Source organism: Pagrus major, chromosome 1, assembly GCF_040436345.1.
Source record: "Pagrus major chromosome 1, Pma_NU_1.0".
NCBI classification, from domain to species: domain Eukaryota; kingdom Metazoa; phylum Chordata; class Actinopteri; order Spariformes; family Sparidae; genus Pagrus; species Pagrus major.
The window spans coordinates 28,923,361-29,041,221 of record NC_133215.1 but is presented as its reverse complement, the minus strand read 5'-3'; the positions used below and the strand labels follow the sequence as shown (position 1 = coordinate 29,041,221).

The window sequence follows — 117,861 nt, the reverse complement described above, 5'->3', positions numbered from 1 at the left end:
GCTGAGCCAGATGAGTCGATCAAGCTAATAAAACATAATCATGTCAAACTTAATTACAGTTATTTCAGTTTATAACCAGATTTTCAGCTCATGGAGACATGCTGGAAAGTTTTCGTGTTGTGGAGGACTGAATGATTTGATCCTGGTGTTGAGTTTTTCCCCGAGAGCTGTCCATGGTGCTGAAAGAGCTGCGCACTTATGGTCGAGGGATATTGCAATTATTATTACCATTTTACAGCATGTTCTGTTGCACGAGACAACTGTGTGTTCAAATCTGTAGCATATGTCAGTGTATCCTGATGTATCCTCGCCATGCTGCGTCTTTCCCCGGCCACTACACAGCAGCACTGCGCTGTGCAGAGCTGATCTGATCTGATCTGATCTGAGGAGGAAACTTCAGCTGCTCCTGAACATCGTTTCTGCCTCACTGAGAGGCTCCGCTCGTATCTTACGCTCCCCAGGTGTCTGTTTACCAGCCTCCGGATCGAGATGATTACGTTTAATTTTAGCTCGCGATTCTCCACGCTTGGCTTGACGTCATCAAACAAAGTAATTAAGGGGAGTGTAATGCTGAGCCGGGCTGAGCTGAACCGAGCCGACACAAAACCTTCACACTGAGCGTCAGAGAGTGAGCGAGACGCGACTGACTGACTGAGGGGGATGTGTCCTGGTGTCACACACACACACACACACACACACACACACACACAGAGAGAGAGAGAGAGAGAGAGAGAGAGAGAGAGAGAGAGAGAGAGAGAGAGAGAGAGAGAGAGAGAGAGACTTTTGTGTGTGTGTGTGTGTGTGTGTGTGTGTGTGTCCCTCCACACTTGCTTATTCATGGACACACACACACATAGATGTGTATTCATGTCACATTTGGGGACTTTACATTGACTTACATTCATTTCCTGGAGACACAACCCTAACCTTAACCACTGACCCACAAATCAGCTTTTTCCTACATACACACACACACACACACACACACACACACACACACACACACACACACACACGTATGCATATTCTACTTTCTATTAAAACTGATGAATTGCAGCCAGTAGCTTGGCCTCTGGGGGTAAATTTGAATCTCTTGTCGTCACAACTATTTAACAACTTTAATTATTTCATGATGAATTATTTCATGATTCAATTCTCTTAGTAGGGACAGGTAATGAGGTAGAGACACTTAAGACACTAGTCTGTGACAAGTAATTAACAGAATTTGTTGGTGTAGTTATTTAAATAATCATCCCTACTTCTGAGTCCTGTGACTTTCCACAGACAGATTGCTGTTGACAGTCACTTCAATCAGAGGTACCCCTGGGGTCCCTGTGCCACTTCCCAGTGGGCTCAGTAAGTAATCATTTATTAAGCAAAGATCATTTCTTAATGGGTCAGTTAAATATTTGAAAAGCAGTTGAACATCTACAGTACATTTTCAAGATCTGACAGACAATAAACTAGTAAGCAGTGTAAAAAGCACCCAAAAGACATACCAGAGTAAAACTAAAAATATTGTGTTAAAGTCTTACTTTGGTAAAGCTGAAAGTCACCCATACAAAGTAAAAGGCTTAAAGTATCAGATATTAAATGTACTTAAGCATCCAAACAAAACTGATTACCTGCCTGGCAGAATCAGTGTTTTCTTTTTAATCTAACTGTCGGTGCAATAAAATAAAATCATTTAAAAATGTGCTGCTATGGTTGTGATGCAGCATGCAATCTGCAACTAGTAACTAAAGTAATCAAACAGATGTATTGAGTCAAAAGTATAATATTTGTCTCCAAATTGAATTGAGGTGGCAGCAGAAAATGGAAATACTCAAGTAAAGTACGAGTACCTCAAAGCTGAACTCAAGCACAGAACTTCAGTTAATGCACTTTACATTACATCACTGCTAACTATTTTTTTTTTTTTTGGCTGTCAGATCTTGAAAATGCACTACAGATGTTCAACTCACTTTTTTTTTAATAATAAAGTGACCTATTTCCGTTTTAAAAGTACCAAAATGTGTTTGGGTTGTCTTAATGTGTTTTTATACCCTACATATCCTGGTATCACTGAGCCACCCATCCAAAACACCCATTATAATCACATCAACTTACGTTAATTTAATATGATCTTTTAATTACCAAGATCATGAAACCACTTCAACATGAGACTGGATGAAACAATTACTGTATTTCAATGAAGTGAAACAGCTAACCAGGTGGTGTTTTGCCTCAGGTGAAGCTCCACCAGATGTGACATGATGGATATAAATATCCTCTCAACATATGCAGCATATGTGTGTGTACACTGGGGCTTATATACACACACTTTATGTCAGGACCCCTGCTTCACCCTCAGGCCTTCTCACTCAGGATAAACACAATCAACCTTTCACACATGTCTGAGTGTAGTCACAACAGTCACTATCCTGTCATTCCAACACGAGTGCAGCCATCAAAACTGTGCGCACATCTCCTTCTCTTCCTTATTTAGCTATTGGAAGGAGTTGACTGTTACAGAGTCTAATCCCGGCAGACAGGCGCTGCATAAAAAGGACAGATGAAGAGAAACAGAATAAGCACAACGGGGATAATGTGTTTTTGCTGTTGCTGGTGTCGCCATCTGACAAGTGCTGAGCTCACAGCGTGGCGTCATGACACGCTTGTCTTCGCCAGCCTTATTAGTGAAGCGGTTTAGAGGAGGAACTAGGTGGGAATCAGTGTTTCTGCCAGGATTGTTTAGTGTGACGCACCATAGCCTGTCCTGCCGCTCTGCCCCGGGCAATGTTTAATTCATGTTGTTCGTAAAAGCTGGATGCACCAAGTCCAGAAAGCCATTAGCGTCATCCTGTCTTCCCTCCATTTTCACTTCTTCTCCTCTCAGTCGTCATTCCAACAATTCAACATATCTCGTCATCAATCACTCTCTGTCCTCCTTTTCATGCTTTTGTTTCCTCTCAGTCCTCTTGTTTCACTCGATTTTCCTTGCTTTTTCCTTTTTCTGTCACCCTTCTCCTTTCACCTCACATACCTCGAGCATGCCGTCCCCCCCCCCCGCACCTGCTCTCATTCATACGGCGTACACTGGTGCCATCTTTCTGCCTCAAGTGAAACACAACACATAAAAATATCTATCTCTCTCGCTAGAACTTTTAGACCATCCTGAATTATTCACATCCACATATCTGCACCACATCTCCTGACCCCGAGAGAAGTGCTTTTATTTTCAACCCCACGTAATGAAATCTGGATGGCCTCTTTTTTACATTTTTTTTTTATTCTCCCTTGCATGATCGTCTCACTGAGGTGGGTTTAATGGAGCGGATCTGATCAGAGGCTTCTGGAAGCTTCCAGGAGGCAGGGTGGTGGATATCATGTCTTCCTGCTATGGTGAGAGAAGATATAACCGTGGTGGAAGAGTAAAGAAGTCAGGGCTGTATGGACAGAGCAGGAGGCATGACTTTCAGAGGGGTTCAGTGCTGCTGCATCCAGGAAATCACATCAGTCACACCCACAAAGACAAAAACGTGGTCAGGATTATTGCATGCATCACAAATCTTTTTAAAAACCAAAAAATCAATACATCATTTTGTCTAATTCCTTTGTTGGTTTAGTGGAGTTTATTACTGTAGGTACACCTTGCTACAGTTCATCCAATGTAATCCAATGCAAAAGACTTTACATTGATTGCACTGCAACAGCCTCTAAAATGATGAGAGAGTTGAATCAAACTTCCATGAAGGTAGGGCTTTATTGTAAGGCTTTCGTCTGGTTGTACTGGATGAAGATGCATGCACCAGATGAAGTGGCAATTCAATCTATCTCACAAATATGTTTGTTTCAGACCTGGAGGCAGCTGCATCAAATGTTCCTGAGTTCAAACTTGGCTCAGTAAGAAGATCATTGATTCCTGAGATTTTGTGTTGCAAAAACGAGGTTTTAATAGAGAGAGTAGCTGTTATTGTTTTTTATTGGATCCTCAGTAGTTTCCACTAAGCAGTTTCTACTCCTCTTTGGGGCCTACTTACTGTAACACAACAGCCTGGAATAGTACAAATTGAAATTGCACAGTAGTAATCAATGGAATAACAACCAACAACACTGTTTAACTATGCACAAAACAGCAATAACACATTATGAAAGCAAAACTTGTCAAAAACACGTGGCTCAAAAAAAGGAATCTGTAATGGTTTATTCAATATTTGAATCTCTTTGATGTTGTTAGGTAGCTTGGTTCAGAACCTCTTAACAGAACAGCTCTCAAGAGTTGTTATAGTTGTAACTAAATATTGACATCTACCATCTGACATAACTATATGTTGCCATTATTTGACCAGCTTAGCGTTCAGAGGTGATACATGGTGGACATATTCTATGCATAAGAACATATTGGAGATTTTGTAGACATATTGGGGGCAAAGGGCCAGAGGTTGAAATACAAACCTGGGCTGCTAGAGTAACAAGTCTGCCTTTTGTACACAGGGTGCAGGCTGTACCTTGAGCTAGGGACGCCCAAGTGTTTCAACATTAGTAAATGTCAAACCACTGCACATTCTCCACAAGACCTTAGGGCCGGTTGTTTTTGGTGAGACGTTCAAACATCTTCCAGCTGTGTTTGTGGCGACAGAACAAGGTAAGCCAAAACATGATCTTTTCCTAACCCTAACCAAGTGTTTTTTGTGCCTAAACCTAACCAGACCATAAGCACAGTGCAGTCACAACATTAAATTCAAAACTGAACCTAAAGAAACAAAAAGTTGCAACATAAAGAGATGTTGGGGTTTCAACATATCCATGGTTTGCAGAAATGTACATTGTGCACATTTATTCTGGCAATTGGGTTGCATTTTTCCAGCGTATTTAAACTCAGTAATTATGTCTCTTTAGAGTAGTATTAGTGGTAATGGCAGATTCTGCACATGAGGCTGTCACAACAGCAGCTTGATTCATGCCATTATCTTCTCCCTAGTCTTCTTATTTCAGACAATGCCACTCGTTCCAGACATTACGTAACCCCTGTGCCCGCTATTCTCCATCACCTGACTGCTGTTCCCACTTCCCTCAGCCATACTGTATGCACCAGCCCATTTCAACCTGTTCTCTGTCTGATCATCTCATGTGTTCCTCACAGTTACCTGCCTGAATCTGACTCCTGACCTAACCTGACTTCCGGAAACTTCCAGATGATGTCTTAATAGTTTGAAACAAGTCCTCATCTACGTGAGTTGTTTAGGAGAATGCTGCAACTCTGTTTTGCTGTGAGGCTCCAGAAATGTTTGGTGGACTACGAAACATGACCCAACGTTTCCTTTGGCATGAGTAGATTATGACTTCATTTTTCAAATTTGGGAGTGAACTGTTCCTTTAAATGTATATTCAGACTAAGAGAAGTGACCTCAGTAAAAGCTATATATAATTTCTCTAAACACATGTGGTTGTGTCTAAATCAAGAGGTCTGCCAACAGCAGCAATGTTGTTCTTGAACGAAGGATTACCAGCTTAATCCACACACGTACTGACAAATGCAGGTGGAAGAGCACATACACACACCTACACAAACACGTCTGTACATTTGTCTGATTAAGAAAAGCAATAATTTGATTGACTCGGCCCACGTAGATCTATAGCTCTATAGTGTGAGTGCAGTGTTGTGTGGCTTTACACACACCTGGGTGCACAGAACACCTACATAGGGATGATTTACGTCAGCAGCAGGAACCATATTTTACACTGGAGCGAAAACATACACATAGGGACACACACATGCTGCTTTTGCAAAACTAATTTCCCATGGGACAGTAAATTACATGTAGTGCAAAAATGGGTTAGCTCATGCTGTAACTGTAATGAATCAAACTGAGGACTCCAGTTTTTGCCCCAAATGATAAAAGTCCCAGATTTCAAGTTTAAAGTCCTGAGATCCGTCCTCATCTGTGGCTTATGCTGGTCCCCACATGCACACACTCACTTATGCTCCGCAGGTCTCCGTGAGAGGAGATTGCAAGTCTAGGAATTGTAAACTGATGGGTATGAATCTGAAATAAATGTGGCAGCTCACCAGTCTGGCACTCCTTTGACTGTTACAGCTTGTGATAGTGAGGGAAGGAGTATCTGACACTCGTACGTACTCGAGCCAAAGGCAAGAGGAATACTTAAACAAGCTCAAACCTCTGTTAGTACATCATAAGTGCTGTCTAAGAGCATTGCACTCATTACTGTCTGCAGAGCTGGGTATCTTTTATTCATCGCTGTGGTGGCAGAAGGGGAAGGGGAGTATAATTAGAGACCAAATGTACTGTCAACATTGGGGATGTTTTTACATGGTCTGGATATCCGAAACGAAGTAAAAAGCCAAACTTAAAACCAAGCTGCCAAGAATCGTGAATCAGTGATGCGCAGACTGTGAAATATCTGAAAGGATAAGTCTTTAAAAACAAAGCTCTGACATTTGTTCACCGGACGGAAACGTTGGGCATTCGTTTTTCATCTTGAATTTATTAGTCAGCGCAGTGTTTCTGTGCTGGTGTCCTTTTTGGTCATCTTCAGCCAGCAGGCCCAACACACACACAAACACACACACACACACACACACGCAAGCTGACGCACAGGGCGATCAAATATTGTGTTCTGCTGAAAGTGGGTTATCCTGTGGGACAAGCTGACTTAAGCCATCATGCTTAGCAGGCGATATCTAGAGGAGCCACACAGTGAAAACTCAGAAAGTATAATACTGCAGGGTCATCTGTGACCTATTGCTGCACTGGCACAACTTTATCTTGCCTGTTTCTCTCTCCACTAGCTTTCACTTTACTTCTCTGGTCCAAAAGAACAATTGTTCCCAAAGTCTATTTCAGTTTCTCACACTCGGATGCTGTGGTCACTTGATTTGTAGATTCAAACCGCTAACAGTCAGCTGAAGCTGCTAAATTACTTCAACACTCAGGTGGAGGAACACAAAATAGCAGGAATCCACAGTGAGGGCTGGTATCTGGCACACAGCCCGTCCCATGTTCTAAGCTATTTGGGCGTGTAGCGTGAAAAAGGACAGATAATTGGGTTTATCACTGGCGTATTTTTAGTTCCCATTTCTCCACACGCAATTTACAAAAGACTGGAAAAGGGGCGGAGGGAGTGAAGGAGAGCAGAGGAGAGAGGAGAAGGATAAGGAGGAGAAGGATAAAGAGGAGAGGGAAGAGAGGAATGGAGGTTAATAAAGGGAAGAAAAAGAAGGAGGAATGGGCCGCAGAGATGGAGCCTGGCACGTGTCCAGGTCTGGTGGAGTGTGTGTGAAGGAGCAGTAGTGTTTCCGCCCTCAGGCACGAGCGCGGGCAGACGGAGCAGAACGAGCCCGTCGGATGACTGCAGGGGTGCCTGAGAATCCTTCGGAGAGCAAGCTTAGGAAACTCAAGCAACGCAGAGAGCCAGATTTTCCAGCATGATGCAGACCTCTGTTAACCCAGACAAATATCGCAGGGCACAAGAGTATGAGTGTGATGGTTGTTGTGTGGTTTGAGACATCAAGTCATGCTGATGAGTGAGAAGACAGGTCAAAGTGAGTGCTGGGGATTGTTTCCACAGTGGAATTTACATTTAGTCTGAATGAGAAAAATAATAGAGAAATGAAGCCAGTTACAAACAGAAATAAATGGAGGATGCCATAGGCAGTGTTCAGAAGGCCAACCTCTTTTAAATTGTTTTATATGATAGTTTTACATTTTTTCTAAAGCCGCAACATTTTTGTGTGAAGTGTGAAGGGCTTCACTAACTTTTTTTATCGGCTTTGCGGTATAAAGGAAAGATCAAGGCCACATTAGGATAGGGCTTATATGTTGGCATATGTCAGGTTTAATGATATATTCTTAGCTGGCTATTAGGTGACAATGAATCACAGGTGATGCTGCAGAATAATGCAAAACTAATTGAGCATGTTGCTTTCTCCAGCAAGTAAATAAGTAAAGTAATGCATTGCTTTCTGAAAAAGTAACGAGTAATGTGCGCTACATTACCTTTTAGTGACTGCGCCAACAACGGCTGTAGCCATGTAGTAAAGGTTGTAGCCATGTTCCAGAAGCCACAACACAGTAGCTGTGCCTAATTACTAATTAGTATACAAAAGCTTGCAATGTGATTGGTTCAACACATGGTAGCTTCGTACTTGCATTTTGTCTTAAAAGGCAGGAAAGGAATCATGTTTCAACCTTCACCAGTCCGTAGCAAGCTAATGTTAAGTGGTAAAGAAGAAAGGCAGCAAAACATCCTTTCATCATTCACTCTTCTGACTGTTTCTTGTGATGCGTTTGGAAAGAAACATTGCAAAGCCAAGTCTGTTAAACTTGGCCAGGAAATGAAAGCTCGCTTAGCTATGTTGTTCACAGCCTAGCCTATTAGATGAGCTTGACCTCGGCCTGCACTGCAACTTTTCATCCCAGTGGATGTTTCCAAAGTGGCTTAATTTGCTTGGCACAAGTAAGTAAATCCAATCATTCCAAATACAACTTGTGTTCATTCACCTATGGTGCTTAATGCAGTGCTAATTAATTACAGCCTACTACATCTATCGCCTAATAGGCTATTAGCTAGATATCTGGCTGACTGCCGTATAATATTCTCAACATGATGACACTATTCATAAAATCAGTCTACATGACCTACGAAATGAGCCACAGCTTAACCATGTGCGTACATACATGCACGCCTGTCATGGGTGGGTTCTGGTACTCAACACAAACAGCACCACACCTCTGGGGGAAACAGCGAGCATGGTTCTTTCCAAAGTTAGCAAAAAGCTCACTAATTACTCTAACATGTTTGTCTTTGTTTAATCTGTACACAAACTGTAACAAACAACTCGTTTTACGGGAGACTGTGGACCTTCAGACAGAGCCAGGCTCTCCATTTACCCCTACTATCTACTTTTGCGCAAAGTTAAGCTAACTACGTCCTAGCTGCAGCTTCGTATTTACACACAACAATATGAGAGTGGTGACATTCTTCTCATCCCACTCTTGGAAGAAAGGCAAAATAAAAGCAGATCCCTTTGACTATTCTTTTAAGACAACTAAAACGTCCATGACAGCATGCGCCATATTCACTGGGAGCTGCAGCAGTTAAAAAAAGACACATGCACTTCAGTCACTACATATAGTCCTTAACAAATGGACAAAGTGCTCAGTGTGTACTCGTGTGTGTGTTGGACAATAAAAGCTGGGTTCACTTAAAGTAATGCTGGAGCGGGTAGGCTGAGGCCAGCTCCGCCTGCAGAGATCGGATGGGTGAGGGCGAGGTGTGGCATGAAAAGGAGAGTTGGATAGAGATCAGTTAAAAAAGTGCTGTCCTGGAAAACTGCTGCTCTGTGAAAAACAGTGACACCATTCAGAAATCAGAGCCACAACTGAAGAGACATGAAAGCACTCAGTCAAGTTAGTTCATTGTTAAAGCTACTTAAGGCAACACTTTAACACAGTAAAAGTTAACTCATTCACATTAATACTTTAACACAATAATGCATGATTCATAATAATTAAAATGAATCATTAATAATTACTTGGGCTGATGTGCACCATTATATCTTTTCTAAATGTTCATACATGTATAAAGAGATGAACCCACACACTGCTCATCAGGATGGTTAATATTGTTTTTACCAGCTTATTTCCTTGATAACCACTAACAACTTATGCATGTTTCATTATTAAGTATTAGGTATTAAGTATTCATGACAGTGGGTCCCAAACCTTTTTCAGACATTGGTTTTAAACTATTAACTATATAAAAGGGGATATTATTAAATATTTTTGTACAATTGAATAGTCATGATTATGCTGCTTGTCTTGATGTTTCAACATTTATCCATGTATTTATCTTATCTATCCATCTATTCATTACTTTTAATAACCAATTCATTTGTTTATCACTTTACTTTCAGCTAAAACTATTTTAAAGGTGTAATTTGGAATAAATGGTTAGAATTCAAAGGTAGCTCCAAAACTACAGGGGGCAGCATACCCGCTTACTGCTGCTCAGTATACTGCACTTGCAACTCTTCGTTTGCCAAGATGGGAAATTTCACTCAGTTAAGAGCAGCACTTTGTAAAATTAAGCTAAAAGTAAAGTTTAAGTGTGATATTTAAGTGCTGACCGCAGTGTTGAAATGTAAATCTACAATCAAGTCGACCCACAGTGCCCCTCCTCAAGCACTGAATGAGCCAATAGCAGACCTCCAGATCAAACATGTCACAGCTGTGTCCCATCAATCATCACAGTTTATTTTTTCTGATCAAGATGACCCAACATGCATTATGTCTAACATTATATGTGCCTCAAGCATGCAGGAGAAAAGTTTAATTATTAGTTTCATTGTTCATAATTGATTAGTTACTGATATAATCAATTTTTAATTCATTATTTTAAAAGCTGAGATATTTTAATTATATTCATGTAGGCTGTATCTTGGGATATTAATCATGCATTAAAACCTTCAAAGAAGGCTATAGTAAACATTTGAAAGTGATACCTGTGGAGGTCACATACAATGTTTTCTATGTTCTTATATCTTTTGGTTAATTGTTTCTGTTTTTTCACAACTGAAACCTTGAACCAAAAAACTCCAAACCAGTCAAACAATAGGCAGAAACGTATGTACACAAATAAAATTCCACAGTTCAAAGTCACTCTCGTCACAGTAATGTCTTTGTCAAAAAGTCAAAAAGTCAAAAACACACTAAATCATAATTTGCACATTTTTTATTTATCTTAAGATGTCAAACATCATCACATTGATGAATTATACATTAAAAATTAGAATACGGTGGATAATATTAAGAAATATTTAGAAACAGACTAAATATATATATACTGTTTATTTAATATTTTCTTGACCATCTCGGTGCAAAGAGGTGGTGACAGCTTCCTGTGTGTACGTGTGAGGAGCGTCCCAAACCCACCAGCACAGAAGAAGAAGAAGCAGATGGTAATAACATCGTCCTCTGTGCTGGTCGGGCCGGGGCGCTCCTCATCGTCTTGGCTGGCTGATGAAGAGGGTGGTGTCGGGGGGTCGGGGTGGAGCGGCAGGGGCCGGGCAGGGTCGTGACTGTATTCACTGGGTCTCCAGACGGCGATTTGGTGCTTGGGAGCACAGACAGTACGGTGCTGAGAGTGGGTCAGTGGTCTGCTGGGTCCTCATGGGATGTTTGGCTGGTCACGTCACTCTCAGCTGCTCCAGGAACACCACAAACACAGAGTGGTCCTGCCCTGTGACACAGAGAAACAAGTCAGGAATACATGTTGGACACAAATACACAGCCTTTGAGTTTGTATACATTTTATAAACAATGGAGTCATATTCAAGAAGGCTCCTATAATGAATATTTGGTTTCCTCTCATCACAGGTCATACATAAACCAACAGAATAAAATGTCCATCGACTGATGGACAGGTGGGGGTATTGCACCAAGCAGGATTACTCAGTTATCCAGGTAACTCCTAAAACAACATGCAACAACTGCTCATTTAAGAGGAGCTGTCACACAGCTGAGATCAGCATATTTGTGAGAAATAAACGAGGACCAGGTCTAACAAGGTGTCCATTTATAAAAATTACTAATATGGCTGCCAAAAGATCTGAGAAGATTACAGAGGAATACAGCTTATTTCATCCCAACAGATTCTAATATCCTTCTGTCTAATGTGTGAACATGTCTCCTTTGTTTGAAAGGTAATGATGAGACTGATGCATGAAGGCTGAAACATGTTCCAAAAATGTTTTTTTTGTTCACACCAGATAAAAATAAATGACTGACTCAACAACAACAGGTGTTGATTCAACCTCATGACAATTATTGAAAATGTAGTTTGTGGTGCAGCTGCTCATACTGAACGCATTAGTTGATATTTAATCTCCTCTAATTTAGATAATTGAGTTGAACAAAACATTAGAAACATCTCTAACTGTGTTATCACATGAATGAAAATCCACATTTAAGCATGATTGTGTGCAAAGAGAGTCGAAAGTGAGGTAGAATTTAATTTGGGCCACTGAAGTGAGATCCATCTGGGACTCTCTCTCTCTTTTGAGCCTGTAGTTGGTGGTGCTGTAATTCAATCGACGGTGGCTAAGGTGCTTAGTAAACACCTTACTATGCAATGCAATCCAAACCACAGCCAAGAAATGTCCACAGCATACCAGAAAATGCATTTCCTGCTGAAAATGCTGTGTAAATCCTAAAATGCCCATAGCTAGAAATGCAGAAATCGCCTCCAAAAGTCAGGATTCAAACCAGTGACCTTGTGGTCACTGGTACATGGGCATGAGATCTAAGGTCAAACATCTTGGCCACTGCTCCAGACAGCAACCTTTCTGTGTATGTCAGTATGTGTGTGTATAAAAGTTAAATAAAAGACATAATATATGACGGATGTGGAATATGTTTTTAATTTTTTTTTTTTTTTTTGTTCACAGAGTTGAGTAAACACCTTTCTGACAAACTGTACAAAAGTGTAGATTCACAAAGGTGGCATTAATTCATTGAGGACTTACTGTGATTGTGTTAAGTGTAAGGAGCAAATTTGCCACTTTTACTTCTCCCAGCTGATCTCCCACTTTTTGTTTATAAATAACGTCAAAAATAGTTAAAAACAACCACTAGCTTCACTTCCAAGAGTTAGTCAATTGCATTTCCATAATTAAGGCATAGATCTTTTTTGTGCACTGTTGGACTGATTGTATTGCACCTCTGCACACTTTTCTCAGAGTCCTGACTGGACATGAATGTATCCTCATGATGCTCTGGTAGCTGATGCTTCCCCCTGACAGAAAAGAGGCTGTACGGGTCTTTATTTTCGTCGTCTTTTATTTCCATGCATATGCTTCTTCTGCTTTCCATAGCATGATTAAGTTGTTGTAACATAGAATCAACTCAGCAAATGTAGTTGTGATATGGCCAACCATGTCAGTCACTATCTGTTAATTTAAATTTTACCATTATACTAAAGATGTATTCATATACAGTAATCAGTGTAATGTACACTGCTACACTGAACGTTACACTGTTCCCTCCTGCCTCAAGACAGCCATCATCGTTCCTGTACCTAAATGGTCGGCTGTGTCTCGTCTTCACCACGACTGCCCTGTGGTTCTCAACCCAATCCTGATGAAGTGTTTTGAGAAACTGGCTCTCCAGCACATCGAAGATAGAATCCTTGCCGGCCTGGACCCTCACCAGTATGCTGAAAGACCAACAGATCCACAAAGGATGCCATATCCACTGCCCTTCACTCAGTCTTCATACACCTGGAGAATAAGAGCAGCTACATCAGGATGCTGTTTGTTGGACTTGAGTATAAACGCTCTGCAACTGGATATTGGACTTCCTCACAAGCAAACCCCAGAGAGTACAGATTAGCAGTTTCGTTTTTCTTCTTGTGTTTTAAAAAAATGACATAAATTTACCTTGTATATGTATTTTGTTGACTTTTTGTCATATTCATAGGTAAAATGCTCTATTTAAATTCATGAGCACCTCATTTACTGGCCTTTGGTAATGTGTTTGTGATGTATTATCTAAACTGCACTGAACAAAATTACATTACACAATCTAACACTACTCTCTGACAGCTGGCCTTCCCTGTCCTCTTCTGCCTTTCTCCCAGACACACCAACATCACATCTGTCACCTTTATGCTTTAGTCAACCTCATATTGACAGGGTGGGACACCAGGTAAATATTAAACACACACACACACACACAAACCAGAGGGGGCACAGTAAATATGTGTTTCGTCGATAGCTGTCCACACAGCAGAGGCTCAGTAGTAGTAGTATTTTTGCTGATGTGCTGACTTCAGGAATCAGAGCCTCACTTTTGCTGAGATAAAGGATTTGGGCCAGTTAAATCTTATCATAGTCTATTATATGTGTGCGTGTTCATTCATGCAGTGGTACATAAAAAGTAACAGTGTGCTCTGTCTTCAGAGGCTGCTGACAGTTTGAAGGTGATGGTATTTTCACCTGATATTACCTTTTCCTTGGCAGATGGAGCACAGATTTGGGCACATGCACTGGCAAACACAAACACAAACACACATGCCTCCAGTGGAACAAAAGCGCATTAGTGCTAGCGAGCACATTTCCTCTTGAGTCAGGCTGAGGAAGGCTTTCTCATACACACACATACACACAACCACCAGAAGGTCCATTAACAGGATGTGAACCTCTGTGTGGTTTCATCCTTTTTCCACTTCAGATAGATCCACTGACCAGAGAGAGGGCTTTAAAAGGGTTCTAATTGTGTGTGTGTGTGCGCGCGCGCGCGTGTGTGTGTGTGTGTGTGTGTGTGGTTAATCTCGCAGAAACAAAAAGCAAGTCTCTAAAATTGTCACTGTTCATCTTATCTCACCAATAACACTGAAAACTCACATTTTAAACAGCATAAATGGATCTGAATATGGATTTCTCAGGCAGAGCAACACTTAAACATACATTCACAAAACCTCTCTCTCACACACACACACAAGTGCTGTCGTGCTGTTTGATCAAGAAAACAAGTTTGAGAAAAGTTCAAGATGTATTTGAGGTCATCCAGATAAAACGCATGTCATAAATGACACGAGTGTCATTATACCAACTTTGAAAAAGTATAAAAATACTTACACCACTGTCTAACCCCCGTCAGCCTCCTCCCGAGTCTTGAACACCTCCTTTTATCGTGTGCTGTCAGGACTCTGCTGAGTCTTTTCATAATGTCACTTATCCCTTCCATAAAAGTAATAAAAAATGATTTCTCCTGCTCTAATAGTTTCTCCCCCTCCTCTGTCTTACTGAGAGAGTGCTTCAACTATATTTACCATCAAGTTCAGAACTCCTGCTGTCAGTGTTCAGTTCAGAGAGAGTCCAGCTAAATTATATCCTATACAACACTTAGACTGTCCCCTAAAGTATAACATGAAGCTGTAAAATGATGATGATGATGATGATGATGATGATGATGATGATGATGTTCACAGTTATATATCACCATTTGTGAGCCTCTGGAAAAACTTATGAGGTATTGTGCCAACATACAAAATTTGCCAAGACTTGTCAGTGTAGAGGCATTCGACACCAAATCCATACATTTTATATATTCTTTTCTATTTTTTCTGTGGTGACACAAATAATCTGAGGCCTCTATAAATTGTTGAACATTTTTTATCATAAAGTTGCTTGTAATGTTGGTGATTTTCGTGAAATTACTCAGGATTTACTGGGCTGTCATGGTTTGGGTTTCTGGTTTAGTTGTTTCCTGTTTTATTTTGTAGGTTATGTCGTGTGCCCCTTGTTGATCATTTATAACACTGGCTGACTATGCAAAACCAGTGGTATGGTCCTTTAACCTCATCTTAATCCTGGAAATTCATGTAAAATGATCCTAAACGCCATCACAGTCAAGTCAAGTGAAATTCAAAGCTGTTGTCTAACCATTTGGAGTAAAGGCATGGTTTTAGGCTCTTTTGAAAGCTTATACAGTAAGCTGATTTCTTTCTCAAGCTGTCAGAAGCTCTGTAAGTGTTCTGGCATTAATCTATAGGAGTTTGAATACACTGAATTACTGACTTATTTTTCTCATATAGTTCTGATATAAACTATATATTCCTGGATTGAAATCTCATGGGCCTCATGATGCATCAATCATCTGGAGGCTGATGTGTAAGTGGCTCAGGAGAGAGGAGAGAGAAGAGAGAGTGGGTCACTGGTCTTCAAGATCACTCATTGGCTGTTGTAGGCTCTAGGCCGGGCTTAGAGGCTCCTATCTACTCAAATCAGCTGACAATCAGATGGCTGTCATCTCAGGATCTCCAATATAGAGATATCATAGCATCTGTTGTCTTTTTACAGATAAAAGCATGAAAAAGCATCTGTGATGGTAGTTTCTTTGCCAATTTGGCACTATTTAATAATGGGATACTGTGTTTTAGACTAACTATGTTACTGAAATGGATTTAGTGGACATTTGGCAATAAGAGAAGACATTTTTAGAGTTTGATGCACTTATGAAACGCCCAGACACTTTGTTGGTGAGTTTGCAAAACTTTGTGCATGCTAGTTAGTTAGCTTGTTTGTTTGTTTGCTGATCTTGAAACATGAATAGAATCACAAGAATCTTAGCTTTCTAATAATGTATTGCATGAATATACACCTAAATTGAGGCGTTTGCCTATGTGCTTTGCTGTGGTTGTATTGTTTGGCTAACTACCCGAGTTAAAGTTAACAGGTTACAGAAATTCCAGACAAAATGTGAGGATAAAAATAGGGAGCATGTGACATTCACATTCATTCACAGCTTTTTATTAAACATGTAATAGAATACAGTTGGTGTCATATTTATTGTTAATACTTGATGCCACCTGGTGCCGCTACAATTGTGACGTGACAAGGCAAACAAAGGAGAGATAATCAGAGAATAACTAAACAAGTGAGAGAAACATAGGCTGCGTCCGAAATTCCAGACCAACATGCAATTTAGCACGCTGAAAAAGGATGTGAGATTTTTTTTTAGTGTGTCAAAGACCTTAGCATGAAGCCAGTGGTATATGCTGTGCATACTATTTGCAGGTAATCACTGTACACTACATCGGGATGAATGCATTGCAATGTACTGATGACTACAACAACAACATAACAGACAATGGCGGACAGCAATCAAGGCAGCTCTGGCGTAACGTCAATAACACTTCAATACGTGTAAGGTTTCACTTTGCTCGGTGTCATTTATATTTAAAATTTGTTCTTCGTTGGCACAGGTTACCACGGTTACGCATCTGCAACCGACATGACGTGATGAGCAGTGCATCCAAAAAGATACTGCTGTTTGTTCACAAAAAAGTAAGTTGAACGATAGTACACAGATTGGGTATGTAGGCCTAGTGCACAGTATGCAATTTCGGACGCAGCGACAGAAAGAGGAAGCAAGAGGAGAGCACACATTCTTCAAAATAAGACACTGCATTAACAATGCATAACGATTACAACACTGCTCAGGAGGTGGACGGAGGAGATGAGGCACAAAGCTCTGAAGCAGAACAAGAACAAGACGGAGTGAGAGGGACGATGCATTAATATTTTTATGAAGAGAAAAGGTAGATAGGACAAAGTGTCCCCAGAGCTTTGTTCGAGAAGTGTAGGGAAAAAAGAAATTATGATCCATTGTGCCGTGCCATCAACAATTGGTATAATGTTTTATAATGTCTTATTTTTCACATCAGCAATGCTGCGGAGGAGAGCAGACCTCGTGGGTTTATAGGAGCTGCACTGTGTAATGAACCTTTGTGCCTCAATTGCACAGAGCTCCAACTGTTCCATTAGCAGCACAGCCAGTCCAAACTGAACAACAAATATCCAGTGTTTTTCATCAGCCTTGTGATTTGTGGTTGTTGAGAAAATTAAACGCTGGGGAAAATAGTCTGCAGCTTTCCTGTTTGTCATGTCAAAACCTGTGAACAGGCACTATCTGGGCTCCATGAAAATGTCATCTTGCTACAGGTTATAAAAAGTATACTGAGAATTCCATGCCTGTGGTGATGGCCGAGCTTGGATGGAGTCCATCAAAAATTGAAGCCATGCATAAAAATAAAAAAGAAAGACAGAAAATTATGATTCTGTCTTTGATTAAGGTCCACTGTGGCAAACAGAACCAATGTAGCTGGATGCATCGATTCGGCTGGTAATGAATCAGATCCAATCAATAAAGACAGATCAGAGCCAGACCTGGTGCAGCTTCCCCGTCATACTTTCTATGAGAGACGATTATTCATCTCTATCACAGAAATCCTAGAAATCTCCATACCTATGAAAAGAAAAACACAAAAATAGTGTATAGAAATATAATTACAGAAATACTGTCATTGCAAAAATCACCTGGTTCACGAATGCTTGTTTGAAATGTAGATATTTTTTAAGTTGTTAGCATGAGCAGAGAGAACTGCTATAAGGTTTGCTGTAGTGTAGACATTATCAACTTCTGATTCTGCAAATCATTTCTGGTTGCTGCGATCGTTAGCAATTAGTTTGAACGAGAAAATAAACTATAACGTGAAGGAATAATCACCTCTTTTTTCAGCACATTTAGGCTTTAACAAACAGCCTTTTATCAAAATGACAAACCAGTTTGTGATTATACCATGCTATCTAAGAGCCCACTAGTCTTTATCAACAACCAGACAACAACAGTATAGGTTAAAAGCCATTTTCTAACCCATTCTGTACTTTTATTTTGAAACAGCTATAGCTGCATGCAGCCTTAGTCACTCTTCTTAGTGACTGCTTATTCTATGGTGCATAAAAATAGGTCTACATGTTTTTGAGACGTTTTGCAGTGGGTTTTTTTTTTTTTTTGTTGGCAGATTACTTGAACTTCGTCTTCATCCTGCTAAAAGGTGTGTTGTTACATATCTTAAAGTGTCAGTGTGTGTATGTGACTCACTCTGTGTCATCAGCGGTGGGTGTGTTATAGCTTTGGAACAGCGGCTGCATGAAGAGCCCCAGAGTTCCCACCACGCACACCAGGATGAAGATCCACAGGAACAGACGGTCTATCACCATGGCTACGTACTTCCAGTCCTCTATGATCTGAAACCAAACCAACAAGATGAGACTTTTACGGCTTGTTAAGACACATCAAATCATGAGCATAAAGTACATGTGTAGGAGCAGACCTTCAGGGAAACACCGTGATTGAACTTGAGCATGAGCTTGGTGAGTTGGTCTCACAATGACCTCACAATCCAGCTGTTTTATAACTGATTGTTTGCTAAAACCCTGAACAGTAATCACCCAGGGATAGCTTATCTACTGTGAATAGGTCTGTCAAGCTTTGGCTTTTGCATCAAGTACAGAAGCCTGGTCAGTAGCCCTACACTTAGAAGCTTGACGCTGAAGTTACCCCTGTAGCATGACTTCTGGAAGCACCCCTCTAGTGTAGTAGTATAAAAAGTGTCAACACTGATAAGTTGATATGTTTATAAGTATTGTTGTGTAAGTAAGTAAACTAAACATAAATTATGTAACAAAAGTGACGTGAGGACGTTTTTTCCTAAACCTAACCAAGTAGTTTTGTTGCCTAAACCTAACCAAATGCCAACCATTTGACAGCATTAACAACAGTCCAACGGTTATAACATGTCATAATATTTGAAATGTTAGTCAGCAAGCTTTATTTTGAAAGTTTTTTTGTGCCTAACTTGAAAGTGGAGCCCTTCATGTGAAAAACTGTTGCTAGAGGGGTGAGTACAGCGATAAGTGTAAAGTATGCGTTAAACTGTTCGTCTGCTCCAAAGTGACGTTGTTAGCATGTCTGGCTAACTAACTTAATACCCACAATAGTAACCTGACGTTGACTTCCAAGGCCATGGAGCACATCATTAACTAACGTGAACTATCTACGTTAGTTTGTGGGGTAAGAAAAAAAAAAGATGACGCTCTGCCGGCGTTACTTCAGAGAGCCTTATGTTTCCTAACCCCATCATTTAGACCTCATGATGATTTAAGAGTAAAAATATACCACTTTAAAATACAAGCAAGCACGTAAGCTTTTTCCCTCATCACACATCTAGGTCTAGGAATCTAGGACTAACTCACTACACTTCAATGCAAGAACAATACTGATACTTTCTTTCAATTCCTTCTGCATGGATCAATGCTGACATGATACCTGGGACATGTAGCTTCAGACTTAGTTGTGCATGGTTTCTTCTTTTTTAATTCAAGTAAGCTGGAGACAATAAAGTGCTAACTTTATACTAATACTACTACTTTTATTTTTATTTTAAATCATGGAGCTTAATAAGCTATTAGAGTCTTTGTGATCAGAAGCAGTGTTGTATTAACTGCTGCTGTGGCAAAGAAGATTTTAGGATACCAAATGCATATCAGTGTATAATTTTAACTGCACTGCAGCCGGCAGTGCTGAGAGCAAGAGAGGCAGCCTGATGAAAAAAAATTGCCATGAGCAATTACAGCTGCAAAACTTGTTTGTAATATTTATTAAGTGTGGGACTTCTGTGGAAGTTTGGAGGCCCAGAGCCACAAACATGGGGTTAGGGTTAGTGCTGAGATAAGTCAGTTTGTATTTGTATCAGAGGTTTACTAAGGATGTCTGTTATTTTATGTATAAAATAGAAGATTGACAGGGTGTAATAATGTCACAGCCATACTTAAGCAAACACTGAACAATTTAAGACGTGGCCTGTTTCATTTCTCAACTGGCTCTAAAAACCTCTTCATTCCTTGTGCAAATCTTCTCATTCTCCCATGTTGTATCTTTGTCATTACACATCTCCATAATCTGTTTTTACATGTCTTTACCTCTTTCATCTGTCTCCACTATAATATATTCTATCTCTCCATTCTTTCATCCTTTGATCCTCCCAGCTCATCATCACTTATCTATTTTTTAAACCACGGCTTTGTCTCCTCACCCCTTCATCATCATCCTCTGTCTTCATGTGTTCAGCGATGTATTTCACTCCGTCCACTGCCTCCTCCAGGTCTGCGTCCCACTGAACGGTCAAACGCTTCCGGTATTCTGGGAACCCACCACCCCCATCTGGCAAGTCGCCCACCTTCCAGCAAAACTTATGTGCCAAGTCCTCGTTCACATAGAAAGATTCGGAGTCTGTTCGAATCCCACCGAGTCTGATGTTGGAGTACTGCCTCTTGTCTGTGCTGGACTGGGAGTAGCTTTTCCCGACGTCACTCTGGTTGGCGTACTTCCGGCGGAGTTTATCGCGGACATTGGAAGAGCCTGGACGCCTCATGAGGAGGAAGGTGGGCAGTCGGGCTAAAAAGAGGCGTTTGACCCAGTCGGGCATGTGGTGGGTGGATGGGGAGCGGTGGTGCACATTGAGGACGCAGACAGTGCACACAGTAGAGAAAGTGACCAGCACCATGGTGAACATCAAGTATTTACCTTGGAGAGAGTGACAGACAGAGAGGGAAAAGATGAGATACCTCCAACAAATAAATACTGTTGCTGCATGCTTTTAATCACCCTGCTCTCAGTCAGGCATTAGTTAGGCAGTATTCAAATATCAGTGTCTGAAATAATAGCTGGTGGCATGTCCAACATGGATAAATAAGTCTCAAATAAATGCTCCATATGGCTCATTTCTTTAGGATGTACATATCACTAATTCCTTCAACAACAGACCCAGGTTGCACTCATCAACTTCTTGTTCTAAGGCTCAAATTTTAATAGAAATACTCTTTTCAGTGACTGAGCAATTCCAAAGGCTTCTACTTTGTTTTGTTCTCGCTGTTAGGTTGCTGTCAATAACAGTCAGCGCTTCATGACGCCGACCTAGAAAAAAGGAGATGATGGGTGAGTTTAAAGGTCCCATATTATGCTTTTTCTGAGGTTCAGATTTTCATTTTGGGTGTGTACCAGATTACGTTTACATGCTTTAATGTTCAAAAAACTATTTTTCTCATACTGTCCATTCCTGCAGCTCCTCTAGTGCGTCTGTTTTAGTGCCTGTACCTTTAATTATTTCCTCTAGAAATGCTTTGTTTGTTTCATTCCTACTAATAGTTGGCTCCCATATCCCTAATTTTTATCAAGTCTACACACAGTTGCGCAAAGACACACGGTAACTGACCTATGAGTGGCACTGCGAGAGAGGTGGGTGGCACTATCTTTGATATCAGCAGCAGGAACACAGTGAGCGCCAGCAGCACTGAGATACACAGCGTCATCTTCTCCCCGCAGTCTGACGGCAGGTAGAACACCAGGATAGCCAGCGACGTGATCAGCACACACGGGATGATCAGATTAATGGTGTAAAACAGCGGCTTCCTCTGGATCACGAAATCATAGGTGATATCCAGGTAGGTGATGTCATTGGGGTCCTCGTTTTTGCGGGCCGGGAGCGAGACGATGTCCCACTCCCCGCTCGGCGTGAAGTCGTCGCGGCTGGCGAAGTCGCTCGTGAGGATTAGATCCACTTCTGTGTGGTCGTAGGTCCAGGAGCGGAACTTGAGGGTGCAGTTCTGCTGGTCGAAGGGGAAGTTCTGCACCTCGATGGCGCAGGCCGACTTGTAGATGGCCGGGGGAAGCCAGAAGATGTCTCCTGTGTTGGAGACCACCGCATTGCAATAGAAGGAAACCTCGTACACGCCATCAGCACTGTGGGAGGTTGTGGGTGAGATGCAGGATTAGATCTTACAATTACAATCGACATTTAAATAAGACATATTTGAAGCCAGCCAGGCAGAACTGTCAACCTTATTGCCTTCATTAGAATTCAGGTAATCAGACAAACTCTTGCTCCTGATTGGCTGCAGTGATATTGAAACCAGGCATTGTTTGAGCTGTTACTAATCCCTTTCACCTCAGCAAAAACGGGCTTGGAAGAGAGAGAATGCAGAACATTTTAATTACGAAATCCCTGAAGAAAAACATGCTTATTTTAGCAGAAGATTTTCTGCTTCTGATGCCTTGATGGTAAAGATGAATAAAACCTCCTGATACTGTAACTCCACCACAAAGGCTGTAAATGTAGTAGTGTTTCTTTTCATTACGCAGATTTATGGGCTGTATCATAAAACCAGATCGACTAAATCAAACACTGACAAGCTGCCTCCCTCTTCAGCAGGATGACATGCACGTACTCACTTGTTGTAGAGCACTATATCAGGAAGCCAGATGTGTTTGGATGGTATTCGAAGTTTCTTGATGCCTTCATACTTTTCTGGGTCCCATCTGAGCCTGTAGTCATTCCACTCCTGCAGAGAGAGTGAGAGACGAACACACCCACATACTGTGCATTCATTATATAGGAAATTACTGTATGTGTGCACAGGGTTGCTAGAAACATTGTATCTTACCTGAAACAGCCACAAGTTGGTCGTCATTATCTGTTCTCGCTCATTCTGCAAGAAAACAACAGTCAGCTTATCAAACTACGAGCATCATTTTGATAAAATGTCACTTTACAATGCACATGGTTGAATTATCATAACGCTAATGCTCCACTGGGCACTGATTTTAGCAAAACACATAAAAGGTCAAACTCAAATACCAAAGCACACCCTCAGGGAGTGGATGCAAAAGCATAAACATTTATAACACCTTCACAAATGTCACAAATGTGACACAAAAGTCCAGACCAGAACTGAACTGCTTGTTATTGTGCAGAAGTTTCAGGGTGCAGACAGTCCACATGAGTGAATATGCATAGTCACAAGTTAAGGAATGTAACACATTACATGTTGTAGTGTTCTGATTACAGACGTCAAATATGTCAGACTGAATGCCACACAAGGTGTCAGAGTGGGATGTGAGGGCGGCTGGCCGGGGCTAATGTCAAGTTAGCAGATAGATACGTCAGTGAATATATTCAAACTGTTGGCTGACTGTTTGTTAAAGCAACATTATGAAGAAATTGAATTTTCTGCAATTTAGCGGCCAACGACAGTTTTTGAGACACCCCTGTCGTTAAAACAAACCCCAGGTCTGTAACTATTCGTCAGACGTAATGTAGGTGCTAACTACAAACAAAACCCATTACGTCATAATAATGTTATGTGTTGAAAACTTGTATCTTGAAGTAAACATGTATGTAACGCTGTGATCCTACCCGCTCATTGAAGTTACATAGTGCAGAAGCAAGTGATAGAGGGGCAGAGTGGCTGAGACAGAGACACCATTCACCCTATTACAAGACACTGTACCATCAACATGATTCTGAAGCTGATATTTTAAGGTAAAATAGTCATATCATGTTGCTTTAAATCACTCTGTCTCCTCTTTCTAACTCTTCATGCGCAATACAGAGAATGAGACTTGTTTGTGTGGCTTTGGACTTGTAGGAGAGCCCTTATAGGTAATAGGTAATGTGACTACATATATCTATATAAGGCATAAACATTTTATGGGAAATCATGTTTAGAAGCCCATATTATGAGACGGAGACTTAGTGGCTCAAATGTGATGGATGTTTCCAAATTCCTCTGATACGTTTGCATCTTGTTTACATCTTGTTTACGTCTTGATTACGTCTTGTTTGTGGGAACATCTGTTTGCCACAGCACATCCTTTGAAAACCTCGGCTGCAGCAAGGACTTCATTCAGTATACCAAAAACACAGATTATCCAGGGATGGATTACTTTGAATAAACCAAATTTCCAAAAGGTTTCATTTGCTACTTTGCATATCCTGTTCAGGGTTGAGGGAGGGCAGCCTATCCCAGCATGCATTGGACATGAGGTGATGCACATCCTGGATTGCTCACCTGGCGATCATGGGCCTAACTCAAAGAGACAGACAAAGAGATTCAGACTCTTTCACACCTTCTGGCAATTTAAAGTTGCCAGTTCTCCTAACCTTCATGTCTCTGGACTCCGGCAGCGTGATTCATTATCATAAAGTTTTTATCATAGCATATACGATAATGTGATTTTTATTCAGTGCTGTTAAAATATTAATTTAGCTGTATTATTTAAGTATAATTTAAGAAAGACCAGGTGAAGTTATTGTACTGAAGCAGTTACAAAGTTACCACACAGTTATAGACCCTTTTCAGGGCAGACATTTTGAGTTATCGAAATACATTAACAAATCACAAATACAGTCTATACTTCTAAATACTTCTGTATCATGATGCGGTTGAGCATTATTTCTATCCTACACGGTTCAAGTAACATTATAATAAAGTAATTATTTAATACATTCATAATAAATTCTACAACTTCACATCCGTATTCCAATGGATTGTGGGTAATTAAATAAGTGAAGTCCAGTGAAGCCTGCAGCCCAAGCAGACTCTCTGGAAGTCTGCAGAAAGTCTGCTTGAGGTACCTTGTGGACTGCATTGTCTGCGAGCCTGCAAGTGCAGTGAAGTCTGGACATTTGGATGCAGCCATACAGATTTCTTGAAAGAAGACTTTGGACCTTGTGACAGAGCAGAGGCCTACGGAACAGAAGACTGCACTGATCAAAGGACCTGCACACCAACACAGCTGGCTGATTAGACCTGTAGTCTGCTTTAAACAGGCTTGATTCACATAAAACATTTTGACATGTCACAGCAGAACAAGGACAGGTGCAACTGATGAAATTAATGAGGTCTGAATTTCATTTAGCTGCTTTAGTTTCAAGGTCCTGGTGTTGTGCATGCTGGCTCAGTGTCACACTGCCATGGCTGACTGGTACCCTCAAATAGAACAGAGCCATTCTTAATGTTGTTGGGAAGATCTGTGGGTTTTAACAAGCCAAAATGCCTGCTGTGAAAAAGGCCTGTTGGGTGGAATTATATGATGTAACTGAACTAATAACAATGATTGGGGTCACAGTGTCCTGCCCTGATGGAGCTGTCGATCAAACACGGCTGGCACACACCCACATGGTTGTGTAAAGAGCACTAATCTGGCTACATGAGGCAAAACACCTGTGTTGGGGACTAGGTCAAATATCTCAGTGTAACTGTGTTACTACATGCTCCAAGATTGTTATGAGTATGTCCAAATTTCTGATGCAACTTTCGCTCTCAGCAAAGTGCGAACTGGGCGGCCACGATGTAAACTCAAGAGTCAGTATTTGAAAAGACATTTAAAAAGCAGAGTGGACAAGAATCGCTAGAAGCCATAAGAGATATGTATCCAAGTTGTCAGTTCCTGGTGACAAAACAAAACAAACAGGGTTACAATTTATGCTTTGTGACCCTGCTATGAAAAATGAATTACGATAATATGTATAAAGGGGCAGTGGCGGACTCAGGATGTTTGAGGGGCAGGGGCCAAAAAAAATTAAATGTGATGAGGCACCGGCGTGCAGAAAGTTGTGATTAGGGGGCATTTTCTCTACCGCAGGGTATCCAAGAGGGCACTTTTGCTACATTTTTTTTTTTTCTAAATAAAATAATAATATAAAAATCTAAATACTTACCACACTGATGAGCTGAGACAGAGACACCTGTATGGAGATGGTGACCTGTTGGCTCTTATTGACAGCCGGTCTGATCAGCTTGTTGTAGCGCTCTGGACCCAACAGGTAGTTCACCAGCCGCTCCTCTGCATTCTCCGCCCTGCTGCCTAAAACAATGCAGAGACACAGGGAGTGAAAACTCATTAGTGAATATTTTGAAAGTGCTATAAGCCCTTGGATGCATGCTTTGTTTACAATCTTCACAAAGCAGCATGAGCATTTATTGCTCTGCTTGAAAAGAACGGTCTATTAACAAACCATAAGCTCTGTTAGCAGGGGCATTTTGTCTCCCTTTCACTGTAACACTGAATACAAAAATGTCACCACATTATCTATGTGTGTGTAGTTCCAAGCATGATAATCTCTCCATCGCTGTGTGTTTTCAGTCCAGTGTCGTCATGAATGATGAACAATAAACAAGTTGGCTGTAAGTGAAGTAAATCTACCAAAGGGTAGCGAGGCTGAATCACATGTTCTCATTCAAATGAGTGTGTGCGGTTGTGCATCTTGCAGTGTCATGCTTTACTGCAGGGTTTTAGAGCAAGAGAACAAACAAAAATCCAGTCATGCATCCATCCCTGCGAGAGGATCCCTGAAGCTTTGTGTTTCCTCAGCCCTAAATCATTGGTTATGTAAAAGTGATCGTATGAATAAGTCAGAAGCAGAATGCTTTTGACCCTCTCTCCTGGCTTCCACAGCCATTATGTCTACATTGTCAAACAAAGTGACAACAGCGCGGAAAGTGTTTAATATCTGGAAGGCTTCACCCCCTCTGTGCCACATGAATTGTCTGGTTTTTGTAAGATTGCATGCAGGGAAGACTGAGCGAGCATGGATGTTCTTTTTTTCAGAGGCACCCTGCTGTTTCAAGCCTTCATGTGACAGTGAACGCCAGTGTTTTCTTGAAAGCAAGACAGGAAAGAGAATCCACTAGAGCTTAATGGAGTCAGTTTATTTTAACTTCAGAGGATAAATCATTTGCCATAAAGTACCTGAACCTGAATAGTCTGCTTGTGTAAAAGAAAAACGAGTAAAAATGTTTGTTAAATTGAGGGTTAACCTCAAAGTTAAAGGTGTGTTGGTGATGATTTGATTACAGCCTGCAAATTACTCTGTAATTATTGAGAACAAGTAGCTAAGGAGAAAGAAAATAGTGCATTTGTTTTAAGGGGCATATAAACAAAACAGTTAAACACATGAGACCAGAAATATCATCTCCTTTATTCCATAATTCTTCTTCTATATCAAAACCTGGCATCTACATTATCCAATCTAACTTGGCCTCCTCATCAGTCAGGGATTTGGGCGGCCTCAACCTGGTCTCAAGCAGAGATAAGGTGCGGCTCAACTCTGCAAACCCACATATTTTTCATTCTTAGACTTGACGCTGTTTCAAGTGACATCACTTAATGTGTAAATTGGAGCTCCCCACTTTAAGTGACTGTACATCCTTAAAGGGGTAATATTTATCACCACTTTTACACATTAAAGTGTGTTTACAGTGTATACTACTGCATATGTGAAAAAAGTAGTATACTGTAAATCCCTTGGTGTGTGTAGTGGGTAATGTAGGCCTCACTGTTGGACTCATTATGGACAGTTTGAAAACAAATGATCAAAATTGATACAGCAGAACCAGAGATATCGCCATTTAGATTTGACGCATTCTTCTTTCTTTTCAAAACCTGGTGCCTACATTACCCACAATGCAACTTAGCCATTTAGCGACATCACTGGAGGCAATTTATCAAGGCAATTTATCAATTTATCAGATTGCAGCTTCCTCTGGAAACACTTAAGGCTATAAGCAACTTTGTTTTTCACAAATGCAGAAGTACTCCCAAGACCTGTAAACACACTTTAATGTGTAAAATTGGTGGAGTTACCCTTTAAGTAAAAGGAAGAGAGACAGCTCCCTTACCATTAAGTCTGGGGTATGTGTGACATAAAGTAGTCTCTTGTCCACCAAATAGAGTTTAACTTCCAGTTAATATTTTATTGGCACCGTGTATATAAAACATATTTACACTGCAGTTTATATTATTGATGTCTGAGTACAACGCGGGATATTCAACTCATTAAAAGTATTGTTTATTATATTGGAACTGGCGTTTTGTTTTTTTTCATTTCTATGTTTCACGACAGCTTCAGTTAAATCACTGATGCAGCATCTGAAGAACGGTGCCAAACATGATTACATAGTACAAGGCCTGGGCTTCTTCCTCTGGTCTTCAGGGAAATACAAACACTCAAAACAACATGGTGGAAGACACAGAGAAGTGCTATGTGCCTTCTTGGTGTATTACATCATTTAAATAATTTAAACCTGGATTTCAGGGTATCTTTGCCTTGATGGATGTTAAAGAATAGTGCTCGACTATATTGCCTGCCATACCTGATCTTCGTCAGAGTCCAGTTGTTTTGCAGAGCAAATATGAACATTGATGTGTTCCTTTTATTCTTGTTTCTGTTTGGTTTTTTTTAAAGCTTACTGACAGATGAGTCCAGCCTGCGAGCTAAAGCTAGCCTTGACTACAAGCCGATGCAATTTTATGGGTTTAAAGATGCAAAAGTGAACCCTCTGTAGAAGAAAACTTGAATCAAGGTCAGGTTGATAAAAGTATGCTCTTCTTTTAGGACAGTAGTGGAGACATCCGTGTGTTTTGCCTCAAAGACGGGAGACTGTGCTTTCTTAGCGGTAGGTATAAAATAAGCCTCTGTAAATTATTCAAAGAGCCCATCTGCTTTTACTTACAAGTATTTTAAGAATATGAACGCTACACACAGTTTTAAAAACCCTGTCTCTGAGGGGGGAAAAAAGTTATTGCAAGGAGTGTTGTGGCTGCTTGTAATTCAAAAACTCAAAGACACAACAAAGACAGACCACATCCTCCCTCTGCGGGACACTCAAGGGCCCTCCAAGTTTCTGGCTCTTTCTTTAGTTTTAAAGTTTCTTGTTTAACTCCATACCAGCATTGTTAATCAGATGGCACAGAATACATGTATAGGTAAGACAAGTTGAGTTAGATGTAAGATGATTTCCATAATGGTTGTCTGAACACACGCGCACATTGGAAAGTGTGCGTTGTTGCTATTTACAGAAACAATATGATAAAAAAATGCAATGTGTATTAAGCAGAGCTAAGTTACACTCAAGGCTGTAGCTATCAGTAAGGGCACTGAGGTCATGTCCTCCATCTTCTCTCTAGAGATTTAGGGATTTGGACAGCCTGAGGTTTTGTTTACATACTACAAAAACACTACAACAACATATAATGGTTTATTTAAGACTGATTTTTCACATGCTTTTGCCCCCTTTATATTCCCTTTTGGCTGTTTCTGCCTAGAACTCAAGTAAATCAAAGTAAATACAAAATAAAAGAAAGGGATTTGGTGGTTTTTGACCACAAAGATGCTCCTGGCATGTGGAGAAGGGTTTCAACAGCATTTTACCGTCATAGGGAGATGAAACGGTCAAATGATTAACTAGAATGGCACTCAGTAGAGCAAATACCTCCAGCAAGGCCCATGTCCCATTTTGTATTCACTCATAGATACCAGCCACCTAAAAACGGCTGATTTTTTTGATCAAGTTTTATGTATCCGTCTCTTCATCCGGATCTGCACTAAAAGTGAAGGGGTCTATTCTGGGCTGAGAGCCACCCCCCAGCCATGTTTTGTGGAAGTCCGTTCTGTAGTTTTTGTGTAATCCTGCTGACAAACCAACCAACAAACAGAAATGTACAAGGCGGAGGTAATGAAAGAAAGGGATTTTTAGGGGTTTCTACCACAATTATAGTCCTGGCATGAAGAGAAGGTTTTGAATAACATTTCACCATCATAGGGAGGTAAAAACAGTCAAATGAGTAGTTAAATGTAAGAAAGAAAGAAAGAAAGAAAGAAAGCAGAATGGTATAGAGAACATGAGGTTATCACTATAGTCCTCCAGGACTGTGTTGGGATTGGTTCAGATTTTCTTGCATTCTGCTTCTAGAAGAATATAACATTTTGACATACACACATACATAGCCTACATACATACAGTGGACCATACTGTACCCCCACAGGTTTATTTTAAACCTGTAGCATAAGTTACAGCAACCTGTTATAATTAAATGACGAATGCATGATATCATGGCAAAAACCAGAAGTTAGCTCAGTCCTTTCCTCATGTTCTGCAACTTCTTTAGTGTGTGTGTGTGTGTGTGTGTGTGTGTGTGTATGTGTGTGTGTTCATTTATATCTTTCATCTTTTGATAAGATTGTCTGCATGATTACAAAGAAGTTGTGTATATGAGTACCATGGACAGCCTCATATTCTGGCTGGTTTGAGCTCACAAACAAGGCTCCAGCTGCAGCTGAACATCTGTAGAAAACACTTCAATCCAAACAACAGCCTTTTTAAGACATATTACATATTACTCACTGAACTAAAAACCTTTACTTCGGGATTTTTATTTAAAGGATATAAAAAGAACTCACTTGTGAGAGAGAGGATGGAGAGCAGGAGGACGGTGTTGGTAGTCATCTCCTCTCTGCGTCCCTGGACCAACTTGCTACTTTTTTATATCGTCCTCCAAAAAGAAATAATCAGTGTTTATATTCCGTCGTGATACAGTGACTTCTCTCTTACATCTCTCTCTTCTCTTCTCTTCTCTTCTCTTCTCTTCTCTTCTCTTCTCTTCTCTTCTCTTCTCCTGCGCGCTGGTTGCCACTCACCTGCTCCGGCTGGTTCGTCTGGTGCTGTGACTATTGAACAGCGCACAAACACAGGAAGAAACTTTGGCTATTATGATAAACGGGCGATTTGTAGAAAATGTTTATTTGCCAAAGACAACATGTTGGTCATCCGTTTTAAAGTCTACGCTGCGCTGTCCTGTGCGCCGCCGCTTCCGCCTCAAACCAACCACGGTGACATTTAAACCGCTTCGGTCCAACAAATCCCGCAGTTCAAATGAGTGCAAGGCTGTCGTCTCCGTCCACAAAAAAGAAAATCCTCATTTAACTTCTTCTGAGAATCAAACAAGCGGCGCTCACCTGCTTCCGGCTCGCTCTCCTCTGATGGAGCGCAGACAAGTTAGGAAATTGGCGCAGTTGCTCGAAGTGCGGCGCGCACCGCCAAGACGCAGCTCGTACATCTGTTCCTCAGGGTGTACACTTGCAGTTAAAGTCCAAAAAGAGGCCGGGAGCGATTTCTTCCATGAAAAGTCCGTGTTGCCCGGAGGAGAAGCCCGGAGGAGAAGCGGGAAGAGGCTGTGTGTGTAAGTGTGTGTGTGCGCGGTCTTTACGCGTCGGACCGGAGTGTAAAAGATTCACGTCACGGCTTGAAGTGATGTTCAGCTGCCAGTCTGCTGTGAATGGCCTCTGTTCTGCCGGTGGGGCTTTGATAGCCTACTTTCCGTAGCACCAAGTGAACCCGGAGTTGAACAATAGAGAAGGGAAAAGACACGAGAGGCCACAGCACACGAGCCAGGGCTCCGTGCATCCATCGGATCTGTTTGTTCTTACACATTTACATCAGAGCCATTATAAGAAGACTAAGTTTAAAGCTGATTGTTTAGGCTAAGTTTTCCCAGAACAATATTAGTTTGAAGATGAGATCACTGGAGTATGTTTTGAAATGGTACAAGCAGACAGCCTTGAGTGCCAGCTGTGAGCAGATGTTGTGAGATTGAGATTTTCTTGAAAAAACATTTAAAATGGGAAAGAAAAGAAAAGGAAAGGAAAGGAAAGGAAAGGAAAGAAGTGCAAAATACAGCATGCATTAAAAACAAACTGCTCTTGCAGATAGTCATGGAAAAACAGCAACACCATGCATGGCTGCATGGCTGCATTGCTTTTTTTCCCCAGTTCAGCCAGCATGAAAACACACTGCAGTGCTGTGAAATCTGGTTTAAGTGGGATATCTAACCTGAATGCTAGGCTACATGCCAGCATCATTCTCTGCCAAAGTGTCACTGAGCAAGACATCCCCGCAGGCACTGCTCACTCACTCTGCACTATGACTTTCATGTGGATTGCATCTGAATTGCATCAAGAAAAAAAAATATCATTTTTTTTCTCCTCTGGACATCAGTGACATATGAAACACTGCGCTTTGAATAATAATTTGTGTATTTACATCCTTTAAAATTCTTATAATCACATAAACTACCCTCATTGAAAAAACAAAATCCACAAATATAGAAATATGTTGTTTTTGTTTAGTTAAAAAGTTAATTTGCTTAACCCAGGATGTCTAATATTTCTCTGAAAAGTCCATTCTCACTGTAGGAGTTTTAAAGTTTCCACCTCACACTTAGTTACATACTGGACCACGACTGGTTTCCAAACTAGTTGTGATCCCACAAAATCATCTTTATACACATCGTTAACTGAGATTTAAGGTGATCACAGAGAAACTCATCATTCTGTACAGTGAAGGTTAAACATCACGGTGAAGGAACAATGAGTAAAACACATTTTAGAGCAGAGACTTTGAAACCACACAAAAAACGTGTGGTGTGAATTGCAGTAACCACAGATTTATTTATTTATTCACCATCAGCAAGCTTTCTGTATCTCCATCCTGGAGTGTAGCTAACGCACAACACACTATGTGGATTGTGTTAAAGGTGTCATTTGTAAGAAACGGCAGTAGCTCCAAAACTATAAGATGGCGGAAACCCTCTTACTGCTGCTTATTTTACAGTACTTGCTACTCTTTGCGGTAGCTATCTCTGGCCGTAGCGACCAGCGGCCATGCTAGCTGCTGTTAGCAAGTAGCTCATTTAGCTGTTGAGCTAAGTTGCTGTATTAGTTCTGCCCACACCGCAACCTTGGATGACGTTGGGAGAGTCAGTGGGGCTCAGGAGGAGCACAGGGGGGAAACAGAACACTAGGAACACAGGTGAGCAGGAAGTAGAAAGTGACAGCAAGACACAAGATCTAACTACAAAATAAAACAGGAAATAACTCACCAAAAACCAAAACCATGACATGTACAGTTGTATTCTTCTGTTTAGTAAGGAAAATAGATCTAAAAAGTGGTATTAGGAGACAGGACAGGAAGGGGCTAGCTGGTTAGCATGCTAACTTCAGTAGAGATCTCAGCAAGACAGCAAATAAACATCTTTGATTTAATGTCAACACCGTTGTTGGTTCATTTTTTGAGCATTTTAAACAAAAATGTCCTTAAAGAGACACTCCTTTACAGAGGAGCTGTGTCTGCAGTTACTCTTACTATTAAGACCATATGACCATGCATACGTATGTGTGGGAGTGGGGGGTTGCTTTTATACTCATGCCAGGGGTATTTTTAACAGTTGGACTGGTTGCACATAGCTATGATTTGCCATCACACTAAGAGGAGAGGCATGTCACAGGCCACTCCGCTGCAGAGGTCACAGTGAAGAGAGAGAAAGGCTTAGTGGGTGTGAAAGCAATAAGGAGGAGAAGACGTGAAACGGCTGCACATCTTTTAGACATTTCTGCGTGTCGCACATGAATAAACCATTGCAGATTCAGCGGCTAACACTCGCAAGCATGGATTCCTCTTGGCCAGGGGGGTGGAGAGGTTCTTCGATTGTGAGACTATAAAACATACAATGCACACAGAGGATTTATAAAAAATAATTAACCTTATGCAAACATCTTTGGGAAAAAAAACAACACATTTTCATAATTGAATCTTAATCATTTTTCATTTTTCAAATGTGAATTCATGCATACACAACCACGCCCCGCTCTCACACACACAAGACAATCTCCTTCAACAGAAACAGTGTTGTCAAAACAAAAAACTGATAACTGATTTACTCCGGTGCCATCATTTAGAGGTCTAGCATGTGCATAAATCCCTCACATCCGGGCCATATAACTAACATATTACTCCTTTACACGGCCCACTGGAGATTTCAATCTGCCTTAATGGAGGTGTGTGTCTGCTTCAGCCAAGTTAACTGGCACGAGGGCGCTGCAGCGTACAGCGATTCATAACAGCCTCCCTCACTAACTCTAGCTCCATCACTTACCTTTCTCTCTCATACAGGCAGGTTCAGGCTGCCAAATAAAAGTGCCAAGCTGATACCTGTCATATTCAATATTTATAGTCAGGACACACTGCGTTCGGTGGGACCGATATATCAACATATTACACAGAGGAGGAGTTACACTGTTAGAGCTCCGTACTTGTTGGTGTTTAATCTTTAGTCATCTAGATAAGGTCTGCTGAGTGTGCATGTTGGAAAGTTTGCTGAGCCTGCAGCAAACAGCCTCCCTTCCCATTCATAAACACACACACACATACACACAGACACACACATATTCACACCTGGGTGAGGTGCTAATGTGAGCCAATGAACAGCTCCAGTGGAGAGTTGTCATTCTCTCAGAAAAACCGGAAAGACCAGCTGCACCAGCAGCAGCCTTGTGACAGATTGAATCTTAATATTTGTTCAGATTGTCTGATGCATAGTTTCATTTGGAAGAGATGATCTCTGAGAAATACAAGTACTTAAACCTCCCATCGATTCCAAACCCACCACATGTACAGAAATATAAGGCTTGAAAATGAGCGCGATGGAGAAATTGAAATTAAGGAATAAAAAACTGCAGATGATTTTATTTATTCATATACAGTGTTTAAAATATTTCAAACTGAAGGACAAGAGGCATATTGACAGGTTCAATGAACAGGCATACTGCAGGAAAAAATGTACATGACCTAAAAATCCATCTAATGCTAAAAATCTGAATTTAAAGAAAGAAATCATAGCAACTCCCACTAAAAGCTGGGAAACAAACTCATCTCTAACGTAGTAAGTAAAACAGAAAATGAGTCAAATGAATCAATAACACTGTCTGTTTGTCTCTTAAAGGGGCACTTTAGCAATTTAGTATTGCTTAAAATTCAGAGCCAAGCCACAATTGAAGCAGCAGAAGCCGAGATATCCTGACTTTAAGTCGCTACTATGGGAAAAATTACAAAAAACCTGGGATCCTACATTTCCCATAATGCAACAATTTTAGCTTTTTGCCAGGCTAGCTTAAGTTAGCATAGAAGACGGAGGAAGTAAGCTCAAACAACAACACTTCCAGCAGCTTTAATCATTGTGACTTTATGCACGTTGTCCAGTGCCTCGTCTCGGTTACACCCTGCCTTTCCAGTAGCTACTGTTTGTTATGGTGTGAAGATAAGCCAACGACCTGTCCCCGTAAAATCAGTGATGAAAGGATGCACTTCGTGGCGGACAGCGGAGCAGCACATAAATATTCAGTCCTATCAGAGGAGCGGGCGAGGCTGAGGGTGGATCTGATGCAGACAGCTAGGAGGCAGGAAACAAGCTAGAGTGTGAGTGTGTAACCATGAAGTCACAAGAGTCATAGAGGGGAAATGTCTTGAGTGAAAACAAGAAGTTAAGCACTGCATGATGGTTTTCTAAAAACACATCAAGATCCCAAAAAAGATGCCACTGTGGGTTCACAACAAGTGCTTATGTAAAGGTTGTGTGCAGGGCAGACTGTTCCAGGGGAGAGAGTCACTCCATCATCTTGAGAGTGAATCAGAGCTAGCGGTGTACAGGATATGTACACCTCAGCCTGAGAGCCCGAGACTGGGAGAGAAGAGTAGAGTCCAAGCATATTAATGGTAGGTGTGGGACGCTGAAGCAGGTAGAGACCGAAGCTCGCAGGAGTCCTGTGCTCTGCTCAGCATAACTGAAAAGCATGATGGTCATACAGATCGAACACAAATCATCAGAGCCAAGGGCATCAGTTAACCTTCCCTGCAGCTCATGTCGTTTGTCATCACAAAAATGGATGATGATCTGAATGTATTCACATCCCTACTGTTTGAAAAAAATAAGCAATGAAATATGACTATTACTTGGAACCTGAATACAAATCTGTTATATTTTGTAGTTGCATGTATCGCAGGACACTGTCAATATTGTCCAGGGAAAACGGCGTTGACATAGACAAGCTGGCACAAGCCCACACATCAACACACACACATTTAAGGGTAACAGTTGTAATCTGTCACTGCAGTCATCAAAGTCCCAGAGCATTTACCCTGCAGTTAGTCCTCCCTCTGCGCTCTTACAACATCACATTAACCCAGGTTTCATTGTGGGTGCATGTGCATCCAAATGTGGCTTCTTACGCAACACATGTGAGTGTGTGTGTGTGTATGTGTCTGACATTTTGTGGGCGTGGGACTATTTTTGCAGTGCCTACTACAGTTTCAGGGCTGGAAAATAATTTGATTTATGATATCTTAACAATTGTACATAACAAGACACAAATCCTACATAAGCTAGGCAATATGTTGATCAACCTAAACGTATGTTATTTACAGTGTATGTTGCGTATAAAGAACTTTTTCCTGTTCACTCGACATATGGTATTGTTAACAACAGATATTTCTGGAGATGTACCTGCTTTAAACAACACAACAAAATGTGAATTTGCATCTGATGAGATCCGCAATCACCGTTAATCTATTTTCTTTACTGACACAATTTATTTAGTGTAACAGATTACATTTTCCCCGGTGTTTTGGAAGCGTTTCAATCAGTTTAGGCGGATTAGCTGACTGGATGCAAACAACACACCTACATCTTTACTTTGCACTCCTTTCATGATCATCACAGCAGATGATTAACCTGTCACTGCAGCTCTGTATGTGATGGCTTCAAAAATCCACATTTTCCCAAGGATGCAGGTAAAATAAACATCTTATATTTCCTTTTCATTACCTTTTGTATGCTGGAAATAAAGCTTCCTAACAATTAAAGCTCATGAAAGCTGACCCAATCCTGAAAAAAACATAAGAGGGATAGAAATGGGTGGATTGATATTATGTGGTCATGCATATGCTGCATCAATTTCCCCACTAGATGGCAGCAGCAGCAACTTAATGACTGAAACAGAGGCCCCTATTGATGTTACACCGCTGCAGTCAGATTGAGGTTTTGAAGTGATGAAGGTGTGGTGATTGGACTAACATTAATAGAAGCATTCAGTTATTATGCGCCACATATCTGGAACAAACTCCTAGAAAACTGCAGGTCCGCTCCAACTCTCGCCTCTTTTAAATCAAGGCTGAAGACCTTTCTGTTTGCCACTGCCTTTCACTGAAGCAATGTCAAGGCTTTGAACTGCACTGTGACTTTTATTTTATAGTCTTGTCTCTCTTAAACCTATTCTAGTTTAGCTTACTTTCCTATTTCTTAACTTGTTTTAATGTTTTGTTTCTTGATGTCTTCCTACTTGTTTTTAATGTCTCGTAATGTAATTTCTATGCCCCTGTAAAGCACTTTGAGTTGCCTTGTGTCTGAATTAAATACATTGTCAGATTTTACAGTGTTGCTGAGTTTGAGCTTATGAAGAGCTGGTGTAACCTGTTCCAGAGGTGCACGGCGAGTCGCCTGCTGTGCCAAGTCCTCATTTACTGTGTCTGTGATAAAGATCCCAAACACATGTAAATACACAAAAACATGTGGATGTAAATGAGCTCTCACAGTCACTGTGTCTGCATCCTACAAGCCTGTCCACAGGGGCAAGTACAGTTCAAGTCTATAGTGGCTGATACTTGAAACCAAGTGACACTCCATCTTCTTAAAGGACCAAGAGATGAAGGCTGACTCATCATCACCCACTCTTTTCCTTCACCTGAGCCTTGAGAATGGGGACATAATGGAGCACAAATGAGACGACAGTGGGCCAGCAGAGGACAACTGCCCAGTGTGTTTTAGTGAGGGACTGTCCTATGCAAGACAAATGAAGTGTTGTGCGTCTGTAATTAAGGAGGCTGAGCCAAAAGTCTCAGCAGCCTTCCTCATAGAAAAAGATCGTCCACAGTTTTGAACTTTGCAAGGCCATGACTCCTCGTAAGGAAAGTGTTTTACTCATCCTGCAAAGCTGGAGGATGAGGAGGATAAAGCAGCACTTGCCAGCCTGGTTAGACACGTGACTGAAGCCCTCACAGTCCTCTCATGTTCACAGTTTGGATCAAACTTACATTGAGTTTCTTTGTGGTTTTTCAGGGGTCATAGTGGAGACCAGCAGCAGGAGGGCAGGCTGTGTCTAGAGTAGAGGATCAGAAAAGCTTCTTCACCCTGGTTCCACAGCCAAAGGTCTGGTCAACACGATTAGTCATCATTTATTGTGTCATTTATTACTTTTTATGTATCGTATTCAATTTCACTTTTCATAATCATCTGTCAATAAAACTAACGACTGACTTTGAAAAAGGGTTTTGTGGTATTAGAATATCAAAATATTCCAATGTGACAAATATGTTCAAAAGTCAAAAAGTTAACGACATAAAATAGGATGTAGAGTTATGCAGCAGCCGAGGCTGCATCGCTGGGTTCATGTGGAGACACTCAACTGTTGCTCTTGATGAGTTTCTCTGTACTGGTTTTTAGACAATATTTTGGTGATAAAAAATGTTAAATGGTTAAAGATGGCTTCCAAATATATGTCCACTGTAGTAAACACCATGCATGGAACGGTGATTTAGGTTGTACCTGTTCACTAATATTGTGTGGTGACTTTGGAGGCTGTAGTTTGTAGTGCTATTGAATTGTGTTGACAGGTATTTATATTATTCTGTCCACTCCAGTTCAGCAGCACCACAAACTACATCCTTCAAAAATGGTAATACAGTTAAATCAACACCTCTCTTAAGGAAAACAGAATATCATAACCACCATGAAGGAAGAATTCATGTCAGGACTGTTGTATCAGACCACATTAGGCTTAGCTACGTGTACCCCTTAAACTGAAAACTAAGCAGTGTGTATCTGATGCACGGTATTTCTCTTACCACTGGTAACAGACAGAAGAGTGGTGGAGATGAAGTGTGCCATTGCACGGACGGAGGTGCCACCATGCAGACAAGTGACTCCTAATAAAAATGAGCTGAGGTTAGAGCATCAGCAAATCATCTATGATTGTGACATCATTTTAATGTAACAGGTTATTCATCTCAAGAAAGACAAATAAGCTCAGGTGTGACATTTCAAAATTCTGAAAGAATCATTTCTTAAAACATTCAAACAAATGTCAAATTGTGATAAATAAGTGTCAGCTATGTAAAAAGGACAAATACTGGGTTTTTTTGTTTGTTTTCTTACCTTTTTAATCTATGTAAGTGTAATTCAAAGCTATGGTTGACAGATAGGCTTTGCTGAGGAGTGGCAGTGGGACGAACATCTTCAGAATCATGCCCGGAGCAACACTTGTGAGGTGGAGTACCACAGATATATTCTGTTAACTACAGCTTTTGGTTTGAAATCACTGAGAGATGTTAACAGAAGCAAAACAAATAAAAAGCTAAGCTAACTTTTTGTTTTTCTTCTATTCAGTTCTATTTGATGAGACTAATCTTATTTAATTTATTTATTAACGAACATGTCACAAAGTTTGAGGTTAGTTTAATCTAATTAATCGTGGGTTTACTTGCAGCTGGACTTACTACACATTAAATTTCCTTGGTTGTAAAAATGTAACAATACATATTTTATTCACACCTATTCTTCTTCAATACAGATGTTTCTATTCTTATTACAAAGAAAAACAAGGGGAAACTTGTAATCCTGCTCTTTTCTCTCATCTTTGTTTCCCTAATAAGAATGATACATTATAAAAATACATTTTTAAAAAGTACAGTACGGTGCAAAATACAATAATAAATCATAATTTTCATTTGGTTGTTCGATTTTTTTTTTATTTTTGATGATACACATGACATGTATCTCCTCTCTTTTCTAACATTACAATTCAACTTACTAAAGCAAGGGCCATGTGATAGACCAGATACACCGGCAATGATTTAAACCGTCCCCTAGATGGTGTTAGATACCTGGTGGGATTAGTTAGATAGAGTTATCTACCATTAGTTACCAGGCTGCCACATGCAGCTCCAGGTTCAGCACTCTGGACAGTGGTCCTGAAGTGGGGAGTTGTGATAAAATCATCCAGACATGGGCTGTCAGTGTTATCAAAACCTTCATTCTGCTTCCACAATGATTATCATGTGATGTGCCCTGCTCTCAGAGACTAGTGGGCTGTGTTAGGTAACTGTGAGCTATATCATCAGCTGAACATTACAGTTTTTTGCATTTAAAGCCGTAGCACAGACACTCAATTATATTAATTCATCTTTCTCATTTGGATGGTTTGTGTTTGAAAACATATCTCTGACTGAGTGGTCTTTGTATTAAGTGTCTCATCAATTAATGAACTTCCTTGTATAGTTTGAGAACAGCCTTCCTCCGTGCAACTGTGCCGTGAAAGGCATGATCCTGCCCTGTGCCATCTGCCTTCTTCTGAATGAAGAATTTAAATCACTTGCACTGGATTTAAAATGAAAGTCAAAGGCATACATGATGTGCTGTATTCCAAACTGAGCATAATGTGAATAAATGTCACTCTGGTCAGAGGTCATGTGAGCTAGTGTTTACAGGAGTATGCCTCTTGGATAAGAGAACTACACTGCCACCAAGTGGCTTGTCCCAACTGCACATCACTTGTCTGTCTCCAGCTCCTCAGTGGAGAAGAAATTTTCTTTGTCAAGAAATTCATTTCAGGAAAAGCGGAGGAAAGAAAAACTAGAGGACACAATGTCTTAGAAGAGGATGTTATACATTTATTATTGAACCAGCTTTTGAAATCCAAAAGACGGGGTAAGGGATTAAAAAAATCATTGCACTACTTAATAAAGTATTACTAGTAATAACTCTCATACAAAATGTACAAATGTTTGTTAAAAATTTCATTATCATCATACCAGGCCTTCAAATGATTTTGGTTACAGATATAATACATAATGAAACTACTATGACACCATTTTAATGACAGAGTTTCATAGAGTTTAAAAGGAAAAAATGTTCAAACAACCCAACAACTTGCATGGAAAAGATTAGCGAAATAAATCGATAAGCACTAATCATACTGGTTGCGCCTTTTTCTGAAAAGACATAAATAGTGGGACTGAGGTAATTGCTAGTGTACCAAGCAACAAAAAACTGTCCAACATAATACAATCCTAAGACACAAAATGGATGCATACAGTCACATTTATGACCTTTGACCCCAAAGAAAAAAGATGACAGAAAATATATTTTCCCTCCATTCCCATGGGTATTACATGATTTTATACATGGACAACGCTCAAGAATTGTAAAAAGAAAAGAAAACAAAAACAAAACAAAAAAAACCAAACCCCCTGGACACTGATACGCTGTTGCCTTTGCAAAACTCAGGTTTAAACAAATGTCTTGGTCTGACATGGTGACACTGGACAGATACAAATTGTACCTGGAGAAAATGAAGGTATATTAAAGGCATCTCAGATGCAAGACACTGTAGGTGCCTGGCAGAACTTTTCAAACCAAACTTTTGTCTCTGTGATCTCTATAAGGCCTATGTTAGATTTTTATCTTGACACAAAACACCAATTGTGATAAATAGTGATAAATTACATTAGACAGCCTGCTCTGTGCATGAGGTGAACATCTCTGAGTTACATTATCACATGCTGACATAGACCTTACAGAGATATATTATTATTATCACCAAACAGAGCTCCAAAACCTCTGGAAATGAAAAGATGTGCAGTGAGAAGAATATAAAGAATCGACATATTGGAACAATGTAGAAGTTGATGTAAAGTTGATGTAAAGAACAAACCGTTTATAGTTTTAATGCATTCTAATGTTTGTTGTCAGACACACATGGACTGTGGGAAACTGATCAGTGGTTTGTTCAGAATGAAAAGAGTGTGTAGGTCTTAAATCTACATATTAAAGTGCTCAAGTGTCAAATCCACCGTGTGGTGAAACAGTAGATTTAGCTGTGACCTTGCAAGTCTCTTCAAACTTGCTCATCGTCAATGATGGGCAAAACATAGCATCCATATCTACCAACACTTGCAGAACGCTGCTTGGGTACCAAGACAGATATAGACGCATGTTTTCAAAGGCCTCATTCCCAGAAGAAAGCTAGAAAACTGAGCATGTATGAATGTTTTGGGGACATTTGTAATGCATTTTTTTGCATCCACCTTGTCAGATCTGTAAGATTCAACTGTATTCACATGATGTGCCTTGGGGTGAGCTGAGTGGATATGTCGAGAAAAATAAATATTCCTGATCAGTTTCCTTTAGGTTAGGACGTATTGTATCACAAAAAAAATGTCTTTCAAAAGCTTCCAGGCTTTACTAGTTTAAGACAAGAACAACGCAGATGGAGAGACATGGAGTGATGGAGTCAAAATTATAAAGCATGATCATGACATGACACAAAAGCATTGTTAACTTCCCTGGAGGTGTTCTTGGTCCTACACTTTGATTTTTGAACAAATCTTGGCTATACAAGGTCTGAAGTAACCCTCAATCTCCAGTGAGTCTAAATGTTAAAAAAAGTAGGATAAAGGTCAAGGAAGACAATGCACTGTACCACATGAACTGTATAAATACCACAGGAGGAGTAACACACACACACACACACACACGCATTGCACACAGACACACATATAGAGAAAATAAAGTATATTTTTCACTGTTCCAAAGTAGCTCACTCTTGGACACACAGTGTACAGTATCTTTGTTTCACTCCATACAGACTGCTCTCATGCTCAATGCAAGGATAAACATATGGAAATTAAAATGGACTGACACTGTTCAACCACAATTATAATGAGCCTCGTAAAAATGACCAGAATAATAACAACGACATTATCAGAATCTTTGGGCTGCCGATTCTCCCTAAATGTTTGTATACGGAAGTCTTTTTACTCTGTCCATCACCTAGAAGACTGAACGGGTCGCATCAGTTTGGAAGGACTTTAAAAAGAAATACACATATACATGTCCGCCTGCACATGACACTGTATGTGTTTCAAAGGCCATTCATAGTAAGGGGTAACCATGAGCAGAAGGCAGGGTAGTAGGAGCGTAATAGTCCAAAACAGAAGGCCTAGGAAGTTCAGCGATAAAGTGAGCATGAGTCAGTAGAAAGCTGCTGTTCCCAGGTGAGAATTACTGTTAAGTGTCCTGGGTGATAAAACAGTGAGGGAATAAGGAGCACTGGTCCCAGTTATGTGGGAGAATGTGTGAGCGGAGGCGTACGATGGAAAGAGTTCACTGATCGGTTGGTGCATCCATAAGGGTGTCGGGGACTGTGGGTGTTGGGTGCTGATGTGAGGTCACTCAGAATCCCGCTGGACCTCTGAGGCATCAGCTCGACAGATGGGACAGGTTCGGTTAGCCTAGAAGGAAAAGAAAACAGGGAGACAAGGGTTAAACGGGTTAAATGTGTACCTTAAAGATAAAATACATACAAGGGATTGACCGATTTTGGTTCATGAGGGCCGAAACTGATTATTAGTATCAAGGAGACCATTAACCAATATTTGGAACCAATATACATTTATGGTAAAAATGGAAATCTTTGTGTCAAAATTTGTGAGGGAATGTAACCAACTATAATTTACTAAAGTAATGTACCTGAGTACAATTATGAGGTAGTTTACTTGAGTATTTCCATTTTATACTTCCACTCCACTACATTTATTTTATTTGAATTTTTTCAGCTTTAGTACACTTAAGTTGCTTTGTGACATGTAACCAATCAGATAGTGTTGTGGGCGGGACATTGAATGATACCACAGATTGGTGACAACAGACAGAGAGAGGATGCTGCGTCCGAGCAAAAGTGGCACAAAGTTATTTAAATCGAGAATCGGACACAAAGCATGCTTGTTAGTTCTGTGAGACTATTTCTGCGAGACTATTTCTGCCTTCAATAACTGAATGAACTGGCCCAGCGCTGAGACAAGAACAGACGAGTGACAGACGAGCGCTAACATGTTCCACCACGCCTGCCAGCAGTTCGCCAGCTAGTCCTATGTAGTTGTCACTACATCACCGAGCTTCCAGAACCAAATATTTTTTGAAGACGTATTGATGAATTTTGTTATTCCGCGAGTCTGACTGGACTTTAAAGCCACAGGGGGAAACAGCTGACAAATTTGCATTCATCCAAAAAGCTTACTCACCTTGAGCCACTTGTCGACACACTTGGCGTGGAACTCGTGATTACACGGCAAGACCCTTAGAAGCTGGCGAGACTCGAAGTCACACATACATACCACACACCTGTAAGACAAAGCAAGTTAGGTACCATTTCAAAACAGCATTTTGTACAAATGTATACCAACTCAAACCTACAGCCACCCACAAGACACAATTACACACAGATTTTTAAGGAAGAAAGGTACTCACAGTGTTTGCTCAGACTGATGGTTGTTGGGGTTGAACCTGTATGATGGAAGCTGTTCAATATCAGCTTTAGTTAGACCGCGAGGCTTGGCTTCTCCCAGACGTTCTGCCAGGTTCAGTAGGGCCTGAAGGTTTCACACAGAAAGGCATCATTTAGAGGACAAAGTTCACAATGGAAACACATTTTGAGACAAATGGCAACTGGATTTCATAGCACATACGTGTATGTGTGAACAAAAGAATTAATGTGGTAATTTTCATTAATAAAATACATTAAATCTTTATGTGTATCATGCGACAACATTATTCTTGGTTGTGTGCTGTTGCAGCAGTTTGTGCTACCTCATAGTTCTCCACTTCTCCGTCGTCCACATCAAGCTCTAGACTGATAGTGGGGGCCACATTCGGGGGCACAGGAAGCATGGAGCTGTTGGTGGTTAAAGACAAGGTACACAAATTTTAGGAGATGTCTCTGAGGCATACTCAAATCTATTGCAATTACATCTGTATATTTCCAACATAAACTTGAGGAAGTGAAAAACACTTACAGGAAGTAAGGCAGGAAGCTGGGGTGGTAGGGTGATGGTGGGGGTACAGCCTGCTGAGATCGGTAACGCCGGCTAGTGAATCGGCGAGGCATGAAGTGGGGATAGGGCTGCAAGAGATAAGACAAAGAGAAAATACATTTATTCCACCAAGGGTCACCGCATCACTTTAACATAATCATATGTTACAGTCCAAGCAAATGATGATGTCATTTAATGGATGAACTCACCACTGTAAAGAGCTCCTGCGACAGAGGGTCATGGTGCGAGAGGAATTGGAGTGGTGTGGAGGGCGGCAGGGTGGAGGGAGGCTGGTGGTGATGGTGGTGGTGATGGTGGGCGTAGCTGAAGCCTCCACCTACTGAAAGCTGTTCTCCCAGAAGCTCAACCTCATTTTCGATCCTCTGTAAGGGCTGGGAGGAAACACACAAGGTTATCCAATATGACAAATGCATAACAGGTGTTATGGTGGGACAATAACTGGGCCAAAGATGTGTACAAGTAGGATACTTAAACCAAACTAGGACAGCAGAATATAATAGAGGTCTGTGTTTGATGTCTTCTTTGTTCTTAGTGGTTTAATGGTGCAATTAATGCTGAATGTTGCAGTTACTATGATGAAAGTAAAATGCTATGTCTACATGGTGATGACCAATATGCCAATTCACTTTAAAACACAAGAAACAAGTAATGTATAGATTCGATGAACAGGAAGACACGATTACAGTTAATTTCACTATGCTAGGACCGTCACATAATATTAGAAATCTGTCAGTTAACAGTGATGCAACCTTTAAAACCAGACAATACTAATTTGATCTCTTTCTTGTAATGTCTGGAGAGAATAAACAAATTAGTCTATTCCTTTTTCATTCTTTAATGTGCAGAAAACAGAGCAGATGTACCAAACCGGTACTCATTTTCCAAGAAGTCACATGTTTGGTGTGACCAAGTTTCCCATTTGTACATAAAGCTAACTTACAAAAATGTCATTTCTGGTTAGAAGACACCCCTCTCTTATCTGACAAGATAGAAAGAAATATAAAAGTTTGCATTAATTTTTTGTTGAAGTTTATAAAACTACTAGTGTTAAACTAACCACAACTTCTCCGGCATTAATGGCTTCCTCTCAGCTTACCAAAATCCATGCCATTATTTTTAGCACAGAATGAAGCAAGCTAATATGAATTAATATCATAAACCATTAATGAATTAAAACATTATTCATTCACGTACCGATCGTGGCTGTTGCGTCTGAAAAGGCAGGAACTGTCCTGGTGTGGGGAGGTGGGGCGGGTGGTGAGAGAGGTGGGGTGGATGGGGAAGCAGGAACTGAGGGTCACTGGACAGCAGCGAGGGAAAGGCGTAGGGCACTGGCAAATGTTGCATTGAACATGCCTGTAGCATCTGGAATAGGGGGATATGAGATAGAAGATATAAGAGATAGAAAAGGACAGTTTAAAATACATGTTCTCATCACAGAGATTGCAATGTGCCAAGTCTGCCACAAGGCGGCAGCCAAGACCTGAAAGATGAACAAGCCCCTTTACACAGGGAAATGCTCTGCAGGTCGTCGCTGCTTTTTACGCACTTTTCTTTTGAGTACCTTACTTTTTCTATGGTTGAGCCGTAGGAGATGCTGTACAGCACAAAATGTACTCTTATTATTAACAAACAAACCCACACACTCTCACAAACTGCACACTGCTGTGTCCCTCTCACCGGGTGGTAGTGTTGTCCAGTGCTAAAGACCACGCTGCAGGCAGGGACTTGTTGTTGTGAGGAACAGGTAGGGGGAAGGTGCTGGCCACTACACAAAGGCGCTGCAAGACCGTGTGGAGGGACTGGGGTCACTGTGTAGGAGACTGGTACACTGGCCTGCTGTAGCTGGGGAGAAAACACACCACAGTTAATATGCAGCCTCACGCACACACGCACGCACACACACACACACACGCAGTGTCTCCTGGCTGTCTCGCACATAAATTATTTGCAGACTAACCTGTTCGTGCAAGTCCATGACCATGGCTCCCTGCTGCTGTTGCGTCGCATGATGCTGTTGCTGGTGATGGTGGTGATGGTGGTGGTGGTGAGCAGCCGGGTGCAGTAGTCGTGGCGACAAGGTGGGGGGGTGGAAAGCTCGGGGCTCCTCCAAACCTGCCGCGCCACCACCGGCTGTGGGAGGCTGGCCGTAGGCGCTGGGTGTGTGTGTTGGGTATGTCTGGTGTGTGGAGGGATGTGGGTTGCGGTGGTAGTTTTCGTCCTGGAGCTCTGATGGCGACAGGCGAGGTGCGGGGCCCTGGGTGGAGGGGTGGTGATGGGGAGGCAGGTGACGGGCGGGTCTGGAGAGACGGCCGCGCTGACGCCTCGCTGGCGGGCTAGAGGTGGGAAGAGAGGGGAAAGTTTCACATTTGGACTCTCAGTTAAATTGACAGTTCACACATAGACAGAAACACTTATTTTTTCCTCATACCTGTAGTGCCATTTATCATCTAGATTGTTTTGGTGAGAGTTGCTGAGTTTTGGAGATATACTCCATAGAGATGTCTGCCTTCTCTCAAAAATAATGTAACTAGATGGCACTAAGCATTGTGGTGCTCAAATACATTTGAAAAACTCAACAGCAATGTATCTTTCCAGAAATCATGACCTGGTTACTCAAAATAAACCACAGAAACACCACGTGAAACTGCTCACAACAAGGTCTGTTATCTAGATGAATATATATGGATAAATAGCACTTCTAGTAAGAGGAATAATCTAGATTTTGAGCTGTACTGTCCCTTTAATGAATCACAGTGGAACTAATTCGTAGAAATCAAGAAACCCACGATACCTGCGTCTGTGCCGAGCAGGAGTGAGGCATCTCTCCTGGTGGTAGTGTGTGTGGGGGTGAGGCTGTCTCCGACTTGGGGGTCCTGACTCCCAGGGCCGGATGGGGGGAGATGGGGTGGATGGAGGGGGGGCGGATGAGGTTAGCTGTTCCAAAACAGACTGACTGGACAGCCTCTGGCGCTTTGGACTGGGGCTTTCCTCACTCTGCAGAGGGAAGGAGGGGTGGAAAATGGGGGAGGAAAAAGAGGAAAAAAGAAAGGGTAAGAGAGAGGACGGGTATTGTGGTTAATGACCCATAGCACTCGGATCAAATCAATTTCACCATGCTTTGCAGTCCGGCACTCTGGCTTACAATCCATACTAATGCATAGACACTAGGTTCCTTTGTGACTCATGGCATTTCCTGTATGATCCTGTGCTTGTGTGTGTGCTTGCTTGTATGAATTGTGTGCATGTGTGTGTGTGAAAGAGAGCATATTACACCACCAGCGCTCTGAGGCCCTGAGGGTTCAAAGTCACTTCCTCTTGGAGTGAGGAAATGCAAGACAAGCACTCACAGGCCCATGTGCGAGTCATACGAACACACCCTCGACTGGAGAGCTTCGCAAATACTTTCTCTCAGAGACAAAAAAGTCATTGATACACACAAGAACAGTGACATAGCTGAACATATAGTCATCAAGTTTCAGACTGAGTAAAGAGTTATCATATATTAGACTCATGTGTGAGTCACTTCACTTACTGTCAAGCAGTGACTCTCACACTTGGCACTTGGTGAGGCAAGAACACACACGCACATGTGTCAGTTCTTAGTCATTCTGTGGCACACGGACCTACGCTGTACTCTGAAGAACACACCAGTTCTTTAAGACACCACACACATATTTCCTCATAGTTATCATCTCAACACTTTTTTTTCCTCTACTTACTTGATCCCTGCTTCTACCTCCCCTCTTCGTGGGAGAGACACGTTGTTAAAGTGTGATAAAAATGACTCAGCGGCTGTGACTTTTAACACACACACATACACACTGACACACACATACACAGGCTCAGCAACCTTGAGAGCAGTGTGATAGCTAACAGGAAACAGCTGGAGAGCAGGCTGCAGAAACACACACACACACACGGTTATGGAAACGCCTGCAGACATGTGCAAATTCACACATGGGCAGCTGCCACTGTTTGAGTTCTGCAGCCTATAAAGAACAATACCTTCTGAAGCTCTTTAAAGCACACTCTGCTGCTCTAACAAACCTGAACACTATGTATTTTGACTGTCAGCCCAAACACACAGTTCACTCATGGCTCTATCGCTCACTAGCACTGGATGTGACCTGAGCTGGAGCAGCTTATGGGAAAAACAAACAAAAACAATGACTTCATTTAGTCTTGACCAGAGTTAGAATGAGTGTATAAGCCTGGCGCAGATGAACGAGAGGTGAAGCTTGGTGTAGCCTCAGGGTACACCAGACACTAAATGACAGAGCAAATTTAGGTCATAGTGAGTGTTACACGCCACGATTTTGAGTGCATCTGTCTGTTCTCCGCCTGTATTTCTTAATGAGCCGTGTAAATTACCGTGCCTGAGCATTTGTGTCCAAGTCGGCTGGTGCCCCAACCTCTTGAAAGCTGTATTATATCTAAATGCATCCTTACCTGCCCATCACCAAAAAAATTGTTGTCTTGTTCTTTCTGGAAGTGATGGTACAATTTATTTTCCAGATTTTGAAATGTGTGATGGCAAAGGGGTTGGAATGACCCAAAAATATTCCAGCAGACAAAGATTTTATTTTCTCCTTAAGTACACTACCTGTGCTTAAGGGGAGACACTGCAGGTGAATAGGGTAAAAAAAAAATTAACTAATAAATGTCACCATGAAACTTCCCAGTTGATTACTTACATGAGGAGGATTATTTTTTGTTTTGCAAGTTTGATGATATTTTATGTTTAAATATGCAATAAGGGTACCTAATTAAATATGCATTCATTTGCATACATTTCCAGAACATGCATTTGAACTAAAATAAAGACCTAAATGTGTATTTTTGTATTTTTTCCCTCCACCACACACTGAAAGAAGACATGTTATGGAAGCAAAAAAGCCCCAAATCTCAAAAATTGACCAGTGCATGAAAACTCTTAGTTACCTATAGTTTCTCACTGGTGCTTAAATGCATTTCCAGCTCACTCCTGCAATAGGCAGTCTTTACTCATTTGGTCTCTTCTTAAGGTTGATCAATTCAATATTCAAGGATGTTACTGACTCACTTTTAATTACTGTTTGGATGACAAAGAACATTTAAATTTTTCCCTGAAATGACAACATGACATTTAATAAATTATCAAAGTAGTTGGCAATTCATTTTCTTTCCATAGACTAACCGTTGCAGTTCTATTAAAATCTGAGGTGTAGGATGAGTCCATCAAAGCTTTGATTGTTCCAACACAATGAGGTCCTCTTACATTTCAGGTGAAATTTGCATAGAAAGACACATTTAAAGAATTCTACATATTCCTTGAATTTATCATCTCGTAAACACTATGATACACAAGCTTTGCGAAAGAAAAGAAAAAATCGGAAGCTTTTCTAGGAGTTATTTTATCAAAAGTGATTATCTTTGCCCATTTCTTCACAGGATGGAGGGCATCAGCGATTCACCCCCGCCCCCAAACCTCTCTGTTCCTCTCAATGACATCCCCCTCTCTTTTCCGACCCAGCACCCCAAAACCCTCTCTACCAGCCTAGCCTCAACACCAACACCCTTGGGACATCTCCTGTGCCCATTTTCATATCTTAACCAGCCTCCTCCATCCCAAGCCTGACATATTCCCTCCTCCCACCCTCCTCAAAAACCACCTCCCATCCCCCCCTTTTCCTTCCATCAGATAAGCTGAACCCCTCTACAGTCCCCTCTTCCTCTTGCTCCCTCCCCCCTTTTTCCTCTGTACGTCCTGTTCAAGACCCCGGCCTGCAATCTGAGGGGACAAGACAAGAAGTTCTCAGACAGGGCACACACATGCACACATGCATGCAAACACACACTGTCTTAACACATGCAGACTATTGCCCATTAGTATGAAAGTTTGATGGGCCTGTCTGCCCGCGTTAGTGGGAGGGGAGCAGTGTCAGACAAAGGAGTGTGTGTGTGTGTGTGTGTGTTTGTGTCCTCAAGCAATATGCCTTAACGTGGCCTTGTGCTCTAATAGAGTGCTTGTTGTTCACACACACACACACACAAACACACACAAACACACACACACACACACACACAACTAAAGCCAGAAAAATAAAGAAAAAAACACGATGAAGTTTTAAAACACACACAGACAAACAGACACATACAATAACTTCCCAGCTTGGCCCAGAAACATTGTGAACTGCTCTGTGGCTGATGTTATAGCACATTCTGCAGTGCACACAGTGTAAGGACCACACACACATATGCACCCTCCATTCCTTTCACTGTGTCCACATTCACAGTGTGCACACACACACACACCAGGCTGGGCAGACATCCTGAAGCACGAGTACGGACACACCCTTCCAAGTTCTATTTCACCATGTCCACATTTGGGATATGCATGCGTCCACTCTCACACACACACACTAACTATGGCAGGCAGCTGTTGTGGCTTCGCTGTCATTGCTGAGAACCAAAATAAAGAGAGGCCCGCAGAGTGCATGCAAACACGCACACACCTAAGAAATACAACGGAGCCCAGGTCTCTTCTGGTGCATGCATGTGCACAAGGAGCAAATATGGTCATTTGCTTTTACAGATTCATTAATATTTGCAGACATGCTTCCGCTAACACTCAAACACTTCTCCCTCCCCCACTTATTTTCTTTCCATCAACAAGATTTCAAAGCCCATTTTGTTTCCTCTGCCACTGTTCCTCCCTTCCTCCCCCTCCCTCCCTCGCTCCTTCCCCTCCTTTCCCTTCTCTCGCTCCAACCAAGTCCCACAGCTGGAGGTGAAATCATTAGCAATACCCCCTCCCTGTTTTTGGCCTCCCCTCCCTTCCGTCTCTCCCTCCAAGCTTTCTGCAACACCTTCCTCAGCATCCTGCCTACCCTCTTCTCCTTCTTCCTTTTTTTTCTGCTTCATCTGCTTGCTTTTTACACAGGCCTTCGCTTATGACGATGACTATCATTTACTGAAGTACACTTGTACACTCTGGTGGGTTTTAAATTATGCTTATGCTGTGCGAATTACTTGAGTGTTTGTACAATTCTGCCATCACTGATATGGTAGACCTGCCGAAATTCTAAGTCATACCATGTTGAAAATATACAAGATGCTATTTTTTCCCTCTTATGGATTAAAGTTTAGTTTCTAAGAAAGACTAAGCACCTCAGTTAAAAAGGGAGTTGCATGATGTTTGATCTAGTAATCAGCTGATTAAATTAAAAGTTAAAACAAGTGACCATCAGCTGATGACGCAAACATGTTCAGTTCCTCCACTGTCATTTCATTCAAATGAAAAAACAAAAACAAAAACACCTGGAGCAGTGTGAGCACAACTGCCCATAAGGACTGTGCTTTAATGACAAACAACGTACTTCAGCATTTGTGAAACGTAAAGCATAGTTGCGAAATTGCAAACTGTGCTGTTTATAGAGTTTCTCAAAGAGGTACTACTGTTTAAGTGTATGCAAAACAAACACGATTAGCAGCCTGAGAGTGTGGTGAAGTGTTTCTCTGAGCTAAAGCTAAATACCTCAAGTTCCATCACTGAAAAAGCTGTTGTTTTAAAGTTTATAATTAAGTTATTTCAGCCCAAATGTCCAGTTATTTGTTTTACTATCATTTTTTTTATTTTAAAATTATTATTATTTGACTGTGGATGTCTACATTACATCTACTCAAACTCAAGGATTACTAGAGTTCATGACCACGGCAGCATCACAACCAAAAATCTAGTCATACTTACTGGCGACAACACTCACACCTCCTATCCTCTTAGACATCTAGGCGTTCACTGGGGGAGACACTCTTTGTGCCTCAATCCTTCAGACAGCGTCAGCTTAGAGAAGATGTCATCTAATATTGAGTCATAGTGCGGTATGATCTCAATCAGGCTGAGTGTGCAACTTAAAAAATCCCCAGACTTAATATGTTAATATGAACAACCACAGTACGCTAAAAGGTGCGTGACTTACCTTATCACTCTCCTCTCCGTATGCAAGGTCTGGGTGGCAGTGGTAGGACCCGCCAGAGGCTCCTACACAGAGAAGAGCAGAATACAAGGTCACACAGTGAGACAACATATGCCTCAATCTGTAAAGCCAGGTGCTTATTACACACACCTCGCATTCATATAAAATGTTTCCTAGGGATTGTACATGCTCTACATTTTATAACTGTATCACATATTAAAATAAAATGTTAAGTTACAGTATGTCTCTAATTCAAACAGCTTTTTTTCAGAAATTCATAAATATACTAAGGCTAAGGCAGCATCTAGTGTTTAATGTCACTAATGTCACTAACTAATCTGCTGCTATATTAACGATAAATCTTTTAGTCTATAAAATGTCACAAAATTGTGAAAAATGTTCATCAGTTTCCCAGAGTAGATAGTGACACCTTCAAGTTTCCTCTGTTGTCCAACCAACAGTTCAACAGACATTTTTGCTTGAAAACGACTGAAATGATAAATCAATTTTGTTAGTTGACTAATCGGCTACCCATTGCACCCTTAATTGAGGTATTGATACCAGTCACTTTTAATGCTTTTTAAGTTCAGTAATATTCCCAAAACAATATTGATACTGGGTAGAGGGAAAGAGGCCCAATTTATGTTTTTTCTTTAAATGTGATTCCATTTGAAACATTGAGCACTGACTGTTACCTGCACAAACACAAAGACCCCCACAGACTGTATACTACATTGTTGTGTGTTATTTTACAATACAATATACAAAACATGTTCGTAATACCTTCTGTTGAAACTGATAGCACCATTATACCCAGGCATTGTTTATCTCCAAACAGTATATTTAATCCTGTTGTTGTTATTGTTCTCAGGTTTAATGAACAACAGCAAAAAATAATGACAACATGTTTGTCAGACCAGGGTGCTGACCATGTGTCCAGCACAACAGTGACTGAAACCCATATGGTAGACTCTTGTCTCAGATCAGAGGCAGTGGATGTAGGTGCACAAACACCCCCCACCCCACACACACACAAACACACACACACACACACACACACACAGAGGCACAGGCACATGCACACACACGCGCAAAATAAACACAGTAATCCTGGATTAGAGAAGCTTTCTGATGATACCGCCGCTTGCATCACGGCTAAGACTTTTACTCTTTTGTTTTTCCACAATCCTTTCATCTTTTTATTGTCTTTTCTTTATATTCTGGCTTTTGTTTTGCCCTTTTTTTCCATGGACACGTCCTGAGCTGGGGACGTCGTCACCACAGATGGTGGCAGTGGTATACACACCAAGGGTAAAGCACTCCCAAGGGCACTCCAGACAAGGCTACCTTCACGATAGAGGCGAAGAAAGCTAATGTAGAAGGAAAAGATGCAAAAAAAAGCCTTTTAAAAGCACATTTTTCACCTCTCGGCTGTTTGTTTGTGGGATTTTTCCTGCTCACAGCCTCCCTCTTTGAAGAAAAGCTGTGATTGACAACAAAGAAGAGAAGGGGGGAGAGAAAGAGAAAGAAGAGGCAGACAGAGTGAGGTTTTCACTACTGAATTCCTCAATCCTTTAAAAAAAAAAGCGTTTCCTCTCATACTCCAATCCCCAGAGCAGGCAAAATAAATGGATTGAAAAAGGTTGAGGTAAGTAAAGCTTACATTAGTGTAGTGAAACCCAGCTAAAAGGCCATTTTCCCCGAGATGATTTGGGACGTAGTACTGCTGAAGCATTCACGGGACTCGCCGGCTGCATAGCGCTCTTCTGTACGACACTCATTCAGTGATCACAATAGGCAAAAATCCAGCTCCCTCCCTGAATATGGTCTCACTTGCACATTGTCAGAGTCCGGTAAATTGAGTCAGAGACGAGTCATTCAGTTGGAGTCACTCTATAGAGCACAATGCAGAAGCTACAGAACAGGTTTAAAATGTTTCGATGACATCATGTCCCCTGTTGGCCTAACAGACTGCACACAGCTCTGTACACACAGTTTAGTTACTTCACTTTTGGCCTCGGGGAAGTTGAATAGTAGGATTGCAGTGTGAATTTCAATGCCTCTGGACTTGGTTGTTGTTTTTTTCTTCAAATAAGAGCTACAAATGCTAACATGGGCCATTTAATGAATACTGAAAGATTTGATCATGTATTCATGCATGTGCTTGTTTGTGATACATCTACCATATATGAGTTGCCACTACACTGCTGAGGCAGGCAATGTTGAGATTTATATGTGTATTATTATTTCTTTCTGTTTGTGTAATCTTTTTCTAGAGTTAATAGAAAAAGTCAAAGCTGGACCTTGAGACAGCAGCACAGCTCAAGAAGAAGAATGGACACAGAACAGCACATCATTGAGACTTGATGACAAGAATCAGAGTAGGACTGTCTGTATGAATACACTGTGACCAGTAGCTCAGTACAGACTACACAATCTCTCACTCACACACATAACAGACACACTGTAGGCAGCACTAATGTCAGTACTGCAAGTGTTGGTGGAAAACAGTGAAAAAAGTGGACGCAAAGTGGATGCATGGCAGAGAGAATACAGGGTTCAAATTCAATGAAACATTAATAACTGTCAATATGACACAATGGGATTAAATGAAAGAAAACCTGCCTGGAAAAGAACATGAAAAATGTACCTGCAGAGCAGCAACCAATAGTCAATTAATTAGTTAATCAATTAAAAGAAAATGATCCAGCAACTATTTTGATAATCTATTCCTCATTTCAGTTATTTTCTAGCAAAAATGTCAAACCTTTACTGGTTTCAGCTTCTTAAATGTAAGGACTTGCTGCCTTTCTTTTAGTTTATGAGGCTCTTTGGGCTCTGGGAAATTGTGACAAGATATTCTTTTTACATTATGAAGATGAAAGAACTGATTTATCATGAAAATAACCATCAGGTTAATCAGTAATGAACATATTTGTAAGTTGCAGCCCTAATCACCTTTATTAACCCTAATCAGCCAAATGAACATGTCTATGGACAAGCTTCATTTTGGGGAGCTATTTAAAGATTTCACCATTTTCTTGTACTACATATACTTTGAGAAAGATGAGTCAGATTTTGCAAAGTGAAATTTTATCAAATTCCTTAGCATGGTGGAGAAGAAAACAAGCTTAGAAAGTATGTACATGGCATGATTTAAGCAAACTACCATGAAAGAATGCCAAGTTGTAATCTTCTAAACATAAACTCAATGCAACATCTCGGCTTTGAAAGCTTAATTCTGGACTGAGGTGTCAAGATTTACAGCGTAGTTTGACCAAATAAATAAGTTCAAGCAAACAGAGAAAAACTGCATTTCCGGTTGTGTGAGTTTAAATGTAAAACGGTGAAGCATGATACAAATGTAGAAAAGTGGACTAGCTTGTCAAAAGCTTCAAGTAACAATCGGGAGAAGTGAGATTTTGCAGACCACATAAAACCATTCCTATTTTCACACCCAGCCACACCTTACCAATGCTTGCAGAAAATTACCATCTACTTCAGGTGTTTGTTTTGGCAAGTTACAGAAAATTGTAGATGTACAAGTCCACAATTCCCGTTGTTGCATCTAAAGCATACCAGAGCCTTCAGAAGAGAAGAGGATATCTTGGAAAGAGGGTGAAAGACGAGGGCAGCACAGCAGTGATGGGAGGTGAGGATGAAGAGGGAGCGTGAATGAGAGAAACGACCGGGAGAGAGAATGTGGGGGGACAGGACGAAGGCAAAGTGGTGGTACAGAAGAAGAGGGCAAGGTTGGAAATGCACATGAAAGGGAGAGAGCACTGAGGAGGAAAGGGAGATGGGAGGAGATAAAGAGTGGAGGAAAAGACGACTGGAGGGGGGAGAGAGCAGCGGAGGGTGAGAGAGCAGTCAGAGAGGGAGAGAGAGAGAGAGAGAGCTAGCGGGGTGGGGGTTGTGGCTTCCCCTCTTGACTGCTATTGATTTTCTGTAAGCCTCAGAGTGCATCAGCTATTTCTATCCATTTCCTCCACCTCTCCCTCCCCTTCTCATCCCCCCCACCCTCTGCACTCAGCTCAGACACCCTCCTCACACATCCACCTCCTCCTCCTCACACTCTCCATCACTTCATCACCATCCCTCCCTGCCACCGATCTATTTCCCTATCTGCCGGCCTGTCTCTCTCCCATATATTCCTGCTGCTTTATCTCACAGCATCCACATTTCCTTGCTTTCCCTATCGCGCCATCTCTGTCCGTGATCTCCATCACCCCCTCTCTTGCAGTCTTTCTCTATTAAACTATCTCTTCCTTTCTTGAGTCAAAACGGAAAATGGGAGAAAGTGAGTGAGTTGAAATGGTGTTTGATAGATAAGGCGATAGATAAGTGACAGGATGAAATCAACAGCAACAAACAGGGAAAATGGACAGAAATCCCATTGACAGTTGCAGAACTTGTTCTGATTTACATAACATATATACGAAGTAAAGACAATTTCAGCCAAGCATATGTGTAAGACGATTACATGCACATATACAATAAGCACCTCTCACATCACCCCGCCTCCTAAACACATGTCACAGCACACTTCACACCCTCGCGCAAAGCAGAGTCGAGTAACAAGCTGGCATACAGGCTTAAAATAGGTGGGCATGTAACGCCTGCCCAGCCATTACCTGGCTAACACCGCTTCACACAGGCCTGATGACATGCGTGTGTGTGTGTACACACGTATAGAAATGGGAACGATTCTACCTCTCTCTCCCACTTCATTGTCCTGCTCCATCTATTTATTGTTCTTTCCTTCCTCATTATCTTTCTCATTATCTTCCTTTCTGTTCTGTTACTGCCGCAGCCCTTGAGGTTGCTCCTCCATCCCGCACTTGTTCTCAAGTCTGAAAACTGCTTCTGCATCCCGCAGAACACGCGCAGGTGTTCGCACTCAACATACTTGATCACAAAGTTATTTTGTCTACTGGCGGACAAATTGCTTTGGGCAAAATGAGAATGCATTGGGAACATAAAGAAGCTGCGACAAAACCTGTTTTCAAACCTAGAAAGTATGTAAAATAGACCAGAGAATAAATAAAATGCTACTGCATGTCCTTCCTTGACCAACAAATCAGAGCTGGCTTGATACACACAGCATTGCCTTTTGTTACTGTACTTGGATGATTGAGCTTCACTGTACAGAATGATGTTTGTGAAGAGTTTGACACTGAAATGAGAATGTTTCTGTCTTACCTTAGATCTGAGCTTAAGAGGCGTCTGTATAAGAATCAGTTTCTGACATCACAAATAGCGTGGAAACCAGTCATGACCAAGAATGCAGCTTACACAAGTTGGATGTCAAAACTGTCATTTCCAGTGCACATGCACCAAGAACAGACTTTTCTGTGTAATAAGAGGCTTCTTGTTAACAGCAGGTACATTTTTTAAATGAAAAATACTTGAAGTTCTTAGAATAGAGGTATCTTTAATATATAAATGTATATAATATTCAGACCCTATTTATGCAATGTTACAAAATTTGTATTTGGGACTCCTGAAGTTCATCCTGGAAGATTTCAATGTCCTGGACAAATGAGAGAAACTGCAGTCAATGGTTGACGGCATACATCACAAACCCCCAAGTGTCAGTATTTGACGACCTAGGAATGAGATTTAACAATCATCTATATTTTTCTCCACCTTTATACCATCCAAATTGTGTTTAGAGGGAACTATATTAACTGGACGTTATGACCGGATAGATTAATATACATCTATGTTCGACATCAAAAGATTTTTCAGGTAAAAAAAAAAAGTGAAAATAACCAGATAACAGAGACCCTGGTGACAGTATCAAGGCTGTCTTTGGCGACTCCTAAAATGAACCCATTACATCTTGTGATCTAGTTATATTTTTGGTCACAAAACTGAGAAGCTGTGGAGCAAGAAACAGTCGCTAAATCTAACACTTACTCTGCAGGCACATAAAAACACTGATATGTTAAAAAGGAAAACAATCCTTCAAATAGGTTTTCATTTATAGTACTCAATACACACTAGCAGCTCAAGGACAATACCTGCCTGACTGCATTGTGATTCCCATACAGCCTCACTGTCAATAACAGCTCCACAGTATATAGTCTATTAGTGGCTTAGAGTATTCCTACAGGTTGATATTTAAGTGAAAGGACCCTTTAAACATTAGTTTTTATGACATCTACCTTTGCTCTCTTGCTTTCACATCTCAGTGCAGTAAAGCTTCAACAGTGACGTCACTGTGTATGTTTGCATGTTTCTGACAGCCCTGTTCCTGCTCCCAGCCCACCCAGGCAGCAACTAAACATGGCATGTGCACATACACACAGTCAGCAGAGGTGCATGAACACGCACAGAGCCAACCACTCCTTCACACTCCTTACTAGTTCTCACTCCTCCTTCTGTCCTTACATCTCCCCCTCCTCCTTATCCCCAAATGAAAGACAGAAACCAGCTGAGAGAGGGAGTGTTAGGGGAGAGAAAGGCAGAGACAGATGACAGTCTTAATTCTCCTCTTCCATCATAAATCCCGACACTATCACCACAAACTGAGCCATCAACTCATTGAAACTACATTCAGAGGAGCTAAATGGAAATAGCTTGTGAGAAATGTATTTGTTCAGTGTCTTTGGGGCAATGAATGCACAATTTATAGACCCAAGATAAATGTCAGCACATAGAAAATTGGCAATTTTTGAATCATTATATCATTTATTCTGAATTGGAGATCCTTCACTCTTGTGGTTTTCTTCTCTTTTAGCTCAATAAGCAAACATAGATACTGCACTATATGGCTGTATGATGCTAACAGGCAGGTGTTGCTTAATTTAGAAGAAGGAAATGTCAGTGACGACACACAGAACACACAGTTCTAATGGCTTTTGCACAGGCTCAACCAACACACGAATGTCTGAAAAGGTTTGTCCTCATAATTTCATAAGCTGAGCGGTGTCAGTCTCTGTTGCAACTACAACTCCAAGAAGTAACACAAATTTACATTCACCAAAAGTAGGAACATAACTCCACCCAAAATACGATATAAACAAAATGTAATCATGAAGTATCAAATACTGTACTCAAGGTGGCTGGTAAAATGTGGTATGTTTGCACAACAGAAAACAGTATCAAAACCTGTCATACAGACTTGTCATTCATAGAATCATCTTAGTAAAACTTCTCAAAGCATTCCTGCTGCCTGTTCTGCCTCGCTGCCCGTCTGTGTTGTGACTGTGTCCCAAACAATCCTTGTTTTCCAAAACACCACATACAAAGGCTGTTTTCTTACAACTGTGAGTCTACAAAACGACCAAAACAAACTTATTTACTAGATCACTCAACATCTATACAGGCTGGCAGTGGGGTGCTTAGTCCGTGTGTGCAGAGCCGATTGACTTTGCATAACTAGTTACAACAGAGGCAGAAAGAGGACAACAAGAGGTGAGAAAAGGGAAGGACACAGACGGGGGTTTTGTTGAAACGGCAAGGAAAAGCTGAAGATACTGAGAAACTGTTGAGACACAGGGTTGCTCCAAAAGCAACTGGGGGTTAAAATTAGGGCAGCACGATATGGTAAAAGAAAATATTGCGATTATTTTGTGATAGGATTTAGGATTAGTGGGAATGATTTCTTCATGACAATTTAGATTTTCCCTGAAAAAATATCAAAATCATGATGATGGGACATTTGTTTGGGTCTGTACCAAACACACATGTTTTCTTACATCTGGAGAACAAGACTTGTACTTAATTTTAATGCTGTTTTGTCACACATTTTACCTTAATTAAAAGATTTCAGCTTCTGCAATTTGGATGTTGCACTTGGTCATATAGAAATTTCCAGCCCTAGTTCAATTACAAGTGAGAGACCGAGAAACAGTAGAATTGTTGGTATCCTTGGCTCATCTTTGAGCTGGATTTAAACTTCATGCAAGGGGTTAATGGCAGATATATCAGGCATAGCTTTGACATGATAATATGAAGGTTCAGTCAGTGAGAGAGAAAGCTTAAAACCAACAATCCAGCTGCCAGAAGACCATCTAAACTACATCCCATGGACTTTGTAACCACAGATTTGCACCCATGACACAACCAAGCCACATCCGCTGGACATTCCCAGTTATACCAACGGGGACAGGAGGCTAACATGCAAACAGCAGAAGCAAACAACCGCTCCCTCTTTCCCTCCCTTCTCTTTAAATCACTCAACATTCATTCATGCCTTTCTCACACATACCTATTCCTACACTCACAAACTGCCTCCGGTCAGGGCCTCAGCCTACTCTCCTCCACTCTGCTGTGCCTCAAATCTGCTCCCAGCCAATCATTCTCATCTTCATCTTTCCAGTCAGCGTATCCACGCCTCCTCCCAACTGCTGTCTTGTGAAGCATGCTTCCTCTCTGTGCTTTGCTTGCAATAATACTCATGACGTCCTGTTCTCGAAACTTGGTCACATCCTCTTGTTGCCATTCCTCCTGCCCTTCGGTCTAATCATCTCTCCCTTTCCTTCCTCATCCTCCCTCTGCACCTGACCTTCCTAAACCTCGTGTACTGCACTTCCACCCTCCATCAACTCTTGTACCTCCCTAATCCATTCCACAACTTCTTTTATAACTGACTCTCATCTTCCAGTTCATTTTTTGCACTCTCTCTGCCCTCCCTCTTCTATACTCCTATTCTGAATGTACTTAAGTGACCTTTGGCATTCTCTCTCCCAGTCCCTCCTAGTAGTACATCTTTTTTTCAAACCAGATTAGAGCCCATTCCTTGGATTTAAAGCTAATTTGAAGTCACTGCCCTCTACCCCCAGGATCTTCTCTTGCTGACCGAAGTGACTGCTTTGTTGTTTATTTGGAGTGACGGAGTAGAAGGGAACCCCTGCTACTTGGTCAATCCAAGTGAAAGAGTTTCTCTTCAAACCAGAGGGGGTTGCCTGGGCGACAAGACAAAGGAAAGTAAAAAAACACAGAGTGCATGTTTCCACTTCTGTTGCAGACAGAAGGATGGAGAGGATAGGAGTGGAGTGGAGGGGTAAAGGTAGAGTGGCAGGAGCGTCTGCCCCTCTGCTGCTTTGGGCAGTCCATTAAAACGATCCCTCCATTAGACAAATGTGGGGGAGGAGGCCAGAGAAAATGGACCGGAGGGGTACAGAAAGGGTTGACTGATCCAAAGGGGAGGGGGAAATGCATGTGACTAAAAGAGGACAGGCTGTGACAGAGGTGGGTCAGGACCAGGATAGGATATCAACTGCCACAGAGGATGTTTTTATCCACTCGGACCAATTTGGCAGTGGTTTTAAGCATTTGGTGGGCACTTTTGCTAAAGTACTTTTACATTTTCTGTGCTTCTCTTTTGAACCTCCGGTCTCAATTTTTGCAGACATGGGCTCTCATGGGTCTTTTTACCTCGCAACGCATGTTGGTTTTAGAGCTGCAACAATTAATTGATTAGTTGTCATCTATTAAATTAATCAGCAACTATTTTCAACAAATCATTCAAGGATGTCGTCTTAGGCTTAAGGGAAACACTGATCAACATTTTTCACCATTTTCTGAGACCAAAGTAATCGATTAACTGACAATGACATAATCATTAGTTGCAGCCCTAGTTAATTTTCTAACATGGTAAGCAAAGTAATGTGAACAGTATATGGGAGAGGATGTCAAAAAGAGAAGAGAGAGAAATGTAAGCACTACAAACTGTATAAAAACAATCATGAAAGAACAAGCCACAAAAGAATAGACTAGACCTTTAGAATAGACTACAAGCAGAAGAGAGAGAGGGAAGGATTGAAGAGTAGAGGATATCATTAGCTTTCATGCCCAACGCAGGTGACTAGCATGGGAAGAATGGACTAAGTATCTCTCTCACTCTCTCACTCTCTCCCTCTCTCCCAACAAGCAGGGCCCATTCTGAGAGTGGGAAGAGGGTCTAATAAAAGGTGTGTAGTGTTGGGGAAGGTCCAGCTAACCAGCTGCTTCACTTGTGAATAAGAATATTCAAGTATAAATTAGCCCTAGGCCTTCCTCTAGCAAAATTAACAAAGTAAAAAGCACTCAAAAATAAAACAAATGGTGCAATATTTTTTTCCATTTCAAAATAAAGGCACTGTTATACTTTTGAAATGCTTCACAGCTACTAAATGAAGCACAACCTTTTTGCTTTAGCACTTTTGCCAACGCCAGACTTTATTGTTTCTGCTATTTAAACAGAGTACACGTACAAATGTGTACACACTTACACACACCTGTATTCTTTACAGTTATTTTGTGTGCCAAGCATTTCAGCCAATTGAAATTAATCCAGATAATGAGTGAGTGTCTATAGAATTTCTAGCCAGTGCCTCCCCCTCCAGATCGAAATCCATTTGGATGGAAATACAATACAGTCATTCTATCCATTGATTTGTACTATCCTCCATGTCATACCCAAGCTACTATGACAGAGTATGGGTCATAGGTCACAGAAGACCGATAAACTCTGACGATGACTAGTTTACAGTCTGTGCAAAGGCAATGTGACATGGCACACTGATCTGTATTTTTTATTTTGTTTTGTCTCAGTTTTTCCTCGTCTCACAAAAACACAGAGCTCAACTGCCTCTTACCACGTAATCTTAAACAAAGCTAGAAAGATAACACACACACACTGCTAGGCAACCTATAGGCTGTGAGTCCAGTGCGGGCCTTTGTTTGTTTATGTGTGTTCAGCTGTTTTGTTTTTCACTCTCTCTCTCCCAGACAGGTAATTCCAGTCTCCATACACAGTTGCTCAGTCTCAGGGGCACACGTATGCAGACACTTCTTGTTTAAAAGGTGTCAGTAGAGACACAGACTTCGGGTGCTTCTGAATATTGCTTTTTGCTTTTATACAGATTCGATTCATTTCACTGTGTAGCTAAACTGTGTAGTTGAAACATAAGTTGCTCAATGAGAGGACTGGTTTGTTGTACCTTTATAGTTAAGTTATCCGTACATCAGTATGAACAGTCAGTCTGTTCAGGGCAGATGAAATTATGCATTGGAAGGTTTTGGATAAGCAACTAAAAATATTCTCTATCATTTAGCCCTATTTTGATGGTCAATAATTCTAATGTATGCTCTGACATAATAATAATAATAATAATAATAATAATAATAATAATAATAATATAATCTGTCTCATGATTTGTAAATTTAAAAAAAATTAGAAATATGTACAATTTGTTTCATTAAGAAATTACCACTTTGAAAATATTATCCAAAGCGCCACAGGAGACAGCTATCGACCAAGCATGTTCCTAACCTGAGAAGCCTGTTAGGTGTGCTGAAAGAAAAGCTTTCCCACAGCCTCGCTGAATGTGAAACTCTAGCTGTGCTGTTTCCATGTTGTGTGGTTCACTGCACTGCATTCGCTGTGTGAGAGTGCCCTCGCATGTATTCTACACCCAGCACCAGTGAAGCACAAATATAAAAGCATGGCTCACCCAGAGAGTTGCAAGAAGAGAACTCTCCATTTATCTGAAACGGACTATAGCCATTCTAGCTCCTGGTCTGTTATTGTAGAGACCATGACTGTCTTCTTTCATACAGCATGACACATCCTATTTTGTCATTTTCCTGGTTGTCTTATCAGAAGTAGAACAGCAGGTGAGCGTGTACAGTGCTGTGATTTTAGCCCATGAATGTGAAAACAAACCTACATCTTAAATAGTTAGTGCCACCTACCCACTGAACTTTACAAGGCCATACATAAAATGTACTTAAATATATGAATAGGGCCTGATGTCTCTTATTTCTGGTTCACAGCTTCACATTTGCAGCACACAAAGCCAACCCCCTGAGTTATTATCTGGCCATCGTTTTTATCCCGTGTACCTCTGAGAAAGTCTTCGAAAAATAATACATCATGCCTACTTTAGACAAAGATCAGCCTGTACACACTGTAAGGCTTGTTACCTAGCTACATCAATATTTGTGTAGTTGACTAAAAGTGGACATGCCACAGTGCCTTAAGAATCATAGTCTGGGTAACTAACTATGCACAGCAGTTCACAGGCTTGAGGCGACCCCAGTCCACACCACAGACTGCTGTTGTTCATTTACCTACTATGTGTGCTAACTGTGCACCACATCCACACTGCAGCTCTGTGGCAAGCACATAAAACTCCCCATCTAATTAGAATACAACAAATGTGTTCACACATGCACAGACACTTTTGTTAAGCCAACCCGAGGACATCCCCCTCCTTCTCTCAATTTGCCTGTTAAAACCTCCCAGAGGTATCAAACACGTCGACTTCTATCACTTCAACTTGCTTGCAACGTGCTTTCGCAAAGAAGTCTGATAAAACGTGTGATTCCTCTGCCTCTTTTGGCCGAGGCTACACTACCACATACACAGTCAGTGACAATGACAACTGGGGACATTTACCTGCCGCCGGGATGCGGTGCGCTCCGGGAGCCGCTGACAGCCTCTGAATGCCGGGAGAGGCGTTACTTCCCGGGGCTCGCGGCTGGTTCTCCGAGTGGTTGCTGTGAGCTCCAAGTGGTGCGCAACCGGCACCGTGCTGCTGCTGTGGATGTAGTTGCTGCTGCTGATGGTGATGGTGGTGAAGGTGGTGGTGATGGTTAGATCCCATGACTCCGCTGCCGGTAATTCCGTTGCCATTCCCACCACCATACTGCTGGTAATATCCAGACCGAGAACGCGATCGAGTCCTTGGGGGCTCCATGGCCATTTGGTGGGGGTGAAGGGGGTGGAAGAGAAAAGAGGAGGACGCGGCTGGGGACTGCGGCGGAGAGCCGTTGATGGATCCGGGCTGTAAAAAGCCCCTAGCGCCGCTCTGGCTGTAACTATAGCCCCCGAGTCCTCTGCCCCCCTCTGCGCCCCCGTACTCTGTTCGCTCCGCCGACTCCGCCGCCCCCGCCTCGTCGAATAAATCAGCCCCTTTAGGGACAGGCTCCGGGGTGGAGGGCAGCCGGGGGCAAACTCTAGGCTCCTGAGTCGTTGGCTGTCCAGCGGCTGCGATTGGCATTTCCTTTCGGGGGATTTCCTCCGTTTCTTTCTTTTTTTTCTGTCTTTTTTCTCTCGTTTCCTCTCACAGAAGAAGCTTTCAGTCACTGTTTAAAAATACAAAGTTGGAGAGTGGTTAAGAGTTAAACTGGGCTGTGGGGCACCATATGTTAGACTATTTACACACGCACTTAATGTTAACCACCGCTGTTTATTTTCACAAGCATGTGTGTGTCTTGTAACTACTTCCCTTAAGTTTGTCTAAGTAACGTTACTAAATACAGCGTGATTCCCCCAAACTGGTTCAACAACTAAACAGCCTCGTCTTACCCGAGATACCGTCGGTGTCTCGTGCTTTCAAGCAAACACAGCTGTGGCCAGGGGTCGGCAGCTTCGATTAAAACACAATGAAGCTACTTTCACAGGAGAGTAACGTTGAATCTCACGGCTCGCCGGCAATGTTTAGTTCACAACAACCGAGCAAGCGAGTACGGCCGAGGCTCGCTAGCTCACGAGAGGCTAACGCTGGGGGGGACATGCTAACGTTCGTGCGCATAGCATACTGTGGCAAACGCGTTATAACGCTTATTCTCACCGTACAACAACCGTGGTATCGTTCCCTCCCGCTTTTTCACAAACGTATCTATCCCCACACTGAGTTTAAGGCAACTTTGTCCACTTTAACAACCATTTAAACTTGTTTAGCCAGTCTGCGTAACGTCGTTCGCTAGCTTGGCGAGCCATACCAACCCCTCCTCCTCCACCGACCAACACAGAGAAAAATCCCGTAGCTAGCCACCCACGCCTCGAATCCCTTTAAATTGCTTGGTTATTAGTAACAAAACAAAAACCCTCTCTAAAAAAACTTGTCCGGGGTGATTTCATTGAGTTAGGGTGAGCCGGCAATGTTTTCCCAACTGGAAAGAGGGCAAACACGAAAGCGCACAGAGAAAGATAAAAAGTGGTCAACCTAAAATTACAAAGAAAGAACCACGGCTAAAATTAACACGATCTAACGGAATGACCCCGCCTCTGAGTCTACCGCTGAAACCCGGTCTAATTTCCCTGCCCTGAGTAGTTTCTTTTCCAACAACTTACCTTCAATGTGCTCTCCTCGACTGTACTCCTGACTCGGATCTGTCGATAATATGGTGAGCCCTGCCTGTGAGTGTATGTGGATGTGTGTGTATGCGCCCAGTGTTCGCTTGGTGTCAGCGTGAAATGTGACAGACCGTCAACGCTCAAGTCGGATTTCACCAGGCCTGACCAATCGATACCGGAACACAGGAAGCGTCTGTAGTTGTATTTAGCTCACGCCTCCCCCGCACACTCACAGACAACAAAACAACACGAAATAACAATTACACGTGTTCAAAATGGTCAGTTTCCGTTCGCTTTGCTGTAAAAAAAACACGAGTTTACCGGTAATACGAACGTGTTGAGGATCGGTAATCGATTATTTCTCCTGTTAAATCAGAAGCTGTGGATAGCAGAGAGGCAGGCTAAAGGGGGCTTTAAATTATTTATTTACAAATACCAAGCCTTACCATTGCAGCTGTTTCCTCTGAAGCCGTAAGTTCGCTTTAAAAAGAAGTGTTCGCTGCGTGTGTGTAAAAGTTGCATACCAGTTTGCAGTGGGCAGAAAAAAACGACCGAGAGAAAAAGAGTGACGAACATAGAAAAAAAAGAGGTTTATTCAGCCCACGTCTGAAATAAACATGTCTAATTCATTCCTCTTCAATGCTAAAAAGGAGGCGAGTCTGCCTGTGTGACCTGAGCCACATTGCTTACAGATAGAACAGGTTTGTGCATGTGCCTTTATCCCTACACAGACCAGTTGTGTTCCTTGTGTACTTGGTATAGTGCAGTGTGTTAGTATATGTGAACTGGTGAACACAGAAAGGGCATAACACTTTTCTGTGTAACATTTAAGGGCCTTTTGTATCAAAGGTCGAGCATATGGTCTGTATATAACATTTCTGACATAAATAGGTGTAAATAATATATACAAGTGGATGGATGGCATGTGAGGAGAAACATGTATGTGATCTCTGTCTGTCTGTCTGTCTTCACTCCGTCTCTCTCTCTCTCTCTCTCTCACACACACACACACACCTAAACCCATCACAATCCATCTCACCTCCCATACCCTATTCCCTTGGTCTTGTTCTCTCATTTCACACACACTCAACCCAACCCATCAGCACCACTCCTAATACACACATACACCCAACACACACACATTCTCTCCTCATTACACTCCCTTTCCCTACTTTGATGATATGCAAATATCCCTCCCACCCTCCTCCTCCCCTCCCTCCTCCCTCCCTCCCTCTCTCCCGCAAGCAGCAAGCCTCCACTCACACACACACACATCACACACACTCACACACAGGCTAATGCGCTGTGGCAGCGTCCACAGACAGGCGGGGAGGATCAATTTTTCACCCAGTGTGCTACCGATATTCATAAGATAAGGCCACAGAAGAGAGAGGGAGGGAGGGAGGACAGAGGAAGGTGGAGGGAGGAAGGGGAGCGGCAGAGATGGGGATAAGGAAAATGGCGAGTGGGTGTAATAATGAAAGGGAGGGAGATTGGAGAAAGGGTGTCCAGGAAAAAAATGGGTGAGTGGGAAGCAGAGTGAGAGGAAAAGGGGGAAGGAGACCAGGGAGTAGTTAGCTACTAGGGAGGGTGAGCACGGGTGAGAAAGTAGAGAGGGTGGGGAAGTCTCGGGGGTGTGTGGGAGGGTGGAGGCAGGATGAGTAAGTGGGTTAGGGGTGGTAGGAAAAGGGGGATGGGGTGTAGAGAGGGCTCTGGGGGATGGGGTTGGGAATGGATGGGGTGGTAAGGGAAAACGAGGGATGGTGTGTATGTGTGTGTGGAGGGGGGGTTATTTTGCTGACGTGCTCTCTTATTGGCTTGTTCAAACGCTGGGGGAGGGGCAGCCACAAACCATACTCTCACCAGCTGTAGGGAAGAGCAAAGAAACAAAGAGAGAGAGGGAGAGAGAGGAGGGAGGGGGGCCAGATATGTGTTTTAATGTTGATATTCTGGTCTAATTAGATTCCTGTCTAAGTGGCGGAATGAATGGTGCTGATCAGATAGAGATGGGCGTAGTAGAAGAGGGAGCGGGCTTTGTTTGAGTTGGAGAATTCTGGTTTTTAGTGCACACAAGGGGTTCTTGATCTATAATTCAATTTCACTTGAGAGACAGAGTGGAGCAAATTGCCAACACTGTCTCTTATGGATACATTCAAACTCACATTTGTTCGTAGAAAAAGACTGAGCGTCTTCTGAGGAGCAGCTGAAGCACCATTGCTTCAATACCTCCAGCGTTACCTAATGGTTATGCAATATGTTTGTGGAGGTTATATGTGACAATAAGGGCATTTCAGCTCACCCATGTGTATGTAATTTGTAGACTAAATACAAAGTTCACTGCAAAAAAGAAACATATGGCCGTGTACAGTACGGCGTCTGCCTCGTCCATACGTATGAGTGCAAAAATATTAAATTTTTCTTCAAATATGTCCGTAAAAGGAAAAGACGATTGAATAGAAAGCATGAACAGCACAGAAAAAGAAATACCATTCCAGCACACACAAGGAGGCAGATTGAGAGCCATGTGTTTGTGGAGCCCAGCTGAACCCCGCCTGCTAAACCAGTCCGCTGGCTGTGACAGACTGACAGGCAGGGAAATAGAGAGGGTGGTGTGTATGTGTGTGTGTGTTTGAAGAGAACAGGAGAAAAAGGGACGAGAAATTGAGACAAAGAGGCAGATTGACCAATGCAGACGGACGCAAAAGAATAAAACAGACGGAGAGGAGACAGATCGGAGACACATAGAGACATAGAGAAACATACAAAGAGAAAGAGAGAGGGACGCATACTGTAGTCATACATGGGGAATGAGAGAGCAGAGAGTAGAGGAAGCCAAGCTTTCTGTGGCTTAGCCAGACTGGAGCGGTGGGACTTGGCTGGCTGTGGACCCTTGGCTTCACTATTAAAGCAAGGGAGAAAAAAAAATCACAGTCAAAAAATGAAAAGGGCAAAGAGCTATGCCAAGAATGCACAGGCAAGAAGCAACACATTAGGTTCTTTCCTTCTGCCTGCCTTTCTGTTTCCCCAAGCAGATCTAAACAATAGGTGGGTCCAGCCTCGAGAACTGAGTGCTATATACTCAGAACCCTGCTGAGTGACTGAGGTCGACTCTGAAAGTTTGACATGGTGTATAATGAGCATATCAGCCCCTTAAGACACAGCTTAAACCTTGTTTTTAATCATATTATACTTTGTATTCTGTTATCTCTTTGTTCCAACTCATCAATGCTAACACTAATATTTACACCTCTCATTAGATTGTACACACATTTACACCAAATTAAGCCAGACATATTCAGATTTGAAAGCTTAACAGTCCCTATTAGGATTTAAAACACAGCTTTGTGGGTTTGATCAATGATTTGTTGCATGGTGTGAGTTTTTAATGACTGGCCCACCAGCGGGCTCACAGTGTGTTACCAAAAAAGTCAAAAATTTTACATCATTCGTCCCCCTTAGAAAAATATCCTCTGGTGTGTTGACAACCATACAACCAAGCTAGCAGCTCTGTGAGGCTTTAGGCACTTTGATAGTTTAAGCTTAATGCTAACATCTGCATGCTAGTATGCTGACAGTACCGATGTTAACTGTTTAGTAGGTTTAGTGTTGACCATGTTCACCATGTTAGTTTAGCATGATAGCATGTTAACATATGTTTATTAGCACTAAACACAGAGTAAAGGCTGATGGGAATGTCAGTATTTTTGCAGGTTATTTGGTCATAAATGAAGGCATTGCACATATTAGAAACTTGACTGGGGCTAAATTCAGGAGAGTCTCCAGGAGTACATGCATGTCTGTGTGCCAAATTGCTTTGCTTTTCCATCTTGGTGATGTTTGGATAAGTCGAAATTGTGACCTGCTGGTGGTAGATGAAAACTACCAGATTTCAAAGCCGTCCATTCAAGGGTTGTGGAGATATTTCAGTCTGGACCAAAATGTTGGACCTGCCAATTTACTTGCCACTAGCAAGACTAAAGATGTAATAAAAATCTCCACTTGGCCTTCACTGTGTTTAGCCTACTCTCTTTTGGTAAGCAGCTCTTGAAGTTAATACCATCACAACAATGAGTGAAAGCCAGAAGTTTAGTTCTTGTTGCATGTGTTTGTGTAAGATTGGCATTGTATTTCAGCCCTATAGAGAACCGAGAGCCACAGTGGCATAAACACATGTGTAATTTATGCTACTGGCACACACGCACACACACACACACACACACACACACACACACACACACACACACACACACACACACACACACACAAACAAAGAACATCCCTCTGTTAGTTTTTGTACAGACCATACAAAACAACAAAATATCCCCTAATGCCATCTGACTGACCCAGCTACTCACAGCTACTAATCACGTAGTAATAGTCACCATGCCATAATCATATCACTACATAGAGGCATGAGGGGACTTATAGGCTTTGCCAGATTAATAGTGAAAAACAAGGACTTATTTTCTTGACTTTTCCAACCGCTCATACCCTAAGCAGAGGATTATAGCCTTTAGATCGGCTGACTCCAGAAAGGCCGTCACAGAGGGGGATATTTGTGGAAAACACACCCCCAGAAATGGCTCGCCACACCATGGTGCACAGCACACCAAAATACCCAACTGGCTGTGCCAAATGTGCACCAGAATGGCTTTGAAACAAGGGTGGGAGATTTTTTTTCTCCTTGGCTCAGTTAGAAAACCTTAAGCTGTTCGCCTTTCATTGACAGTCTAATGATTTAAAAGAAGCAAGGAAAAGTCATTCTGATATTTTCACATTGGCAAATGAAAATATCAAAGGAAAGCAAAAAAGTTTCTTCAAACAGGTACCACAAAGTAAATCACCATGTGGTCCTTTGGTTATCTTCATCTGTCAAACGTTTGAAACGCCGCTTGATTTGGTTTGCCATATGTCTTGTACTGCGAGGCTGATTGTGTGTATGCAGCTGAGATGTAACCCCAAAGCCATGTCATATTCTGGGCTCGGAGGAGAAAGGAGGATGCCAAGAACTGAAACGTGATGATGAGTGGGTGTGTGAGAGTGAGTGGGGAAAAAACGAAGCCTTCCAAAGGCTCCGTTTGCTCTGTGTGTGTGTGTGTGTGTGTCTATGTGTGTGCGTGTACTTTCATGTGTACGCACATGTGATCAAGAGTGCATTTATGTGTGGGAAGAAGGAATCCTTCCAGCCGTTTTCTTTCCTGAGCCTCTTCCTGTGTCCCCCCCGCACACAATTCTCAGAGCCGGCATCGGAGGGTTTGGCCTCGGCGAGATCCAACCCACCAGAGGAGACGGAGGAGAGGAGCCAGTGTTTCTCTCCCTCCTCCGAGCTCTGTCTGTTTCCACCACTCTCTGAATGTTACTATAAATCCTGCTCACACACACACACACATGCACACACATATATTCCCATATCTCTCCATCCAGTGTGTGTTGGTGTATCTCATATGACTTGGCAGAAGTGAACCTTGCATAGGTGCGTGCCAGTGCAGGAATTTGTGTGTTAAGAGTTTTGGCAGTTTTCTCAATGCAGCTTTACCAAAAGATCCTATGGGAAATGTGGTTTTAACGCCCCCTCTCTTGTCTCCTCTTGTTTCCTTTCTCTCTCCATTTCACAATTACATTGCCTCTGTTTCTCCATGCTCCACTCCCCCTTTTCTTTTTAATTTCCTTTACATTTTCCTCTGATTCAACCTGTGGAAATCCTCTCTGCTTCTCCTTCCAGCCATTTCCTTCTCGCTCCAGTGACTCCAATCTCTGCTTCTTTTGGTGCCTATTCACTATCTGCTCTCTATTAAAATCATGACATCATCATTTGCATGTAGAACAATGTAAGCTGCGGATGCATATAGGCCTCAGTTTCAGGATGTAACTCTCCTAGCGCTGTCCACACACAATGAATGCTGATGGAGAGACATGATAGGTTATCCTGTAGGGAGGGCTGGTCAGATGAAATAGCTACTTGGTATTCCATCCCTCTGCAAAGCATGACACACAGGAGAGGGATGCTGGCAAATATGCAAATGATGAAATACTTCATATATTTCATAGCCCTCTGAAGTTCATCAGCAGCAGAAATGATACGCAGATGTTTTTGTGATGTTCGAGGGCTGACAAAATACACTTGAAAACATCACAAATATTGTTCATGGGTGTATGTGCATGTGTAAATATGTATTTTCTCACTTGTGGAAAGTAACAAAGTACATATACTTTACTCTATAGTCTATACTTTTACTCCACTACATTTCAAAAGGGAAATATTGTACTTTTATACTTAGCTACCTCGCAGACATTTGTAGTTACAAGTGAGTTTGAAGATCACGGTCTTACAGATTTGATCAGTTCATAAGATATGATGCATTGTTAATCAGTTAAACTATCTGACAGTGTATACAGTCATTACAATCAGTCATAACATACCAATACCTATGTGACATTCTGATCACACATATTTGTCAATAAAATGATTGCAAACATTCATTTAAAGTTCAAGTTCCAGAAATTCACTCCTTTAACAGAAATAGTACACTGATTTTTTTTTTTTTTTTTACATTAGTCCTTACCCTTAACGTGTTTTGCTACCAAATCATGTTGGTTTTCACTTGTTTTGAATCACTCTCAGGATTGTTTTTGAGCCGATTTTCTGTGCTGTTTCACCTCCTGACCTTCAATAGCATTGAGGCCTGATATTTAGTTTAGAGCCTCTATAGTTCTCTTTCTAAGTATAAAATTGTATTTGTATTTGTTTTATAATGCTTTCACACAGTGAATAATGTATGGAAATATAAGTGAACAAGAAGCTTGATTCAAGATGTCCTTCATTTTGTGCAGTATTTACACATTTTGTCATGATGATGATCACCTATCCTACGCCTGCCTTGTAAATTTGAAACACATTTATCAAAGATGATTGATTTGGTCTCGCTTAAATTTAGAGATAGTTTGTTAAAATTGAATCAACTCTTTAGAAGTTTGTATTGTTTCCACAGCAGTCAAAAGTTATCTGCAAATAAAATAAAGTGTAAAAGTAATCCCCAGATTTGGCGTTTACTTCAGACTCATGATAGACAGTTTTTTAATAAGGATCTTTTTAAAAAAAGTATTATTGCATTTAATCTCCTTTCTTGTCAAAACATGGTGCCTGTGTTTCCCACAATGCAGCTCGTTGGCCCAGAGTTCAGTTTGGTTCAATTTGCCCTCAAGCGGAGATGAGCAGCAGACTTCAGAGGTCTGGTATGCCTAGTTCTTTGTACGTAGTAGTCTTCAGAGAACCCGAGACCTGTAAACACATTACGAAGTGCAAAATCAGTGGAGTTCTCCAAACAACTAACCAACTACAACATGAAATGATACATGAAGGCTTACAGTTATGCAGACAAGAGCAATTTTTAATAATGAGCTATTTACCTATAAATACTTTGAGGATATTTTGCTGCTAATACTCATGAACTCTTTCTTTTCAAATTTTTGTATTCCAGAGTTTTACTTTTACTTTGAAGTTTTGGGACTTTATTAAAAGATGAGAACGCTTCTTCCACCACTGTATTTTAACGCCTGCTATCATGCAGTTGTACGTCTCTTTCAGTCCTTCATAATCAAGAAACAAGTTCCCCTGTAGGCGATAGGGATCGAAGCACACAGACGTTTGCCTGTCCTCCACGCTGACTTCAGCGGCCCTGTTCAGCTCCGCGAAGTTCATCAGAGTTCATCTTCTTTGTCCCTGCTGAGCTGAGGCCGGCTACTGTCTCCATCCTTGTCTCGCTCATCTCTTCTCACCCCTGTCCCTCCCCAGGTCCACTTCCATCACCTACCCCGAGGGGATAACCGCCTCCACACACACACATTGACACACACACCTCCCCCAGTCTGTCCCTCAACCAACCCGACCTCACCCTGCCTCTCCCTCCGCTCTTTGGCTGCAGCCTCTTTATGTGATGTCATTGAGGAGAAGTACAGCCTTTTGGTGTGTGTGTGTGTGAGAGAGAGAGAGAGAGTATAAATGGGTGTATGGTGTGTGTCTCTGTGAGTCAGTGAGCGTGGGCGTGCATGTGTGTGAGTATGTGACGGGAAAGAGAGAGAGGAGAGGGGATCGGCAGGGAGAAGGAGAGAAAGGCACAAGTGTCAGGTTTCCCTTTTCAATTGAAAGGATCAACTCCTTGTTTTTAATCTAGAAAAGAGGGTGAAAACAGCAGGAAAGGAGAGAAGATAGCTGGGAATTCGAGCTGCTGACAGCTGTTTTTGTCCCTTCCCTCCTCACTCTTCTTTCTTCCTTTCTCCTCTTCTTCTTTCTCCCTTTGCAGTGTCATGGCCACCCAAAGCATTTCTATAAACGTATATACATTGACTCCAAAATGCACCTTAATTACACGCCTTTATGTCTGTTATCATATATAAAAGAAGTCATTAAGGACGCCGGCTGTCTCCTGTTTTTTTCCGCTGATGATAGTATTTACTTCTCAAATCACATTTTTCTTTCTCTTCCTGTGACGTCTCACTCACCACATCCTGGTTTTGACTTCACAAGACGCCGACAATCGCTGCAGTTTAACGGTTTTCCTGTCGATTTTCAGTTCACACATTCATGTGCACTCGTACACTCTTGCAGGACGGATTTACTCACCACGCCAGCTAAAGTGCACACACCCCACACTATACAATAAATAATTATATACCATAATGGTAGGCTACTGTCCAATCTGTGGGAAGCCCGTTTACTTTGGTGAGTCTGACCTCTTTAATTTTTTTGACTCTTCCTCTGTCTGTCTGGCATTTTCTCTTTCTGCTGCTTGCTTATTTTCTCTCCCTCTTAAGGTTTTCTCTTTTAGTTGCCTCAATAGGAAAAAGTTGATGAATTAAAAAAAACGTTTTGGCGTTACCACAGAACTCGTCACAAACATGTAAGTTCACAGGATTAAAGAAAAGGAATGAACCGGTGAAAATGTGTTTACAAAATTCGTAATAGGCCTTTGTTACAGTGGACATGACCCGCCGAACACAGGTGTACCTAATGTTAACGATGGCTGCATTCCATTTAGATGCGCCAGTATTGAAGGCTAAACAAACTCTCTTCACTTTCATGACTGAATAAACTGAATAAACACACTGACCTGAAAGGACAACACAATTCCAATCTGTTTTACTTTGTTTATATTTGGCGGACCCTGCCACCTTTCTAGCTCCAAAAACAATGTTCTGGGGACCTTATTTTTCTTAGTTTGTATTATTACCTCACTTCTGTGTTTGAATTTCTTTTCCAAAACTACATAGTGACCCTTTAAGGCCCTGTTTGTTGTGCATATAGTGACTCACACTACCACTACTGACAAGTCAAAATATCTGCTCTATAAAAGGGGCTTTGATATTCATGCTACAAAGGTTTATAGGTCTATTCGCTGATATATCTGGATATATTCTCTGTTTAGAGGACTAAAATAAGGCTTCTTCTTCTCTTTCAAGCACACACACACACACACGCACGACTGCATGTACACGTTTCCATGATAACAACAGGATGTGGGTCTAGCCAGACAAGCTTGCATGCTGCTCTCTGGGTTTCCTCCTTACCTTCTGTCTCTCTCTTACACTCCAAGCTCGTTATTAGAAGAACAACAGCACTTGAAGCAGCTATTTCAAGTCTAATTTGTTATCTTTTTCTTTTATTGCATGTTTTACTTGCCTATTCAAGTGCCAGCTAAGTTCAAAATTCTCTGATGTGACCTGGCCTACTTACCTCTTTTCCTCCAGCACCAGCCCTCTTTGGTCTAGTTGCACTGATGAGAGTAACAGTCTGTATTCTGAGGCAGACAGTCGAATCACGCTATTTCCTGTAAATTCAATGAAAAATATGTTTTATTTAATTGCCGTGATTGTCCCACATTTCAGAGTATCCAGACATGATGTTATAAAAATACAATGTCTGTGTGCAAAAGTCCACTGACTTTTTGGTAAAAGGAGACATATTATGCTCATTTTCAGGTTCAGAATTTTATTTTGATTTACTACTAGAATAGCCTTACATGCTTTAATGCTCAAAAAACACATCTGTTTTCTTCTACTGTCCAATGCTGCAGGACTGTATTCCCCCTCTGTCTGAAATGCTCTTTTTTTTTAGCTCCTGTCTATTTTAGGCCCCACTTCTGAATATCCAGTCTGCTCTGATTGGTCAGCTCACACACACCTGAGCCAGCACCGCTAAAAACAACAGAGCAGCTGTGCTTAATTAATTCTTAAGTGACAAACTGGCTGCTAGGCATAAATTGGTGGCGTAGTGTGATGTCACAGAGTCACAGAATTAAAGGCGTTGCTGACGAGGCGTTCCAAGAGCAGTGTTTTCTGTGGGAGAGAGGAGCTCCCGCTGGTGTGGACTTTGGCCTTTTAAACATTCAAGACCTTCTACGTGCACAAGAACATATACAACAAAATAAAGGAAAAGGATAAATAAAATAAAAAAAACAATAAAGAATAATAGGTTTCCTTTAAACATCCCACCCTGCCTCTCTGTAACACAGTCCTCATTTTTCTTTGGTACAGGTGAGAAGAAGAGGTCTTTAGGGAGGGACTACCACCCTCTGTGTCTGAAATGTCAAAAGTGCAACAGACAACTCACAGCTGGACAACATGCCGAGGTATAAGAGGAGAATGGATGAGGAATTTTATAGAGAAAAACAGTGAGAATGTGTTTGAATAGGAGTAGGATATTGCAGTAAATATGTCCTGCTGGTTGTGTTTCAGTATGACGAGAAGCCATACTGTTCACACTGCTACCTGAAGATGTTTGGTCCAAGAGGTACTGCCTTCCCACTATGAAAGCACACACACACACGTGCAGGAAAGGACTGCACACATATTATTGCTGAATGTCTTTCTCTGTGTGTATCTCTCTTGACAGGTAACAGGTGACTGCAGTGCAGTGCTCCTTCACAGACACCAGCCTGAGCCAAAATGGACCGAAGCTGACACACAGAAGACACGCACAGCCTCCTTATTGGCCCAAAATTAGAAAATGAATAAATAAATATGAAGAAATGAAGAACACAAATTAATTATTTATAAATGTGTGATGATCCTTTGATGTCATGTGAGTGTGTGATTGTTCACTTTTATAATATAAATGGGTTTTACATGTAGAAAATTGTTAGTCAGTATTAATAAAAGCATTTTTAAACACGCCAAATTCTGGTGGATGTCTCCGTCTCTGTGGTGAACTTTGCAGACACTGTAATCAGGAGCCCACATGCTCCTGCTTTGGCATTCCACAGTGGATGTATTTGCTCGCAAACTAACAAATCAAATCAAATACTCTAATCACAGACAACATGCATGCACATAAAATGAAGTTGAGCCATAGGGTTGTCCCTCATCACACAGCCAGAGGAAAGGAAATGGAAGGGAAAGGAGGAAGGAAGGGAGGAAGGTAGAGTGGATGGATGGTTGTTTTTGGCAGAGTAAACCAGATCTTATGCCAGCAGAATCTGCTGGAATGGGTGCTACAGTCAGTGAGGCAAAGACAGATCTCACACACATACACACATGCATTCATGCACACTGCTGCAGGGGCTTGTCACCCAGTGGTGGGTGAAGTACATAGGTTTGACAGACACACACACACACACACACACACACACACACACACACACACACAGAGAGAGAGAGAGAGAGAGAGAGAGAGAGAGAGAGAGAGTGCTTCTCTGTAAAGTGTCATGTGTCACACAGGTGACATTTCAGGTATTTGTCCTTGAAGCTTAGATGGATACAGAAATAAAGGGTTTCAAGGATAAAGGAGGCAGAGGCAGAGGCAGGAGCAGTATGAACAGAGCTGATGGACAAAGGGAGAGAGGGGTGATAGGATTTTTTAAACATCTAGCAAAGAGCTGGCACAGGGATGCCTGTGTGTCTCTACAGCATGTCTTTGAACCTGTCCATCCCCCCCCCCCAGATCCCTCCTTCATCCTCCTTCCTCTTCTGTCCCTGCACTCTCCTCCCCCAGATCCCTCCTCTCTCCTTCACCCCATAACCCCCTACCTTGATAGATCACATGACTGCTGTGATACCAGCTGGCTGACTGCTCATTTGCATGTGTTTCAGCTTCACTCCCTTATTAGAGAGATGGGCGGCATGGAGCGGCCGAGATCTAGGTGGAGAGGGGCTGAGGGGTTAAGGGAGAGTGAGGTGCTGGGGAGAGCTCTGGGTGAATTATGGGCTTTCTGAGAATATAAAGAAAAGAGAAAAACCATATAGGGATAGAGGAACAAGGAGGGGAAAGTCGAATAGAGAAGAGTTACTGTATTACGCCTGGCAAGTTTAAGAACCTGCATTAATCCTCCAGAGACCCAAACTACAGAAAAGTTCTTTCTCTGGTGATGGTGAACCAGAAAAACAACCACTCGTGGTTTTGAAATTAAGTTTAGAGACAATCTGTGGTTAGGCCAGGAACTCATGTGCTGGCCAAACATTAACAATGACGGCACTCAATGAGGGACAGACAACTCCAAACTACAAGGACACACCAGTACTAGTTTACATAAAAGGAGACAAATGAATGAATAAAATAGGCCAAATGTCGAAGGAGAAGTCGTTTTGCGTGGCACTCAACACACTTTGCACTGGTCTTTATTTGTGTATCACTGTCGACATCTAGTGGCCATAAATGTTACTGCTTCATTTCAAAGGCAGTCAAACGGTGGCATGAATGAATGGACAGTGAACGCATCACTTTACTTTGAATTAAAATGAAACATTTTGAATTGTGACGGATCACATATCGATATAATGGTGGAGCGTCGCTTTTTAAGTATTACCAGCAATGTAACGTGCACTATGATTTAATTCTTGATTAAACCAAGTTTGGCTGCGGTTAATGTAGCTTAAGTTATATATTGTGTGTTGCGTATGAGTTACAGTTTAAGTTTACCTTAAAATAGAGTCGCAGAAGCGGAAGAGTTGAGCGATGAAAGTGCAAAGCTGTTTTCAAAGCAGGCCAACAGGTAATCCTAACTACACCTTCTGACTCAAATCGTCATGGAGGCGGCTTTTTACCTCCAATAACTAGCCATATTTGTCTTTTTTTTAATTTGAAAGCTAATATTTGGCTTTAGTCCAGTCACGATAACTTGACATATATGACCTGTTTCCACCGGGTGTTCTAGTCAAGAGCGAATTTGACCGAGAAATTGCTAACGTCTTCAATTTTCGAGAGGTCGGACTTCACACGGAGCACCTGAAGGCAACCTTAGCCAACGGTGTTCCTTTATGGAGCGCATGCGCAGTGAGGCAGATAGGAAGCAGCGCAAACGAGCTTGAAGGAAGGATTATGTGGACATATGAGGGAGAGAGACCAGCTGCTTTCCAATCATTTATTTGGGCTTTATGTACTCGTGGAAAGAAGGGAGCCTTTTAAAAATGGAAGGCTGACAGCTTAAAAGAAATTCAATGTAATTTGATGTACATATAACTGTTTGTTTAAAAAAAAAAGGGGCGACAATGATGTCAGAATGCGACCCGACAGAGGCAACCGAGCCAGCGCTGGACACCGGAGCGACAGCGGTGCCTACTTCGGAGTGTAACTTTCACTGCTCGGACCCTCCGACGGTATTATTTGACAGGAATAGGTTAGGTTTGGGGCTTGCGGCGAACCCTGGAGTCGCCGTCCGCATTTCGGACTCTTGTGAAAGCGTCTTGACCGAGCTGGAGACGGACGGTTCCGGGGAAGAGGCGCTGTTGTTACCGTGCTTAGCAGGAAGCTCGTCGTCTCCGCGGGGTGTACGAGAGAAGAGGAGCAGGCGGAACAGACACAGCTCGTCGTCGGATAAAGACACCTTGTCCTCCCCAGGTAATTGCTTCTGATCGATGCCTTTGAAATCTAATACAGGAAGTACCGTCGGATAAGTAGGCAGCTATGACAGGAACCTATGCTCAATAAGGTTATGTCATGAGCATTTGTTGTCTCATATGGCTCAGTGTAAAAATGCAGAGGTTGACTACTAGGTTAGGTTATGAGTGTGGATGACGGTGAATGCAACATGGTCTTCACTGGGAGTCTCCCGAGGGCCCCTGGAGGGTCTGGACCCTGACGTGGGGAACCTAAATGTTGGATATTAAGGATCAACAGTAAAAGTAGAAAAGTACCTGGTTTCACAGACAGAAAAACTGTGTGAACGTTATGAAAAGTTTCCTTACATCTGTGTTACTTTGAAGGGATTTGGCTTGTGATATTGAGTATGTTACCTGTCTGTGTGAAGACTGTGTTAGTTTTCCAGTCAGCTGATGTAATAGCTGTATGTTATCATCCATGTGTCTGATATGAGGTGGCACTGGAACACTACACAGTCCAAAGTACAGTTAATAGTCATCAGTTGTAAAATGACCTCACTGTAAACACCCTTACAACAAACTCTCATGATTGCATGATTTTTCTAGTGTGTTCCCAAATTTGTCTCTGTTCATACAAGTTCAGATGTGTTTAGTGTTCAGGTTTCCACCTTAGTAACCAGTAAACACTAAAAAAAGAGGCTAACAGAATCTATTTTTTGCCAGCCTGATCTGTTCTCAGTGTTACATATTCGCATCACCAGTTCTGTTTTGGACTATAAAAAGAAAAGAAGATGGTAAAGGAGAAAACAAAGAGAAGGTGATCTAGTCACCATGGAAGCGGCACATATTCTGACTTCACTGCTAATTGGATTTAACACCTCTCCCCCTCATACCGCCCACCTTTCTTTGTTCCCTCGCAATATAGTTTTCAAGCATTTTTTTTCCTTTTATGTTCCCTTCTATTGGTCTTTCTCTCTCTGCAGAGGTCTATTGTCTGACCAGGATGTATCAGGGCCAGAAATCTAGGCCACAGGTAGACGCGCTGAGCCTGAATTCGCGAGTGTTAGTGTCTTGTTTCCTGTGGCCTTTGAGTATAATAGTGTTCAGGTGTAGAATTGCAGTACCAATTTTATTCAGTGCATTATAAATTAGGAGCCACACAGAGGGAGAGAGAGCTTTGTGTGATATAAAATGTCATGCCAGACTCTCGTATTTAAATTCTACTATGCATATCTCACACGGCCTGACCCGAAATCAGCCAAAATTTGCATTCATATAATCTGCCAAGTGTACGTTATGCAAAATATGGTTTATCTTGATTGAGTCGCATACATTAAAATATTTATTCATGTAACAGTCTAAGCATAGGACTACTATATTTCAATATGTATAAAGGGTATGTATAAACTTGTGTGTAAAGTTTAGTGTGGCCACATGTCTTCTCAGAGTGCAGTGTTGAGATGGCTCACACTTTGTTCACTGCAGGTCAGCAGGTCTCTTGAGCTCTGAGCGAGTTGCACTCCGCTGTGAAAGAGCTCTGCTGGGGCCATTAACTGACCAAGGGCTCTGAGACCGACATTAAATATGCATAAGGCCTTTGTGCAAGCAAACACACACAGGCGGACAGGCAAACACTCTGTAGTCTGGTACAGTGCGTGATGATGATGCTGATGATGATTGCGAGGGCGTTTGGGAGGGAGAAAGTATGCATGTGTATTTACTTTCAGCAGGGTGAGAATAATGGAAAGAGGGAGACATCTGTGCCTCCTGCAGTCACACTACACAATGACATTATCATAGACTTTCATCAACACGAACAATCCAGCACAAGCATACATCCTTCATCAGACATGACAGCTGAATAAATGTACTGAATCTATTGTGGGAAATGAAATGATGATGATAAAATATTGTGTCAGCTCCGTCGAACACGCAGATAAATTGTGTTGTAAATCAGAGGCATCCAGCAGGACTGTATCGCAATCTATCTTTAGCTCCGTGTTGACAGCATATTATACCCATATATTAAAGTCGAGATGGAGCTGTTTTCAGATAACAATCAGCTTCCCTTCAGATCAACGGAAAGACACCTTCATGGCCACACTTACTGTACAGTGGTAGGGTGGCGCTAACAACTTGCTAACTGTACATCAACTTGAATGACATACCACACACAAGAACAGGGGATCACATGTAGCATGTCTTTCTAATATCAAGCATTTTCCAATTGGTATAGTACAGTGTCCAATGACAATAATATTTGAACAAAACCAGGTATGTTGGCATTTAACACTTAACATACCCTGTATGTTGCTCCAAATCAAGATCTGGGATTGAAATCTCTACTCAAGTAAATTGTGTATGTAAGGCAGTGGTTTACAGTTAATGGATTAGGTTCATCAGTTGACAGTCAAAAATTGACTGAAGGATAATCTGACCTGTTGCTGAAGTTTGCCCAGGTTAGTTTTTAAAATCCACAGTGCTTAACTTTCAGGCTTTCTCTTAAACCAGGATTTTAATCATAGTATAAACAAGCGTACTGAGTGCCAATGTCGCACAAAACACAAGCACAGCCCAGCTGTGTAACCCCTAGCTCTACCTTGAGCTGCACCTCATGCACAGACCTTGAAAACATAAAAAATGCAGTAGTGTGTTGTTTTTTTAGAGGGAGCTGTTGGTGATAATATTGAGGCCAGTTCTCAGCTGGATGAAAACGAACTAAACTGGAAGGCACAAATCACCCAACTTGGGAACAAAAACAGTGTGGGTGGAAATCATTTAGAGGTTCCCTGATAAGTAAAAGACTCAATTTTACTCAACTATGATAAGACATTGTAAAGTCCAACTGAATACTTCTTGTCTCAACCTCGTCTACGGTGGACGCTAAGAACACAAATGCCCCACAGACAAGCCACTGTTTGGTTTGTCTGTTCTGGGCACTATAGAAACATGGCAGTGCAAAACGATGGCTTGTCTAGGGGACCAAAAAGCAACAATTCTTAGTTTCAGGTAATTATACACTAATGAAAACACAATTATGAATAATATATTCCATTTCTGCCAGTAGATCCCCCTAAATCCTACACACTGGACCTTTTTAATATATCCAATCAGGCCTCGGTGGGTTACGTGGCTAAGTAAACCCTGACATGTATCTGCTTTTGAAATAACTCAGGTCCCTAATGTCTCTCCTTCCTCCTTTTTTAATTAGCCTCTCTCTCAGCTGTCTTCAAGTGAATTAGCTTCAAAGCTATCTTTGTTTCCTCTTATCTCTCTGTGACAAATGGCATGTTAACTGTCCTCACATCCCTTTGTCCATTCTTCCCTCCCTCCCTTCCTCCCCCCCTGTTTGTCCCTTCATCCCTCCCCACATCCCACTGTGACTTTAGTGTGACTGATACAGAGCATATGGAGCCTTTCTGTCAGCTGACTGTTCTGCCCAGTGTGAGGAGGGGAGGCTAGAACATGTCATGTCATACGATTGGGCTTTCATCAAAGGAATAATCAGCGCCCCATATCCATTAGAGAGCAGTCACATCCAGAGAATTATATCAGATCTGCAAGGCAGTAGAAAATGTTATTTTCTGACTGGTAGCAGTAAGAAGGTTCGTTTGCATGTTCCGTCTGTGCTCTGCAATCAACCTGTATGACCAAAGATGAGCAGGACTGTTGAAATGGTGATTCTAAATTGGCCGTAGGTGTGAATGTGTGTCCAGGTTGTACCCCACCTCTCACTCCGCGTGTGCTCGGGAATACTTCCAGTCTCAGAATGGATGACTGGCTCTGGTTTCCTCTCGCATACAAACTGTGTGCATACAATGAATGTTTTTTTAGAGGAGAGGCAGTAGATGGAAAATTTGGATAAATTATTTGTACCATAATGATCATTTTCATTTAATGTTGTGCATGCATAAAAAAATTATCTAACTACAAACTTCTCTTTTTATAGAGAAATATCATCTGTGTACTTTTGACTAGGCTCTGCAAATATGACCTGAGGATTTAAAAAAAAAAGAAACATGATTCAGTATTCACTCACAAAGTTATAATACAATCTGTATATGCTATGACACAGGTGAAAACAGGTGATGAAATGGTTTGGGTGATGAGCTGCAATGATCTGTGATTGCAGCTTCAGACTTGCAAATCATTCCTCCAGCTTTCACTTTTTGCTACTTGTCTCTCTTTGAAATATACTTTCTACTCTTTTTACCATTTATGTTTCAGCGTGCAATATGTAAATAAGGTACCAGGAATGTTATCAATTTGTTTAAGTTATGACTGTTACAATAACTGTTTAACAGCGATGCTGATGATGAGGAGGAATATGAAGGGTCCTGTTAATGTATTTTAGCTGCGTGACATTAATTTAACACCATATGTTTGGAAGTGGCACCATTGTGTTGTAGAATTGTTCTGTAGCACACTCTGATTGCCCAATATATTAATATGAGCATTAATCTTATCTTTGTAGGTGCCAATGGTGGGGACTTCAACCACTTCCCTGAAGATCCTGAGTTTGCAGATATTATCCAAAGGGCAGAACAAGCTATCGAGAATGGCGTCTTTCCAGAGAGGATTTCCCAGGGTTCCAGTGGGAGCTACTTTGTCAAAGACCCGAAAGGGGTGAGATAAAGAAATGACACTGATAAATGAGACGGGGAGAAGAGAAAGGACCACAGAGCTTTAAAAACATTTTATATTTGTTTTAAGATTACATTCCCTTTCCCTATCCAGCTTTAAATGGGGCTGCAACTAATGATTATAATTATTATCGAAATGTTCACAGTTATTAGATAAATCCATTAGTCAGTCATTTTTTAAAAAATTGTGAAAGATGCTGACACATCACAATTTTCTAGAGGCTAAGGTGAGGCCTTCAAATAGCTTCTTTTGTCCAACCCAAAGACTCTACATTTACTTTTATTAATGACAAAGAAAAGCAGCAAATGTTTGACATTTTTGCTTCAGAATGACTGAAACGATTAATCAGTTATCAAAAAATGTATGTCAATACATTTTCATTCTGTCGACTAACTGATTAATTGCCAAATCATTGACATTTAGTTTACATTGACATTTAGCTCCCCTTGACATTTAGCTCGCCTTGAGGTGGGTCTGGCCCTCAAGGAGAATCCAGCAGCTAACAGGAGTTGTAATGTTCACAGGAGGAGAAATCTACAGCAGAGACTGGCTGAATAATGCAGCCAGCGATGCCCGCATCGATAACAGATAGCCAGCATGCATGATTAGCATCACATTAACAAGTTTAATGTACGCTACAGGGAAAGGATATTGATCTCTAACTTGTTAGCAGCATCGCTGTCACTTTACATTTTCTGCTTATAACTTTACACGTCTCGCCTGTTGTTCTTTAATCTGGCTCTTTAAAGGTCCAGTAAAATTACAAAAGGCTTTTCATTCCGTAAATATGCCACTGTGTGTGCTGTATTTACCCATTGTCTAAATGTATTTTTATTTTTTTTAATCTTTTCCTTCTACAGAAAATCATTGGTGTTTTCAAACCAAAGTCAGAAGAACCTTATGGTCACCTGAACCCTAAATGGACCAAATATTTTCACAAGGTATGTTGTGTCTCATGTTTTTTCAGTTCATGTCTGAAGTAGTATAAGCAGAAATGTAACACTGTTAACCAGCTTTTTATAAAAACAATTTTCTCAAGGCTTCCTGGTCACCGTCCTTCTATTTGCTTCCCTCATTAGCTGTGCTGTCCGTGTTGTTTCGGCCGAGGCTGCTTGTTGCCTAACCAGGGTTACCTCTCTGAGGCTGCTGCCTCACTGGTTGACACCAAGCTTGGCCTGGGAGTGGTTCCCAAAACGAAGGTGGGCCCTCTGAGTGCATGCACGTTCTTGCTTTTAAAGTTTTTTAACAGTAACATGCCATCAGTCTAAATGAAATCCATTCACATTTTTTTCACTGTAGGAGAAATTATTGCGCAGCAGTCACAAGATAAAACTAAACCGGTGTTAACTGAGTATCTCCTCCTTTTATCAGGTGGTGTATCTGGCAAGTGAGACGTTCCACTACAGCGCCATCGACAGAGCCAAATCCAGGGGGAAGAAGTACGCCTTAGAGAAAGTCCCAAAGGTGGGACGACGCTTCCACAGAGTGGGCCTCCCACCCAAGGTAACAGAGAGCGGTAACCTTTCACTGTCTAATGTCACTAGCTCTGTTTTGTATCAAGGTTAAGCATCAGCTGGAAACTCTGTTTTTGTTCGTCCTGTGTGATACCTTCCTCCAGCTTTACTTTTTGTTTGCTCTATGTTATTGAGTGAAACACGTACTAGCTTCGTTTTGAGAAATATAATAACACAATCATCTTTTTTGTTTTCAACACATTTAAACAATTTCTTCCGTGGTCCTTTTATATTTTATATGCACATGGTCTGCTGTATCATCATTATGTTGTAAAAGAGCTGTTGTCTCAATGTGCGGAGGACTCAGAATAGCTGCTGATGCAGCCTTGGCAGAGGACATGAAGAGGAATCGTGCCACACTGCCTGACTGTGTGTTCCCTGAGAAAAAATAAACAGGTTTATTCAAATAAATAGGTCAGAGAAAGAATAAATGTCATCTCTGCTTTGAATTGTGTTCTTTTCCCAGGCTCTTCTTCACACAGTGACTGGGTATTCTTATCTCTTTCGTAGTGTACTGTACTCAAACCCAGGGCCAGTTTTGACATTTTAATCAAAAACATATATAACAATGTATTATGTTTGTGCAGCTCCCTGTTTGTCATCTGACGCAGCCTTCATCGTGATCTATTGCTTTGTAGATGTTGTGAAATGGTGACTGAAAAAATCTGTTCAGGAAGTAGAATGAGGAAGTTGGCTTCATTTTACAACTGTCATGTAATGCTGACATTTTGACCTGTTGACATCACAATTTCCCTTGTTACATCACTGCACCACATGGTCTCATTTCCATATAATCAAACTACCCTCTATAAACACTGAACAATGCAGTGCAAAGTTTTTTTTTTATGTAAATGTGATGTGTTGTGTGTTTGCAGGTGGGCTCATTTCAGCTGTTTGTGGAGGGTTACCGTGAGGCAGACTACTGGCTGCGGCGCTTCGAGGCAGAACCTCTACCAGAGAACATCAGGAAGCAGCTGCAGTCCCAGTTTGAGCGGCTGGTAGTGTTGGACTATGTTATTAGAAACACAGGTGAGGGTGTGTCTGTGTTGACATTTAGATAGTGTTTACTGAATGTTAACACAGCTTTGTACAGTCCATTAGTCCAACTTTGTTACGTTCACTTTTCCTAAAATGTTGGATTGAGCATTTTTGCACACAAGCTATTCACAGCCATTGTCACCGGTGTTCTTTTGCATTTTCATTGTTGTTTGTAGACATTGTTGGCATGTTTGCATGTCAGTGTGTCACAATTAAATTTGTGCTGGTCATCATGGCCAATTATTTTAATAGCTGTGTGATTGTGCTCTCTGATCCCAGCTATGTATGTTCATATGGAAACTTCTTCTCACTCTACACTCCCTTACTTTCATTTTCTATTCATTTCCTCCTCAGATCGAGGGAATGACAACTGGTTGATCAAGTATGAGAAGCCAGGAGAAGGAGGAGAAGACGATGGACAAAAGGTGAGGTTCAATCAACATGTATTTATTTTATTTGTTCACATTCATTTATAACAAACTCTCACCCTGCTTCAGGCAATTGAGCTGCTGTGAAGTTGGCAGGGTGCAGCTCATTTTAAACACACAAACAAAAAAGCTTAAACAAACACACACACCTGTGTACACAGGACACACAGGGCCCCATATACACAAACAATAGCTTGGACATTGCAGGTCTGGAACAACCCAGTGCCCCTGTGACTTTGCTGGTTACAGCAGCCAGAGCAATATCTGACTCCCTGTCATCAGTCATTATTTGCCATGTGCTGATTAATGAGCAAAGGTTGTCATCTCTCTGTCCAGTTAATCAGGCCTTTGGACAGTGGTCAATAACTGGTCATCAGTCATTAATCATTCAGTCAGTTGGTGGTGGTGACGTCTCTGATCCTATCTCTCTCCTCACTGTAGGATGCAGAGTGGCCGGAGAGCAGCTCAGACTCCTGCATCAAGATAGCGGCAATCGACAACGGCCTGGCCTTCCCCTTTAAACACCCGGACGAATGGAGAGCCTGTATGTTGGTCTCTTCCTTTCTCACCTGTCATCACTCATGTTCTGTCTTCACTACTCACTGTCTCTGTCAACACATTGTCCTCACTAATAATGGTGTGAACAGTGGATATTCACTTTCACCCGAGGAAAAAATAGGAAAAAATGGCAAATGCTTTAACAAGCAACCAGAGAACAATATGACAAAAGTATTTAAATTACAATGATAACAACAGTAAAAACACAAGAGAACAGTTTTTGAGAATACTTTTGTTTGTTACTTATTCTAAAGCTGTACTCAATCAGGCCTGTGAAGATTAAAGAAATAGTTTGAATATTTGGGAAATACACTTTTTTGCCTTCTTGCTGAGATTTAGACGAGAAGATTGATACAAATGTCGTATGTTCTCTAAATGTTGAGCTAGAGTCAGCAAACAATTAGCTTAACTTAGCATTGATACTGGAAACAGGAGGAAACGGCTAGCCAGGCTTTTTTCAGTTGTTAAAAAACATACATGTAAAATCTGTTAATCTAAAACTACAACATTTTGCGTTGATTATTGAGCTCTGGAGGTGCAGGTAGTTGTATTTTATTACCTTCAGAGTCAGGCTTAGTGTATGTGCTGAGCTAACCAGCTGCTGGCTGTAGCTTCATGTTGACCCAGCAGACCTGAGTGGCATCGTTCCTCTCATCTGAGCTCTCGACAAAAAAGCGAATACACTTATTTTTCCTTTTGATTTCCCGTCCATCAAATGGCTAAAACGTATTACTTATCTTTCAATTCTTGCCAGAAGAGTCTCTCTAGATCCTCTTTTGAGTGTCTTCTGGCAAAGAAACAAAGGATCATCTACAGTACAAAGCAGTAACACAACTAGACAATGTGGACTTGCAAAAATTAGGGATGAGGGAGTTCATTATCTGTGTCTGTTCAACCAATTAGATTATCTGTATCCGTATCTGCACTTGGAAAGGGCAGAGCTTAGCCCAGAAGTGGGTTGTGGACATACAAGAAGTTGTTTGGTTAAGCCTGAAATCGATATGGGTTGATCAGAAGTTCCTATTTGTATTATTTATAGAACAGGCTCAGCATTGAGCTTCAGATCAATGTTTTGATCACAAGACCTAGAACAGTTTTTTAAACATGAATGAATAAACTTCTTTCTCAATCCTACAAAAAAATCATGATGGCTATATACAATTGTTGAGGAGCAATGCTGTGACTGTGGTGTCAGGTAAAGGTTGTTTCATGTCACACAGAGTGTTGTGAGGGTTGTGTGTTGTGATCTTGACAAACTGTCCTGTTGGCCCATCAGACCCGTTCCACTGGGCATGGCTCCCCCAGGCTAAGGTGGCCTTCTCCCAGGAGACCAGAGACCTGGTGCTGTCCCGCCTCTCTGACATGAACTTTGTCCAGGACCTCTGTGAGGACCTCTATGAGATGTTCAAGGTACAAGAAGCCTCATAGCTTTCCTCTTCTCTCCTTTCTTTCTCTGTTTACACAGATTATAATGAATCTTCTGTAATAGTCATGTGAACAAACAGCTCTCTAGCAGCAAAATGACATGTGTAGAGACACAGGACACCCACTAACAGGAATTATGTCTTTCTCTTCAGACGGATAAAGGCTTTGACAAAACCATGTTTGAGAGACAGATGTCTGTTATGAGGGGACAGGTGAGTATTTTTGTTCCTTCATTATGTCCTCTATTTAGTTCTTTCCTTTTTTATCCTACCTCGTTCTCTTTTCTCTGCCCCACTTTCAGTCATTTAATTTTTTGCACCCATCTTGACCTGGTTTCTCACCCTCCAGCCATGTCTACTGCCCTGCTTCACCTTTCCTTGTTTTCTAGTCTGATCCTAACCTCTACCCCTGCTTTTCCTTTACCTCTTTGGGTTTATAACCACTGAGTGTGTTATAATGATTACAATGGACAAAGATAGACAGTTACATCCATATAACAAGTCCCTTTTTATGTATATATATACACACTGTGAAAGTACAAAGACACCTGGACCATAAAAAATCATATTCTACAGATGTGAGGGGAAATGCTTGTTTGGTTGAAACAATCACATTATGATCAGTTTATTTCTTTTTCAGTAAAAAATAAATGAAAAGCAAAAATGACCATTCCCACTGAAATTGTTACACCATATCTGTGAAAATATGTGCAATATTATCATTATTATTTTGTTTTTTTGTTGTTTTTTTTGCATAACATTCAGCCCCAGTTCTCATAATGTACTGTCACCACTGTTGATGTGATTGAACAGAAAATTAACTTGCAAAGTCCCTGTTGCTTCAGTTTGGCCTCAGAGACACTCTCAACAATAACCAATGCACCAGGATTAAGAATAAAAACTGACTCCCAGAAGGCTTCAGTTTTTTATTTCCTTCTCCTGGTTTCCTTCAGGGGTTCCCAATTCTCCCATATTTGTCCCACTTTGTGACAAGCTTTCACTCTTTTTCCCCATTTTAGTTATCACAGCCTGTTTCTGGCACTGTACAGCATGTAGTCTGCTGTTGTGTTGCGCCTCCTCCTCCTCAGTGAGTGGGAGAAGGACAGAGAAATGAATAAGAGAAAGACATACTCAAGCAAATTTCAGATGTCCTGGAAAGAAGAATTCACGCCTCTATTTGGAGAGTTAAAAATGAAAGGGGCATGCATGTCTTAAATTCTGCCCCGTCGATTTTTCTGTCGATCACAGGGGTCAGTAACCATTGGGAAGCTGCCAAACACAGGGCAGTTGTTTGCATAGATTCTCTGAGGGCAAAAAATGAATGAATTAATACAAATTGATGAATATTCATTTATGCTAGAGATTCAAGCAAGTTCAAGCCAGAGGGGCGCATTATTCTGTATTCTTTCCTGAGAATCAAAAGTAAAATATGCTGCTACAGTGAACTCACAATGTACATTTTTTTCTGTGGGAGGATCCCCAGACCCCTCTCTCAAAATCCTCCCAATTGGAAAGTGTGGCTTTATCTCACGTCTCATTTACAGTGCATGGTTTCTGCATGTCTGTGTTTCATACATCATGAAACCTGTTTGTCACCAGGTGCTGAACCTGACCCAGGCACTGAAGGACGGGAAGAGCCCCATCCAGCTGGTTCAGATGCCCCGGGTGGTAGTGGAGCGCAGCCGCTCAGGGGGCCAGGGACGTGTGGTCACACTTGGCAACGCCTTCACGCAAACCTTCCACTGCAAGCGTCCCTTTTTCTCCTCTTGGTAGTCAGAGCGGGTGAAGAAGGAGAACTGAAGAGAGACGTCTGCAACAGCCCTGTTTTTGTCCTGAAGTCGGGAAGCGAGAAGAAGATGTGAATATTTCCTTGGTGAGAAGAGAAATGAAGAGAGAGACATAATGACAGAAAGTGAGAAAGAAGATTTGCACTCCTGAAAATTCCTCATTTTGTGAAGAGAACAGAGGAGCATGGGAGCTGGGGAGATTTACATACCAGTGTCTCCCAGAGACCTTGGGGCTGTTTGTGGTTGCCATGGTGACTTGATTGGATAATCGGCTTTTCCACAGAGGTGGGCTTTGTTTGTTGTTAGGAAGCAGATAAGATTTTTTTTTTTTTACCCACCCAAAGTACCTACTGAAGTAGTCTCCTGCAAGGTCTCTTAGTGGGGCTAATGGCCAAAGAACAAGCACTTACAAACCACAAACCAACAGATCTGTGGTCCACAAGTGTTTGGGAAAGTAAAGGACTGGTTTCACAGATTGCTCCAGAAAGAGTTTTTTTTTTTTTTTTTTGTAATCTAGGACAGTGTTGGTCCTGGCCTGGAAAAAAGTCTAAAAATATTTGCTTTGCCTTGTAGGATTACTTATTAAAACATAGATGTGCACTTGCACTGCTGGAAGTGTTTGACTGATGCGTCATCACTGGGTCAAACAGCTCTTTACCCAGTGTTGGCTTTCAAAACCACATCTGTTGAACAAACACAAACTCAGTGTCTTCAACTCTCACTACTGCCAAAATCTGTTAGTGGAAGAAATATTTAAAAGCCTCAAGAAGAGAATATTGATGAAACTTGAATATGAAGTCTGGAGGAGGAGGGCTAGTAATAAACACGTTGCTTGAATGTAATCTGTTTACGGTTTCTATACAGACTCTTGCTCCTAAACATTTCAGTATGAGTGACTGCTGTCAAAAAATCGACTTTTCTCGTAACAATGAATGTATTTGTTGTATGACTTGTATTTAATTGCTGGCAAGCAGCTTTCTCTTGAACCTCGTGGTACGAGGGATGACGCCTCGTCCCTCCCCACACGTTATATGAGAAGGAAAAACAAAACGGAGGACAATGTTTCACATTTGCTCGATGCTGTTGTGTTTTCTTATGTATGCATCTTGAAATTTTTATTCCAACTCAATGATTGTATGAGGAAAAATTGTATATTTAACAGATGAAAAATAAAATTTGGGAAATTTGAATCTCTGGTGTTTGTTACAGTTTCACAGAAAAGGCTTCAGTGAAAGATGAATGAGAGAAAGAAGTGAGAACGTTTTGTCTAACTGCTGAGGGAAACAGCACGACAACAGTAAGTGTTACAACTGTGTACATTTACTGTCCTCAATCGCTGTTGGCACAGGTGTGTTGAGCAGAGCCGAGATGACATGGGTGTCACAGTTTCCATAAACCTGTGAGAGGGCCATTAAACAAACAGAAGGCTGGTTTATGATTGACTGATGATGGGAGCAGTAATTCCTCAAGTGACTGTGCTATTAATAACTGCATCTATGAGAAAAAATAAACACTACACCAAGTACTATGTGTATTTGCATACATTTCAATATATAGTGAATATACATAAAACAAAAGAGAAATCACACTTCACATGGTGGGGGGGTTATTGTTAACTCTTAACATCGTAAATGTAAAAAAAACAGATCAAATACATACAGAGACCAACACTGATGTACTGTAAATAACTATAAGCAGTGATGGAGTGTAACTAAGTAAATTTAAGTACTGTACTGAAGTATATTTTTGAGGAACTTGTACTTAACTTGAGTACTTCCATTTTCTGCTACTCTATACTTCCTGTCTACTACCCTTTGGAGGCAAATATACAATTTTGCGATATTTAGTATTTAATTTGATAACTTTAGTTACTAGTTGCTTTTCTGATTGCATCAGTAATGTGTTTTATCGACAATCAGATAAATAAAAAACATCAGTTCAGATAATCAGAAAAATGCTGAATATGAGATCTGATAATTGGCCAGGCAGATAATTGGTCGACCCAGAGTATACAATATTTACATGTATGTAAATATTGATCAGTGGTCAGTGGGATCAGGGATCAGTGCTGTCACCCTGCTATGTCTTACCTAACTTACTGTACAAGCAGGGCGGCAACTAACAGTTGTTGAAAGGATTGACTGATCTGTTGATCATATCTTTGAATCATGTTTTTTTTTTTTAATTCCCAGCACAATTTCCCAAAGTCGGATTCATTTTTTCCCCCTCAAACAATGGTCATAGAGCCCGGAGATATTTGATCTAAAACCATTTAAAATTGAGTAAAGCAGCACATCCTCACATTTGAGATGTCTGAATTGGTAATAAATTAGAGTGTTGGAAAGTATAGACAAACTGAAGACACCATTTAACATGGCTCATCATCTAAGGTCATGGAAACAACCTGGTAATCCATGACCTTGTAGAAAGTAATGCTACAAAACCTCATACGGCCAGCATCGCTGCATAGCTGTGATCCTCATCCTCACAGCTCATGCTGCAGGTTACACTGATAACGGTTTTCATGGAGGCGTTGATGAGCAGATGTTGTCATGTGGACACAAACACGTGCATAATTTACCTGCTCTCATTACAACATCTCCACATGCATGTGCAAATGAAACACGTGCACACCCACATACTTCCTCTGCATCACGCTTCTCCCCAGCCATGACACCAGAAGTGAAGTAGTATCACCACACACACTTATCCGTTCAGATGGCACCCACACACACTGAGATGCAGCACACATCTGGAGAGGAAACAATATGAAAGCATATGTTACAATATGATCAGTGACTGTCAGCAGTGGGAAGAGGTTGGGGGGCACATAGCGAAACACTGCCACCACGTGGGTAATTACAATTTGGAGCCTGTGGTCTGACTCAGTTCTTCTAAAACAGTAACTACAGAGGGGTTTTTTGTCTGATGCTGTACACTGCTTCTTTACATCAGGAACATTTGATGTTGTACCACCCTTTATTTTGAATTCTGATTGTCAGAAAACAACACAAAGACAAGTCATTTCATCTATATTTGAAACTCTTCAATTATGTAGCCCTTATGAATATAGCTTAAACTAAATTTGACCACACTTTGACAGGCTGTTGTAGAAGTAGGAGAGAAGAAAGATATGAATATAAGAAATAAGAAATATGACTTATTTTATTGTTGCTGCACTTTAATTCAGCTAACATTTGGTGCTTTGCAGCCACAAGCAGGAGGTTACTGTCAACACAATATTTATTTTAAAGGCTCTTAAGCGACAATAGGACATTTTGACATGGACATGTAAAAGTGGGGAAAAAGCGCAGCTATTGCTAATAACATTAAAGTGTAAGTTCACCCAAAAATGAAAACTCAGTCATTATCTTGCCGATGGAAAGTCAGATTAGGGTTTGTAGTCCACAAAACATTTCTGGAGCCTCAAAGCAATACAGCATAGCAGCACTCTCCTAAACAACTGAAGCAGATGGGGACTTGTTTTAAAACCTTAAAAAACAACCAATTTGACAAGTAATTTGAAAAGATGTTATTTACAACATTTTAAAGCTGAAATCACTTTAGCTGCTAAGCTAAAGTGAAGATTGAGGATGAATAACGATACAGATGAGATGAATAACGTCTTTTCAAATAAATTCGGGATCTCGGGGCTTCCAGAGACTTGGATTACGCCAGATGAGCTGTATGGAGCACATTTTTATTTCATACCATTGGTGTTTCCATTTTAAAACAAGTCCCTGTCTACTTGAGCTGTTCAGGAGAATGCTGTAACGCTTGTTTTGCGGTTAAGCTCCAGAAATGTTTTGTGGGCTACGAAACTTCACCTAACTTTTCATCTGCACGAGGGTGAGTAGATAATGCCTGCATTTTCAATTTTGTCGTGAACTGATCCTTTCACAATCCTTTGGCTCGGTTCTGTTTCAGTGAGCCAGCATGCACAACGCCAAGACCCTGAAACTGAAGCAGCTACATGGGATTCAGCACACACCCAAAACACACCAGCCATAACATTTCCAGCTATAACACTTGCTGCCTGCAGGGGTCGGACTAAAACCGGAGCAGCTACTACTCATCTTGCCTGTAGGTGGCGCTATCAACATGTTTACAGCTGCAGATCTAAAGTACTGCTGCTAATCCACCTACCTTCATTTCAGGTGGTGTATGCCAGTCAGTGTGCATTTCATCTGAACATTCCCATCTTGTAGTGAACTTGTAACCTGCTAAAATGTAAAAGAGTGAGTTTGAGAGTTTCATAGGGCCACATATAGCCCTATGATTTAAAAAACAATTGACAAGTTTTATATTCTCTTGTTCCTTGTATGTCATTCACTAATTTAATTAAAATAATCTAACTAATCTGACTTTAGGTTAAAGTGGGCCAGTAGGACAAAGCTGCAGTGGACTGGAGGAGGAACAGGCCCCTAAACTCATCACTGAAAGGCTGGGGTGTAATGTGTGTTTGTGCCCACTAGATGGTGCTCGTTATCAGTGTCATCGGAACCACGAGCGGCTCATGCGCTCCTCTGCGCCTCTTCACTTGTTCACAAAAACTAATATACACTCACAAGGCTGTCAAAGTACGCGGGAGGCGATGACTTGGCAATGTCCGGAGTTTAATCTACAGAGAGCTTAAAACACGAGCTTCATAGTGCCAGACATTTTAAAACAGCGCCACAGACCTGTGGAGTGAAGTGACCTGTGGAGGGTGTGAACACTTTTATTTATTCAGAGTCTGAACACAGAGAAACAACTGCATGTTTGGAGGATAAGCATTTAAAATGACGATATAAGGAATAAACCTGTAAGACTGTTCAGACCACAATGCAGCTCCTTTTACTCACAGCCGCGATTCTCTTTACGCACGACCTGACCGGAGCTGTGCGCTCCGACAAGTGCGCCTCCCGGTGCGACGTGAGCTCGTGTCCGAGCCCCAGCTGTCCCGGCGGGTACGTCCCGGACAGATGTAACTGCTGCCTGGTGTGTTCGCCGCGGGAGGGAGACCCCTGCGGCCGCAAAAACGACCTGCCCTGCGGGGATGGCCTGGAGTGCAAGCTGCTCGCCGCGGGGAGGCGGCGAGGCTCCAAGGGGGTCTGCCGGTGTAAGATGGAGCATGAAGTGTGTGGAAGCGACGGGAAAACGTACGGTAATGTGTGCAAGATGAGAGCAGCCAGCCGGAAGGCCGAGCAGAAGGGGAGAGCTGCAGTCAGCCAGGCGCACAAAGGAGCGTGTTCACCTTCAGGCGCAGGTAGGGCCGCTGTGGGTGGTCCACAAGTTAACTTTCTGGGTTTGGATAAAACATCATACAACTTCACAAAACTACCCGAATTGACTGTAAATGTTTTTGTGATGCAATATTATATATGTTATGTGTAGTAATACTTCAGTTTCATACTTATTTTGCACATGAGACATCTTTCATCTCCTCAGATCTCTGAAAAGCAAAAGTGTTTTTGTAAATCTTGATCTAATTTAGTTGCTCTGAGGTGTTTGTAGGGCTGCAACTAACATTATTTTCATTATTGATTAATGAGCCAGTCATTTTCACAATTAATCGATTCATCATTTAGTCTTTAAAATGTTAAAACTTGTAAAAAAAACCCATCATACATGACAAAGAAAAGCATCAAATTCTTGCATTTATGGAGCTGGAACCAGTTTATTTTTGACATTTTTATTTTCTGGTATTTTATAATCCATTTATCAAAAATAATACCCCACAGATTAATTGAAAAATAAAATAAATCTTATTTGCAGCCCTAATCTGGAATTGTTCTTTTTAAACTACTTCAGCATTTAGCATCTTATTCGGCATTACTGCAGAATAAATGTCTAACTTTAACAGTCAGGTTCATCCTGAATGTGGCTTTTTCTCCTGATACTGATTTTAAAATAGACTTTATGTCTTCAGTACCAGGATATAAAGAATAAAACTACAGTCATGCTTGTGAAACATGTGGTTGAGGGTTTATTGTGTGTGTGTGTGTGTGTGTGTGTGTGTGTGTGTGTGTGTGTGTGTGTGTGTGTGTGGAGGTGACAGGTATTTATGTTAATGCAGCGTGTTCTTCATGTCAGTACAGGTCCTTCACTGGTCCGATCAGGCAGCCTTCGCTTCAAGTTCAACTTCATCGCTGATGTGGTGGAGAAAATTGCACCTGCTGTTGTCCACATTGAACTGTTTATAAGGTGTGTGTGTGTGTGTGTGTGTGTGTGTGTGTGTGTGTGTCTACCACATGGCATACATTTGTATTATGTTTTATTATTTACAATATGTCTTACAATATGTCATTTTTTATTGATATTTTGTGGGGAGGCATTTTAAGAATATTTTAATATGGGGAGGGTTGGTTTGAATTATTCTTATGTCATTGTTTGGGTACATACATGCATTGTGAACTTTAAGAATTCACAAGCTGTGGCCTTCTGGGTAATGAAGACTTGTGCCAAACTTTCTTTAAAAAACAAACAAGATTCAGATATTCTGTCCTTTTCCTGCTCTCTGTGTCCAGACATCCTCTGTTTGGTCGCCACCTGCGTCTCTCCAGCGGCTCTGGTTTTATTGTGACCCACTCAGGTGTGATCGTGACCAACGCTCACGTGGTGACCCCGACTACCACCTCGACGGGGAGGCCCCAGCTGCGGGTGCAGCTCCACGACGGCGACGCGTATGAGGCCGCAGTCAGGGATGTGGACAGGAAGGCCGACATCGCCACAATCAAGGTCAATCCTCAGGTGAGAGCATCCACAGCAGACACAGGTCCTTTTTACATCCAGACAAGATCATAATGACTCTCTTTATCCACTTGTTTTGGTCCAAAGTGAAGTAAAAGACAGTTTTCCAGACATTTTCAACATCCCTGACCCTAATGCAAAAAACACTCGAGCCACATCCTGACACGTTTGTGTGCCAAGTTCTGACAGCTTCCCTCTAGACATTCATGAGGCTAGCAGGAATACTTTCATAAACAGCAGCTCTGTGACTCAGAGACACAGCGCTGCTGTGTGTATTCTCACACCCATACCTCAAATAGTTGGATAGTTTTGTAAGCATTCAACTTCTCTTCCTTTCTCTCTCTCTCTCTGTCCGTCTCTCTTGTCTCTATCTGACATATCTATCTGTGTGCATGTTTGAGCAGAAGAAGCTTCCCGTGCTGTCTCTGGGCTGTTCAGCTGATCTGAGACCAGGGGAGTTTGTGGTTGCTATTGGCAGCCCCTTCGCTCTGCAGAACACCGTCACCACTGGCATCGTCAGCACGGCTCAGAGAGACGGCAAGGAGCTGGGCATCAAGGACTCAGACATGGACTACATCCAGACTGACGCTATCATTAATGTGAGACACACACACACACACACACACACACACACACACACACACACACACACACACACACACACACATATACACACTGTTTGTGGCCTACTCATGGCCAGATCATTTCTTTTGTTCGGGTGTCAAAGTCATGACGTTATTGTCTCTCTGTTTCATATTTCATGTTTCCTATGAGAAGTACGGGAACTCTGGAGGGCCTCTTGTTAACTTGGTGAGCAGAGTGATGATAATGAGTTATATGACTGTGAATATGACTGTGAAGGATTATTCAGTAAGACTGTCAGGGGTCACACATAATGTAATGTCTAAACATTATCCTGGGACAAGATTTCAGTCCTCCATTTTCTCTTGATCCAGTGAATTAAATAAAAATCTGTTTAGGTGATAGTGTCACATTTCAAACACAGTGGAAGCTACAAATGTTATTATATTATTATTATAATATCACAGTGATGTATTTCAAATATAGCATTATTTATGTAGATTGTTTTTCATTAAAACACAAACAAGTTGAAATAAAGCAGTCTAATAACTATTGGAAACCCACAACCTGCATATCAAGAACATACACACAGGCTTCTGAACCTCGGGATTATAAAACTCAGTCACTATAGTTTGGGCTTGAAATTGATCAAAATGCTTCTGAGGGTCTAAAAAACAAAGATTATAACTGACAATGTACTATTTTTTAATTATTAACCCTCTGTTAATCCTCCTCATATTACTACTTTGAAAAAAAAGTAATAAAAGTAGTAGTAGTAAAAAAATAAACAAAAGTGACATGATTTGACTTATTGGTTGTTAAATTGCTAAAAAAAAAAAATAATCACATCAAACTGGAATTAATCAGAAAGAATAATTAAAATCATAGGGCTTCAAATTAAAAACACAAAATGAGTAAAAGCAGCTCTGATGTCAGCATATCTTTTCTCCAGACCTCCAAAATTTCTACCCACATCTGCAAAAAGTTTAGCGATTTAAAAGAAAGAATGAAGTGAAACCAAGTGGCAATTCAGTCTTAATTAAGGCAAACATTTGCGTAAACTTTTTGCATCCGTGCCTGTACATTTAATGTGTTAAACTATGCAAAAAATTCCTTTAAATCCTGGGTCTTCAACAGGGGCTTCGCAGTCCCCCTGGGGTCTTCAAAATAACTGCAGGGTGGGTGCCAGATTATTGTTTGATAATATTTTTCAAGTTTTTACATTTTTTTTATCAAATGTGTCTGAAAACACACATTAACACAAATCCAACAGATTTAACAACATAAAGACACATTTGTTAAAAAAAATGAAACAGATATTTACACAACATCGATGATTCCTGGTGCAATCACATGTACGAGCCAACCTAACCATACGCTAAATCAATGGCTAGCTAACCAGCTAACTATTATTAACAACGTATTTTTGAAATATTTTGGCCTGTTTCTGTATCATTATTCCAAGTGTACAGACATTCTTGTGAGCCACAATGGATCATTTAGTAACATATCAAGCAGGAGACTCTACATACCCCTCACGCTGACCTGTGTGTACTCTATTAACAGAGTTGTCCTTGGGCTGAAAAAAATGTATATTTCTACTGAGTTTTGGCCTAAATGTACGCCAATATCTTTACAGTACTTGAGATGCAGTCATTAGTAGTATTTTCTGCGTGCTCTGTATATTTGTACACGTGTGTATTTCTTTCAGGATGGCGAGGTGATAGGCATCAACACTCTGAAAGTGACAGCAGGGATCTCCTTCGCTATACCCTCGGACAGGATCAGCCGCTTCCTCAATGAGTCACAGAGCAAACACAGCAAAGGTCAGAGGTCAAAGCTGGAGCAGCACTTAGGTAGAAATAAACAGCAAATAGATCCAGTATTTGTAGTTTGGGATCCTAATACCTGTAGAAATACTTTGTATAAAGTGGTTATTAGTTAGTATTATTAGTAGTGAATCCCACCCCACTTTTTGGCTGTTGTTTTGACAGAAAAGGCAAGACAGCAAAGACGACTCACAGAGGAACCCCAGTCTGATGCAGGTGAGTGTTGGAGTTGGAGAAACGGATTTCAATGACTGTTTACATGTCTGAGGGGCTGTGCCAGGCAGCTTTCTCCACTTCATACTTTTATGTTGTTTCCAGAGTTGTCTGAAGTCAAGAAACGTTTTTTAGGCATCAGGATGCTTACTATAACTGAAAGGTAAGTTGTCACATCCAAAAACACATATCAGCTTTTTATTAATTTAGCATTTTTTAAAATGGTGATGGACCTATTACCTATTTCATCCAGTGAAACTCGTTTTCAAGAAGTAAATGTTACTAGTGTCATTATTAATATTGGAATAAACACTGTTCGTATCGATGTGTTTATGTGTGTCTCAGTCTAGTAGCTGAGTTGAGACGTCGTCATCAGGACTTTCCTGAGGTCAGCAGTGGAGTTCTGGTGCAGCAGGTCATACCTGACACTCCAGCACAAAAGTATGTTCACACACGCATGCAAAAACCCGAGCGCACACACACACAGCACTGAAGAAACTCCCAAGGAACGAGACCACCATTCATCAAAGTGGCTGTTAAATTATTACTGTTGTTACTATTATTTATTATTATTACTATTGGGTTGATTTTTAAGATTAATGTTCAATAAATCATTTCATAGCACTTAATAATATTGATGAATGTTTAATTTATAGTTCATTAATTTCAGATTTTAGATTATAGTTATTTTACTGTTAAGAAAAAATGAAATTATTTATAAACCAGTTATTAAGTGATTGTTTATTGAAAGTTGCAACTGATGTTTATAATACATTATAAACGGTTAATAAATACTGTGTCGTTCATATATAAACATTATTTGGATGGCCATTATAAAATTGCAACTGATGTTTATAAACATTTACAATTGTTTAATGAATGGTTTATAAAGCATGTCATTGTTTGTTAACAGTGAAATAACTATTAACTAATGTTTAATTAACGATACATTTACCATTTATTAAAGGTGCAATATGTAAGAACTGAGCACCTGTCAAACTCAAAACAAACAGGGGCAGCATATCAGTAGAATAACCGCTGACTGCAGCTAACTGTAGCTAACTGTAGCTGTCATTAGCTAGTTAGCTCAGTTAGCCCAGCAGCTAGGAATCCAGACTGGGAGAAGAACGTGATACATCAGTAATGATGGTTATTATATGATTTCTTGTCCATAAACGATGACTCGTGACATAAGCTATGGTCAGTCATGTCATGTTGCATTAAAACTTACATTACATCAAAAGTGACTACAGTTTCTTTGTGTTTTAGTGGAGGGATTATGGAAGGTGACATTATAGTCAAACTAAATGGAAGACCAGTCAGGACCACTGAAGACATCCATGCAGTGCTGCAGCGTGATGGGCCTCTCCTGCTTGAGATTCGTCGAGGCAACGATGACTTACTGTTCAACATCCACCCTCAAGTTATTCTACATTGAAAAACGGCACATTTAATTTGTTTTAAGTGTGAACAAGGGTGGCATTAAAGTCCCATTTGACCATGGACAACACACTGCAAGGAATTATGAACAAGCCATAAATGGAAATATGAACTGAAGTGTTTTCAGTTCTGATTTCTGGTAAAACGAGAGAAGAAAAAAACAGTGTTTACTGTCTGATGATGTATATTTTGTTTTGATGGATTTTGCTGAGCAGAATATGTGGGTGTGTTTTATAATACAGACTCTGTTTGATAAATACAGCAGTTTATTACAATACTCAAAATACAGCAGAGGGATATATTGCACTGGATATTGTATGAAGGTTAAATCATTTCAGAATAAAAGCTTCCAAACAAGGAGCTGTGCTGGCATTTATTTCTCCGTCCAGCAGCTGTCGTCCATCTGCACAGGCAGCAGGTTCCACTCCTTTGTTTATGTCTTCTAGTCCCTCTTCCCTCCTCTCTGCCTCGGAAAGACGTTCTCTAAAATTAAACAAACCTAAGCCGACACCACGACACACACACACACACACACACACACACACACACACACACTGGGTGAAGTCCTCTTACTGGAAAAACCACTTTTATCCTCTCCTGTTATGGAAATGGAAATTCTCATGCGTAACATTTTCTGAACCATGAAGTTAAGGACAGAAAATTCTTCTGTTGCTGCTTTGTTGGTCTTTAGAGAATCCTGCATAAAACTAAAGGCAAAACTCAGATTGGCAACATTTGTGTCAAAATAACATAAAATACAATAATGTATAGTTGATGTGAGCATCAACTCTCTTCTTTGTGGCTTCACCTGACAGTCTTATTGCAGCATTAGTCTTGAGTTCTACAGACGTTTTCTCCCATGATGGCATTACCTGAAAACGACCCCACCTGATGTGGGTACACAGGTCATAAACTTGACCCAGACAGATGATTCTCCCTGCTTATTTGAATGGGGACTGTGCCATGTTACTATTGGCTGTGACACAGTGAGAGACAGAAACAGAAGGACGATGGAAAAAAAGAAAAGAGAAAGGGAAAGAGACCAAGAGAGAAGGAAAAATATTCTGAGAGAACAATAAGAGACAAATTACTACCATATCACCCAGTAGGAGTCGTCCTCTAACATGTTTCTTTGAGTCTGGAGTGTGTGTGTGTGTGTGTGTGTCGCTGACCCAGTTGTTTGAGTGTGTGTGCCGTTTTCTAGTCTCGCCAAGGCATGTTGTCATAGCAGAGAGCCAGACTACTTGAGTGGGACAGACAGAGGACACAGCTGTTTGTCCTCATACAGATGAGACTCCACATTAAAACCATACTGAACTGAACACAGACCGAATCAAAACAACTCAAACAACAAAGAAATTTGACATTTGTCTGCATTTGATGCATTACTCTACAATGCAGTATATAAAATATGCAGTATATTTTCCCAGAAGGCCCTCACATTTCAAGCCAATGAATGTATCGCCATCTACAGGCCAAATGGAGTTTAACTTGAAACACTTATGCTTCTTAAATAGACCTCTAGATGGCGCGTTGGGTATAACATTCAGCTCCTGACGTGGCAACTGATGCTCAGATCATAAGACTGCTGTATATGTGAAGTATAGCTCGAGCAGCAGTCTACATATAGCTCTGGTTTCTAATGTCGAAGTGAAAGTAGAGGGCACTGTTAAGCAGCTAAAACCACATGAAGGGCTCTTACGGATGTTATATTCACAAGCAGAGCGTCTCTAAACAGCTGTTCTGTTGTTCTCCTTTCACTAAACACAATCTTGTTTTTGTAAACCCTGTCTCTGTCACTATAAACACATCAAACATGTTATTAATTACCAGACTTTTTATGTGATCAACAAACCAGAGGGTCCTTCGTTAAATGTTTTCTCTTTCGCATGGACCCAGGTGCTGTTTACAGGATACATGATCATAAATATACTGTTACCACCAGATGTGCTGATCACTCTGTGGCACAACAAATAATACTTCGGGGAAGACCATGGAATTACTCTTTCAGTACTGAAGTGACCAATAATAACCACGCATATAAACTGTTTTAGATGACAGGTGATTTACAGGGATCTCCAGATGTCACTGGAGATTTGGATGTGAGTTTATAGACTCTTGTGAAGACTACTTGTGTTCTGTCTCTCATCATTGACAGTTAGACATTTTAATTTTCTTAAGTGGTGTTTCGTCTTGTTGATTTAACTGAGAGTTAATGTTCATGGATGTGTTTGGAGGGTTTAGCTCTTTCTGCAGAATCCTCTCTGCTCACCCTCAGTCGGCGAGGCCTTTCCAGCTCTTACTTGAGTCCGTCCGTTTCGTGCCACTTTGTTCTTCTACTTCACCACATCTCAGAGAGAAATCTGCTACTTTTCACTGCAGTAATTTACATTTGTCTGACAGCGTTGGTTACTAGTTTCCTGACAAATTAAGATTGCTGTAGCCTATACAAAACAAGCCTATAAAATATGATGTATTTCTTTTAATTTAACTACCCTGCAGGAACAGCACAGCTGAAACAATGAGTTGACTAATTGATTCTAATTAAGAAAATCGATTGGTAGCTATTAAGATGATCTTTTAAGCCATTTCTCATGCAGAAACATTCCAGCTTCACAAATGTGAGGATTTTCTACCTTTGGTTTAAATTACTTCAGTAATTTTACCAGCTGCCAGAGTGTGTGTGTGTGTGTGTGTGTGTGTGTGTGTGTCTGTCTGTCTGTGCGTGTAATGTGTCACAACCATGCAATATACAGTCTTGAAACTTGGTGGGTAGCTGAGATCAAAATGACAAAATGCCAGGTTCAAAAAAGGAATGCAGTCTGAGCAAGTCATTCCCGTTCACTCTAGCAGTTATTGTTTTTACCTTGTCTGTCTGTCTGTCTGTCTGTCTGTCTGTGTGTGGACAGCTTTTTGTCAGTACTATAAAGTCCCAATCATGGTCTGGAAGTCTGGAAACTTTACAGGTATGTTGTTAAGATTGAAATGAAGGTTGAGTTTGAAAATGGCCGTGGTACCCCCATTTTACACCCCTGGTCATGGAGACACCTATTGTAACAGGAACTACCACAGGGGGGATTTGAGTACTTTGCCAGGTGTTTATATGTCTGTTATATGTGTTTCTCAAAAATCTAACTTTGATTGTGGTACATTTAGTCAATATTCAATGTTAAAGAGAAAAAAATTAGATTTTATACCCTGTCTGCAAGGGCTTCACAAGCACAAATACTAATGCTGTCTTCAACTCAAACTCAGTTCTGCTCATCTGTCTTTCTTGCTTCTCATATCCATTTTGCATCTGCTCTACTTCTCTACACTCTTTCATCCTTATTTTTCATCCCAGTAATACTGAGAGCGCCCACCCATGCTTCTAGCCCCACCGGCTGGGCAGAGGCCGGGGTTAGGTCCAGGGACCTTAGACCTCCAGGAAAGTCATCCATAGGGAATAATGGACCTTCTGCTCAGTCACATGTTCTCCTGACGCTCTGTTTGTCATTCAGAGAGAGCAAGAGATAAAGACTGAGAGACATTTATAACAGGGCGCAATTATAGTGCCCTATATAATGTCAAGCTGTGAGTCATCCGTGACCTCAGAACCTGATGACATTCTGAGTGCAATCAAGAGCTCTTTAGTGGATGCTAATCAGCATCATCTGGCTGCTGTTTGCAAACAAATACACACACACATGCATTTTATGTGTCACTCAAATTACCTGATGGAAACATATGCAATCAGGGGGCTAAATATTCAGCTGGTTAAGTCTTATAATAAAGAGAACCCTCCGGATTTTGACAGAGATGGAAGGTAGCTAAGTACATCTTTTTTTAATTTTGAGGTACTTGTTCTTTCCTTGTGTAATTCCATGTTGTGATTTAATTGACAACATTACTTACTAGTTACTTTAAATATCAAGATTGATACGAAACATAATCAACAAATAAATTATTATTATTATTATAATTAAGCTACCTAGAAGTATACAAAGTAGTTGACATTAGCCCCACCTTTAACAGCTACAGCATTAAAATGAGGCTTACACATGAATGCATAATAACGGTCACAAAATTTGGAGTAGTTACTAGGCAACAAATGAGGAGCTAATTGCTAATTAACCATTAGTTAATGAGTAGCTATTAATGACATTTTATAGAGTAGCTAATGATTGGTTAAAGATTTGTTAACAAGGAAGTAAATGCGAAACAAATCAAGAGCGACTTGATAATTAATGAATTGTTAGTAAGTACTTCCCTGATAATTCCTAATGGAGGACTATAAAATAGATAACAGTGAGTTACTGGAAAACAGATCTGAGGATCCTATGTTAATGAATCATTAGGTAATGATTAGTTCATGAATATATGGGAATAAATCATACCGACCACTTTCTTCAAAAATTGTTCCAAACAAAAATGGCACGAAACCATCAACGACTCATTCATTAATAATTACTCACCACGAGTTGTGATACATAGAACTGAGTGGTGAGTAACCCTCATTACTTCATCATTAGCATACGATTACTTACCTTTTTTGTATCCCTTCAGCTAAAGTGGTGCATCATACTGGGTGGTTGCTGAGGACTGAATCATGTACCTGTTCATTAGTTAACAAGTCTCCTTTTCCCTTTTGTTCTTGATTCTTTCCTCACTGCATTCTTTCCTTCATCAACTAGGCCTACTCTTTAAAATTGGATCAGGCGTTACTCACTAAGTAATGGTTAACTAGCAGTTAGTTCCTAATTAATTCCTCATTTGTTCCCTAGTAAATACTCAAAATTTTGCGTCCCTTATTGTAAAGTGTTACCAATAATTGTAATCCAATAACAAATATATATATGATTCTGAAATGGATTTTTCTGCATAATGAGTTATGTTATGTTATGTACTTAAAGTTATTACTTATTGATAACATTTTTAAGTAGGAGAATCATTTTTTAAAATAATACATATACAGAGCTTGCAGAAAGGTGCAGAATAAGTCTCTTTGCCTTTAAAACACTATTATGATTGTGATTTAAACTATTAGGGCCCAAAATGATTGTTTTGTTTATGTCTGTGTAAAAACTCTGACAGTTTGTTCCAGCTTCTGACAATAGTGAAGCGGCACTGGAATCATGTGGTATCCATGCTTGGCACACAACAGTTTTGATAGTTTCCAGTTTGTGGAAATGTAAAAATGGCTGATTTTAGTAAAGTGTATTGCCCCAAGATTGGCGAGCTAGAATTAGAGATGTAAATGTTAGGTAGTATTAGCAACGTTACCATTACCTAGCGCGAGCAACATTATATAGCATTAACAATGCTAGCATCAGCTAGCTAGTGTTCACAACGTTACCTTGAGGGGCCAAATGCCTTGAACATCAGCAGTGTTGTGATGTGAATGTTGGGGGAAGATGGACTGTTATATTTAGTGGCTGAATATTATCAACAATACCTTTTAAAGTATATTTTGATTCTTATACTTTTGCACCTTTGCTTTAGTAAATTCTAAATGCAGGACTTTTATTTGCAACTGAGTATTTCTGAATTGTGTTACTGCAGCTTTTACTTGATAAGTAAAAGCTCTGAATACCACCACTGTATTTTATGTCTGTGTGCTTGTGGGTTCTCATATGGTCAAGGGAATGAGTAACAAAGGACTGGGAAGCGTTCCAAGAAAAAATTGCAAAACAGTAAACTCACAGTATGTGGCTTCAGCTGAATCGTGAGCGAGCCCCACAGACTCACAGCAAAGTTGTGAGTTGGAGGAACTTTGGAGGCACAGACTGCACTCTGGGACATCTGGCATGGCAGCAGAGCTATAGACAGATTGGACTCAATTAAAAAAAACTGTGGCATTACAGTAGTACAGGCCCTAACTACTTCCATCTGTCTGTAGTCCAACTCTGTCGCTGCATGACTCAGAGCCTTACTGACCAAAACTACTGTGGGAAACTTACTGTAAGAGGAGAGGAGAGGAGAGGAGAGGAGTCTTTGAACCCACTTCACACACATACACCCACACAAACAACACAGTATAATACAGCTAAAGGCAACATCTCTCACACAATGAGGCTCCATAACTGGACAATTAGTCTTGGAGAAGGCTAAGTAGATCCATGTGTTGTTGTGTTGAATGTTTGTCCTTGAATGTATACTGTGCCTCCACCTCCACAAATGTGATAAAATAGATTTAAGTGCAGAGCTGCCCATGTATACTTTTATAATAGCAGTGACAGGAATATTTCATTTTTTCCAAAGCCTTAGTTTTTGAAGATTTAATGAGAGCTGGGATTCCAGGCATTCCTGGCAGAGTAGGATGTGAGTTTTTCTCTGGAAATACTCTGTCTGTCCACAGTCATTTTAAAGTTGTTGCTGGACTGCAGTGAGACAGGGGGTGACTCCTCCCTTGTTTTGTCTCTCGCTCACTCTCTGTCCTTCCAGTCCAAACATCTCTGGGGGCGATTATGCAAGAAAAGGGGGGGCAATAGAGGGAATCATTTTCACACTCTTTCAGCCCCAGCCTCAGCTTTCACTCTCTGTCTCATCTCTTTTGTGTACTTTTAGTTTCTTACTTCTACATCTACACCTATTTCTCCTTCACACCTCTCAGAAGTCAGTATGCTTTTTTCTCAAAAGGAAGATGAGTCTTCACCGACTCTCTTGCCCTCAAGCACAAGACTAAGAAATGAATCCAGTGCAAGCTGAGGACACTGCACTCGTTTTGCTCAAAGACCTTTCATTTCTTATCTCTGAGTGTTAATATGGTTGACATTTAATCCCCTGGTGAGGGAAATGTTTAATATTGCAGTATACTTAAAGATTCTCTGGGCTCCCAGGCGTTGAACAAAAAGGAGTTGTAACATTAGACATTCAAGCTGTAAGAAATTCACCAATCCACTCTGGTACATTTTGTAATTTTTCATATAGTAATTCACATTCAAAGCCATTCAAGAGACCATTAGAAGCACTGTTTTTACAAGACAACTGTAGACTTACAGTGTATTATACTGTATCATTTTAGCTGTATTTTAAGCAGCTATAATCACTGTTTTGGTTTGCTTGCCAAACCAGTCTGCTGTTACCTGCCCAGCACCAAACCAAGACCTGAACAGAACTAAAAAAGAGAGCAAATATTGGTCTTACATAGAATATATACAACACATTGCATGTTTTAGTCTCTTTATGCTACTAACAAAACTAAAATTATATAATGGATGAATAAATTATGTTGCAAGTTAAAATATAATTTCTGGGGGAGTGTGGAGAATGAGTTGAGTCTCTCGGCCTTGGAAAAGAAGCTGCTCTGTAATCTGGTGATACTTCTGTATCTTTTACCAGATGGCAGCATGGTGACCACACTGTGGCTGGGGTGGCTGTTGTCCTTTACTATCCTTTGGGGCTCTGTGCAGACATCTCACTTCACAGATATCACTGATGCTCTGTAAATGTGTACCAATGATCTTTTGTGTGGTTTTATTAATCATTCACTCTAGAGCCTTCCTGTCGTGGCCGTGCACGAACAATATCAATTAGGAATGTTTCCATCCAGGATGCTTTCTATTGCTCCTCTAAAAGTTAATGTGGAATTTTACCTTCTTAAGTTTCCTTAAGAAATACTTTGCTTATTTACTTTGAGAGTTAGATGAAATGGTTAGCTTAGCTTAGTATAAGGTCTAGAGGCCATGGGAAACAGCTAGCCTGGCTTTCTTCAAGTCTAAACCTGACTAATGAATATATTTTATGACATTTTTAAAATGTGCAATATGTAAGGATCTTACTACAAAACAGTCAAAAATTAACTAAAATTATCAACAGAATGTGAAGAAATATCAGTTGTGGTGTCATAAGAGGTCTCTGTATTGTGTTGCTTAGACATCTAATGAAGTTAGCATGCTAACTTGCTGCATGCTTGTGGTGTTAACACTAACACTGCCCCACTGCTTTGGGCTCCAGTTCGGGCATATACAATTCAGCTAATAGGACCCCTTGCTACATGGCTAACTGAGCTAGCTAGTTAACAATAGCTACAGTTAGCAGTATATTGCACCTTTAATAATCACACAAACAGAAACATAAAAAGGACTGTTGTGGTTTTGAGTTAAATGCTGTGACTATTTATTTACAACCAGTGGTCAGGAGCATTGACCTCCTGGAGACTGTATAGTGTAACATAAAACCACAGATGATAACATTTAGATTTCTGTTTGTGTGTAGATTAACATGTGAAACAGTGAGCTACAAAGGTGTAGGCAGATTTGTTTTGTTTTGTTTTACTTTGGAGAGATTCAGGCCAGCTGGATTCCCCCTACTCCCATGCAAGGCTAACTGTCTGCTGGCTGTAGCTCAATGCACAAACGCGATAGTGCTATCAATCTTTTTCATCTAAATCTTGGCAAGAAAATGAATAAGCGTATTCCCCAAAACGTCTACTCCTTTGAGATTAAAGTATTTGTCATACTCTGAGCTAAACTGTTGAGCAAAACTCTTTCAAAACAGAGACAGAAGCCAGAGCTTTGCTGTGGTTTTACACAAATTCCTCAGATTTGGATGGCCCCATACACACCCTGCCGAGGAAATGAGACAAACACGCACACACACACACACACACACACACACACACACACACACACACACACACACAAACGGTCGCACAGTAAAGTGAGCCCAGAAATTCTTTTGTCAGGGCTCCAGTGATAGCTAAATCCTGTGAGCCCTTCCTCTGTCTCTCAACTCCCTCTTTCTGGCAGACTGCTGACTCATGCTTTCTGAGTCCCCCCTACCTCCACCCCTTACACCACTCCCCTCTCTATGTCGCTCTTTCTTTATAAAAATCCAGTCTGCAGCCTTTTTTGTCAACTCTTTCTCTTTTCTCTTCCTGAGGCTTTTCTTGGGATTTTGAATTATTCAGCTGCGTTTGTGACCTCTGCGTGTGTGCGTGTGTGTAGGCAATAATATTGTAACTGTGTGTGTTGGTTAAGATCATGGATTGTATGTGTGGGTGTGTTGATGTGTGTAACCAGTTTTAATCACCCTCCCGCCTGTGCAGTTTATTTCGTGTTTGAAGAAATAGTAATTGCCTCGTACTGTAGCTGTATAGCTGGCTGAGTCTCTTAATGAGAGTAATGCACGCTGTGCCCGAGCCAGAGGCCTCGTATTCTGTGGGTAGAGTTGGCACATGCATGGAAACCACAATTTTACTGTAGCTGGAAAATGTTCCCCGTGTCCTGAAAATTCAGCTTCATGTTGGTTTGTCTATCTGACGGAATAGGATTTGTTTACGCTGACAGTTTCACCACCATCCCAGGTGGTGGTGGTGGCATGCAGCACAGTACCAGGTGGTCATACATCTGGTTTGGAAGAAGTGGCAAAATAATGCAGCTTTTTTTGGGATACAGCAGCCAGAAGTCTGTTTTTCACATTTTAAGAACCGAAAAGGAGACATAAGGGGCGCAAATTTGTGAAAATAAACAACAAGGCAGCCAAGGGAAGCAGGAACTGTAATCTTCGATAACTGCAAAGTAGAGAACCACATGTTGTCTAAATGGCCTGAGAGGGTGCCAGAATTGTCCTATCTCAAAACAAGAAGCTCCGCACTGGATTGTGAAGACAATAGGAGTCTGAATTGAGCCCAAAGGACAGTTAAGTACAAGGAAATGGCCAATGAACTTTACAAACTCTGCATAAACAAAGGCTGAAACAGTTCTGATTATTTTAATTTTGCAGAAAGAAATATAACTATTTCCCACCGGTGGTAGGATGTACACAATGCAGCCAAGTCACCACGGATAAAATGTTGGCGTTTCTGCAAACCACTGATACGTTCACATCTGTGCAGAAATGTGAAATTGCAACATAAAGAAAGGTGAAATGTTAACATATCTGTGGTTTACAGAGACGTAGATTGCTAACATTTAATCTTGCAATTGGGTTGGACAATGGATGGTTAGTTGGTTTGTCTATCGGTCCTTCCGACTATTTCATCAGGGGGATTCATGTTTTGTCAAAAGCAAGGTATCTCAGCAAAAACTGGCCAATCTGCACTGGTTGACCAAGAGAAGACAAGGTCAGTTCATTCCAACATACTTTGTCCGTCCCTCAAGGGGCAATTTGAGACAAACGAGCCTGTAAACACAACAAACACTTCATTTAAACACATAAGAACAATCTAAGAAATCCAACAATGTTAGAAAAAGTTGAAAGACACAAGGATCTGCAGCTGACCAACAATATTAAATAACACCACAAAGGCACACAGCATTCTAATTTTACATGCTTTTTTGAGGACTTGTTCAGTATTAAGATGTGCAAAGGATTTTGATGTTTTGATAATATATTTATATTTAATACAATCAGCTGAGCTTAACAACACCTTTTAATTGGCACTTTTGATAATGACATGTAAACAACAAATACATGAAAAAAGGTCAAATACTTTCGATAAAAGATGAACAAAACAAGTTTAGTAGGCAGAAGAGACCCTGCCTATCCTTTTTCATAATGACATCTGAATATTCACTTAACCTCAATCTGTCATCATACTTGCAGGTCTAATACTGAGAGGCAGCACGCAGAGAAAACTTCACTGGGCAACAACATGAATGCTCAGAAAACAAACTAAATTATCTAATTATCTAATGCGAAGCACATTAATTGCAAAAGCCAGCCGGGCTTCACATGCTAAATGCTGCAGATGGTCGAGATGTATGTAAACAGAAAGAAATCCATCCAGCTGATAAAAGACTGACATCGCAGCACATGAAATTTGCATGACATGGATTGATGTTTTTCAATGAAATACATTATTAATATACTTAATATACTCAGAAAAGCAAAGGTCATAAATATTAATAGCACAGATAAAAGAATATTGTTGATATGAAATTGAAAATGGAGAGTTGCTCCTGATCTATGTGACAGTATATGTGTCGATAATCCGCCGTGTTTTCTCCTCACTCAGTTTAGAGAGATAACACTCATGCTATCATCAAACGTGTGAAAAAAGACTCTCCAACCTTTATCTCATCACACACTTGCACACAGTCACTCCCCCAGTCAGCCTCCCATACTGTTCACACGTGACTGAGTGTGTAGAGAGAGGCAGGGAGGGAGGCAGAGGGAGAGTGACAGAGAGCATGGATGAAAGTGAGTCTGTGTGTGTGGCTGGACATGTGAGTGTCTGTGTGAGTTAGCGTTTGTGTGCGGAGCGCTTGCTCTGTAGCTCACAGGGCTAAGACCTATTTATACACCCAGACTCCCACGCTCCAGAAACGCTCACCCATGACATTTTGTTTGTTTCCATTCTTTTTCCTCGTCCCCACATCATCTTCTCATGTCTCATCTTTCATCACGTCCTTCTTTCGCTTCTCATCACCGTCATCCCACGGACAGGTATCGCACTGCCACGGCATGCTACCATCACCTCGACAAAATGCTTGCTCTCGGGTCTTTCCGGTGCTGGGTAGAATTGAATAAAGTGGACAGATCAGGGTCAGTGCTGCCAAAAAGGTGTGATTCTCTTCTCTCAGTCACTCAGAGCCTAACCCCTTTACTAAATAGCTGCACCCAGGGATGTAGACTATTGAGGATGTATTTGAATGGGAATTTTGGTTCCTTAACAAAATTCACCTGCAGGGAACCTGAGCCTCAGGGTGGCTGAGGATGACTTGCGTGCTGTGGCGATGGTGGAGGAATGGAATTACAGATGGATGCGTGGGGTGATGGACAGAGAGTAAAGTCATTTTCTAGCCAACAGAGGTGAAGTTAAGGTGATGCAAGAGCTCCATACTGTGTTGCCGACCGTGGGAATGGTGATGTTATGTAATGGCAGCATATACACAGAGTCATAGAGCCCAGGGGCAGTGGCTTTGGGGGAAGTCGGATGGACCCCTTGCCTGCTAACGGGACTTCTTAAGTGCTTCTGCCATCAGCGTTCTGTTGCTTGCATAACAGCCTCTCCAGCCCTGGGAACCCAGAGGAAACACGTGACCACTAAGAGGGTTCCTTCTGGCTGAGGGGTGATTTCTCATTCCCTCTCTTGCCGTTTTTCTCCCTCTTTCTCCCTCTCTCTCTCTCTTCTTCTCAGCAACAAAGGGGTTTTTCCTTCACGGCAAGAGAGCCATTAAGTTAACACGCTCAGGGACAGCAGTTCCCTCGAGGATGGCAGGATGACAAAAAAAAAGGGGGTAGATTATTAGGCGTATAGGTGCAGATGCTGTAAATGTGATCTTTTCAGAACCTTTTAATGATTGAATGTAAATTGAACCATCGGGTACAGCAGGGATAAACAACATCTGGGGAGCTGAGGGGAAGAAAGGCAACGCAGCCCACCTTCATGCCCGTACACAAACACATATAATGTGTACATAGGCTACTGAGGGAAAAAGCTGCCCACGCACTGGCACACACTAGCTCACTCAGGCTGGCGTGCTTGCAGAGGTGATAACTATGGAAGACTTAGAATGTCTGAATAAAAACTAATGAAATGAATAAATAAAATAAAACGCATCGTTCTATGAAACTGTACTCTCAAAAAGAACAAAAGCCTCAGTTCCCAGAACAACATGTTTGTGTTCAAGTGACAAGTCCTTCTCGCAGCGGGAGTAATTATGATGGGATCAAAGGAGGAAGTCACATGGCATTAACAAAGTTCACAGATGGAGGAGTTCTGGGTAAAGGTTTGATTCAACAACACATCGGGCTTCAACGTGGACCGCTGTTCCTCTCTCTTCTCCAACTACCAGTTAAAGTATTTTGTAGGCAGAGCCGCAATCATTGCCAAACGTTAATCATACTTATTATTCCAACCATGATGATGAAAATCCCGAACCCTAAAGGGCAGCCCAGTTACCAGGATAACACCACTGATACATTCACATTTGTACCTGTCAGGCCTACGTCTCATATCGACATTTCTACGATATTTGTCATTTCATTTTCGCATTACATGTTTATGAGCTGATTTCAATATTGGGAGGCTAAAAAAAGATGGTGGTGGAGTTACAGGCAAGAAAGCTGCCAAGCCAGCGACCAGAGTTCGAGACTGTGTTTCAAAATTCAAACACATAATCGCCACGGGACAATAACAGGTATTTTAACACATAATAAGATCTTCTCCTGACCCTTACCAAGTGGATTTCATGCCCAAACCTAACCAAAGCATAAGCACTGTGTTGTCACAAGGAAAGAAACGTGAAATGCAACCTCAAGAAGCATAATAAATGTAAAGTTTCAACATATTTGTGGTTTGCAGAAACGTATATTGTCAACATTTATTGTGTTGCTGCAAGGAGTCATTTCAAACAATTATCTTTCAATATATTATCCCTAAATCTAACTTGTATATATGGATCAACAACATATTTTTACATTTGCATTGGAGGACTTGTGGTATTAAATGCATTACTTTTTATTCATGCATTTCTTGGCTTATAGTTAAATTTAAAAACTATTTTAAAATGACGGTTATTAAGCTTTTTGTCCTAAATAACTGAATGTTTTTTTCATTGCCATACATTTTTCATGCAACATTAGAATTAAATCCGAACAGAAAAAAACAAATGAACGAGGTGTATTGCATGTCATTCCTGCCAGCACTAAATGCAATGCAAAGGGGAGCTTTGTCCTTGTTGAGATGGAAGCACATCGTCCATGTCAAAATGTTAAACACAGCTTTTGGAGCGAGAAAAATTCAAGTCACAATGTGAAGCAATTTATTCATCTATCAAGCTAAATACTTCTCCTTTTGTCACCGACTTATGACACCGGCAATGCATGACGAAAAGGAAATACATCTAACAATGTGCAATGTATTTCACTCTTTCTTTGTTTGGTTTGTTTTCACAAGGGAATTTTAAGTCTTTCATAGAGGACACATGCACATGGATGCACAAAAAAATCACTGCAAGATCATCTTTTAGCATTATTATTATCAAAACCATTAACATTATACAGTCAATAATGCGTATAGAAATAATCCAGACTACAGCTGCCTGTAAAGGATTCTGAAGAAGGCAATGCACCATCCATTTTCCCATCCATCCATCCTGCACATGTCCGTCCTCCCCCTTAATTTTCTTTTCAGCCTCGGGTTCCACCCATCCTCCCATACCTCCTCAGCTCTCCCCTCTCTTCAGCCCTGCATTTGTGCTGTAAATCATGACACATACACAAATAACGCATGTGACACACACTGTCTGATATTATCAAAACTGTATTTTGATGAACACGCTGTGGGAAAAAAAATGCTTTCTTACAGGCATTTGAGGGAGGATCAACACAAATCAGCACCGAGGAAGATGAAGTTCAAAGAGTTAGAGAGCCACCAGAGATTTGGTGTTGCTATGGAGATGAGTGAATCTCTGCTTGTGTTCTCGTGTGTGTGTGTGTGTGTGTGTGTGTGTGTGTGTGTGTGTGTGTGTGTGTGTGTGTGTGTGTGTGTGTGTGCATCACCTGATGTTTTGGGGGGGTGGACTAAATCTGTCACTGTGGTCACAGCTTAACTTATTTGCTCATGTTGATCCAATGGCAGGTGTTTAAAGGAAATCAAGGTTCATTTATGTGTCAGTCTATAAAACATGGTTATAGGTATATTTATATACTGTGTGTCAGAGGGAGGATACACACACACACACACACACACACACACACACACACACATTCCACAAATGAACATCTCTTTTATTTTATTATTGTAAGCATGACTCCACGGGGTTTTCATGCAAAAACACAATATCATCATGTTTTAGGGGGGAGGTATGTGGAATATGTGTGCAAACACAGTGCCATCCCCATCTTTGATATTAACTCCTGCTTGCATGAGTATTGCTCAGGCGTCACATGAGCCAGCAACCGACCGCACGTGCAGGGCGCACGGCATCGCCAGCGAGAGAGGAGGCGCTGGATAGTGCGCATGATCGAGAGTAAACACAGAGCACTTGGCAACCTGAAGTCCTCATTCCCACTGCTTTTCACTCCGGACAGCGGGAGCAGGGTAATTACTAGGGGGTGTGGGAAGAACACCAACACTTAATGAGTTTAAGTGACA

General features: G+C 41.2%; 6 protein-coding genes across 7 annotated transcripts in view; 4 read left to right on the top strand and 2 right to left on the bottom strand.

The window, feature by feature from the left end:
• Positions 1 to 17,737: 17,737 nt before the first annotated feature.
• chrnb5a (cholinergic receptor, nicotinic, beta 5a) lies at positions 17,738 to 30,475 on the bottom strand. Its single transcript, XM_073463321.1, has 8 exons — positions 30,430 to 30,475; positions 25,909 to 26,054; positions 22,850 to 22,894; positions 22,638 to 22,747; positions 21,622 to 22,148; positions 20,443 to 20,933; positions 18,450 to 18,595; positions 17,738 to 17,813 (listed from the first exon to the last, which is right to left on the bottom strand). The coding sequence occupies exons 1-8, from the start codon at positions 30,473 to 30,475 to the stop codon at positions 17,798 to 17,800; spliced, it is 1,527 nt and encodes a 508-aa protein (XP_073319422.1). The 3' UTR covers positions 17,738 to 17,797.
• Positions 30,476 to 40,559: 10,084 nt separating this feature from the next.
• rnf38 (ring finger protein 38) lies at positions 40,560 to 66,924 on the bottom strand. Its single transcript, XM_073475417.1, has 13 exons — positions 66,836 to 66,924; positions 65,156 to 65,844; positions 52,765 to 52,826; positions 47,598 to 47,800; positions 46,764 to 47,139; positions 46,484 to 46,648; positions 45,998 to 46,168; positions 44,992 to 45,174; positions 44,765 to 44,871; positions 44,559 to 44,643; positions 44,220 to 44,341; positions 43,994 to 44,093; positions 40,560 to 43,204 (listed from the first exon to the last, which is right to left on the bottom strand). The coding sequence occupies exons 2-13, from the start codon at positions 65,757 to 65,759 to the stop codon at positions 43,142 to 43,144; spliced, it is 2,241 nt and encodes a 746-aa protein (XP_073331518.1). The 5' UTR covers positions 65,760 to 65,844; positions 66,836 to 66,924; the 3' UTR covers positions 40,560 to 43,141.
• An 8,529-nt stretch (positions 66,925 to 75,453) lies between these two features.
• On the top strand, positions 75,454 to 77,966 carry LOC141003411 (cysteine-rich protein 1). Of its 2 annotated transcripts, XM_073474750.1 has the most exons (4): positions 75,454 to 75,557; positions 77,369 to 77,463; positions 77,570 to 77,624; positions 77,727 to 77,966. In XM_073474750.1, the coding sequence occupies exons 1-4, from the start codon at positions 75,515 to 75,517 to the stop codon at positions 77,735 to 77,737; spliced, it is 204 nt and encodes a 67-aa protein (XP_073330851.1). In that variant the 5' UTR covers positions 75,454 to 75,514; the 3' UTR covers positions 77,738 to 77,966. The 2 variants fall into 2 exon arrangements, with proteins under 2 accessions (XP_073330851.1, XP_073330847.1); XM_073474746.1 differs by lacking the exon at positions 77,727 to 77,966 and having other exon boundaries at positions 77,570 to 77,704.
• A 2,150-nt stretch (positions 77,967 to 80,116) lies between these two features.
• pi4k2b (phosphatidylinositol 4-kinase type 2 beta) lies at positions 80,117 to 93,230 on the top strand. The gene is made up of 11 exons (XM_073473670.1): positions 80,117 to 80,666; positions 85,122 to 85,273; positions 86,152 to 86,232; positions 86,371 to 86,490; positions 86,663 to 86,794; positions 87,681 to 87,834; positions 88,198 to 88,268; positions 88,713 to 88,815; positions 90,106 to 90,239; positions 90,407 to 90,466; positions 91,853 to 93,230. Exons 1-11 carry the CDS (start codon positions 80,318 to 80,320, stop codon positions 92,024 to 92,026), a joined length of 1,530 nt encoding a protein of 509 aa, XP_073329771.1. The 5' UTR covers positions 80,117 to 80,317; the 3' UTR covers positions 92,027 to 93,230.
• Positions 93,231 to 96,864: 3,634 nt separating this feature from the next.
• Positions 96,865 to 102,836, top strand: htra3a (HtrA serine peptidase 3a). Its single transcript, XM_073471209.1, has 9 exons — positions 96,865 to 97,288; positions 98,121 to 98,226; positions 98,550 to 98,772; positions 99,177 to 99,371; positions 99,550 to 99,582; positions 101,066 to 101,180; positions 101,502 to 101,559; positions 101,742 to 101,837; positions 102,666 to 102,836. Exons 1-9 carry the CDS (start codon positions 96,865 to 96,867, stop codon positions 102,832 to 102,834), a joined length of 1,419 nt encoding a protein of 472 aa, XP_073327310.1. The 3' UTR covers positions 102,835 to 102,836.
• Positions 102,837 to 117,157: 14,321 nt separating this feature from the next.
• LOC141006659 (G-protein coupled receptor 26-like) overlaps positions 117,158 to 117,861 on the top strand; it is a 3,307-nt gene continuing 2,603 nt past the window's right edge. Inside the window, exon 1 of the mRNA XM_073478888.1 lies at positions 117,158 to 117,191. Coding sequence (XP_073334989.1) covers positions 117,158 to 117,191 — 34 coding nt within the window. The remainder of the gene's footprint in view (positions 117,192 to 117,861) is intronic.

Bases quoted from the DNA above. Each gene is read 5' to 3' on its own strand.
- pi4k2b (XM_073473670.1), top strand. From the start codon at position 80,318: ATGATGTCAGAATGCGACCCGACAGAGGCAACCGAGCCAGCGCTGGAC. The intron at 88,816-90,105 runs GTATGTTGGTCT...TTGGCCCATCAG, and splicing joins CCCGGACGAATGGAGAGCCT to ACCCGTTCCACTGGGCATGG. The intron at 90,240-90,406 runs GTACAAGAAGCC...CTTTCTCTTCAG, and splicing joins ACCTCTATGAGATGTTCAAG to ACGGATAAAGGCTTTGACAA.
- LOC141003411 (XM_073474746.1), top strand. From the start codon at position 75,515: ATGGTAGGCTACTGTCCAATCTGTGGGAAGCCCGTTTACTTTG. The intron at 75,558-77,368 runs GTGAGTCTGACC...TCTTTGGTACAG, and splicing joins TGGGAAGCCCGTTTACTTTG to GTGAGAAGAAGAGGTCTTTA. The intron at 77,464-77,569 runs GTATAAGAGGAG...GTTGTGTTTCAG, and splicing joins CAGCTGGACAACATGCCGAG to TATGACGAGAAGCCATACTG.
- rnf38 (XM_073475417.1), bottom strand. From the start codon at position 65,759: ATGCCAATCGCAGCCGCTGGACAGCCAACGACTCAGGAGCCTAGAGTT. The intron at 47,801-52,764 runs GTAAGTCACGCA...TTCCCTCTGCAG, and splicing joins ACGGAGAGGAGAGTGATAAG to AGTGAGGAAAGCCCCAGTCC. The intron at 46,169-46,483 runs GTGAGAGGGACA...CCCCTATTCCAG, and splicing joins CTGGACAACACTACCACCCG to ATGCTACAGGCATGTTCAAT.
- htra3a (XM_073471209.1), top strand. From the start codon at position 96,865: ATGCAGCTCCTTTTACTCACAGCCGCGATTCTCTTTACGCACGACCTG. The intron at 98,773-99,176 runs GTGAGAGCATCC...ATGTTTGAGCAG, and splicing joins CAATCAAGGTCAATCCTCAG to AAGAAGCTTCCCGTGCTGTC. The intron at 99,583-101,065 runs GTGAGCAGAGTG...TATTTCTTTCAG, and splicing joins GAGGGCCTCTTGTTAACTTG to GATGGCGAGGTGATAGGCAT.
- chrnb5a (XM_073463321.1), bottom strand. From the start codon at position 30,475: ATGACTACCAACACCGTCCTCCTGCTCTCCATCCTCTCTCTCACAA. The intron at 22,149-22,637 runs GTGAGTACGTGC...AACCTCCCACAG, and splicing joins GATATAGTGCTCTACAACAA to TGCTGATGGCGTGTACGAGG. The intron at 20,934-21,621 runs GTCAGTTACCGT...ACTCTCTCCAAG, and splicing joins TCTCGCAGTGCCACTCATAG to GTAAATACTTGATGTTCACC.